The 131,504-nt window shown below is 33.9% G+C and overlaps 8 protein-coding genes and 1 pseudogene across 12 annotated transcripts; 5 read left to right on the top strand and 4 right to left on the bottom strand.

Annotated features, from left to right (window-relative positions):
* Nucleotides 1-12,280: 12,280 nt before the first annotated feature.
* On the top strand, nt 12,281-13,489 carry LOC145604256 (KIN17-like protein pseudogene; annotated as a pseudogene).
* A 398-nt stretch (nt 13,490-13,887) lies between these two features.
* On the top strand, nt 13,888-20,531 carry LOC145605743 (pentatricopeptide repeat-containing protein At2g27800, mitochondrial-like). Its single transcript, XM_081661813.1, has 2 exons — nt 13,888-14,664; nt 19,824-20,531. The coding sequence occupies exons 1-2, from the start codon at nt 13,970-13,972 to the stop codon at nt 20,050-20,052; spliced, it is 924 nt and encodes a 307-aa protein (XP_081517939.1). The 5' UTR covers nt 13,888-13,969; the 3' UTR covers nt 20,053-20,531.
* Nucleotides 20,532-27,190: 6,659 nt separating this feature from the next.
* On the top strand, nt 27,191-40,676 carry SDE5 (silencing defective 5). 4 transcript variants are annotated; one of them, XM_081661546.1, is made up of 13 exons: nt 27,191-27,281; nt 27,916-27,970; nt 28,782-29,387; nt 30,055-30,080; nt 34,522-34,599; nt 35,827-35,891; nt 36,089-36,330; nt 37,751-37,839; nt 38,188-38,244; nt 39,431-39,498; nt 39,590-39,687; nt 39,763-39,833; nt 40,274-40,667. In XM_081661546.1, the coding sequence occupies exons 3-13, from the start codon at nt 28,784-28,786 to the stop codon at nt 40,388-40,390; spliced, it is 1,515 nt and encodes a 504-aa protein (XP_081517672.1). In that variant the 5' UTR covers nt 27,191-27,281; nt 27,916-27,970; nt 28,782-28,783; the 3' UTR covers nt 40,391-40,667. The 4 variants fall into 4 exon arrangements, with proteins under 4 accessions (XP_081517672.1, XP_081517673.1, XP_081517674.1 ...); XM_081661547.1 differs by having other exon boundaries at nt 27,199-27,281; nt 27,916-27,989; nt 37,757-37,839; nt 40,274-40,676; XM_081661548.1 differs by having other exon boundaries at nt 27,208-27,281; nt 27,916-27,989; nt 40,274-40,665.
* A 482-nt stretch (nt 40,677-41,158) lies between these two features.
* On the bottom strand, nt 41,159-51,808 carry LOC145604797 (choline transporter protein 1-like). 2 transcript variants are annotated; one of them, XM_081660753.1, is made up of 11 exons: nt 51,399-51,808; nt 50,637-50,803; nt 48,505-48,863; nt 48,198-48,343; nt 47,335-47,518; nt 47,104-47,177; nt 45,339-45,452; nt 44,214-44,570; nt 43,044-43,304; nt 42,006-42,233; nt 41,159-41,501 (listed from the first exon to the last, which is right to left on the bottom strand). In XM_081660753.1, exons 2-11 carry the CDS (start codon nt 50,786-50,788, stop codon nt 41,316-41,318), a joined length of 2,061 nt encoding a protein of 686 aa, XP_081516879.1. In that variant the 5' UTR covers nt 50,789-50,803; nt 51,399-51,808; the 3' UTR covers nt 41,159-41,315. The 2 variants fall into 2 exon arrangements, with proteins under 2 accessions (XP_081516879.1, XP_081516878.1); XM_081660752.1 differs by having other exon boundaries at nt 51,414-51,807.
* An 8,028-nt stretch (nt 51,809-59,836) lies between these two features.
* LOC145605952 (DNA repair protein XRCC3 homolog) lies at nt 59,837-61,497 on the bottom strand. Its single transcript, XM_081662018.1, has one exon. The coding sequence runs from the start codon at nt 61,036-61,038 to the stop codon at nt 60,094-60,096; it is 945 nt and encodes a 314-aa protein (XP_081518144.1). The 5' UTR covers nt 61,039-61,497; the 3' UTR covers nt 59,837-60,093.
* Nucleotides 61,498-63,476: 1,979 nt separating this feature from the next.
* Nucleotides 63,477-68,938, bottom strand: LOC145605566 (putative F-box/LRR-repeat protein At1g56400). The gene is made up of 3 exons (XM_081661636.1): nt 67,700-68,938; nt 64,905-65,916; nt 63,477-64,644 (listed from the first exon to the last, which is right to left on the bottom strand). Exons 2-3 carry the CDS (start codon nt 65,898-65,900, stop codon nt 64,438-64,440), a joined length of 1,203 nt encoding a protein of 400 aa, XP_081517762.1. The 5' UTR covers nt 65,901-65,916; nt 67,700-68,938; the 3' UTR covers nt 63,477-64,437.
* Nucleotides 68,939-69,468: 530 nt separating this feature from the next.
* On the bottom strand, nt 69,469-79,642 carry LOC145605006 (uncharacterized). Its single transcript, XM_081661010.1, has 8 exons — nt 79,029-79,642; nt 75,392-75,437; nt 74,143-74,192; nt 74,016-74,057; nt 70,515-70,628; nt 70,155-70,233; nt 69,938-70,009; nt 69,469-69,842 (listed from the first exon to the last, which is right to left on the bottom strand). Exons 1-8 carry the CDS (start codon nt 79,595-79,597, stop codon nt 69,795-69,797), a joined length of 1,020 nt encoding a protein of 339 aa, XP_081517136.1. The 5' UTR covers nt 79,598-79,642; the 3' UTR covers nt 69,469-69,794.
* A 20,991-nt stretch (nt 79,643-100,633) lies between these two features.
* LOC145605514 (3-deoxy-manno-octulosonate cytidylyltransferase, mitochondrial-like) lies at nt 100,634-109,708 on the top strand. Its single transcript, XM_081661581.1, has 8 exons — nt 100,634-101,043; nt 106,486-106,531; nt 106,644-106,730; nt 106,858-106,982; nt 108,636-108,775; nt 108,859-108,910; nt 109,029-109,139; nt 109,473-109,708. Exons 1-8 carry the CDS (start codon nt 100,813-100,815, stop codon nt 109,563-109,565), a joined length of 885 nt encoding a protein of 294 aa, XP_081517707.1. The 5' UTR covers nt 100,634-100,812; the 3' UTR covers nt 109,566-109,708.
* Nucleotides 109,709-118,355: 8,647 nt separating this feature from the next.
* Nucleotides 118,356-125,722, top strand: LOC145604254 (uncharacterized). Its single transcript, XM_081660189.1, has 4 exons — nt 118,356-119,043; nt 120,698-121,273; nt 123,717-124,231; nt 125,195-125,722. Exons 1-4 carry the CDS (start codon nt 118,356-118,358, stop codon nt 125,720-125,722), a joined length of 2,307 nt encoding a protein of 768 aa, XP_081516315.1.
* The last annotated feature ends 5,782 nt before the right edge of the window (nt 125,723-131,504 follow it).

Genomic DNA, 131,504 nt, shown 5'->3' with positions numbered 1-131,504 from the left:
TGTATCAAAGGAGGAAAATAAGAAGGAAGAAGCAGCAGCAACTGCCTGCGGAAATCCAGTACCAGACATCAATCAGTCACATAATCAACAATGCCCTGTATGCTGTAGTCATATGCCACCAAGATATAACCAATGGGCAATGGCTGACTGAATTCATCATGTATGGCTACTACTTTACTACATATGAGAGTGTTAGAAAGCTCAAGCAGATTTCTGAATCATGGCTTTTACACAATACAAGAAGGTGATGGCTCCTCGCAGGTACCTACCATTGCCCATTGGAGTGGAAGATTATGGACTTACCCACCTCTCTCATCTACCAAACACCACTTTTGCGGAATTGCCAATCAATCTTCTTAACAACACCCATGGATGAATCTAATTGTAAATGACATAATATAGAGAATTCAGAATTGTACGTCAATCAATAGTTGTATTTATATCTTGACATTTGAGTCAATTGGTTAGTTTAATTTGTTTGATAATTGAACTTGTGATTGATTGTACACAAAACCGTAACAATTATAAATGAGGCATTTTCCATCATGTTGAACATTCAAATTTCAAACTAAGAGAAGGTTAATGCCATCTTCCCTACATCAATTGTCATACATATCACTTGACCAATGTCTGTAGTCCAAATACATCATCGATATCTACTAACCCCCTACTTATGATGATTGAGGAGTATACCAAGTATTAATCGGTCTAGTGGTAAGGTTTGCATTTTGCACTTTAGGGGTGAAAATTTCTCTTACCATTTTCCTTGCTACTAAAGTGTTTTGCCAGTAAGATTGAAACAGGTTTACATGAGGATATTATAATTCAATATGGCATTTCATCTTACAATTATCTATTACTAAATTTACTATCCATTAATCTATTGACCTATTTGGCTAATTCAATTGAAATAAGTTTTGATGTGAAATTCTCTATATCATGTATAAGCCCTTTCCTAGATGAAACTATTGCAATATGACTTTGTACAATATCATCATACAAGATTGGACCTGCACGAGAAGAATACAAAATATTTAATTTTCGTTTTCATTTCAATTTTTTTTTATAACATTGGATTATGTACATGGCTGTTATTGATTGATGTATGAAAGTAATTTTTTATTTGCAATCCAAAAAAGAAAAAAAAAAGGCATCAAATGATACCTGGTTTCAAGAAATTACCTTAATAACCTGCTACTGATTTCCCGCTCCCTCCAAAACCTTTAAATACTCGCACAAATTCAGCTAACATCACTTCAATCCCAACTCAACCATTTCTCTCAAATTGTCAAATAACCTCAAAAAACAAAACTACATTATTCATTAGAAGATGAAGATGATGATGAAGAAGATGAAGGTGAAGGGTAAAACAGAGCAACTGAAGAAGATGAGATACAAACCTATTCATTTCAAGATGAAGATGAAGAAGTTGAAGAAGAAGAAGATGAGGGGTAAAACAGAGCAACTGATCACTTCAATGGATCGTGAAAATGATGATTTCTACCGCAAAAGCTTGCCAATAATCAACAGACAAAAGGGTGTTTCTTGTAATAAGAAGAGCAGCAAGATGATGAACAAATCATCACGATCATATAAAGCATGGAAGATGGGTTCTTTGATGAATGAGCTCCCCTTTTCTCCTTCTTCAGTTCACAGTCACAGTGAATCACCAAATCATCCTCGTCTTTCGTGCCGCCCTTCTATTGTTTTCTATTCTCCAAGAAACCAGGTTCTTTTTTCTGCAATGCTGATTCCCTGTTATATGTTTCAACGTTTCTTGCAGTTTTTGGCATTATAAATGATTTCTAAGCTGTAATTTGATTGCTTTTATTTGGTTTTGATGTTTGAATTATTTGGGCTTTCTTTGTTTTGCATTGCTTAAGTTTACCTGTCTTTGTTTTTACATTTTTTTTGGGTTAGAAGAACTAATGAATGAGATATATCATACAATAAATCAAGAATCAAAATGTTGAAGTAATATTGCTTGGTAAAATTTTATAATCATCTTCATTTCAGTTGTCTTTCAGCTAATCAATTTTGTTAAAACACGAAAAATGATGGATATATTTTTGTGAACAGGACATAAAACAATCAAACAGTTTTACCGAACACAAGAAGCATCTTCTGAGTGGCACGAATATCTCAAGCTCATATGATAATTTATCAAAAGTAACTGAGTTCCTAGGAGAAATTCAGATTGTTGCATATGAAGATGAACCCTCAATTAGTTTTAATGATTACACACTCCTTGATCCTGCTCTTGTTCCTGACAAGAGGGGAATTGGTGCTCCCCAATGTGATGAGTTGGGAGAGGCTATACCGGTGAATGAAGACGAAGGAGGTGAGCATCAGTCGCATCTACCACGTCGCCACCTTAAGCCCTACAGAGACTACTTTGATGAACTTCAAAACCAAAAGCATGCTGAAGTTCAGATTGATCCATATGAACCCTCAATTGGTTTTAATGACTGTACATTCCCTGATCCTGTTGTTGTTCCTGACAAGAGGGGAATTGGTGCTCACCAATGTGATGAGTCCGAAGAGGCTATACCGGTGACTGAAGAAGAAGGAAATGAGCATCGGTCACACCTGCACCTTAAGCCATACCAAGAGTTCTTGTATGAACTTGAGAACCAAAAGCATACTGAAGTTGATGTATTGAGGCAGGCTGCATATACTCATCTGCTACGAAAGTCTGTTCTTTCTTTCTGATTGCTCTTTGTGTATGACATGTTGTCTTGTAAAACTACTTAAGGTTGGTTGATTTGAGCAGGTTGACGAAGAAAGAAAAAGCCATTGATGACTGGGAGTTTAAGAGCCGGAGGAAAGCCAAGCTTCAGTTGGACAAGTTTGAGGTATTAACTGTACTACTGCTTGTTAACATTTAATGCTTGGTATGATCACCTTCATTTCAGTTGTATTTCAAGTGATTAATTTTGTTAAAACAAGAAAAATGATGGATATATTTTCATGTACAGGATTTAAAACGATCATACAAGAAGCATGCCCCGAGTAGCACTAATATATCAAGTTCATATGATGATTTATCAAAAGTAACTGAGTTCCTTGGGGAAGTTCAGAGTGATGCATATGAATCCTCAATTGATTTGAATAATTGCACATTATCTGATCCTGATGTTGTTCCTGACAAGAGGGGAATTCCTGCTTCCCAATTTGATGAGTTTGGAGAGGCTATACTGGTGACTGAAGATGAAGGAGACGAGCATCAATCGCATAGATCACTCCACCACCTTAAGCCCTACCAAGAGTTCTTGTATGAACTTGAGAACTAAAAGCATACAGAAGTTGATGTATTGAGGCAGGCTGCATATACTCATCTGCTCCGAAAGTCTGTGCTTTCTCTGTGATTGCTCCTTGTGTATGATATTTTGTCTTATAAAACTTCTAAGGTTTGTTCATTTGAGCAGGCTGGCGAAGAAAGATGAAGCCATTGATGACTGGGATTTTAAGTCTCGGAGGATAGCCGAGCTTCAACTGGATAAGCTTAAGGCATAAACTATTTCTTGTTAAAATTTGATAGTACTTGGTATGATCACCTTCATTTCAGGTGATCAATTTTGTTAAAACAAGAAAAATGATGGATGTATTTTTGTGTGCAGGACATAAAACAATCAAACAGTTTCACAGAACACATGAAACATCTTCTAAGTAGCAGAAATATCTCAGGCTCATATGATGATTTATCAAAAGGAACTGAGTTCCTAGGAGGAGTTTAGAGTGATGCATATGAACCCTCAATTGCTTCTAACGATTGTAAATTCCCTGATCCTGCTGTTGTTTCTGAAAGGAGGGGAGTTGTTGCTTCCCTATGTGATGAGTTCAGAGATGCTGTACTAGTGACTGAAGACCAAAGAGATGAGCATCAGTCGCATCGGTCATGTTGCCACCTTGAGCCCTACAAAGACTACTTGGATGAAGTAGAAAACCAAAAGAATACTGAAGTTGATGTAATGAGGCAGGCTGCATATACTCATCTGTTACAAAAGTCTGTTCTTTCTTTCTGATAGCTCTTTGTGTATGACATGTTGTTTTATAAAACTACTAAAAAGGTTTGTTGATTTGAGCAGGCTGAGGAAGAAAGAAGAAGCCATTGATGACTGGGAGTTTAAGTGCCGGAGGAAAGCTGAGCTTCAACTGGACAAGCTTGAGGTATTAACTGCTGCTTGTTTAAATTTGATATTTCACATGATCACCCTCATTTCAGTTGTACTCAGGTGATCAGTTTTGTTAAAATAAGAAAAATAAAGGATATAAATATTTGTGTGCAGGACATAAAACAGTCACACTGTATTACAGAACTCAAGAAGCATCTTCTGAGTAGCAGGAATATATCAAGTTCATATGATGATTTATTAAAAGGAACTGAGTTCCTAGGAGGGGTTCAGAGAGATGCATATGAACCCTCAATCGCTGCTCCCCTGTGTGATGAGTTCGGAGAGGCTACACCGGTGACTGAAAACGAAGGAGAAGAGCAGCATCAGTCGCATAGGTCAAGCCGCCACCTTATGCCCTACCAAGACTTCTTGGACGAAGTTGAGAACCAAAAGCCAACTGAAGCTGATGTATTGAGGCATGCTACCTATACCGGAGATGACACTCTATTCATCATGTCTCCTACTAAGGCCGCCCCTCTCAATCAACAATCACATCTCTCTTTCAAGTCTTGTGCCGGTAATAATTGCTTTTCCCTTCTCATTATTCTACCTTAGCTTGCTTTTCTTTTTCTTTCTTTTTTTTTTCCTAGCCTATCATTCTCAAACAAAGCTTGGACACCTTATTTTGATTTCCATAAGGAGGGAAATGCATAAATTAGATTAGGCACTAAGGCCTCATACAATCCTCTTAAAATAGGTTGTGTTCTAAGAATGGCTGACAATTGGCTTAAGCCAGTTTGTAATTGTGTACTTGTGGTAGCATGTTTGTAGGTCCTGGTAGTGTTTGTTATGTGATTGTTACTCTGTTAGTGTTTTTTTTCCTTCCTTTTTTCCCTGTTATTGCTGCTGTTTGCTAGCTTCTGTAATGCATATTACTCTGAAATTTATACTGGTACAGTGGTACTGAATATGATTGATTGATTCTATACTGATTCTACTCTGAAACAGTATGTGCTGTGAAACGTATACTTGTGCTGATATGTGTATATTTAAACTGAAATTTATATGCTGCAATATGTACTTAACCTGAAATTTATATTCTTCTAGTCAAAAAAAAATTTTATATTCTTATAAATTAGTTGCTCATAATATGCGTATAAATTAGTTGCTGATATGATATACATACCATACTATAATATACTAATTGTAAAAATAAGATTTGCTAACTAAATATACTGGTAATTTATTAGGTTGTGAAGGCGATGGTGTCCCATTTCTGACCATAGTTGTTCTACGTCATGAATGGCCACCATTAGTAGGCTACGTTGACCTAGGCGAGGTTGCATCCCCGTACGAGTTTCAATTTCGAGTACGGATTGCGGCCATTTTGATGTTAGAGGGTGGTTACACTGATGCATTTTGGGAGTTGTACGAAGAGTATGTTCAGGAGCCTGCTGATCCATCAGTTCTGAGGTTTCCAATCAAGTTCGAGGGAGCGGAAGATTATGGAGCCTTCTACTTCACTGAGCATCTGGTCCTGTTGCATCCCGAGCAGTTCTTCCTACCGCCTTTCGAGCAGGGTACGGACCACACTGATGTACGTCTCGTCGTATTGTGGGACCGGCGGCTAGTTCACTTTTAGACATGTTTGGTTTTATTCTTTGCTAAATCAAGCATAATTTTGTTAGTTATGAGATGGAAAAAAACCAAATGTAATTGTTCATATACTTCATACCATTGTTAATAATCATCTATCACCTATTCATCCTAGTTAATAGACTCTCTGATTTGCCATGTCCTCTCCTAATTCTGTGTTTGTTATCATTAAAAAATGTGAGTGGCTTGATTTCAACATTCTTAAAGGTGTTTTGTAGGCACTTGCTAATCAATTATATGTCTCATCTAAAAACTATTAAAAAGGGGCAATTATTGCCAGCAATTTGTTTAGATCATAAAATTACAATGAAACAAGTTAACATATGAACTAATGAATGGAAACGACATGAATCAAAAGGGGGATTGAAAGGTTGGAATTTTGTCCGAGGTTGGAATTTTGATTTAAGTTCTTTTCTTTCTCTCCTGAGTGAATTATTGCAGTAGCTGTCCCTTATCCTTCGTCATTGCTCGTATCAGAAGCAAACTGAAGATTTAGTCTATGAGCAGTGTCTACTATATCTCTTGCAATTATGTCTTGTCTTGTCATGCTTGTGTCAATCCGCATACATAAACGAGATGAACTTCTAGATACATCTAATAAATGTGTTCTATCAATCCTTTTATTAATTCATGTCAAAGCCTCTGATCCGAACTTGCTGATATCGTATCATGTTCAATTCGTGTCAAATTATCATACCGTGTCAATTTTTACAACTCTACTTACATGCGCAAATAAAGGATTAAACACAAGTGAACATATTTTAGGGGAAAAAAAACACACACAATGATTTATTTGGAACCCCCCCACCCTCTTCTTTGAGGGTAAAAAACCACAAGTGCTTCATTATCAATCATATGAAGAGAGTTACTTATAACATACATAAGTCAAACACCAACTACTTATAAGGGGAGTTATAACATACATACTTAGCAAGGGTAGACAAACTCACATCAACTCATCTTCAGCTACTCACTATAGAACATCTATGGGCATCAATGCTACTACGTGAACTAGGAGGACTTTCGAGTTCCGAAACAAGGCACGACACGTCTTGTACTGCCACTATCACCTAGAGACATTAGATCCTCAAACTCCCATCAGAGAACTCTTATGGTTTTCCCTAATCTCCACTTAAAGCAAGCTCCTTCTAATCCCAACTTATTACAGCCACTGATTTCGAAGTTCACAGCAATTGGCTCCCTACAGCACACTCACTTCCTCTGTCACATTGGTACTCTGATTGAGTCTCTGATGCTACCAGCATTTGGACGCTTGATACAGGTAGCTAAGCTAACAAGTATGAGTATCACAAGTTAAAACTTCCTAACTCAAACAGATAAAAAAGAATTCTACCAGCATCACAATTGAGAATAAGTTCAAATCACCTCACAATTGAGAATTCTACCAGCTAACAATAACCAGTCCGAGTATCACAATTGGCTCCCTACTTACTCTGATCGAGTCCCTGATGCTACCAGCATTTGGGTCAGACGAGTATCACAAGTATCATAAAGAACTCCAAAATCCTAACAATTATATCAATCAATCATAGCCTTAATCCCATATGTGGGGTCAGCTAACATGAACCAAATGTGATTATTCCGGGAGGTCATCCACATAAATGGGAACGCCCCCACGAAATTATCATTTTGGTTCATGTCATAAGTTTGTCAAAATCCTAACAATTAACTTGCCTAAAAGTTTAAAAGTTTGTCAAATCACCTCACCTGGATAGAAAAAATCCATTACTATTGCACTAAAAGACCGATGAATCGTAGCAAAAATGCACAAGTAGAATATGCACAAGGAACTAACACTCACAGATCGATTAGACACACAAACGAGCTTACAAATTGAATTGCCTCCAAACACGTTAAGCTAAGCATGTATATATAGATACTTGCATTGTAATAAGCAATCAAACATGCATTCTTCTTGTTATTAATTAACTACTAGTAAAATAAGTATGAAATAGTAATTCAACAACTAAAAAATATGACCTTGATCTGCAGCCTGTAAGCATCAATGAATTGAACAGAAAGAAAGAAGATCGCGCTGACAGTTTTCCAGCAGCAGCACCCGGGCCTGGTAATTGACAAGTTTGCACATGTCCTTATAAGCAACGTTGAGAAGAAGCACATGTAATGAGTGCCCACTATCATCAAGCAATTCAACATCCTTAATAATGGACTTATTGGCAATCACCTTGACAACAATCCTTCCTCCCTCGTCAATTCATCATCAATACTACCACGATTCCACGAATAATCTTCTTATTCAACAAGCCTATATCATCATTCAAATCATGCATCCTTAAGCCACAGACAGACAACCCCAACACATTATCATCCTTGCTGTTGCTGCCATCCCCACCTGACCCAAACATGTCATTTTTAATGTTCTGCACCAGCACCAATTGTCGAAGATAACCCCAATGCATTCTCATCCTTGTCATCCCCACCACACCCAAACACGTCATTTTTATGTGTCGCACCAGCACCGTGTTGAGTTGAGTTGGCAATTTTATCGAACACCTCAGACAACTTAACACGCTTAACCATCTTCTGGCTCCCCTCAAACAAAAAATCAGCCTCAGACTCTCTAACGTTGTAAGCGACGAACAACTCCCCGTCAATCTCCTCCACCAAACACTTATTAGTCCGACCCAAATGTGTCATAAATTCCCTCCAATCGAACCATTTAGTGCGGTTGACAGAAGAAACACGGTTTTCCCATTCCATGTGAAACTCTCTCTCCCTCACAAAACCCTTGTGAGCAACCGCTGCCGAAACACGGCGGAAACCATGGCAACGCCTTAAGTGCTCTAAAAAACCGTCCTCCAATTCTCTGGTATACGCTTCAGCAAATTCCTCACGATGTTCGCTCATTATTTGTATTTGACACTGGTGAAATTCGCTCATACAATGGGACTTGTATTCACTCTCATCCTTACAATTTTTCTTACAAAATTCACAATAATATTTCAACTTCATCAAGTAATCTCTTCGTTTCATCTTCATCATTATTTTTATTTTTAAATTTTTTCCCCAATACAATAAGAATTGTACCTCAGATGTACAATTTATTTGATAAGAGATTATATATATGTAAAGCGCATGCAAATTTTTGCAAAATTAAGTAACAAGAGCGTACCGTGAGAATTTAGAATTCGTAAAATTCTACCATCTGCTGTGAATCGATTGCTTCTCTTATGGAGTTCTGGCAAGAGTTAGGGTTTCAAATTTTAAAGGAAAGGAGAGTATAATTGGCAAACTTTACAAATAAGAAACTCAAGTTTCAAATGTTGTTGAAATTGTGGACTTTTATAGGTAACTTCTACTCTGTAGATATTGATATGAGAGATATTTGTTGGCCTTTCATTAAATTATTTTGCCAAATAAGATAAAAATTATTATATTAAAAATACTCCGTATAAAAATTTATATTTATCTATTATATCACATTTATATTTCAAAAGTTATACTAAATTAAATCTAAAAAATAAAGGCATAAAATAAATTTATCCAAAATTACATATCTATGTTATATTATAAAGCAAACACTCAAATTAAATTTGGTCGATAACTTTTGTGTGGACCTTTTTGCCCTCAAATACAGAAATTTTAAAAATAAAAAAATATTTTTACAAACATGAAAAAATATTTATCTAAATTACTTAATGTTTTAAAAAAATCTTATATACAGAGTATACTCTTAACTTAAAAAAATATCTTATGTAAGTAAATAAAGATATAATGATATGCATGTATATAGACCACACAATTGTATCCATTCATCAAAATTGAATTTGTCCATCCAATAATTAAGTTGTTATTCTTTCCAATTAAATTTTTTTAATATCAAATTTATTTTAATTTCAAATATGTCACATGTTTATAAAAAAAAAAAAATACTATCTTAGCTAAAAAAATAAAAATAGAAATCTTTAATTACAAAAGGAAAATAAGTAATAGGATAAGATTAAAAAATAGAATTATAATATAATATGAGTTCTCATATTAATATATGACAGAAAAAATAAGAAATTTAAACAAGAAAATATTATGTAAATAAAAAATAAAATACAAAAACTAGAAAAATAAAAAAGTTACTCCGTACACTTTTTATTTTTAAAAAAATCTTTTTGTTTTGAAAATAAAAACAAAAAAACATATCTATTTTATCTAAACAAAAAATAAAATACGGACTACCCTTTACTTAAAAGAGAAATAGAAAAAAATATAAAATTAAAATTAAATAAATAAAAAAATATAAAAAAATAAACAATTTTTTCTTACCTTGTTTAATTAAAATAAGAAAAACAAAAATATGTACAAATTTATCCAGTAGCTCATATCTATTTAAAAAAATTATACAAGTATTAAACTATCCCATATATCTTATCTTACCATGTCATCTTTTAAAATTGTTCATCGCATATGATTAAACTAAGTAGTTACCTCTTATAGCAAAAACCAAAGTTGTTTAAAGAAAGATATTCATATCTTAAGAGTTAGAAATGGATGGAAATCTTTTATCAAAAAAAAGGGGGAAAAAAGAAATGGATCGAAATCTAAAATCCTTCCCTAAATACGAAACTCATTACAAATTCAGAAGTTATTGTATACATCAGATACACAATAAATGTATTGTACACCAAGTATGTAGTGACCATTTATATCAATATAGTAATGACCCATTATTCACTTTAAATCAATATATAAAATGGTGAATAATAAGGGTCACTATACCTTTTTTTGGTTACTATACTAACCAAAAAGGTTACTTTAATCTGGTGCACTATAATCTATTGTACATCCGATGCACCAAAGACTTTGCCTTACAAATTTGTAAATGCTTGGTAATTTGTTATAGGAGGTAATAGAGTTACGTAAAAATTTATTTGAAATTCTAATTTGCAATTTTTGAAACTTGCAGTCTCTTATTTGTAATTTTTGGCAAAGTTTATTACCCATTATTTATATTTTGTGCTAACAGAGCCACAAGGGCGGGATGAGAATCTATCCGATGATTTCCTAAAATCGGAAAAAAAAACTTTAACAACTTGAATTATCCCCCACTTTCACTTTCACCCACTATTTATTTTAACTCACATTTACCATATTATTATTATTATTATTATTATTATTATTATTATTATTATTATTATTATTTTGACGAGATTTTACCATATTATTTTCACATACCTAGAGTTATCCCCCACTTTCACCACTATTTATTTTAGGGAAATTATCCAGGGTAACCCTGAACTTAGGCCCTTTTTCCAAAATAATCCCCTACTTTCCAGCCCTGTCTGTGGTAACCCTGAACTTGCAAAATGGCATTTTTTTATGGTTTTTTGGACGGATAGTTAACGGGGTTAACTTCTTTCTTTTTTCCTTCTTCCCTCCTTTGTACTCTCTTTCTTCCATTGTTAAACCTCATCCTCTTCATCACTACTCTCAACAAGAGTTCAGAAATCTCATACTCATTCAAAACCCATAATTCAATACAACAAAAAAGAGATCTTGAACATAACTTAATCAATGAAAATCACACCCCACAAAATATTAACTAGCATCAACCCATAACTTAACATAGAACATAAATCACTAACACATGCTCAAATAATTCGAAATAAATAGAGAAATTGTTGCTCACCTGCCTAAGCCAAAAAGACTCATGGCTTAAAACTTTTCAGGCGTAAAATGAAGAAGAAACAATTGAGAATTGTGTGTGAGAGTTGAGTTAAAGTAACTGATGGCTTTTTTTTTCTGGGTTTAAAAGAAGAACAAAATGAGGATTATCAACTTTCTACTTTGTATAATTTTATAATATTAGGGAGAAAATCAAATGAAAAGGGGGTTGTAAATGGAAAATTGGTACCCAAAAAAGGGGATTAGAATTAGAAATAGAAATATATATATATATATATATATATATATAATCCCCTTTTTTGGGTACCAATTTTCACATATTATTTTCACATACCTAGAATATATACTTCCTCCGTATCTATCGTTTTAATTGAACAAATACCATATTTAGAAATATCATATTAATTGCAACAAACTCAAACTTTCCATTTTTGGGTTAAAAAGTTGTATTGAAATTACTTTGTTTAAGCTTGGTTTCCCCCAAAACAACCCATGTGCATGAGTTTATTAGTCAAATGGGGTCCACTTCCTCTCTTCTCCATATTAATATATTATTAACAACTTGCTTTATGTCACCACCAAGTACAATTAAGCATAGCTAATTATGCTTTACATCTTTTGCATAGGAGTCCGCAATCATTTCATTGCAATTAAAACGATACGGAGGAAGTATATATATTTTTGACGAGTACCTAGAATATATCTTTAAGTATTTGGTATAAGATAGGATTTGTTAGCTAATACGAAGTACTCTTATATATTAGAAGTACTCCGTGCATCAAGAAAGAAAGAAGAGATTAAAGCGTAGAAATCAAATAAAAAACCGATTGATTCTAGGGTTTGTATCAATAATGGAAGGGAATTTAGGGCCGAAGGCAATATCGAAGAGAATCAAAGCGAAAGGTTTGCAAAAGCTCAAGTTTTACTGCGAATTATGCGAGAAGCAATGCAGAGATGAGAACGGATTCAAGTGTCATACTACGAGCGAAGGACATCAGCGTCAGATGCAGCTCTTTGGGGAAAATCCTGACAAATTCATCCAAGATTTTTCCCAGAAATTCGAGGATGCTTTTCTCGGCCACCTGAAGTTCCGTCGTGGTTCCACTCGTGTTGCGGCGACGGCGGTTTACAGTGAGTACATATCTGATCGCCACCACGTTCATATGAACGCGACTAGGTGGCTTTCTTTGACTGAATTCGTCAAGTATTTGGGTCGTACTGGTAAGTGTAAGGTCGAGAACACCGAGAAAGGATGGTTCATCGCTTGTAACAACGGTGGTGATAATAATAATGGGAGAGATAAGAGATTGAGGTCCAAGTTTAGGGATGAACTTAAACACGAGCAGGAGATTATTGCCAGACAGATTCAACGGGCGTCGTCTTCTTTTGTCCAGATTGAAGATCAAGATCCAAAGGATGGTGAATCGCCTAACAAGAAGGTTAAGGTTGCTTTCGCATTGTCGCGTAACAACAAGGCTAAGGGTGGGGCTGGTGGTGCTGCTGCTGTGTTTGAGGATGTTACTAATAATTTGGATGAGGCGGAAATAGGATCCACACAAGGAAAAGCACTTGCCATTCGTTGGTTATTAGGGGCAGCCCGAAAACGTCCAGGTCGAAATATGGCTTTCAAATTGAGTTCCGAATTAGTGGATGCTGCCAAAGGGAGCGGCGATGCCATACGCAAAAAGGAAGAGACTCGTGGAAAGAAGAGGAAACCATGCTGGTTGTGTGAGGGGATTGTCGTCAAGGTAGTGAGCGGCAAAGAAAAGAACAAGAAAGGGGTTGTCAAGAAGGTGCTTGATAACTGCATTGCCGAAATTCAGATGTTACATACAGATACAGGTACTGATGATACCCGAGTTCGGATTCATCAGGATCAACTTCAGACTGTGCTACCACAGATTGGGGGTCTTGTTAGGATTGTGAATGGCTTGTATCGCGGGTTCAATGCTAGGTTGCTTGCCGTTGATACTTTGAATTTCTGTGCCCAAGTGCACCTGGACAGTAATTGTTTGCTTCCTCGGGTCGCATACGAGGATATCTGCAAACTCGCTATCTGACTCCACTCAATCCAATCTACCTTAGCTAGCTCCATATCATACCTACGTGTATATACTTCGTGTTTCCATCAAGTTTGTTATTCAAAACTTGTGTCATCTCGTGAAGTAACTAATGCTGGAATTAGTTGTTCTGATTTCACCCCAGCCTTTACCATCTATTCACATTATTATCAAATAAATTGCACCAGCTTATTGTGGTATTCTTCAAAGCCGTATAGACCTTTTTCAGGAGCTTATAGACAACGGGTTAATAGAAGGCTTAGACTAGCTAGAAAGCCTGTGCTTAATGAGGTTAAGTTCAACAAGGCTGTATCCCAACTGCCTGCAAGGTTTAATGCTGATGATTTGCACGATGCCATTGCCTTGGAAGACGATCCTTTGGTGTGTTTAGAACTTTTTAATCGGGCATCAAGACAACATAGGTTTAAGCATAGCGTGAATACCTACCACGTTACTGTCCAGAAGCTTGGGGTTGGCGGGATGATTGATGAAATGTATGATGTTGTTGATCAATTCCTTGCCCTTCCTCATTTTGGTTCGGAGGCTTTGTACAATACTATTATATACTACTACACTCAAGCGAGGAAGCTGAGCAGAGCTATTACTGTGTTCAAACACATGAAAAAGGCCAAAGATTCAGATTGCAGGCCGTCTATGAGGACTTACAACCTTTTGTTTGCTGCATTTCTTAGCCGTAGAAGAGATACATACATCAATCACTGGTATATGGGTACTATGGAGTGCCTTTTCAAGCAAATGGTTAACGATAAAATTGAGCCTGACATTTTCGCCCTCAATTCAATGATACAAGGATATGTGCTTTCTAATCATGTCAATGAGGCCTTAAGGATATTTCATCAGATGGGTGTTGTTTATACTTGTGTCCCCAATGCGCTCACTTATGACTACCTTATCTATGGACTATGTGCTCAAACCAGGACAAAAAATGCCAGGGAGTTATTTTTTCAGATGAAGGAAAAAGGGTTTGTTGCTAGCGCTAAAACATACAACTCTCTTGTGAGTTCTTTGGCACTTGGTGGTGAGATTGAGGAAGCTCTTAGTTTTTTAAGGGAGATGACTGAAATGTATAAGGCTGATTTCATTACTTATAAGACGCTTCTGGATGAGTATTGCCGTAAAGGAAGAGCTGCAGAGGCATTGAGGTTATTGAAAGAGTTTCACTACTCTTTTAAGCTTCTTTAATGCGGCAGTTGGTTGGTTTACCTTTACCTTCTACCGCGAACTCCCAACTATTTTGACCTTTACTCGGTCAGCTTCTTGAACTATAGTACTCTGAAAATGGTTCTGTTGCTTCTGCAGAGCTTCCATGTCCATTTATCAGATCACTGGGATATGACTTTACAGCGTGTAATTTTACAGATTATATGCTGTTTCAGCTTGGTATGACAAACAGGGAGTTGGCTTAGCCTTTCATATGGTTTCCAATATATTTGCATATGAGCTGCTTGCTATCTGGCAACAGCCATGAAAAGAAGAAAATCCGAGAATCGGACAATTTGCTTACTTTGCTAATATAGTGAAGTAGACCTTCCACTACCTTTTCGAAGAGCACCAGAAAGTTTTTCTAAGAAGCATCTAAAGACTTAAAGAGGGATCAGCTATTCAGCTGTCTAAATGTGTAAAGAGAGCCCAAAGTGATATCAATGTAATACTTTGTATTTTTGAAATATACTGTGAAACCTTTAACAATAAGATTATTGTTTTTGTAAAGGTTGCTATTAGCTATTGTTTTGGTTTGAGATGATTTGAATTCTTGAGGATTACTTCTGAGGTTTTGGATTAAAAGGGAGTGCACTCTCGGAACTTTATCAAACAAAAAATTGCCTTCTTTTCTTTATTGAGATGAATTTGTTCAGTAAATTAATTGCTCGATCATTTTAGGATGTGCTTTCTTCACCAAAAACTCACACATTATCTTTTGTTAGTTTTAAAATGGACTGATCGTGACCGTTTGTTTGTATACAATTTTTTGTTCCCCGTAGATTTTTAGTCAAATAACGTCCAAGATCGCTTGTATAAAATCGATTGTCATAATTATAATAATTATACACGGGCTACATAGCCAAAAGCATGTTCTAAATATGACTAATTGCCTCATCAATTAGCACGGATACATTCTAGTAAATTTAAATTAAGAGCCCCTCCCTCTCTTTGTTCTTTTCAAGCTGAACTGTCTGAGCATCTTTTTTCAGCAAAGGTATATCTTATTCTCTCCTCAATTTTCCAATAATCTGCAAATTTAAATAATCTGCTTTAATTATACTATGCTACTTATTACGTGTAACACTAGTCATTCAATCAATTGTTTGATCAAAGTAGTATTCTTAAATCATGATTAGTGGATTGTGGATAATAAGCAATACAAAACAATGTTTTATGTACACATGCAACGCTCGATTAGTGGGATAAGTAAAGCTTCTTGAATGAGGGTAACATCATAGATTATGATTGTAGTTTGAAAAAGATGGTGAAAAGATTGTAATTATGAAATGGGGTTTTCTGGGTGCAGTTTGATTTGGTTGGTTAAAATGTAGATAATGAGTATTGTGGATTTGTAGGGGGCACCTAGAAGGTGTTTGTTAAAATGCCTGAATGACTTTCTATGGGATAAAGTATAATGAACTTGGTTTAAGTTCTAGTCTGCCTTTCGCTTTTATCGCGTGGGAATGGTTAGTCTTTTATAAGCACATGGGTTCCTTTTCTAGAGCTATGAGTAACCTAGTCTTAATTATCAATTATGAGAAGATTGATTAAGAACTTTCTTTGAAGTTTTGTAAAAGTGGATTTGAAGGTTTGGCATGTGATTGGGAAAGTTTCATTAAAGGCTTGAAATATTACGATATCAGATGGATTCAAGGAGCAGGAGTAGTCTCTTGGTCTTGGTAACCCTCTTCCAACAAATATCTCGGTTGATGATTTGTAATATACACATCATCTTTAAATCCTATTAAGCCTCTTTACGAACCATTAAGAAAATTATGGAAGGGGGTTACCTAGATCAAGGCACGAGGGGGTTACTAAGACCAAATGACCATCTAGTATCAATGGTTTTTCCCTGTGTTTGATGAAGAATGTGCATGTAATTCATGTCCTAAGGATGTAACTTTTCCCTGAGGCAACTATTTAACAACATACTACCTCCGTTTCAGGTTTTTTGCAACTTTGCAATATTTTATATCTCACAAATAATGCTCAAAGTTGCAAAAAACATGAAACGGAGGTAGTACTTTGAAATTAAGATGGTTTGTAAAAAACTGAAGAATTTTGATAAAATGCTAAAATTAAGTAATTTATGCTCTAAAAGAAGATATCCCTGTTAAAAAAAATAAAAAAAATAAAACATGTTGATCCTTAATCTAGCTTACGTGTTGGCCCATAAATGATGGATGATGCTTAGTCTAGCTTACGTGTTGGCCCATGGATGATGCTTCTTTTGTCCTTAGTCTCCTTACCTGTATACCTTTGCCTATTTATTTCTGTTTGGCAGGTAATGGAACTAGGTGCAACAAACATTGATCACAATCAGCAAGACGAGTATGTATTGCTGAATCTTGACGCTGTTTGTGGCCAAGTCGACATTCCTCCCAATGAGCCATACATTTTATCTGTATGTTATTTCTCGTGGAGGAGAGTTATTACCTGTCTCAAAATTATTGTCTTGCTTCCGGATGACATTGATATTAATAGATATCCTCTCAAGAAAATAGTTAAAGAAAATTGGGTAAAATGCTAGTACAATGTGATAGTAAATACTTTTTCCAATTCATATTTGAAAGTGCACTAATTTGGTGATTTCTGTGCTCTTCGGTTCATTTTTAAGGCAATAAACATGCTTATTTTGCGATTCATTTCATATTAGCTACATCGTCTACAAGTAGATTTTTTCAACAAGAACTGTCCAAGATTTGCTCTTTTCTTTACCCTAATCATAATGATTAGTGTAGTTCATTACCATGTCAGTTTTTAAGAGGTATTGCCAATACTCATCTACCATGCACTTTGGATGTTATAAACAGTGAATCAAATTTAAGTCCTCAATTTGGTTAATTTCTCATTTATGTTCGATAGCACTCACTCTTATATTATTGACCTCTTTAATTAAAATAATCATCACTGAAAAGAAAAAAGAGCATAAGTTTCTCCTATTAAAAATAATTTAGAGATTATGAAACTGTTTCACAAAATATCTTCCCTTTATTTTATGCAGTAATTATGGACATCAGACTTCTATCTGCAATCCATAATCCATATAAACATGATATTTATCCTGCTGCAACATGATATTTGACATGGTAATTGGACCTTCTGGATTGCATTTGGGACAAGTTGGTTAGTAGTAATCACTTATGGGAAAACTATGTGAAAGTTATCGATTAGTAACTCCATTTCTTCTTATGACCTTGAACCTGACAAGTATAAAATTATATTGCAGGGTTTGGATACAGCCAACCCCATCTTGACCATTGGGGACAAACTGAAGCTGGTGAGCTCATGGCCTTTGTTAGTTGTAACATAATGTCTTCTTATTTGTCCTGTTTTATCTGAAATTATCTAAGAATTTTCAACTTTATTACTCCCTCCGTTCCACAATGATGTTCCTATTTGGAATTTTTGACTTTTTTAAGGAAGAAAGAATCTTCTAAATTTCTCTTAATCTATAAGAGCAAATATAGTCATTTGGGATCTAGTTTGATTCGTCTTGGTTAGTAGATTATTAATATCTAACTTTTATAATTTTTGATAGTGTGAGATTAAAGATATTATCGATTTGCGAAACAGGAACATCATTATGAAACGGAGGGAGTACAAGAGAAGATTCTGACAAAAAGATTTCTCTGATTAGTCCAAGTTAGATAAAAGCCCTGATTCTGATTTTTAACAATTTCAGCAGGGTTTCTAGAAGTTTGACTTATTTTTGGTCTTCCAAGATTGTATCATACCTCTAATTTTTTTTGTAGATAAATCTAATTCTATGTTATAGAAATTTATTGTTCTGTCAAGTGCAATGAATTCGAAGAACTAGTCTGGACTTTTGGAAACATGGAGGGGGTTTTGGAAACATGAAGGAGGGGGGTGGGGAGAGAGAATTCTACCAGCATCACAATTGAGAATAAGTTCAAATCACCTCAAGAATTCTACCAGCTAACAATAACCAGTCCGAGTATCACAATTGGCTCCCTACTTACTCTGATCGAGTCCCTGATGCTACCAGCATTTGGGTCAGACGAGTATCACAAGTATCATAAAGAACTCCAAAATCCTAACAATTATATCAATCAATCATAGCCTTAATCCCATATGTGGGGGTCAGCTAACATGAACCAAATGTGATTATTCCGGGAGGTCATCCACATAAATGGGAACGCCCCCACGAAATTATCATTTTGGTTCATGTCATAAGTTTGTCAAAATCCTAACAATTAACTTGCCTAAAAGTTTAAAAGTTTGTCAAATCACCTCACCTGGATAGAAAAAATCCATTACTATTGCACTAAAAGACCGATGAATCGTAGCAAAAATGCACAAGTAGAATATGCACAAGGAACTAACACTCACAGATCGATTAGACACACAAACGAGCTTACAAATTGAATTGCCTCCAAACACGTTAAGCTAAGCATGTATATTTAGATACTTGCATTGTAATAAGCAATCAAACATGCATTCTTCTTGTTATTAATTAACTACTAGTAAAATAAGTATAAAATAGTAATTCAACAACTAAACAATATGACCTTGATCTGCAGCCTGTAAGCATCAATGAATTGAACAGAAAGAAAGAAGATCGCGCTGACAGTTTTCCAGCAGCAGCACCCGGGCCTGGTAATTGACAAGTTTGCACATGTCCTTATAAGCAACATTGAGAAGAAGCACATGTAATGAGTGCCCACTATCATCAAGCAATTCAACATCCTTAATAATGGACTTATTGGCAATCACCTTGAAAACAATCCTTCCTCCCTCGTCAATTCATCATCAATACTACCACGATTCCAAGAATAATCTTCTTATTCAACAAGCCTATATCATCATTCAAATCATGCATCCTTAAGCCACAGACAGACAACCCCAACACATTATCATCCTTGCTGTTGCTGCCATCCCCACCTGACCCAAACATGTCATTTTTAATGTTCTGCACCAGCACCAATTGTCGAAGATAACCCCAATGCATTCTCATCCTTGTCATCCCCACCACACCCAAACACGTCATTACCAGCACCGTGTTGAGTTGAGTTGGCAATTTTATCGAACACCTCAGACAACTTAACACGCTTAACCATCTTCTGGCTCCCCTCCAACAAAAAATCAGCCTCAGACTCTCTAACGTTGTAAGCGACGAACAACTCCCCGTCAATCTCCTCCACCAAACACTTATTAGTCCGACCCAAATGCGTCATAAATTCCCTCCAATCGAACCATTTAGTGCGGTTGACAGAAGAAACACGGTTGTCCCATTCCATGTGAAACTCTCTCTCCCTCACATAACCCTTGTGAGCAACCGCTGCCGAAACACGGCGGAAACCATGGCAACGCCTTAAGTGCTCTAAAAAACCGTCCTCCAATTCTCTGCTATACGCTTCAGCAAATTCCTCACGATGTTCGCTCATTATTTGTATTTGACGCTGGTGAAATTCGCTCATACAATGGGACTTGTATTCACTCTCATCCTTGCAATTTTTCTTACAAAATTCACAATAATATTTCAACTTCATCAAGTAATCTCTTCGTTTCATCTTCATCATTATTTTTATTTTTAAATTTTTTCCCCAATACAATAAGAATTGTACCTCAGATGTACAATTTATTTGATAAGAGATTATATATATGTAAAGCGCATGCAAATTTTTGCAAAATTAAGTAACAAGAGCGTACCGTGAGAATTTAGAATTCGCAAAATTCTACCATCTGCTGTGAATCGATTGCTTCTCTTATGGAGTTCTGGCAAGAGTTAGGGTTTCAAATTTTAAAGGAAAGGAGAGTATAATTGGCAAACTTTACAAATACGAAACTCAAGTTTCAAATGTTGTTGAAATTGTGGACTTTTATAGGTAACTTCTACTCTGTAGATATTGATATGAGAGATATTTGTTGGCCTTTCATTAAATTATTTTGCCAAATAAGATAAAAATTATTATATTAAAAATACTCCGTATAAAAATTTATATTTATCTATTATATCACATTTATATTTCAAAAGTTATACTAAATTAAATCTAAAAAATAAAGGCATAAAATAAATTTACCCAAAATTACATATCTATGTTATATTATAAAGCAAACACTCAAATTAAATTTGGTCGATAACTTTTGTGTGGACCTTTTTGCCCTCAAATACAGAAATTTTAAAAATAAAAAAATATTTTTACAAACATGAAAAAATATTTATCTAAATTACTTAATGTTTTAAAAAAATCTTATATACAGAGTATACTCTTAACTTAAAAAAATATCTTATGTAAGTAAATAAAGATATAATGATATGCATGTGTATATAGACCACACAATTGTATCCATTCATCAAAATTGAATTTGTCCATCCAATAATTAAGTTGTTATTCTTTCCAATTAAATTTTTTTAATATCAAATTTATTTTAATTTCAAATATGTCACATGTTTATAAAAAAAAAATTACTATCTTAGCTAAAAAAATAAAAATAGAAATCTTTAATTACAAAAGGAAAATAAGTAATAGGATAAGATTAAAAAATAGAATTATAATATAATATGAGTTCTCATATTAATATATGACAGAAAAAATAAGAAATTTAAACAAGAAAATATTATGTAAATAAAAAATAAAATACAAAAACTAGAAAAATAAAAAAGTTACTCCGTACACTTTTTATTTTTAAAAAATCTTTTTGTTTTGAAAATAAAAACAAAAAAACATATCTATTTTATCTAAACAAAAAATAAAATACGGACTACCCTTTACTTAAAAGAGAAATAGAAAAAAAATATAAAATTAAAATTAAATAAATAAAAAAATATAAAAATATAAAAAAATAAACAATTTTTTTAAGACTATGCACGCATACGCGTGCATTTCTTACCTTGTTTAATTAAAATAAGAAAAACAAAAATATGTACAAATTTATCCAGTAGCTCATATCTATTTAAAAAAATTATACAAGTATTAAACTATCCCATATATCTTATCTTACCATGTCATCTTTTAAAATTGTTCATCGCATATGATTAAACTAAGTAGTTACCTCTTATAGCAAAAACCAAAGTTGTTTAAAGAAAGATATTCATATCTTAAGAGTTAGAAATGGATGGAAATCTTTTATCAAAAAAAAGGGGGGAAAAAGAAATGGATCGAAATCTAAAATCCTTCCCTAAATACGAAACTCATTACAAATTCAGAAGTTATTGTATACATCAGATACACAATAAATGTATTGTACACCAAGTATGTAGTGACCATTTATATCAATATAGTAATGACCCATTATTCACTTTAAATCAATATATAAAATGGTGAATAATAAGGGTCACTATACCTTTTTTTGGTTACTATACTAACCAAAAAGGTTACTTTAATCTGGTGCACTATAATCTATTGTACATCCGATGCACCAAAGACTTTGCCTTACAAATTTGTAAATGCTTGATAATTTGTTATAGGAGGTAATAGAGTTACGTAAAAATTTATTTGAAATTCTAATTTGCAATTTTTGAAACTTGCAGTCTCTTATTTGTAATTTTTGGCAAAGTTTATTACCCATTATTTATATTTTGTGCTAACAGAGCCACAAGGGCGGGATGAGAATCTATCCGATGATTTCCTAAAATCGGAAAAAAAAACTTTAACAACTTGAATTATCCCCCACTTTCACTTTCACCCACTATTTATTTTAACTCACATTTACCATATTATTATTATTATTATTATTATTATTATTATTATTATTTTGACGAGATTTTACCATATTATTTTCACATACCTAGAGTTATCTCCCACTTTCACCACTATTTATTTTAGGGAAATTATCCAGGGTAACTCTGAACTTAGGCCCTTTTTCCAAAATAATCCCCTACTTTCCAGCCCTGTCAGTGGTAACCCTGAACTTGCAAAATGGCATTTTTTTATGGTTTTTTGGACGGATAGTTAACGGGGTTAACTTCTTTCTTTTTTCCTTCTTCCCTCCTTTGTACTCTCTTTCTTCCATTGTTAAACCTCATCCTCTTCATCACTACTCTCAACAAGAGTTCAGAAATCTCATACTCATTCAAAACCCATAATTCAATACAACAAAAAAGAGATCTTGAACATAACTTAATCAATGAAAATCACACCCCACAAAATATTAACTAGCATCAACCCATAACTTAACATAGAACATAAATCACTAACACATGCTCAAATAATTCGAAATAAATAGAGAAATTGTTGCTCACCTGCCTAAGCCAAAAAGACTCATGGCTTAAAACTTTTCAGGCGTAAAATGAAGAAGAAACAATTGAGAATTGTGTGTGAGAGTTGAGTTAAAGTAACTGATGGTTTTTTTTTTTCTGGGTTTAAAAGAAGAACAAAATGAGGATTATCAACTTTCTACTTTGTATAATTTTATAATATTTGGGAGAAAATCAAATGAAAAGGGGGTTGTAAATGGAAAAATTGGTACCCAAAAAAGGGGATTAGAATTAGAAATATATATATATATATATATATATATATATATATATATATATATATATATATATATATATATATATATATATATATATATATATATATATATATATATATATAGGGGAGGGATCTGGTAAGAACCCCACCTTATATAAGAACCCTTTCTTATGTAAGAACACTAATTATGTTCTAAACTTTTTCCTATGTTCTAAATTTGTTTCAACTTATGTTATAAAGTTTTTCCTATATTCTAAAAATTTTCTTACTTATGTTCCAAATTTTTTCCAATAATGTTCTAAATTTTTTTTTTTAGATTATGTTCTAAATTTTTTTTTTTCAACTTATGTTCTAAATTATTTTTTCTGCTTATTTCTAAAGCTTTTCCTATTTTCTAAGTTTTTTCTACTTATGTTCCAAATTATTTTTAATAATGTTCTAAATTGTTTTTTAAATTATGTTCTAAATTTGTTCCTATGTTCTAAATTATTTTTTCAGCTTATGTTCAAAATATTTCCTATGTTCTAAATTATTTTTTTTCAACTTATGTTCTAAATTATTTTTCAACTTATGTTCTAAATTATTTTTCTTATGTTCTAACATTTTAGTTGTTTATGTTCTAAATTTTTGCTATGATGTTCTAAAATTTTCTGCTTATGTTCTAAATTTTTTCAGCTTATGTTCTAAATTTTTTTCTATGTTCTAAATACGAAATTGTCAATGTCATTACTAAAGGATCATTTTAGATGGTTAGATCAAAACTAGTAAAGGTTGAGATTGGTTCTTACGCGCAAATTATGATTACCCCTAAGACTAAATGATATGTATTAAGTTAATTAAAACTCAAACATATGTAACATCATATCAAAGACTTTTATCAAACACTTGGTGTGCACATTACATTATGTTGATAAGAACTCAATTACTACCTAAAACATTAACACTGCATTATTTCACAAGTAGCTAGCAAACTATAAGAATTAATAACTTTTAATCCTATTGCTAATGATCTCCTAGCCCATTACTAACCAACTATGACAAGCTACAAGCCTAATTAACCTTCAAACACCCTCCCCTGAAATTTCGCCAAAAAAAATCGAAAAATAATCACCAGAAATTTTGGCAAAAAAATCAAAATATAGTAATCAGTATTTATGCCCAAAAAAATCGAAAAAAATAATCTGAAATTGCAATAACTAATTTAATCTTAAATTTAATATAACTTACAACATAGGTTGGAAATTTCATTTGAATTGTACGTGATTTTGGCATGTCCAATTGCAAAAAAAAAAAATTACTTTTGTAATTATAAGATAATTAACTTACAAAATGTTCTAATGGAGGATAGTTAGCTTAGATGCCGCTTCAATGGAGAATAATTAGCTTAGATGCTGCTTTAATTGAGGATAGAAAGCTTAGATGCGGCTTTAATGGAGGTTCAAAACTTTAAATAGATGCTTCAATGGAGGGGAGAGAGGGAGAGAAGTGGGTTGCTCAATTCAAAGAGGATATAATAAATGAAACGTCAACTTGTTAAAGTAATACATTTAGGGGTTTATGTTCAGCAAATTACAAAAATGCCATTACTCACTAATTAATCTCAGCCTTTAGATCAAATAAAATCAATGGTCCAGATGGGTTCTTATATATAATGGGTTCTTATATAGAGGAGGGTTCTTACATGAGCCTTCCTATATATATATATATATATATATATAGGGGAAGGCTCTCGTGAGAATTTTTCTTATGTGAGAATTTTTCATATGTGAGAACACTCTTCATGTTTAAAATTTTTACTCATATGTTCTAAATTTTAAATCTGATGTTCTAAACTTTTTCTTATGTGTTCTTAATTAAATCAAAATTTCCAATTTAGTACTCACATGTTCTAAACCATAAATTAGTTAAATTTGATATCATAAATTTTAAATAACTTGTTCCAAAATTTTAACTTATATGTTCTAAATTTTAAAACGTGTGTTCTAAGAATTTTAATTATATGTTCCAGATTTCAAAGCAAATGTTCTATTTTTTTACTCGTATGTTCTAAATACTTTACTCACACTTTCTATATTCTATATTAGTTTGTTCTAAATCTTTATTCACATGTTTATAATCTTAAATCAGATGTTCTAAACATGTTCATAATCTTAAATCAGATGTTCCAAATTTTACTAGTATGTTTAAAATTTCATAAAGCAAATTTTATAAAATTTTAATCACTTGTTCTAATTCTTAAATCAGATGTTCAAAACTTATTACTCACACAAATGTTCTAAATTATTACTCATATGTTCAAAATTTTAATTTGAGTCACATAATCTAAATTTTTATTCACATGTTCTAAATTTTTACCCACATGTTCTAAATTTTAAATCAGTTCTCATATAAGTATGAATTCTCACATATGAAGCTATTCGATCTCACCGGATCCCTCCCCTATATATATATATATATATATATATATATATATATATATATATATATATATATATATATATATATATATATATATATATATATATATATATATATTAGATTTAGCATTCTAGTGTTCTTAAAAAAAAAAAACATAAGTACTTTAAAATGAAACAGTTAGTTAAAAGTTAAGTAAGATTGTCATAAGTTAATTCATCTACAAAATAACACATGGACAAAATGTCTACCAATAGACCTCCATGGTTTGAGAGTTGTAATTTAGAAAAATTTATTGTTTGCATTGAAAAAAAAAATTGGAGGACAGAGAATTTTGTAAATTGTTTTTTCTAATTGTCAGTTAAACTTTGCACATATGTCGAGACACTAATTTGACCTTATTTTTACATAAGTAAATATTAATGAAAATTATAGAAAAAAATTATATTATGAAACTTTAAATTAACACCTATCTAACAACATATTTTATGATAAAATATGTTGTTATTATGTTAGTAAAAAAACTAGGAATAACCAAAGTTGATGTATGAATAGAGAAAAAAAGTCCAACAATTCAATTATTTTGGGATAGAGGGAGTACTGGTAAAAGAAATAAATTAAATGATGCTTTTAATTTCACATGCATATCTTCGCCTTCAAATGCCATATCCTAATATTAGACTTTTGACTCGACCATCCACCTGTCCGTTTTACAATGGCATGGTATGAATATGATTTGTACAATTAAATGTAATCTCTATATTATATTTGACTTGTATCTTCATATATATGTATCTCATGTATGATTTGCTTAGTTGTACATGATTTTTTTTAGCTACCCAAATGGGCTAGTTGTACATGATTATCTATCCTAATTTGTTGATTTTGATTTCCTAATTTATAGATTTTTGTAATCAAAGTGCACATTGTAATCTCATTTTTTTTTTTACTGTGAAATTGTAATATTTAAGTACCTCCCCTTTAGCACTTGTTTTTAAAATTGTATAAGGACATAAGGTGGTCTAGTTGGTTATTAGTCATCACTCTCACCCATAAAACCATTCCAAACAAAATAGAATATTACGCGAGAAGAAGCATCACATATACTTGATTTCTCAAGACTCGTTCCAAGTCCTACCTCACTTGTGTAATAACCATAAAACACACAAATACACAATAAAAAACAAGAAAAAAAAAGAAGAACATCATACGTAAACACAAGCGAGAAAATAGTTACACTTAAACACCGGGGAGAAGCTATCTGTTCGCGACAAGCACTCGCCCAACCTTTATTTAGAGGTGTCAAAATGCACCTGATCCGAAACCGACCCAAAAAATATCCGATTCAGATTTCGACTCGCATAGACACAAGCATGACTCAACTTTGAAAATTAACTCGACCCAACCCAATCCAATCATCCGAATTGACACCTCTACCCTCATTAGCCGAGGCGTGCGGAAATCGGAAAAATTGTTAGAGTGACCAAAAATTAATGAAATAGATACGAAATTTCATTCATTGCACATTTGCACACTAGCATGTCCAAAGTAGAAGAGGAGCGCCAAAAATAGTACTCGGAGAGTCATACGTTATACGTATACCCAAACCACGTCACACAAAATCTGCCTTCATTTTCATTTCCTTGTTCAACAATATTCTTCTCTCTACTTCTTCACTCTCTCTTTCTCCATTCAAGAATCTCCACATTCTTTCTGTAAGTTCTCCTCAATTTCTTCTTATACTAAATTTTAAATCTTTAATTAATCTGCATTGTTCTTTTGTGTTGTTGATTATCATCTTTTTGTTGTTTGTTGATTCTTTTTTTTTTTTTTTTTTTTTTTTTTGATGTTTGATGCTCCAAAAATTGTAGAATTTGCGTTTGTGAGAGAATTATTGGTTGATTATGTTGTCATTTGTTACGAATTTTGTCTTTTGTTTTTGAAAATTTTGAATTTTGGGGTGTGTATTGTTTTTTGAAAAAATTTGTGAAATGTATAATTGAAATAGTTTGTCATTAAAATTGTTTATTAGCTATGGTGCTCGAGTTCTTCATTTCACCTGAATTACCCGTGTTGGATACTCGACACTTCGAAACGGGTACGGACACTTGACACTTCATTTGGGGCCAAATTAAATTGAGAATTTCAAAAAATTAGCCGAGTTGGAATCTTAGATGTTTCTTTTGTATTCAGAAATTGTAATTTATAATAGTTGAATGAAGTGATTATTTGGTTAGTTATGTTATGTGGTATTTGAAATGATTAGAGATACTTTTTTTCTCAGTTATGAAATCTAATTTGCATGACAAATTTCATGTACAGTAATTTTTCTTGATGTTTACCTTCCAGGATACGAGTAGCTACTGATTTACGTGGTGGTTCAGGACTGTATCGGGTGACTTTCGTAAGCCTTCCATCACCATGTAAACCTCCTACTGTAAAATTGGCCTTTTCTGACATTTGTGCTCCCTTGCTTGAATTAGTTAGTGTGATATGATACGCATGATATCTTAAACTAAAGGAACTTTGTTGCTATATATTCTGATGGTGCATGGAGATTGAAGAACAATGCTGAACTGAAAAAATACGTATTAGCTCGATGTTGATAATTGGTATTATGGGTGTACTAAGTGATATTTTGGAAATTTAATTCTATTCTGACAACTCTTGAAGCTCTTGTTTGTTTGCTTGCATTTTTTCCCCTTCAAATGGTCATATGACCTCTATGTATCTTTTTAGTTCCATAGTTACTTTAATTATTACATGCTAACATTTGGTTTAGTGTGACTTTGGGGTGATAGGGAGAAAAGATACACGGAGACCTTTAATTTGTTATTCTAGTGGCTTGGAACTTTGTCAGAAAGAGGTTTCTACCCAGAGGGATAATTCTAGTTTTTTTTTTTTTTTTTTTTTTTGAAGGTTTAATGCTTGTGGAAATGTGATTAACTATTGTATGCTGCATTTTCTTTACTCATATGGCTAGCTCAAGCCTCAAGGCCGCGTGCATGTTATATTGTGTTACAACTTAAACCCTGCTCACCCTTAGTTTATTCCACTATTAGATTTAGATGATGACGCTTTAACAAAATCTGGTAATGATTTCTGCATTGTTATTGCATGAGCTTTCTCCTGGCTTAGGTTTCTTTAATGTAAAAGACCATTCATGTTTTATATTACTTTTTGAATGGTTTTTTCAATGTGTTATTCATCCCCAGACATGGAGGCGGCCAGCTCTTGCAATTCATCAACCAGAGATTGTAATAAGGATATGGAGCTGCTGCTTGAAGCTTTTGGGTCCTCTTTTTCACTGGAGACTTTAGCTTCTGCTTACTCCCAAGCAAATAGTAATGTGGACTTGGCTGGTGACATTCTTTACGAATTACAGGGAACTACTGCAGCGACTTGTGAATCCAAAGATGGCATAGATACAACTTCTTTATCATCATTAGATTTATGTGCTGAAGGCACCTCAAAGTATCTATGTATTGATGAAGGAAATGGTAAAGGTCCCACAAACAACTATGTTTCTGGGAATTCTGGAGGAGAATGTCTGAAGTCATTAATGTCAACAAATGAATCTACAAAATTTCAATCATCTGAAGTTGACTCAAATGAATCTATTAGAATTCGATCATCTGAAGTTCACTCAAATGAATCTATAAGAATGCGATCATCTGAAGTACTCTCAAATGAATCATTTTCTGCCTCATTTAATAATACTGGGAAGGATGATAGCTTGCATGGAGACATTGAAGACTTTCTTTTCAAAATGCTTGGAGATGGGTTTCAACTCGACATGCAAATGATCCATCAAGTTCTTGGTGAGTTGTGTTTTCAGTTCAATCACACTCCTTTTGAATTTCTGACATATGTTAATCACATGATCTTGTATTCTAGATGCTGCTCTACACAGGTCAAAATTTATTTTTCTCAAATGGTTATTGTATTAAAGGCTGGCTATAGGTGTCGGTGGTTTTCTTTCTCTAAAAATTGATTGATCTCTAGACATAAAGTTTTGTCAAAACTCCCATTGTCCCACTGAATATCTTAACTATTTTCATGGCAAAAACTCAGTGTAAAACACCTGTTTGAATTCAACACAAGAATATGAGGAATCCATTAATTATTTTCTATTGATAACTTCATGCCGCTTTGAATAACTAATAAAGACTAAAATTGATCTGAAGGCCGTGAAGAGTTGCTTACAAGAGTGAGATCTTATTTCATGGTTTAATATTTGGAAGGCAATCTCTCTCTCTCTCTCTCTCTCTCTCTCTCATTTTCATTCTCAACTTAAACCTCCTCCTTGTTTATAGCATGAGTACAATGCTATTGTTCTTTTTGCTTTTCCACTGAAGTGACTTGATACTGGTTACAATAAATATCTGTTAAATTTGTACTTACTCCTTCTCTTTCTGAGGTTCACTATTATATTAAGTTGTTTTGTGATGAGGGATATATGATGTAGAGAGAATGCTGAATTTGCAGGGCTCTGTGGATATGATCTGGAAAAGGTAGAGCTTTTCTTTCAATTAAAGGCAGAAGATATAGGTTTAAACTTCATCTCTTAATTGTATTGTTAACATATTTAATTACTTGTATATCATGTTTATGTAACTGCCTGACCTTGTTGAGAGCTATAGGTTTTGTTGCATCCAAGACGTATTAACATCATGAATTTCTAAAGAATTTTGTTTCATCTACAGCCTCATCAAAACTAGTGTCCAAAGCTATATCTGATTATCATGTCATTACCTGAAATTTTCCTCTTTGCAAAGATATTCAGTCAATTCTTTCAACTTACCCTCCCTTTCCTTTGACTTTTGATAACATCAGTTCCACAGTTAGGATTTAAAGCAAATTTCATTTCTTAACAATCCATTTGAGTAGTAAAGTTAAAATAAAGATTTTATCTCATTGTTGCCCTTTAAAATATGGTATCATTGGTATGTAATACACTCCTAAAAAGGAAGAAAGTCAGGCTGAACGGTATCATTGGGGACATGGGTAACCTAGTTCAAAATCTCCTGTAAATTAGATCAGAAATACTACCTTCGTTTTCCTACGTCTTACCTTAGTTTTAAAAGTTGCAAGGCGCACCAAAGCGCAAATGGTCCTTGCAGCCTAGGCGCAAGGCGAAGGCGCGCGCCTTTTGTATGCAAGGCGCATGTATTTATATATTTATTTCAAATTAATTCTTACTTTGATTGTACTTAAGTACCAATTAAAAAGATTCATAATAAATTAAATAATGATATATGTAAAGCTAAGGTAGTCTGAATTTGAAAAAATGTCCACCATTCTTCAATTTATAACATAAATCTTAGTTACTTTCCTTGAGGCACAAAGGCGCACCTTACCAAAGGCGCCTTGAGGCGCGGGTTCCGTAGGTGACTGAGCCTCGCCTAGCTAAAGCCTATTCTTAGCGCCTGGGAGCGAGGCGCGCTTTTTAAAACCAAGCGTCTTACTCACTTTTCGTTTTACTTTGTTTTCTAAGTTCTACTCACTTTTACTTTATTCCTTTTAGGATTTTTTTGACATTTGCTACCATTAAAAGTGGCTGTCTTCAGATTCACTACCAGTTTTAAAATTTTTTTTACTTTACTACCAGACAAAACAGAGTTTGTTAAAAATAACTACCTTATGCCTTACACCGTTATAATTTTCGTCACTAGGGCTGTACCACCGTCTAGCCACCTTGCCACCCTCCAGCCTCCCTCCCTACTACCACCAACAACGATCTTTGTCTCACCACCGCACACAACACCTCCCTCCACCGTCACCACCGCAAAATCTTGCAGCAGCACCCACCTTCATCGTCGAGGCAACACCACGCACCACACATCCTCCATTAGCACCAGCACCAGCACCGCAAAACACCACCACGCACAGCGGCATATCCCCCCTTCAGCAGCAGCACCAACACCGTCACCAAATTGCGACCAACCACGAAGCCAACCCCACCCCCTCCCCTTGAAAACCCGATCCAAGCCCCGATCCCAGCCCCTTCCCTTGAATCAGGGTTTGAGATTTGCTCAATTGGGGGTTTTGGCTGGGATCGAGGTGGGTTTTCGAGGGGAGGGGTTGTCGGTGGTGGTGGTCTGGGTTTGGGGGTTAGGGTGGTGTCGTGGTGGCGGTGAAGTCTGGGTTCGTGGGTTTTGGGTATAGGGTTGTCGGTGGTGGTGGTGGTCTGGGTTTGGGGTTTGGGTGGTGTCGTGGTGGCTCGTGGGTGAGGAATAGAGAGGGGGGTAAGGTCGCCGGCGCCGACCGACTCTTTTGGTGCCGGCCGCCGGCGGGGGGGAGGGGGAGGGGTGGGTGGCAGTTTAGGGAGGGGGTGGCAGGGTTATTTCTTTTCTTTTTTTAATTTTTTTTTTAAAAAATTAACTTAACGGAAATCCTAACGGATTCCGTTAAGTGGTAGTTATTTTTAACAAATTCTGTTTTGTCTGGTAGTAAAGTAAATTTTTTTTTTAAAACTGATAGTGAATCTGAAGACAGCCACTTTTAGTGGTAGTAAATGTCAAAAAATCCTTCCTTTTATGACAACTTTTTATTCATTTTTTTTCATCCACAATCCCTCTTTGTGGCCTGATAGCATTATCATATCATAAATTATAATAAGGAAAACTAAATTACAAAGATTTTATGATGCATACTTTGTCTACTACTCCATATATATAAAAGTTTTTTCATCTAAAGCTTTCTAAAAAAAATAAAGGTGTTTTTTTTTAAAACTTTTATCCATCATGATAAAATAATTTAATAACACCATGCTCGATCCTTTTCTTAATATCATAATTGCTTCTTTATTGAAATAAATTAATAAATAAAATGTTCATTATCAATATTTAGTCCAAAATGTATACCATAACATAAATTTTAGGATGTGATTACATAAAAAATATAAGGAAAAATAATAATAATACTTACCGTATCTTCATTGCAATGGTGATCTAGCACAATATTAGAGACAGTAGTTAATTTTATTTACTATATAGTTCACCTTTCTTATTGATAGCATATTATTTTGAAGCATAGATTTAAGTATTAATGTCTATTTTTTTTTACTTATCTATTAAAAGGTTGAACTTATGCAGTGGCAAACGTTATAGTCCAAAATGTTGAAACTAAAATATACTGGTGAAAGTAGATATTATGATTAGATTTATTGAGATGTTTCAAATAAAACTTCACATGAATATATATTTCCTTATGTACGTATACACCTTATAAAAGTGAGAATACCAAAAATGAATTGTAACTTTACCATGTAGGCACTACTATCTTATATGTAGATTGACATAAGTAATCTCTAACTTTCAACCATCTTCCAATAATAATTCTAATATTTGATTATTCTTGAATAATTCCAACTTATATAGCCTATATAGGTATTTTTCTTAAAATAATCCAAACTTTTGTTTTTGTTATATGTAACCGAAAGGGATCAACAAAAGCAACAAAAAGGATGACCGAAAGTTGGGATTATTTATGTCAAAATTTTCTATTTATTTTTTTGTATACTATTACATCATTTGTTACTTGTCCATTTCTTTAATTTTTTTTACTTGTTTTCCAAATCTTTTTTTTTTTATTTTTTATTTTTTTTTTAAGGTTAGGAAGAGTGTTACCTCTAAAAATAATAAGTGAAATAATCTTAATCTACTAATCACATTCTTATGTTGTAAGACCTTAGAATAATTCACTCAAAATATGTAAAAATATTGCATGTAATTTGGGAAAGTGAATAATAAACTTTTATGATATTTCAGATATTCCTATGTTTGTTTTGATGTTTAATTTATTTTTTATTTAATTTATTTATTTATTTATTTTTTCATTTGATACCGAGAATCATATTTGAAATTTGTCATATGAGTTGACCAAACATGTGAGTTTCATGGACTACACTTACTCCCATACCCATCAAGCAAATTAACATTCCTTTTTCCTAGAAACTATTCGCACAATATATGAACATTTCTAACATAAACAAATTGTACAAGCATAATGCTAACAAATATGCATCATCTACACATTAACCGTAATTAAATTATAATAAGTATTTAGCAAAATTGGGCTACCGCGCAATGTATTACAAACAAAACAATTATCAATAACGCAAAGCCCATAAATATTAATCACAAACAACTAGTAAATCACAAAAGGCGAATAAAGGTTAGTGTGTGAATAGTGCAAAAGTGAAACAATAAGAGCAAAGGAAGTGTATGAATTAAGGAAAAGAAAATAAATTGAATAGATAAAAAAGTGATTGGGGTGGGATTCAGACCCTCAGATGAAGAAGAGGGTTACATCAACAAATTACCACAGTACCACTAACCAACATGTCATCTTTAACTTATCTTAAGATTACATCAATAGAGTTGAAGGTTACAGCAATATTGACGAGTCATGATTTGGGCCTCTCATATGTGGGCTTAGCATTGGCTAGACACAAGGTTGTTACAGAAATGAAAATGTACACATGATCAATAATACGTGTAAGAAAGGAATCTAGCCTGTTATCATGATCATGTGTGAATTTTCATTTTTGTAATAGCCTTGTATATAGGCCAACGTTGGGCCCATGGATGAGAGGCCCAAATCATGACTCATCAATACAGAAATGTTAGTATATTGATGAGTCATGGTTTGGGTTTCTTATCCAAGGGCCCCAACATTGGCCTAGATACTAGTCATTTACAGAAAATAAAATCGCACACGGGATCAATGATACGTGTAAGATAGGGATCTTGAATACTTTTCTTGATTTGCTTCTTTTTTTAAGGGTGGATTACATACTATATTTGAGAGGTCAATATGAGAGAAAATCGTCATTTCTTCTTTTTGATATTCGGATAACTTGTAACAAATGTCTTTATAATATGAGTTATTCGGACACTGGGAATACAAGATACATCTACTAACAATTTATGTATTTTGTTTGAAAATCAGAGTATGGAGACTCTTGTTGATCTATCAGCTTCAACCCTTGAGAAGAGTGATGATGTTATAAGTGGCTGTGCCGAAAAAGTAAGTTCTGGTTTTTTAAGAGGAAGAAGCTATGGTATTCTTCCTGTTATTACCTGTGCAAATTTCATGTCTGCATTAACCAATATATTTTAGTATCTGTGCCTGTATCTTTGAATCGCATTCTGTGTTCATTTTATTAAACAAATTAAAATTTTGCATGATTTTACATCCACATCTCAATTGTACTGCACTGTGCTGTAAATTTCAAATGATAAAACTTTAATTTTGTGCAAGAAGTGTATTCACAATCTGTGATTGAGGCTTTTAGATGTGTGGGTAAAGGCAGAGTATTCTGCTGGTACTTTTGTCTGCTTGCCACTAGCTTTACACATGAAGTTTTATGTTAAGTTCTCGTTGATATTACTTTGACTATATGGAAGCATTGATGTTCTTCATTATTAAATTTGACAAGAGTTGTGATTAAAATGCAATAATTTTTACAATTTATTGCAGTGATGGATTTTTGTACTATATGGTATCCATGATCTCTAAGAAGGTTAAATTGTTTGTGTGGATGATGTGATTTAACAGATTCTTATCCTCAACATCGATTTCATTTGCTAATTCTGTGACTGCCCCCCCCCCCCCCCTCTCCCTCGGGTGTGGATACGTCACATACGTTAGCTTTGTGCCTTCAAGTTGGTGGGACTAGTTGCATGGTGTTTTAAGTCTCAAGTCCAGTATGCTTCCTCACACCTCAGCTTCTGTTTGTCTGCACTATTCTATCAATTATTTAAGGATTGGGAGAAATGTAGTGTTTCAATATGCTTTGCTATTATGTATGGGAATGTGGGTTTATAAGGACTAGATTCAAGTGGTCGTCAGCTTTTTTAGCATATAGTAGTCTGGATTATTGTTATCCTTTGGTGCTAAATAGTAGTTTTTTCTTTTTTGGTGGTGGTTGGGGGGAGGACTCTGGAACTATCTACTCAGTGTCAGCATTTGTGGTATATATTAATCTTGCTTTCCGTTCATGTTAAAAATGATTGCCATGCTATTTTTTGCTGTTGATTTCTGAGAGAAGCACCTTTGTCCTATGTATTTTTTTTTTTTTTAATATGAATTTCTTCCTTATCTTCAAAAAAACTCTTCACAATTTACTTAAGAACTAACTGCATAACCACATTTATTTAATCATAAGTTTGTAGCTGTTTTCAAAGAGTTGTAGGCCTGAAAATCTTATAATGTTATGTATGTCTACTCATGTGGATTTTGTAACAATCTCAGGAGATGTATGTGTATCTGAAGAATGGCCCAAATTCCAATAACTTGCAGTCTGGCTCTTCACTAAGGTTCACTATGTTCCTGCTTTCTTTAACATCATCTTACATCTATTCTACTTGTGATTATACCTCATTTTCCTTTCTGTGCATCTTTTTATGTTTTGTTTGGGAGGGGAAAAGGGAGAGATGGGTGAAGGGAATCCTGCATTCTAATTTTCTTTTATGGATGTCGATAGCTGATATATATTATTTACTTTCTAATACAGTAATGATGGATCGGTGAAAGAAAACAATAAGGAATCACGTAGGAAGAACAATGCTAATTATGATTTGCAGAAGGAAATTTTGGGAGCATTATTTTCAGCCCCTGAAAGGGTAGAGGAGCTACCTAGAAAAACTAGAGTTAGATCCTTGAGAACATATGGGAGAACAGCTGTTGAACCTTTGATCGAGACTAGCATAGAGCAAACATTTGTTGCTTTGAAACCATTAGCAGATTACAACGAAGGTATGCTGCTGGTTATGTGTTGAAATTTGATATTTTTTTTCTAAATTACTAGACTAATAGTTGTTACCTGAGGTCCTGAGTAGGGATGGCTATGGGTGGTATCCGGATCCGGATCCATTATTTTTAATCCATACCCATACCCATACCCATACCCGGGCCCTTAGAGTCTAAAGTTTTAAGGCCCTTACCTGGGTAGGGTCTAGGGTCCAATTTGGGTTATTCACCAACTTTTTTTTCCCAAATTTGAATTGTCAACTTGTATATTTTAATGTAAGATTGTATGTAATGCACCAAAAACAAATAAACTATTACATAAAAATATGACCGATCAATTTGACATACTGTGAAACAATTAAATAAAAAAATATAAGAATGATAATAAACAAATTACTATTATTAAAAAGCACATTCCATTTTAAAGTGTCGTAAAATTTAGTGCACAATTACAATTTAATAGCCTTTCATTTTGTAGTTGTCTTTCGTATCATACTCGATTTCAGCTTCAACATCCCACAAAATCAAGATCCTTAAGATTTTATTTTATTTGATATTGTAACCTTTTCTAAACTCCGCTCCCGCTGTCAATCCCAAGGATAAAGGAGGAGGGTAATGGTAAACCAGTGACAACTAGTGTAAAATTTTGTCACATCGCTTGACATGAGCCACAATGATTGAGAGTAATACTAGGATGGATGGCCTCCAGGGAAGTCCTCATGTTGGTTTATGTAGCCGACCCTACTTATGGAATTAAGGCATTTAAGCAGAAGAAGATTGTAACCTTTTCTAAATTAAAATATTGTGTGGGTCTATGTGCGGGTTTGGGTCTCAAGTGTTTGTGGGTAGGTCTGGGTCTGGGTCTGAAACGTTATACCCGGACCCTTACCCTACCCGATGCCACCTAGACCCATATCCTACCTGTACCCATAGGGTCTATAAAAGAAAGACCCATGCTTGTATTTTAGGGTTGGGTTCGATAGAGTCTGGGTAGGATCCTGGACCCATTACCATGAGTGAAGTCTCCAGAAATTGTGCTTTTATAATGATTTCAGTTGATAGAACTCTTTTCTGTGCTTTAAAAATGGAGAGCTGTGTGTGGATTTCTGCTTTTGCATTTAGTCTAAAGAGTTGGTTTCTAAGTTTTATGGGAAAAGTTCTCTTAGGTGAACTAATTTTTAGGGTCATTTTTTCAAACAAGAGGCTTAACACGAGACTGGATTGTCATTGTGCTATACCTTGGTGAAATAATTTTTGTCAAGCGTAACCCAGGGTGGTGTTATTGCTTTGCAAGATGTAAACCGATACTAGTTCTTTTAACTTGAATTACAGTAAGGCTATATGTTTGTTATTAATACTGTTAAAGTGGAATCTCACAGTCCTTTACTATATTCACTATTGTATTTACTGATGCTTGATATTTTAGTTATAGACAAATATGATGAGGATAGCTTTCCAGCCCTTCGTCAAGCCGTTAAGGAGTATTGGACTATCATGAAAGAGTACTGCAAAGCTGTGAGTAAATGCAATTAGTGTTTGTAAAGCTTTATTTACTTGACCTATGATATTTTTTCTTTGGTGCCCAATTTGACTGGCTTGCTCTCTTGTTACTTTCAAGGAGGCTTGTCCTCTGTTTTCTTTGTGTTTTTCTAGTTTTTATGCACATAACGGTTTCTTTAATCTTAAAGGGGTAGGGGTGGGGGGCGTAGTCTTTTTATGTTGATGCTTTTTCTTCCTGTTGATCTTATGTTCTTGTCCCTTTATTTCTTTTAAGGTATGCCATTCTCTTTAGAGGGTGCAATGAAGAATGTGCATATATAATGAACCCTTTTTTTTTTTTAAACCTATTTTCTTTCTTGTCAGGCTGCTGAGGCATACAGTAAGGGTGATCGTGAGAAGGCCAATAAGCTTATGAAACAGGTACTGTCCTTGGTCTGGTGTCTGGTTATTGGTTCTAAATTAACTTTGATATGTCTTAGAACCTTTGCTTTGTGTCTTTATTGGCAAGCTTGGTCAAAACTGTAAGTAGCAACCCACAGCTCCTTTTTATGGCTCAGTATTTTCACACTGTCATAAATTTTATTTGTTCCTTGAAGACAAATTAATGACTGTTTTTATTGAAGTTGCTATGGAATTGATGCAGACCCCTTTTATTTCCGAATATTCTGACCTGAGCATTTATTTTTACATTTTTCATTAGATTTTAGGTCTTCATGCTGTCTTGCCATAGACTCCTCTGTTGGGAATTAATATTCATTATATTGTCACGTTAGAACACCACCTCAAAAATTAAGAATTTATATGGTTTGACTGAAATGCCCCTTGTTAATGGTGATAACATCATCAATATACATTCATCGTTTTCTTGTTGGATCCTCTGCTTGTCACAATTACATCCTTTTCCTCTCATTAGATTTTTTTTCCCTCTTGCTAATTCTTGTACCAAGGTTGTAAATAGATAAAGTGAACTAAGGCTATTAATATTAACATTTGGATCCTTTACTATTATTTTAAGAAAGGTGGCAATTTTTTTTTATTTTTTATTTTATATTATTTTGTTTTTTTTTTTCTCCCTGTTAACCCTGAAATGGTTTATACAACTATTATTTCTGGGCCGAGGGAGTTGATCTGAAGTTCATGGAAGTTCTGACATTGCTATGCTGCACTTCCGTTGTTATTGACAGATACAGAGAGATTAAAACAAGTTTCAATTATAAGCTGGTCACTGATCAATAATTTCCCGATCCTGCAATCGCAATCCTGTGAAATCTAGATATGCTGTCTGATTGATTGTAGCATATTTTTTTTACTTGTGTTCCTATTAAATGGGACTACATTTGATTGATTGTCTTTGAGGAATTGAGTTAAAGCTACACATTTGCCCTTCGCTGCTATTTCACTATGCCAATGCAGACTTTCTTTGAAATTCATCATTAAGAGTATCATGTCCCTACTACAGTAACTTTCCAAATTAGTGGTTTGGAAATGTAGGTTGTAATATTTGTAGGCAAGTAGCTAGTGCCCTGCACTGATTCATCTTGTATCATGGAGCAGTACTTTATGCATATTTTGAATTTTAATTTGCATTTTGCTGGCCGTGTTTTAGTGTCAATTCTACAACAGGAAGGCAAGAGATGCTGATGAAAAGTCTGCAATGAAGGTTCTGGAATCCAGGTTAGCTTAGTTTAAGTTCAAATTGGTTGCTGCTGTTTCATGACACATTACTTCGTTCTTCTGATTTAACAAGCTTGATTATCTGCTGCAGGCCAGAGGATGAGGTGTTGCTTGACATAAGTACCCTTGAATTAAAAGAAGCCATTAAACTTCTGAAGCGTCAGCTATCTAATCTCTCAGGCATCCCGAGTAAGTTACAGTTATTACTTACTGCCATTTGTCCTAGTCGATTGGACTGACACTAAAGAATTTGCATTATTTCAGCAATTCGCTATCTTAAGGTTTCTGTTGGGGATGATGGTGGGGAGAACAAGAACAAGCGTCTGAAACGTTTGGTATGTTATATTTTAAAATATTCATGTTATCCAGTATTCCTTGATTCAAATATATTTGTTTAGGAAATTTATCATGTCAACTGACTAGATAATATTCAATTTAAAATTTTTGTTTGTTTATATACTTGAATTGTTAAATGTTGGAAAAGTAGCCACATTGCTCCATGAGAATATTATATGCAAGGGGAGGATGGCTGACTAAGAGAGCCAGGCCATAGGACCCAAACTAGTTAATTGCTGTCCCTTTTTTGCAAGGAAAACTGAGATTTCCTTTGATACTGTGTAAGCTAAGGGAAAATTAACAATGGCTAGTCTCTGATATATGGCAACCAGAATAGCATACAAAGGGCAGCCCAAGTAGGCAGGATGAATGTAACTTGTGTGATTTTTTTTGTCTGTTGATCTGTTTGTTGACTTCGTTCTTATAATCTTGTATGCAGGTTTTAAAACTGCTAGAGAATGAATCTATTCCATGCACTGAAGCAGACAATGGAAAAACTATAGTGATTCAAATTGATGAAATCAATCCAAAGACCCTGAGCTTCGCCAAGAAGTAAAAATCTACAATCTCATTCAAAACTTCATTATAATGGTGTTTAGGTCTTTCTTGATGGGGGTACTTATTTTTCACAACTTAGTTGGAATGTCTATATATATGGGCACCCTGTACCAAATATATAGCAAATTCTCCTTCATTTTGAAAGTATTCTGTTTTGAACTGAGTTTTGGTGCTGTGATCCAATAATGTTCACAGTAATAGTAAAGAATAGCCAATATCCTCATTGGATGTTTAAAATTTTGTGCTTGTTTTCGCAGTTTTCATGTGCATCTCATCTTGTTTATCTCTCTTATGTGGGTTAAAGATCGGCCTCCCTTAAAAAATGGGTCATACTGAGAATTCCCAGAATTAATGAACAATCTAACCAGGCTTGTGCTGTCGAACTCTTGGCATAATATGTGATTTGTACTCCTTCAGTTCATTATATGGCATTTTTTTTTTCTTCTCACTTCAAAAGTATGGAAACAAAGGTAACACTAACATCATATACTACGTGTATATGATGATGCTATATTGCTATTGATGCCCCTCACCATTTCTCTTCTAGTTAACCAATTTATCATTCAATTTGTGGTACATTTAACTCGCTTCATAGTTATTAGAAACTGTCCAAGCATTTTTTGGACAACCAAAGATAGGAGCATTAAATTTTAATTATAACATCATAACACCTATTTTAATCATTTTTACATCTTAATAGCTTAATTAGTCAGTACTCAAAATAAAGCTTTAGTCTTAGCTTTGATTGTATCTAAATTAAGGTTAGTTAACTAAGGAGTTGCTTTTCTAATAAATTCAACATATGTTTTAACAAACAAGTGATGGATAAATGTTAAAAGTGTAAAAGAAAATCTTTCTAATTATATTTACAACTAATACATAACAAGCTTCATGCTTCAAAATTCTTGAGAAAAACCAGATGATCAGTTTGTGAGTCTTTGGGTCTCGTTTTTCTCTGTAAGAGTCTCAAGCAGAAGGGGAGGTGCATACTGAGCAGTCCCTTGGTTTTCCTCGGCATCCTGGCAAAATGACAGAATAATACTATCTATGGACATCTCAACCACTCCAAAGAACAGCGTCGCAACAACATAACCCAGGACCCAACATGCCTGCAAAATAAAGAGCAAAAAATCAGGCAGTCGTTGCAGCACTTCAACCATTTAGTCCCGTGAGGTGGAATTATAATAACTTATTGCGAGTCAGCCTCGTACAAAATACTCAGTCAAGTTTCCTTGAAGGAAAACAAAAAACTCTGGCACTCGAGGGGGACCAAGTACCAAGGATATATAATGAACAATTTCTTTCATGTTCTATACGTCTATAAGATGGACAGTAAAGTAGAACATGCAGAAAGTATCACCAAGGCAACAAAGTGTAGTTTATACACCATCAGTAGCAACTAGCAAGATAAAACAGTCACAACAACTTTTTCAAGATAAAACAGGCACCATCAATTTTTTCAAGATATCTCGTTTAGGTTTTCCATTTTTCTTTATTTGGATGGAGGTGGGTGGACAACATCCTAAGCCATGAAACATAAAAAAACTTAAAATTTAAATCCTTGGCAAAAGATGAAACCTTTTTAGAGCAGACATTAGAATGAATATACATACCAGCACTGGGAACAAAGGAGAAGTAATCTTCTTGTGGGCAGACTTGTAGTCGTAAGTATCCAACATGAGGAATGCAAACATGGCGCTTGATAAGCTAACACATAATTTTCCAAGAGACAAAATGACATCTCCAACAACATTAACCTTCCCTATTCTCAGTATGTTATTCATAATCAACTCCGTTGCAATAGCGGAAGACTTGAAGAAGCTTTTACCTGTTATGGCAATCTGCATATCACAATTGCCAAATATAAGAGATCGTACCATGCAAGAAGGTTTAAAGATCACAGGTATCAGAAACTATGCTACTCCCTCTGTTTTATAATATTACCATGCTTTTCAAGGTATTGACTATTAATTTCTCTTGACATACTGATATATAAAAATATAAAAGAAGTATTTTAAGTACTGAACAAAACAAAAGTATCAATATATTTCAGGAAAATTATGGTCAGTTTCATCTTGAAAAGAGTTTTGCATTTTAAACACTAAAAAAGAGGAAATTTATCGATTTTTCATCTCAAGCAATAGGTGTCAGAAAAGGATACAAGGTCAGGGGCATCATATTGAAAATCAAGCCAGAACCTACTGGGTGTTCAGATAATTACTGGTCTGACCTCTAAAAAAGGTGTGCGAGTGTTTTCTTCTTCTTTTTTTTTTCCTCTGGATGAGTTGTAAAGCACTGACTCAGATGAGTTTAAATTAATCATTCCAAAACAAGGATGTTAACATCCTGTATGGCATAATAGCCGCATGCTAAAAATAAAAGGACATAAGCTACTGCTTTAGAAAATGTAACATTGAGATCTATACACCTGCTAATTGCTATTAAATTTCATACAGAAAAGCCAGGCTGAAAAATATACTTTTCATTATTTATGAGACATTTGGTGGAATCAAGAGTAACATCACACACATCGCTCAAAAAAAGTTCAGAGGATTGGTCTTGAGCACTATCAGGGTCTTTCTAGGTTAGGCAGACAACTTAGCAGCTTAAACGAAAATTAGAAGCAAACTAAAAGATATGTACCACCTTACCATTATATAGGCATTACGATTCACTGACTTGATGGTCCACTCAACGCACTTTAAGCAACAATTGGAAGAATTATGGACTATCTTCCCAAACCAATTGTCTGGTGTAGTATAGGAAACCTTCAGCTTGCGTCGAATTGCCTCTAGTATAAAGCGGATTGACTCCACAAAAGATAGAACCAAAGAGCCAACAGCAACAGAACCCAAGTTGTATCGGACTAGCCTTTTCATTGAGGCAAAAACAGGTAAAAATGGGATTCTCGGCTGCAAAAGGTATACATCAGTGAGTTCAAAATAAGTTTACTACAATTTTAGGCTATCAGGAGAGGGAATATCCCATGATGCAATGCAGACAATTTTATATTTTTAATGCAATCCAGACAGAACTGATTTTTTTCTATGCAATTCATCTCATATAACACACATTATACCAAAGCAGAATGGCCAGTGTGACGTGCATAGACTGTCAGGCAGATATAATAAGCAATCATTTACAGCAAAATACCCCCTCAATTGATAAAAGAACATTTTCAAAAGTTACATGGTAAACTATAGCATTTATTGGCGTATATAAACTCCAAACAAGTAAAAGCTACGAATGTAGAACAGTCAATACCGATTTGTAATCTCAATCAAAACAAGCAAAACTACTGTAGATCTTAGGAAACCAACAGACAATCCTTCAATAGCATGCAATGCAATGTGTGCTATGGTGGAGATAAACTCCAAACAAGTAAAAGCTATGAATGTAGAACTTTTAATATCAGTTTGTAATCTCAATCAAAAGAAGCAAAACTACCGTACAACTTAGGGGACCATCCTTCAAAAGCATGCAAAAAAAAAAATATGATTCATATTCATGCTTGCTAACTAGCACCCAAACGTAATATTAACTATGAACTGAGCAACCCACCCCCCCACCCCCCCCCCCCCCCCATCTTCCCAATGTGTATTAGAACACCACCAGGGCCCTTCCAAATTTAACTTAAGGAAAAAAAAAAAAAGAGTAAAATAACTGAACAAGAGATGTATAATTAAATATTTAAATAGGACATAAAATTGTATGTAGGAAAGGACACAATGACTAGTAATATTCATAGGGCATTCATACGTTCAAAGAATCACAAAAGTCCATAGCATATGCCTAAAAGAATTTAGCAATCAATTTCTTACCGATGAATCACCACGAGCCCAATAATAAGAAGCAACGGAACCCGCAATGACAGTGGACGAACATGCTATAAAGAAATTTGTTGCCCAATAACCACCAAACAAGTGAAAGAGGATGGAGATTCCTATGTGAGGGGTATAATGAATGGTATAACCACAACAGCGCTCACAGCTGACCCGGCTTGAACTAAGGTTATAAGCACAACAGTTGGATTCGCAGTTATTCTGATGAACCTCGCCAGAACTGAATATATGCAAAGCAGCAGATACCCATATCATGTAAAAGATGCCAAGTATGGTATATGGTATTACTGGAAAGGTCATTAGAAATCGAACTTCCCTTATAACCTTTGCAGCAACCTGGAACAAATTTAAACGTCATCAGATAGAAGTGCAATTACAGGCATCACCTACAGTTTCAGCTTGGGTTAGCCTAGGACCTAGGTTAAAAACAAAAGAATGTATATAAACTACCCATCATTCGATCTTTAAGCTAAAGTTTGTCATCTGCTCACCTAATCAAGTAGGCCACTTCCAGTGGAGTAATGTTTGGCAATAGAAGCAATGCATGCAGACTGAAAGTTCCTACTCAAGTTACAACTTTAGTATATATGTAAATACTCACTATTATGATATAGTGCATATTTGTAATTATAGTTCCCTCAAACTTGATGAAGATGCATGATAACGCAGCGCATTTTGCGATTTTAGAAGCTTCCTTCGCAGTGAAATCTAATCCCCACCCACCCAAGTTATAGCAAACAGACTAACGTGCATACATATTCCCAAGGAATATCATGTGCCTTCCAACAATGCATTCTTTAAACTTTGGCATGATAACCATAAACCCAAACCTCAAAAGTCTGCCTTTAGCCCAGTGTTCATAATTTCATTTCAAAGTAGAGTAAATAATGACAAAGCCAAATACATGTTAAAGTCTGAAGACTCAAAATTCACAAGAGTGATAATTCTCTGAAAATTTCAGAGTAGTTTTACATGAGTCACATTTCTGGACCATTGTGACCCAAATATCCATCAAACTCAATCTTCAGGATCCAAGCATACAAATCAAATGCTAGACAAATAATAACTGAATCGTAGCGCATGAAAGCAGATGATTATACTTGCCTTTAGGACTGATGTTGCCATAAGGATGCGTCTAACTATGGCAATTGATGCCAGGATGGCCATTCCCATAATGGCAGTCATCAAAATTGCAGCAACACGAAGGTGAGTCAACTCCTGGTGCACAAATAAAAAAAAGTTCTAATAAGGAAATTATGCCAGCCACAGTAAATTGGTAGTTATGGAATAAGCCATATAGAGAAACAACAGCTTGGTGCATCCTCCCTATCTTAGGCAACCAGAAGTTTGTAAGCCATCTAACAAAGCAATTGATAAGTCTTTATGCACAGAAGAAGCTCCCTTGTTACCTTTATTCTTCCCGAGGTAGTATAGTATCAATGTATCATCAAATGTTTTTTGCAATTTGCACGTTAGAAAGACCAAATATACAACATGAAATCTTTCATCCCAGTCAATTAGTTTGGTAATTATTGTTCAAGTAAGAGGCAAATTTGTTACTTATACTCTTTTAGAGGCAGCAAAGGACTATCAAACCCAATTTTTATTTGAAAATTTTGACACCCAATTCCCTTCCCAGATAATCCTACTCAATTAATTTCCAGAATCATTGACTTGCATAGTGAGCTAATCGTAAGGTAAACACTAAGGCCTTGTTTCGTTGATGTAGGACAGTAGGAAGTAATTTCCCGTAAATTCCCATGGGAAATTCTAATTCATGGGAAATTACTTCCTTTATAAAAATTCCTAGGAGTTACATAAATGTGTTTGGTTGTCAAGTGGGAATTTGTAAATCCTAGATATTGTGAATGACCAAGGGTGGGGTGGGTAAGTAACTTCCCATGCTTTGTGGGAAATGGAAATTCCCCTAAATTGTGACTTCCTCCATTTTTGCTATTTAATGTCAACCAAACAACATACCCAAAAGGAAATTCATGGGAATTTTGAGTGCCTATGGAAATTAAAGGCAACCAAACAACACCTAAGTTTTAAGTTTGAGTCATTTCATTTTCCATATACTCTACATAAGATAAAGAGTTCGTAAGTTTACAACTTAGGAGTATTTGACAAATAAATTTACTTTGCTCACTGTGGGGGTTAGAGTAAATTGTTGTAATTATGAGAAAGGGATGAACGAAGCTACAAATTCATTAGGAGATCACATTGGATATTAGAGAGAATGGACAGTTTGAAGATATTGTTCCCAGGAGTTGGGTCAACAAGTGGACTAAAGTATTAAACAGAATTGTTTTCCCAATCTAAGGGGGAGATTTTGGAGTAAAAATCCCGTGTAGTGGAGGTTCTTCACTTCCTGATTAGGTATCAGAAGTGTTCCTCGAATAAATCTCTCACGTTCTTTACTATATCAATTAATTCTTTAAGTTTTGCAAAAGAGTAGAACCAACATCTATATCTAAAATCCACCCCTAACTTGGAGTATATCTTATGTTTAAACAGTTTCTCTATTGTAACATTTCACTTCTATTGAACGGCTGTCAACTCATGCTCTAATCATCTTATTTGACAAACCCCCATAACTGTTTACACTTGATTCAGCCACAATTTTGATAACTTATTCTTGCTTCCACCATATGAGCCTGCTGGTGACATACAATCCCTTTGAAATGACAGTAATCGATCATTTGAAAGTATCATCTGATGCAATCCCCATAATTCTCCAAAGTACAAACCCTTTACAAGAGGAGAGGTCCTAGTAAAAGCAATTTAAACAAATTCTCCAAGTGATTTGCAGCTCAAAACTCACATCTATAGGTCCAAAGTCAAGTCAAAATTTGGTAAAAGAACTTACCCTTCCATATACATGAACATATGGGTCATGAACGCCAACAATGGGTGTAACAGCGTCATTCCCAATCCATCCAGCTGAGAACGACAAAGTGTGCTAATTAAATGTATGTAGTAATCAACAATAAACACCCAATATAAACATAAAAGTCCAGAGTGTATAATTTGAACTATGCTTAAGCTTTAGATTTCTGAACAGAAAAAGAGAGCAGTTTTCTAAAGATAGATCTCTAACCTTTAAGATAAAAAAGCATAGTAACTGATATTACGAGAATGTTGAAAAGTACGACAGTTATCCATGGCATCCCAGACACAAGATATCGGATCAACAGCAGCCAAATCCCTGACAAGAAAAGTGGCAGGAGCCCACCACAAACAAGGAGTACAAACCATGACTTTCCAATGTCAGCCATGTATCTCTGCAGAAAGCAGATATTTAAACAATTATTTTTGACCAAAAAAGGCCTGAATTATAAGTACAGCAGAGATCACAACTCAAAAGGCATATATTAAATTATTATATAGTTTTAAGCACATGTGTGTAGCCATTCATTACAAGCATTTAAGATCATGAAGACAGTCTGAACTCTCAAGTATTCTGATTTCTGAATATACATGTGGCAAAAGGTCCCAGGGTCACAAATTCACAATGTCAGTTTCCGGTTCACCTATAATAAGCAATTTTTGCTTCTTTTATTTTTGGCCAATAGGTGTCAGACTGTCAGTCATGTTACATTTTGGCATCCATCAGACACAAGGAGCTTTTTCATGAAAACAAGAATACAAAAGTCCATGGTAAATTACTAATATTATCTTGGCATCTTTCATTCATAGACCTGATTAGCATTATTATTCCAAATGCAAACACTTTTACACAAATCATATGGAAGATGTTCCTACAGAAACAATATCAATACCCACAGGTACAAAAGTTTACTTAATGGTTTTAAATTATAAGTACAACGTAAAGATAAATAACGCTGAGGAGAAATCCTTTAAACATCCTCATATCAACAAATTGTGATGAGAATAAGGTGACTTTAACACTGTCACGAACAGTCAACAAGTTCCAACTGTAAATTATAAAAGGTCCCTCACCTTTACGACAGCAGATCGTGAGTTCATTGTTTTGTGAATTGACTTGTCAATTTCAAGGCCCTCGTTGATGTTTACTCCACCCATCTGCTGCCAATGCCGTAAAGACATGTTTGACGGACGAGCAATAAATTGGCAGCTCCAGAAAACTATAAATAAATAAATAAATAAAGTAAAAGCGAGGAATAAATTGGAAGCTCCAAGATATCTACAGTATTGGATAAAATGATCTCAACTATAAAGAAAATAAAAGGAATACATGACTGCATGAGCAGTAGAAAGGTCACAAAATGAAAAAAATTTAACATACCATTAACACTGGGGAATATGACAGGGTAACAAGGCCCTTGAAGTTGAAGTGAACTGTTTCTCATATCTGGGGTAAGGAACTCAAAATAATCGTAGTTCCTGTCAATCCATTCATCTAGAGTGAGATGTATATCTCCATCAGGGTAATCACAGACCCAGTTAAGGGAATCTTCAGCTGGGATAGGGCAATCCAACAAACAAATGCTCCTGGCATCAGCCAGCTTGAACGCGGAGTTCTTTAATCCACTTTCATGCACCTGGTTAGGGTTTACCCAATATCTGAGTTCTAGTTCACGGAGATTTCGATGGGCATCTTTGTCGCCACATAGATTTCCCTCATAGTCCAAACCATAGACTAACCTGAAAATGTAAAGTAACTACCACTTAAGGAAATAAAAGGAAACTGACAGGTTGAAACAATATACCTAAACATATAGAAAACAAAGATCAATTTACACCTTTACAGGTAGTTACAGATGGGGAGAAGGGGGGGATTTGAGACTGATAGAAATTATTGGTAGGGCCACTATATAAAGTATTTATAGTGAACACATGCACAGGAATGGTGCCCAGCGAAGATGGATATAACTTAAAATCCTAGACTAATTATCAAAGAAGAGCTGAGTAAGATTGTAGAAAGCTGCCGTTGTAGTCAGCCACACTGAGGATCTTTAGGGCCTGCAGTGACCCAGCCCCACAAAACCCTTAAATTGCTGTATCCATAATATGAGTATTAAATGGCATAGTAGCTGAGCATTTTTGTAAAAACAAAAGTTGGAAGGTTCAAACAGAAAAAATTGATACATTAAAGTCAATATCCGCCATTGTCACTTGCACGGTTGCACCATCTCCTCAAAGACCACATCATACAATATTTCTAGATGGGCCAATTCTTACCTGATCACTTCCCATTTCATAGGGTCTATCTTTTGTACACTTACAATATCTCATGCTCATCTTACACAATATACTCACCAGAGCATCTGGGCACTCTTTTTTAACTAGCCCAAACCATCTACGCCTCCCTTTACACATCTTTTCCATAATAGAGGTTCACAACTACTATTCATTTCAATTTCTTTGAACTTCATAAGAATACCTAATCTGCTGCATAAAGCTCTTCAGTTCTTGTTTCGTGCATGAATATACAATTGCTCCTTGGAGTAGCTACTGAATATTAGATTTTACACCAGATATATCCCTTCAAGGCTTCAAGCTTATTTTTAATGTGAAAACTTTGTACTAGTGCACATGTACATTCTATCCCACTTATCGGCTCAGCAACTCTATGAACGCAAAACAAATTAACTTATAATGAAGGCTGCATAAACCTTTTATAGAATTCAAATTGTTGCTCCTGATGCAGTAGCTATGAGTCCTCTTAATTTTTTGTGTGTCCTTCCTACAAAGCAAGACCCCTAACAAATTCGGTTACGGCAGCTTCATTCCAATGTAAAGGCATTACTCCAGCTTCTTGAGTAAGCACACTGTATCTTTCTTGATTTTCTACAGATTTTGCCAATAGTTATCCAGTTATCCCACACAGCCCTTCCACAATCATAAATACTTTGATAGGCAGCAGGAAGATTTGGCCAATGCATGTTTGCATAGGAAAAAGATAATGTAACATGAAAAAGTTCGTAGTCCAAGTGTTAATTCTGTCCATAAACAGATACCAGGGGTTGGCATTTTGCTATTGTCAATTTCCTTTAGGAAGAAAAAACCAAGGTATTTGATAACTACCTAGAGGAATGCATCTGATTGCAAGATTAGAATCATGATTTGTTGCATTTAACTAGACTTTACAAATCAGAAGAATATCATAGTAAGAAAACTGGGCAAAAAGGAATGCTATAAATTCCCAATCTCTCCAGAACGAAAGGTGAATCTCAAAGACCATAGCCCATTCAAGGCAAGGGCACAAAAGTTCAATCTTTACTCAAATGAGCAATGACAGATAAACAAATGAGATTTAAGCAAATTCAACAAAATCAAGAAACTTGCCATAAAAACTAATAAAAGGATCACGTGACTCACATCACATGCATATCTATATTAAGTAAGAAGTATAAAGAAAGTAATCCAATGAAATATAAAAAATGAGTAAAGTATTATGATAAATTTTTGTATTACCTTTTTGGGTTACCTTTGTTGAACCCAAAACTTGAATTGACAATCATGGCAATCCAGAATACTACGAAGATGACAAGGAACACTATGTCTCTACATTTCCTGTTCTTCTGTATAACTCCACCCAGCTGGCCGCCGTCACTTGATGGGTACATTTTAGGGAGAGCTAGCTGCTTTAGAGAGAATAATGGAGGCAGATTAAGAAGGAAGCAAGGAACTATTCAACATTTGGACTATAAAGCACAAATGAAAGTATTTTTTTATGCATTCTGTCTTTACAATACTTATATTTCAAGAGCTTCCATATATAACATGACTTCAGTACAAGTACAACCAGTGGTAGATTAAAGAAATGGTACCAATCGACAACCAATTCATTAACCGTTCCGAATTTCCAATTGACAATGACAAATACTTAACAATTCCTTATCAATGTAACACTAGCAAATAATGGGTTTTAATAAAAACACTTCATTTTGACAATTAAAGAAACAAATTTAGTGTAATTTCAACTCAACCATTTCAAATTACATACATCCTGATTTCAACTTCAATTCCAATCTAAATTCACATCAATTTCAACTTCAACTAAAAAATGCAAACTAAAACTAACAAAAACAAGTTAACAAACAAATCCACAATTCAACATACCCAATTATTCACAATCATCTCAACAATATACTAAAATAACAATCAAAATCAACAACATTCCACATTTCAACTCCAAAGTAACTCAAATTCAAATCAAATTTTAGAGCTACTGACCAAATAAACACTAACCCTTTTACAATCAACAATCTAAGCAATGGCGGCGGCCGAAGCGGCGCAGATTGAAAATAGGTAAAGAACAACTCAACCCTTTTTTTCTTCTACTTTTTTACAAGGGTTTTAGCTTTTTTAAACAGGATTGCAGAAAAGGGTATTAATGGGGGAAGAATTTAAGAGATGGGTTTACACTTTTGAAGAGAAAAGGCTCAGTTTTAAGAGAGAGAAAGCTCTGATTTTGGAGAGAGAAAGCTCTGATTTTGGAGAGAGAAAGCTCAAAAAACTGGAGAAAGACAACAGTGGAAAACAAAGAAGAAAATGGGGGAAAAGTAGCAGAAAAAGATTCTTAGCTTGGCTTAAAGAAGCAGTGTTTAATGTGTTCTTACAGTGTTACAGTAAACTACCAGTGGTACTAAGCTAAGTGTAGTGTGAAGACTGATGTACTCGTATTTTTTTTTTATTATTATTCTTATAAATTAATTTTATATATATACTTTTTTCGTTCTTTTGTTGCATCATTTTATATATTGCGAACTCTTAATTAGTGGTGTCCATTTAAAAAAAAATTAAAATTAAAACTGTCAATTCGAAAGTTCGGATCGGGTCTGATGAAGTCGGGTCAGGTTGGGTCAATTTTTGAGTTGTACTCCGTATTAAATTATTATGTCCACTCGAGTTGAAATCTGAATCAAATATTTTTCAAGCCGGTTTCGAATCGTATCGAATGTGATTTCGACACCTCTACTCTTAAGATAAGAAAAAAAAACGTGCACTCGTATAATACAAGAAACAGAGAGAGTTTTTATTAGTAATTCGAGTACTAATTACAAAGGAAAATAATACCTATTGAAACAATCTTTTAGAATGTATTGCATCCTTCCTTACCTTATAAAAAGTAGAAAATTACTCTTATGAATAGTGTAATGCCAATTATACCCTTTAAAATGTGTATTTACATATGTACCCTCATTAATATGTATAACTATTTTTAATGAATAGTGTTTTGACAATTATACCCTCTAAAATATTTAATTATGTACTTATTTGCTCTCATGCATTAATGTTAGTTGTATTGGACATTTATACCCATAAACATAGTTGTTTACATATTTTAATTCTGCCAAAAACTAAATTTGTGATTTTAAAACAATCCGAAAGAGTTTCTAGATATGACTAGTTATGCGCGCGCATCGCGCGCGATAGCTGCCCTAGTCTAAGGAAAAATGGAGAAATTACTTTCTAAATTAGTTTATAATTTATGACAATTGACAAAGACTGTTAATTTTTTAAACTTTTTTTTTTTTTTTTTGTAATTTTCTTTGTTTGTTTTTTCTTGTTATTTTATTAATGAAGTATATTTAAAATTTTGTTGGGTATTGATTTGATATTAAAGACAAAAGATATAGGGAATATGGGGTTGAGGAACTCTGGACGACCAAAGTCAGCTTTGACAGGCGAGAGATGGGCAGATTTGGACATTTTCACTTTTTTAAATGAGTTTGATTGGTATTGCTTTCATTTTTGATAGATTGGTTTTATTAATTTAATTAATTCTAACTTTTTTATTGTTGTAATAAAATTTACTACTACTAGTATAAATTAAACCGACCTTTATTTATTTATTTATTATATTTTTTTTTTGTGGTTTTTTAAAAAAAAAAAAAAACGACCTTTTTTTAACTACTAGTTGGAGAAATAAATTTTTTTTTAAAAAAAAATTACTAGTTAGATTAGATTAGATTAGATTAGATTAGATATATTCATACAAACACATAAGATTAGATTTGGATTTTGAGTTAACTATTTTTGCTTCTTAATTAATGTTATTTGTGTCATTTAGGAACAAATGAACAATAAGTAGGGAGGAAGAAAGTAATGACGACATGTATTTGATGAACTATTTTGATCAAATGGAGTATTGTAAATAATTGTGATTCAAATATAGTTTCTCCACTTGTTCTACTTATATTATCAACTCTTAAATAAATATCATCAATATTAATCAATATATATATATATATATAAATATATATATATATATATAAATATATATATATATATATAAATATATATATATATATAAATATATATATATATATATAAATATATATATATATATAAATATATATATATATATATATATATATATATATATATATATATATATATATATTAAAACTCATTGCAAGATTAGTATTGTAATCTTGCCATGTGTTGCCAATCTTGCCACGTGTTGCCATGTCACATGGCCTATATTAATTACTAATATTTCCTTACAAAAATTTATTACTCCCTCCGTCCCAAAAAGAACGACCCATTTGGGTTGATTACGCGGGTATTAAGGAAGTTAAGTAAAAAAAAGTAAAAGTATATTGGAAAGATAAATTTACGTAGGGTTTGTAAAAAAATAGAGAGAGATAGTAATAAAATAACATTGAAAATCAAATTTTTGTATGGGGAAGCTAATTTTGCACAAATATTATTGCAAATTGGTGGGTGTTTTAATGCAACAAAACGTTTTGTGTGAGATTGGACTCACGTGAGACCAGACCCATAATCATTAAGATGTTGGCCTGATAAACCCAACCAAAGCCTGGCGCCAACATTTTATAAAATCGATAATATTGTTTTATTCCTGACTAAAATAGTCTTGTTCCTAATAAAAATTATCTTATTCCTGACTAAAATAGTCTTATTCATGATAAAAATTATCTTATTCGTGACTAACATCTTTATTTTGTTTTTGATATTCCTGATAAAAATAATCTTATTCCTGACTAAAATTTTCTAATTCCTAACAATGCAAATATTAAACCAATGAATATTAATCTAAAACCTGACAATACTAATCTAATACCTATCAATAAACATTTAATACCAAACAATAACAATCTAATACCAAACAATAAAACCTTAATACCTGACAATATTTTCTCTTTCACCACTAACCCTCTTCTTCCATGACTACAGCATTTTCTCTCTCCTCAACCTTACACCAACTGAAACGAAACCACCACCCCATCACTCTACCTTAACTGCGACCACCACCCCACCTTAATTGAAATAGCTAGATTTTCGGCAACCAAAATTTACGCATTTTTGGGTCAAGTCGAAGTGGGGGACGAGGTGGGCGATTATGGTCAGGGTCGGGTGGCGGGGTGGGTGTTTTTGGTCAGGGCCAAGGTTAGGGTCGGGTGGGTGTTTCTAGTTAGGGTCGGGTGGGTGTTTCTAGTTAGGGCCGAGGTCAAGGTCGGGTGGGTGTTTCCGATCAAGGCCGAGGTGGGTGTTTGTGAGTTGGAGTCATGGTGTGAGTTTCTGGGTCAAGATCGAGATAAGCTGACGGCGGGAGATCGTGGTGGCGGCGGACTCACGGTGAGTCCGTCTCACCCAATACTTTTCCTTAATGCAAATGGGTCATTCTTTTTGGGACAAAAATTTGGCCAAATGGGTCGTTCTTTTTGGGACGGAGGGAGTATTAATATTTGAACCCATAAGCCATAACCTTTATATTCATTATAATTGAACTTTGGATCACATCTCCAATGTCACATCTTATATGATAATAAAGTTGTATTAAAAAGAGTTATTTATATTCATAAATTCTAGAATTATAATTGTGAACTTATACGTGGATATTTTAACAATAATATGATTACAAATTTATTTTTCGTCTCTTTTAGTTACTCAACCATAATTCATATAGGTGTTATTAATATATGTAACCCAAAAATGCAAAACAATTTTATACGGAGTAGGTTTTTTCTTTTTACCACAAAAAATATTTAGTCAAAGGAATTTATTATGACAACTGATTAATAAAAAAAAAAAAATCCCTTTAACAATTATAACAAACTAATACGGAGTATAATATAACATTTAGACTACTGCATATTATATAATGAATTTTGATGTTAAATATATTTACAAAATTTAACAATTGATATTATTTTTATAAAAACCACCAATATATTTCACTTTATTTTGTTATAATTTTGAATATACGAACAATGACCCGGGGTATCGCCCGGGCCAAAAACTAGTTTATTTATTAAGTTTCAAACTGAGTTCATAATAAACGAGTCATTAGGGTTGAAACTCTTTTAGGTAGAATGCGGTGGTAAACTGTAAGAATACTTATACTAATCTATGAGGTTAGTCGAGTATTAAATGTGCATTAATAAAATCCATAAAAGAATTTTTAATTAAAATAATAGAAATTTCTATTATTCAATATTGAGCTATCTATTCATACTCCTTAGATTAAAAGTGGTACTATTATACTATAACTTAGATTGGTAAATTCTTCTTCAAATTATAAAGTTTTTTGTTTTTTGTTTTTTGTTTTTTTTGTTTTTTTGTTTTTTTGTTTTTTTTTTTTCTTTTTTTTACTGCAAAGTTTTTTCGATTTGCTAGTTTTTCACAAAAGTTCATTAATCATTATCTATATTCAAAACTTTGAATGTGATGCCAATCTAGCAATAAATACATCTAGCTAACTTTAGTGTTACCTTATCAGATTATTATTAATGGAAATGAATGGTAGAATTATGTATGAAATATATTAATTCAACTCGTCATCAATTGATCACCAACCTACTTCAATTACAACAAATTTAAATAGATAAATCCACTTTTTTTTTTTAATGAACAAATTATGTAAGCTTAACCTGGTAATATGTAGCTTACTTGTATCCGACAAAGTCAGGTTAGGCCTTAACATGTAATATTCATCTTATAACCTCAACACTAGTCGCTTCTTATATTTATGAGCTAAGTGGGTTAATTACAATTTTTTCTACAAGGTGTATGTGGTACCTAAATTATAACTATAGGAGCATTTATTTTCATTTCAACCCTACATATATTTTCCGTGTTTAATATAATGAAAGATAATCGGGATGTTGCAAACTTCCCAAAGAGTGTAACTTCAAGCCTATTTATGATTTCCAAGTATACAAGCTTGATATAACCAAAGATTTGAAGGAAACATGAGTAGAAGTGGAATTATCGAATTTTTAGGGGGTAAACTATACTTTAAGGTTAAAGATGCAGTTGAGTTTAAATAGGAGCTGGCCACACTGCTAATAAGGAGAAATACTCCTAAATTTAATATTTGCATCAGTAAAACTCTCTGGTTCTATATGTCTACTGTCTAACAAGGTTCAAGCAAAGAGAGTTAGAGAGTTTTCGCTTAATGAAATTAATATCAAAAGCAAAGTGAATTTTGGCCAGGTATTAGATTGCAAATCAATTTTTAGCACATCCATAAGTAACATATCATGTAATTTGGGCACTTGCTGATGCATCACAAGTGAAGAGGTATGCATTCAGTCCAATGAACTCCAAAATATATTTATCGATCCTGGCATTATATTTTTTTGGTGCACCCGGCCATATATTCAAGTTCAGATAAAATATAAATTGAAATTATTTTCTTGATCCTTAATTCATCATATATTAACATGCTCAAACAGAGAATACAGAAATAAGTTAAGCAGCAACTCTTCTAATTATCTTCATTGTGTGTGCTGCAGACAGACTATATATTACAAATGTAGCTTGTTAACTTTGCAGTGCATTGAACTTAGCAGTGCATTGGGGTATTAGGAAACCGATAAACAAACAGCAGGAGTAATGGAGTATAGGAATAATCCGAAGGGCACTTGTAAGGAGTTGTAAGTGAACTTGACACCGGAGCTGCCATCCCCAAGACGATTACATCGTTCATGAAAACTGCTGATTGACTGTGTTAGGCATGCATCCCATTTTTTGCTTTCAGACATTGTTTCTGCAACTGTATCAATCTGTGAATGCCTGATAGTTCACAACCTCCTCAGATTTAGTTATGCACAAAACAGCTAACTCGGCGCCTGCATGTATACAGTCATATGGCAAAATTAGTTATTTCAACTACAATCTACAATCATAGCTAAAGAGCTTGTAAGATGTACATTCATCCAAATTCAGATCAATGCAAAATTACTTATTTGTTCAAGCATTGCTAAGCCCATAAAATTTTCAAACAAAAAAATTACACCCTTATCTACACCTTGAATGAGTTGTACTCAGAATAGCAAGTGAACGGAACCTCCTATCGCAGCACCCTGCCCACAATTAGTAGACTACCATCAGTTGGATTGGCAGCACCACAGCAGTAAGTGCCGTTCATTATTGTTACCAACTAGTCAACTACCAAATTACTTCTACATATAGTTCTGCCAGTGACGTTCAATTTTATATAGAATAATATTATAATAACCACTGTTTGGGAGAATTTAACTATTTGAGATTTTTCCTACTAATTCAGCATTTAGGTTCATAAAAGGCAGGATCTACACTCTCCGATAAGAAAATTAGAACATCCATGAAAGCCCCAACGTGTTAGAATTCAACCTTTGACCACTCAGACTGTGACACTAAGATTTGGCCACTACATACTCTTTTCCACACGCCAGAACTGCTACTCGTCTAACCACATTCCACAAAGGCTCTTTTCTAGAGGTTGAGGTTTTTGACTAAGTAAACAAGTCCAAAAAAGGAGCCTTCTATCATATTAAGCGTCCCAAATCACACTACAGAGCATTTTCTTACGTTGACACTTGATTCTAATCAGAAATAAAATTGATCTTCCAATCAACTTCTCAAAATTCAACTTCAACCACAAGATGAAGGCTTTACATATTAATCTCAAGCCAAATGATAATCGGAGAGAAAAAGGCAATGGTCTTTTGGTAAAAGTGAACAGATAAGGTTGAATGCCCTAGAGGCTAGAGCAACTAGGTAGTCCAACACTCCAACACCAAGAACAATAATCAGTATGGATTTCGTCAAATTCAGATGCATGCAACCTTACCCTAAAGCCTAGACAATAATAAGAAAGTCCCACAGATACAACATTATGAACAAAAAATTGAAGCGGTCCAAATTAGCGCGAAATGGAGTAAATTTAGAATCCCTACACACTAAGTATTTCAAGTACACAAGTCCACAAAGCTGGAAGGGATTCATGAAATTCATCTCACACATCAGTATCCTATTAATTGATCACTTTCACACATCAAAAACATCTTCAATTAAATCTAATCATCAACTTTCCAAGAGTATAGTAATAAGCAAGCCCAAACAATTTGACCAAGAAATCTATGAATAGCACTTAATTACCAACTAACTAGTATTTAACAATTCCATCAGAAAAAAACCTCATTTTCATACTGTCAGTGTCAGCAGTACATAAATCAGAACAATCAATGAGTCAGCAACAGTATTCCACCAAAATCCAGTACAAACTTCTGCTAATCCAAAAACCGATATCATATAATCCATAAAACTCATCATACATACCCATCAAAACACCCCAAAAATTGAAACTTCACCCCCAGAAATTAATACATTACCCTAAATATGCAGGAAAAACATTGTTTTATATAATCAAAAATTATAAAATAAACCAAAACACAAGATAATTGAAAAAGGGCATTACCTTGAAGAACATGATCTCCAGGGCCAATAGAAGAATCTCCACAAACATCACATACAACTCTGCCTTGAATTTCACCAGTCCAAGCAATGGCGCTGCGAGCCAATGCCAGTAGCAATAAAATGAGTGAAAAAGTAGCAGCAGAAAGTTTGAGCTTATGACCAAAGATGGATTCTTTCTCCATTTTCATCAGTTTTAATTTATTTTTTTTATTTTTATTTTTATTTTTTTTAAAATTTTTTTTTTAAATGAAGTTCAACGATTTTTTTTAAAGTGGTTTCTTGTTTCACTTTGTTGTGCACTTTTCTTTAGTTGACCTCTTCTCAAGATTACCAGTAAGTTTGGGTAGATGGGAAAATTTGGACTCTATATTGAGGCCATGTAAGCTCATATTGAAGAGAACAACTTCTTTTATCATAACATTTATAAGGGGACCATAGCAAACAGGTTCTTATAGGCTATAGCAAGTTAAATTTCCGTATGCTTTGTAACAATTCTAGCTCATAATAAGAAATGAGACAATCAGACAGCTGCACATATCCACTCCTTGATAAACTTTTAAAAGTTGCTAACCAAGTGAAAGAGGGAGGTGGGAGGGAATTCATTCAACCTTATTGACAGCTTCAATGCCTTTAGATGCAAAAATGATCACTATAAATTCTACAAGTGCCTGATACCTCTGAGAGACACCAATGACCAATCCTAGAGTTTTGAAAGTTCAGAAGGAACTTGAAAGAGGCAATATTAAGGATTCCAGAAGAGCAAGACACTTAAGTCAAAACAGTTCATAAGCACACAACACAGCAATTATTCTCTGTCATTGGGTACAATGCTCCAATTTACAACCTTTTGGAACAATATATATATTTTTTTTTCCATATCTATGACAAGCATCAAGGCTATTAAAAGAGTGACGCGTCAAGGACAGGAGGTACAGGAGCAACAAATGCATTACGTAAATCACTGACCTCTGGAAACATCTTACTGGATGAGTACATTCCCTGGACAGCACAGGCGATGCTCATAAGAATATCAGCAAAAAAATGTCGAGAAAACATGGCAGTAATTTGCCTTTAATCATTTGCTATGAACAAACAACTCACTACTGATACTAAATTAAAACTAATTAGTCGTTTGGAACTAATGTTCCGGGTTACATCCCACTACTTACAAGATGAGATCCTCACAACACATACTAGATCAACAGCACTCTCATCTCTATTGATGACTACTATTTGCAACAAACTGATCTCTAGTTTCAACCCCGAAAACCCCTTCCCTTCGGATTGTGAATTCACACGAAGATGGTGGTAAATGAGGCGCGAAAACAACATGGATGTGTCTTCTATTACGCATATTAACAGAATACTTCCCATCTTCCTCAACAAATCCACTCCCCTCACATACAGCCTCCTCACTTCTCGATATAAACAACCTTGTATTAACACAATTAGCCCAAGATAAACCCAAAGCAGGACAAACCCGTCTCCCGGAAGTATACAAACACGCCAAATTCCCTATCCTCAACCCATTAATCCCATCATTATTTCCCACAAAATCAACAACTTGATTGGTTATTACCACTGCCAATCCAAACTTTTCAGCTAGTGCTCTCAATTTCCCAGCAATCTTAAAAAAGAAAGACAACCTCCGCTTAAGATCAGCAGGGGTGTTATCAAAATCAGACCTGAAAACGGCAGCAATCGAATCAATGACAATCAGCTTAATCGGCCATTGGGTCTTATTCCTTCGAACAAGAAAAGAATCCAACTTGAGCAAAACGTCGAACAGGTGGTGTGCATCATCAACAGCCTGAACTAAAACCTTATCCAAGGGATCATACGATGTAGAACCCAAATGGGTATTGTAAGAATCGACGAAAGAGAGAGAAAGCTGCCGGAGCCGGCGATCGGGAAATGGGAATTCAGTGTATAAGTAGAGAGATGAAGCAGAGAAGCCACCGAGCGAGACGGGGAGTTGGGCAGAGAGGAGGAGCTGAAGGCAGAGTTGGGTTTTGCCAGAACCGCTTTCGGCAACAATTTCAGTGATGGATTTGCAAGCAATGCCGCCGTCAAGAAAGCGGTCGAGGATCGGACAAGAGAGAGTAAGCTTTGGGGTGGTGATTGGCTGATTGTTGGGGTCAAGGAAGATGGAGGGTTTCATTGGAAATGAGAGAATGAGAGGAATAATGGTTGAATTAATTTGCAGAAATTGATCAAGTTTCTATGTTTGATGTTTTCATGGAGATAGGAGAGGATGGCGGGAATTATATGAGGTATTCAAATTCAACAAATGAGGTTGATTTTATAATTGTACCTAAAATAAAAAAGGACAGACATATGAGATAGAAGGTTGATTTAATCTGCACAAATTGAAGAATTTGATGAAGTTTTCTATGTATAATTTTTTTTTTTTTTTTGAATTTTGTTAAATTTGAGTAATAGGGTGATGATATGTGAACCCTTCGTTGGAAAACAGGTTGGAATAGAGGAAGGAGTGATGATACCTACTGGTTTTGCGTTTTTGATGGTATCTTTTAAATTAATAAAAAAGGATGGTTAATTAGAAAATGTGGTATATTTGAGATTTTGGGGGTGGTTCTCTCTTTTTTTTTTTTTTTTTTTTTTTTTTTTATAACAAAAATTCGTTTTTGATAATATAATATTGACTTAAAATGTCATACAAACCTAGTTTGTCACGTAAAATATTAAGTGTAATTAGAGGCGTCAATTTGGACTTTCGGGTCGGGTTTGGTCAGACTAGGTCAGGTTGAGTCTAATTTCAAAGTTGAGTCATGCTAAATTATTATGTTCATTTGAGCCGAAATCTGAATCGGATATTTTTCAAGTCTGTTGCAAATTGGGTTGGTTGGAACGGGTTTTGACACCTTTGTACTATTCATTTGTCATGAAATTCATAAACTTTCATTAGTGCCAATTTGATTAAGTAACCATCCTACTGTACTACGCATGAAGACCACTATCGAAAGAAAAATATAGGAAACGTGAATTCATTTATCTAACTGCTTACACTATTGGTTACCTATAGGCTTAAGCCTAAAACTTTATAACTTCTCTCAACAAGGGTGAAAGATCTCATACAATTCATGAAATCATGACAAACCCCAAACTTCCGAGTAAATACAAATTGGAGGTACTAACGTTTGCCAAAAGTTGCATTTAAAGTACTAATGTTTTAGAAGTTGCAGGTAGAGTACTCACCACAAAATCAACCTACTACAACAAGTTAACCAAGAAAAAAAAAAAAGGAAAACTAAATTTCTGACATTTATGCAGAGGGTATGATGTTTGCCGCATTATTTCTTCAGTTTAAAACCAGAGCATTAAAAAAATCTAAGTCAATCATACAAATGAATAAAAATCATGCAAATGAATCAATAATAAACGAAAATATAAAATTCAGTATTCTTTAAAAAAAAAAAAAAACTTCAGTAGTATCAACTGATTGATCAAAGATTGTATGCCAATAGTTAATTAATTAATTTTATAAAAATGTAGACCCTAGAATTAACAGAAGCAACAAAATTGAAAACTAAATTAAATAAAATTAAAAGGGAATCAATTGATCCTCACCACTAAACCACTTCGGTGAAAGTTGATGAATTGAAATTGTTGGAGATTATAGATTTGGAAACTCCGAACAAATTAGATGATGAAGCAAAGAACAACAAATTTCCAGATTACATCATCTCATCATCATAATTGGAATTTGGAAGAGGCGGTTTTTGATGGGTTTTGCTTAAAATTAATTGACCCACCATCAATTTACTTATGCCCTTTCTGAATTTTGTCTGACAAAGACTAAGATTGCTTTTATAATTAAGCCTAATGTAGTGAAAGTCATCTTCAATCTGGAGCAAGGAAGGGCCGTGATTTTTTAAGAAATCTGTTTGCTTGGGAATTCTTTTGCCTCCTTTAGTCTATATATAATTACAAGATTAGGAGTACCTTTAGATTTGGTAAAGCAAATTTTCTTGAACAACTTCCAGCAAAGCATTTTAAAAATGGCTGCCGATTTTCGTTAGGGTTGAGGATTTATTTTTTATTTTTTATTTTTGGTTTTGGATGAAATACGTATATTAATTTGGAGTGAAGGGAAAATAAAAAGGCTAATGATGGTTTTATGTATCCCAGAGTACATGTCAACCTTTTTTTTTTAATTTTTTTTTCCTTTTTTTAAAAATAAAAAAACTGGTTGTAACTAGTTTAACAAGTTTGTACCGGATTCTTTACCTCTTATAACAAGTCCAATACCTTTTGTGCAACTTCTGAAACATTAGTACCTTATGTGCAACTTTTGGCAAACGTTAGTACCTACAATTTGTATTTACTCCCAAAATTCCACTTAGCTGTGTTTTTTTTTCTTCCTCATAAAACATCAACAATTGGTGTGTATGTGAACTATAATAAAGTCAAAATGCATAAATAAACTAAACAAATACGTAGTATGAGGAATTGACTAGTTGACAATTGTATATTTGTATGCATTACTGTAATACTGTTATCTGTTGATGTAAAACTTACAAAGCAACATCGACTACCTTAAACCAAAAAAAAAAAAAAAAAAAAAAAAAAAAAAAAAAAAAAAAACCCCTATATTAACCACAATACAGTAAACAGTAACACCTCCAAAGGTCTAAAAGGCAATCACTACAAAAAAAAGAGAGTAAAAAGAAGGAATATTTGAGAAAAGAATTTTGTAAAAAAAACTTGCATAACTTTCAACACTGATTCTAAAATTGTCATTACCATAGATGCCTTAACATTGGCCTAATGGCCAAATTGTTTAATACGGGGTACAAAATTGCATCTACTATGCAACAACATACAAGGTAGCCCCAGGACATGTAATTCAATAAATACGATAATGAAGTCTACTATCACTCTTTCGTACACGCGAAAGGGAACATAAGGAAATAAGAGAAAAAGAAAAGGAAAAAAAAAAGTCATAACAGAAACTAAGAGTTTCAAATCTCACACCCCTTGTTGGTAGTCTAAAGAAAATTCAAGCACAAAGTTTGAACAAGATCCCATAGCACAAAGCATCATTCCGAAGGTGGATAATTTACACCTATCAGAGCCATTCCTTAGGTGGAAAATTAACACCAATCAGAGCTGGATGACATCTATCACTAGGATTTCGATAGACGCATGGCAAGTGACACTGATATAACTTTTTGAATGTGGACAGTGCCTCAATACTGCGAAATTGGTCACTTGCAAAATGCTTCAGTCTAGTAGAAAAAACAACTTTTTTGAGATTGTCTGAATATGTTTTAAGATTCCATACCAGCAGCCTTCCAAAGTCAGATCCAGCAAAAAAAAGGGACTCGTTGAAATCATCGCCATCCCAAGTTTGGTAAGTTGCAGTGTAGTTTTTGAATTCAATGGTTTCTAGCTGCTGCAAAATGTTGTCAAATTGTACTCCAGGGTTACGAACTTGACAGACTGTCACATTTTTTATGTAGTCATACTGCAGGGGAAAAAAAAATCATTGAATTGAAACAGATAGAGTCAAGCGTTATTAAATTGCAGGTAAATATTAATCTAACTTAAAAAAAGTAATAGAACTTGCATTCAAATGCGCAGGATCCCCCATGACAATCGTGAGACTCTCAAGTTTGCAACAACCCAAAAGCATGTAGGCTATTCCCTGGAATTCCCACCTACACAGTCCAGTCTCTAGGATAAGATGACTGGCCTCAAAGGTTAGAGGTTCCCTGAAATTATAAACCTCCATGGATAGAACCTACAATTTAGAAAACACATTCAATTCATAAGTTAAAAATTGAAAAAACAGGACATATCATATGAGCCACTTCATTTAAGATTACATCCTACTTCATTTTGATTTACGATCTAAAGAGCAGAAAATCAAGAGATGCTTATTCAAATAAACATAAACTGGGGGGAAAAAAAGAGGGAGCAGAAAATCAAGAGATGCTTATTCAAATAAACACAAACTGTGGGGGGGGGGGGCTGGGGGGGAGCCACAGAAATAATTTATACCTGAATGCACCAGCTGCTCAATGTAAGCACTTTAGCAGTTGCTAGTTTTCTGAGAAGCCCCAAAAAATTCTTTGCATAATAGCCCTTAAGTCCTGTACTAAAGATTCTGATTGCTTGGGGTCTATGATGCATTTTATCCAGCCTAAAAATTGCTTCAGAACAGGCTAGAGTTCCATCCATCCGATAGCTTTTTCTAGGCAGGGCTGACGCAAATTCTATTGTTTTCACGTTTGGAGCTCTAATACACAACTCTGTTGCGTTTTGGACGACAGTAAACTCCTCATTTACTACTAAATGAAGAAGGCTACAGTTTGCAGCAACATTAATATTAAGGTCAGCAGTTGGGTTGCAATTGCTAAGACTCAGCAGACCAAGAGAAGGACAATTACTAGTAATCTTCTCCACTGAATCTTTAGTAAGCTTGACATGCTCAAGGTAAAGTTCCCTTAGAGCCTTGAAATGCAGAGGAGGAAGAGTATCTAGTTGTAGCGATATAAGATTTAACTTGACCAATGAAGAACAAGGGCTACATACCCAATTAGGCATATCGACCAATGGGTACCGCCTCCTCCACTTGATTCTGTTGTCATTCCTATCATTGAAATCTATATATAGCTCTTCCAAGTTTTTCAAACTAGCATAGGTCATCAATGACTGTACAATGCTAGACACATGGCAGTCATACGGAAGAGAGATTTTCATAGAGTGTATATTTTGCCCCTGAAGATCAGTAAGAATTCTCAGCAATGATGAGAAAAGAGACTTGCCACAATTCTGAACCCATTTTTGACCTATTTCAACATTCCTCTTATGCTTCCATAGGTCCTTCCAACTTTTCGATAAAAGGGAGGTATCCATTGCTACTTCCATAGGAAGCTTATCTAGAATCTCTATGAGAAGATCATCGTGAAGCTTACCAATGTAATCAGGCTCACTATTATCATCCAAGACTGCTGAAGTTCTTGGGCGTTTTGAATCCGGTTGAAGGACATCCATTGATAATAAGTTGCAGCTGTTTAAGGACCAAACAGAATGCATCAGTAGAGAAAGCATGTAGACCACAAGACCAATAATGTGTGTTCTAAAGGTATGATTTAATTTATGAATTAATTCACCCACAAACTCATTAGAAATTTATCTCTCTTAATCAAAGTCTCCATGATGGCAGACTTTTATTATCTGAGGACCTTGCAGATTTGTATCCTTTAAAAACATAAGCAAGGTCTCCATGATATTGGCATAGAATTTTTATAAATGAGGACCTTGAAAAATATTATTCTTACAAATATGCATAGCTACGTAAGCTAATCCACTGTGGTTCATCAAAAGAAATATGGAAATTCCAAGCATCTTTTCAGTCAATAATATGAATGTTGTAGTTCTCATCCCAATTCAATCAACATGGATAAGTACTTCATCTCAATTTAAGTAAATTGGACATAATTACTACATTAGTACCCAACAAATGTGATAATTCTGAACAAGATGTGCTATCTACAGAATCCAGTAAAGCTTTATCCAAATGAATAAAAAGCTTTCTAGACTATTGATTCTAGGCTTCATTTCTTCCAGAATGATTGACAACAAAGCTACACAACTCAACAGCATAATTGTTTCTCCTTAACATTATAACAGATTTCCAAAGCAAACTTAGACCCATCCCACGAAAGGGATATTTATAATTGAAATCAACGGATGACTGAAAGATAAAGCCTTTTTTCCTTTTAACAGAGTTAAGTTGCAGGAAACAGTTGATTTTTGTCCTTTTGCATTCCCCACCAACACCCACAGTCATCCCTACCTCATTCCCATCCCTTCCTAATCCAAAAATTCACACAAAAGGCACAACATGAGAACCTACCTGTCAATTCGGCTAAATTGACCCAAGTAGTACTTAGTCTAGTGGTAAGGATTGTATTTCACAGCCATGAGATTGGGAGATCAATAACCACTAGGGGCAACTAGGAGGCGGGGATTCCATTACCCTTATTCCCCACTCACAAGAACCCTTGCACGGACCTGTGAGAGGTTTCGACCTCATAAAGTGCCTTCTTACCAACAAAAAATGGAAAATAAAGGAGGCTAGATTAGGGGTGGCAATATAGGCATACAGGTCAAGTTCGGATCAAATTTTGGGTTGAGATTAAAAACTATCAGAAAAAGTATATTACTTAATATTATCACAAATATGATATATAGGTCAAATCGGGTTGTTTTAGTTCGGTGCAGGTCGGGTTTCTCTCAGTAAATTCGGGTCGGGTTATTAAGTCGGGTCAAGAATTGTAAGCCGTAGCAAGGGATTGAGAAGAAACTTAGATGGAAGTACCATCAACAGATCTCCGTTCTTAATTATAGGAACACTTGTGCTCAAGGAAGGCAAACATTAGGGTGACTGATATACTACTTAGCCAATTATTAAGGCCCTGCTCCAAGCGATATTAAAGAAGAATTCACCACAAATTCCAAAGCAAAGCATAACAAACATAAATACAAAAAAGAAGCCAATTCCAACTATAATTTCAAAGAGATCTAGTCTCATAGAATGTTCCACAATTATTCGGCTTCAATTTACCGTGAAATTATGCCACATTCAGTCACATGTCTCATCACAAAATATGAGTCTGCACAAGACCAGTAAATATTGTGTCGATCAACATTTAAGCACATGGATAATGAACTACTATGCATCGACAAGGGTGAAACGAGAGTGACATGACATGAAACACAGGGTTGTTAAAATCAAACAGAAATCGACACAAACAACAAATGATTTGGATATGAGGATCGTGTCTTACCTTTGCAGAATATGACCTTCGCCACTTGATCAACAGTAACTTAAAAAAAGCACTTGATATCTGTATACGAATTCTCGTTTGAATCAGGAGTGTTGATCTGATTCAAAAACTATGAAATGAGAACAGAGTATGTAAAACTTTGCTCATTATATAGACAGATTAATAGGTAATAACAATAATAAAATTAAAGATGCACAAATAATTGGTGGCAGATCAATATGATTTATTTCCAAAGTATGCATTAAATCAAGACCGTTGGAAAATTAACGTTCCAATCCAATCTCCACAAAGGCCTTTAACACGTGTCGTCATTCAAATTTTGAATTAGAATTAAATTACAGATATTACAACATAATACAACTGGAGGATAGTCAGGATACACCCAAATAATGAGAATAAAGTTTGCCAAGTTATTCATTAAATATCTTTTGGAATTTAAAATACATGGTAATATGGGTTTGACGAACCTTCTTAGCCTCTCTTGGATGACGAAGCTACTAAAAACCACCCTCTCCCGACAAAAAAAAAGAGCCAAACTGTTAAGGCATCTATCATCTTTCTTGCATGAAAGATTATAAATATGATTCAAGGAGAGTTGAGCTACTTAAGCACCTGTACAGTAATACACATAAATTCCCTATTTCTGTTTTACAACTATGCCAAGTCCATTCATGGCATACTGATGTTTAAGGATCCCACTGCCACAAAAGTAACATAAATAAACACTGTACAGTAAGCAGGAACCATAAAATGCAAATACTACCAGCAGCCACTTGAAGATATTCCATTCATAATCTTGTGGCAGCAGTCATGTATAAGTCCTTGGATACAGGAAGATAGGAATTACAGATCTAACACCTGAAGAATTTACTGAACTTCAATAAACAAGATAGTTGATTTACGCATCCATCAATAATCACATTTGGAATGTCAATCTAAAGGCTATCTTTAATTTATGTAGTTTGCTATTATAACATATGATCCATTCTGTCAACATAGAAGTAAACTTGCATACAATGGCCTGCAAAACAACCTACAGAAAGAATATATATGTACACAGTCTCATTTCCTAACAATATCACTGTTTGGATTGCCCAACAACACAATTAATAGTGCAATAAAGAGTACTAGTCCATGGACATGAACAAATCCTAACATCTTGAAATTCTAGCAGATTTAGGATGTTTCAGATATGACATGGCAAGATTTTTAAAAGCCATATATTTAACCAAGCATGAGAAGAATAGTTATAAATTTTGACTTTGAAAAGGCCAAATTTAGCAGCTGTTTAAGGATGGAGGAAATAGTCATTAAGAGGGAATATTAATAAATTCATCCTATTCCTTGGCTTCTTCTTAGCCAACATCAAAAAGAAGGGGAAATTGATGCCTAACTATGATGAATTTCATCATCAAAGAAAACTATAGAGAAGCTTGTTAGCAGCTAGAAATATGTGATTCTCTTCCATAGCACAATTTGTTGACCAAATCAAAACCAAGTAAACATTCTGCAATAAACACTTATTAGAAAGGGCCAGTAGACCTGAGAAAGAGTGAATTCCTTTTTTTTTTCCTCTCCTTTCACAAATTGAGCTGAGAGGGAGGGGAAGGCACACTTCTGAAAGTGTTAGTGGAGTGGAGAGGGAGGCACATCACTGAAAAGCAGGATTTCTCTTGGCAAAATTTTAAGCAACAAAATGAATGGCAGAAACAAAAGAACTTATTATAATGCGAAAGTCAAAAGAAGATATTATGGAAATACCGAAATAGTGTAAGCTAGAAACACAAGACCTTATATTATATCTGTGTGTACATCTACAAAAATAAGGAAATACCTGCCTCACAAATTTTAGACAAATTCATACTCAAGTAACTCAGCACTTGCAAATGTCTGCATCTTATTTCAAATAAATGTGCCCAATTAAAAACAAATACAGCTCCAAAAATAGATAAGCATCCTCGCATAGAATTGTTATCTATTCTTATCTCTCGCCTGCAGCTCCAGCCCAACTACACCTCTCAGGATATTTATGGTAAAATGCACCACACCTGCCAGTTAAAACCTTCTACAAGATTTTGCTGCTAACATGTCCTTTTCACATAGGAACATCAGGGTCCAATTTTTTTTGGATAGCAGTTGCTGCCTACAAATAAGTTCCACATTAGTGTCAGTAACAGGTCCAAAGTATACACCCAAAAAGTGCACTACAGTATAGAGAGAAGAATTGTCATTTATCACCTCAATGTTTCCGATTTTAAACAAATACGCCATTTCCTCCTTGAGCCGAGCTTGTTCTATCATTGCTTGTGCCTAAGAATACAACCACGAAAAGAAATATATATATATATATATATATATATATATAATGAAACAAAGAAGAAGAAAAAAACGAAATGCTTAACAGAAAATGCCTGCTTATTAACAAGCAAAAAATATCTGTGCAACTAAGACTAACCATGCCACTCTTCATGGCATCCTTCAATGCTTCCACCTCTTGTTCCTTTTGTTTCTCGCGAACTTGCATCATCTCTTGTCTGCGATAGGTACATGGAACATGTATGAAAATTTTCAAGTAAGGATATAGCAAAACAATTATCAGAGTATTACTGATTCCAAAGACCAGAACGATGGTGGAAAGTCACTTAAGCGTCATGCCTGCTAACTTACACAGACAGCTATAAAGTTTTGGACATGCCTGAATACCATATTAACTACCATACCCAACTGACCCAAGGGTACAAAAAATGAAAGAAACAGGGATATCCACTAGAACAACAATCTGTTGAGGTAAATACAATTCACAGGCACAACATACCGACGCTGTTCTTCATCATTAAATACAGTACGCTCCGTTTGCACGACCTTTTTAAAACCCTTCTTCATCTCTTTTTCCATTTTATTTCTGTGATATATATCAAGGTTATAGTACCTGCAGCACAATTGTAACTTTGGTAAGAGATGCTTCATACATAACTCACATCTATGGAAAATAGAAAAACCTTTAGGAAGAGAACAATGCACGAAGACAACACCTGGGATGTGGTAGCGGATCAACCACAAATTCAGTAACTTGAAAAATATATAAGCACATTAGAAAAGAGTTAAAAGGATAAATTTTGTCTTTCATTGGTGCTCCCAAATTTGCTTCTTATGTTTTTAAGGGAAGTAAGTAAAATTTTGGATCTTGTCTTTGTTTAATGAAAGCATCTGAGTAATTGTATTTGACTACTAAAAATATGACATTGTCTAGTTTGGTGATGACAACTTTGCATCCTTAGCGTAATCTGACTTGAGTCCAATTCTCTTTGCTTACTTCTTTACTGGTATGGCCATGATTTTTGTACATTTATCTTCATATTAGTAGTATACTAGCTTTCAGATAAAACCGATCCAAATTATCTTAGAGACTAAACAACTTCAAAAAGAACTTATATGAGTCACTCCTAGTTATAATTACATTCAAAAATTTAAATACAATCTATATCTATACTTAGTATTTAAAAGCTATAACCAAGAAACTAAGAAAGACACATGTCCCCATCCTTTCTATTACACTTCTCTAACCATAGTGCCACATGTCATCTTACACTATTAAATTTTCATTGCACCATTTTTTTTTAATTCTTTCATTAAACTTACACTTAATCTTTCATACACACTTCATCTTCATCTCTCCCCTTTAATTCAACCTTTTCCTATTCTCTCTTTAATTTTAGCCCTTCCACCTTCTATTTAAGCCTCTTTTTCGATTAAAGTTCCAAAATTTTAATTTCTTTAATCATGTTTCCGATTACATATTATACCTTATAATGACTTACTGATATTTCTTCACTTATCCCTCAATATAACTTTATATGAAACATATAGCACTGTCAGATCTTGTTAGATTCGCCTATTAACTAGTTTTAGATTGTATTTGCATCGTCTTGACACATATGATCCTAATGATACATTGATACCTATAGAAAATATACCTTAGCTTTGTCCATAAATTATACTAAGATCCACTTATATCAGCGTTTTCCTCTTCTATAAGATAAAATCAAAGAAGTCTTTTGAAATTTCCTTACTTTTATTATCATTAACAACCATTGATTAAAGAATATCTGCCAATTGGCCTCTGTTAAACTGAATTTCTGCTTCTGCCCTCCATATTCTTTATCAAGGTCTGCCTTCTTTCCTCCGTGACCTTCAGCAAGGTCAGCCTTTTTGCTTTTCCCTCCTTTCCTATTCTCTTTTCCTCCATCTCCTTCAACATGTTCTATCTACTTGCCTTTTGCCTTCCTTTCTTTTTTCTTTGATTCAATAAGATGTTTATATTGTTCATGAAGATTTGTAACTAAATCACAATAGTAAGATTCTTTTTCAACTTCCAATTTCTCGACTAATTTGATACTTATCCCTCCAGCTGAAATCCCAAATAAATCTGCTTCTTCATTGGCACAAACCTTAAATTCTAATTCTCCAATGAAAAAAACTGTTTTTGTAATTTTCACATAACTTTTGAACAAGGACTGCCAAGCCCTCAAGAATGCCTTTTGGGATAGATTTGCCTTTTTTTACATGGCAGCATAATTTCTGTGTTTCCAAAAATTAAAACCACGTATCTGCAAGATTGTATTAAGATCCATGTGTGGATATCTGCAAGATTAGATTGTCTTAAGCAGAGGCTGCTTCAATTTTTATTTTTTAAGCAAATGCTGAGATTCTTTCAATTCTTTCAAGCAAATGCTGAGAGATTCTTTATTTTTGATGCAGAGGCTGCTTCGAGTAAAGAAACAGAAAAGGCAGACTCATTCACATGTAAGGTTTCCTTAACTCAGTTTGGATACATATTCATGAGAGAAGACAATAAAAATCTTCTTGCCTCAATGGATACAAAGTTTCACCATCCCTTAAAGAAACGTACAGTCTTGTAAATGAAGTAAAAAAAGGCAAATCTATCCCAAAAGGCATTCTTGAGGGCTCGGCTTGTGCAAAAGTTATGTGAAAATTACAAAAACAATTTTTTCATTGCCAATAAAGTAGCAGATTTGTTTGGGATTTCAGCTGGAGGGAAAAGTATCAAATCAATCGAGAAATTGGAAGTTGAAAACGAATCTTACTATTGTGATTTAATTACAAACCTTCATGAATAATATAAAGATCTTATTAAATCAAAGAAAAGAGAAAGGAAGGCAAAAGGCAAGGAGATAGAACATGTTGAAGGAGATGGAGGGAAAGAGAATAGGAAAGGAGGGAAAAGCAAAAAGACTGACCTTGCTGAAGGTCACAGAGGAAAGAAGGCAGACCTTGATAAAGAATATGGAGGGCAGAAGCACATATATTCTGGAATCAATTTGCTTTTATCTTATTGAAGGAATCTTCATTCCTTCCTCAAACAAAACACTCAGGAAACGCACTTCAAATTCATTGACAATTTGAGTGTTTTGGAGGAAATTAATTGGCCTTTAACTATTCTTGAGGATATCAAAACTGGAGCAACGAGAGCCACAACAAAGAAAGGCTTTAGTGGTTGCTCCATAGCACTTGAGGCATACAAGACCTTCACGTGATTTCTTGTTCTTTTTTTTTTAACTCTACACATAATTTCTCACATAATTTATTGTTCTTGCAGACACTAGTATATGAGAGGGTTGCAAAATTGAAGCCAACAGCAAAAACTGAAGGAAATAGTCTTCCAATTTTGAAATATACCGGGCATAAGTATAGAACTGTAGTGTTGGACGATAGTGTTAAAAAATTGACCATTCACGATGTAAGTTAGTGTTGTTTATAAATACTCTGATTTTGAATTCCATTCAAGATGATATCTTTAAAATTCCTAATTTTTTTTAATTATGTAGATTTCCGAGTGCTCACTATGTAACTTAGAGCTCGCACCCGGTGTTTCAAGGACCCAAATCCCAAAGCCGGATCCAAATGCCATTGCTCATAAGTGTTGTGACCACATTGCCAAATTATGTGGAGAGATAAACAAAACTAGTAACAAATAAACTAAGTTATGGAAGGAGGGGCAATATAATATCCCACATCTTTAACCTAGTAGATATAATATTTGAGTTATCACAAGTCATAAAACAGGCTTACTATAATATTATATTATTATGTTCAGAGACTTCAGACCCATATGCTAAAAATCCAGGATTTATCATTATGCAATGCTTCATAAGGATATGAATAAACTTATAAACATGTGGGATTGAGGGCTTTCCTGAAACTATCTTATCCTCAAACGAGTGCTTCATGGCTCCATACAAAGAACTGAATATTACAAGAAAACATTAAGGAGAAAATAAAATAAAATAAAACTCACTTTTTGGAAGGAAAGGTACCCGTATTGTAGTCCTCCATGTATCTGTTAAAGAATATGAAATTAAATTTCTGTACCCAGTTGTTAACTATTGTAGCATAATTATTAGAAGTATAAGTGTATAACTTACTCCTTGAACATTTTTTTCTCTTCCCAGTTCGGTAGGCTTTCAAGGTTCACCTAATAAAGAATCCAAAACGTCTAATTATTGAACCCAAGTTATAGAGTGTTTCAACTAAATGCCAATAAGACAAATTTACAGTACAATACTTCCATGTAGAGCACAACCTACATGGCTGTATACATGATTACCAAATCAATCAGCATTAATAGCTCCTGAAAGAAGTTTTGCTTGGACCATGGATGATTCTGGTATGCATAACATAGGGGAAAAAAGAGAGGGGGGGTTGCTTGGACCATGGATGATTCTGGTATGCATAACCATAGGGGGAAAGGGGTGGTGGGAGGGGGGGGGGGGGGGGTGCACCTTCAGTTTCAATCATGGACTGCAGAAGCCCACAAATCAGATCAACAGACCACAGTTTGGAATTCGCTCATTACTTTGATTCAAGGCTCAAACATATTAACTGAGCGGCTGAAAATTTAAGCACACAAGGTTAACTTTAGGCTTTAGCAATCGATAGTATGGTTTATTTTACAGATTTTGCCTCTCCAACTTCCATCACGGCTAGAAACTGTATAAAACAAGATGAATTTCACATAAAAATATCTCTCACAATTGGAACCTCAAACATGCACTAAGATAGGAGGCATGACTTTAGTAACAGAACAACAATTATTTTCAAGAGGAAAGCAAACGAATTTATCATATGCCAAGAATGTGTTACCGCGGTTTAAATCTATTCTATTCGCTTAATGTAGATACGTAATTTAAGAAATTGTTGAAGAACGTGAGTGGGAGTAAGATAAAGTAATAGAGAGAATGTAAAAATGTGGGTTTGTGCAAGGCTAAGGTGAATAAAATAAGAAAGTATGAACTAGTGTAGTATTGTGGGGTTGAAGGGATAAGATGGTAAAAAGGGTATGCCATTAATAGAATAAAACAAAGTGATAAATTGGAAAGTGAGTTCAACTAAATAGAATAGAGAGAGTATTACAACAAGTTCTCTTTTAGAAATCTTCCAGCTAGACTAGACTCAACAAAGGCAAAGATTCACAAATCAGAGGCAACATATTGGGTGATCTAATCATCAAGAAGAAAAGACCCAACTCACATAGTAAAAAAAGAGAAATCGGCTTCTACCCTTTATTACTTTAATTCCTATTTAAATCCCAATTAAAAAAAAAAAAAAAGTTTTAAATGCAGACAAACGCTCCATTGCCAAAATTAGCATCTCAGCTGAAAATGATACAATTACCTGCTTTACTTCAGCAAGCCATGCTGTGAATTCTGGTCGTTTATTCCTACGAACAGCAAATAATTGAATGACTCATATGTCATATTACAAACTGGAACAGAATATTAAGTAAAGAAGCTTGAAAATGAGAGAATATCATAGTATAACTGACAATTACAAAAAGAAAACTTTAAAAAAAATGAAAATTGAAAAAAAAAAAAAAATGAAAGATAGATTTCATGCAGAGTATTACACTTGGCTGGTTTGGCCGATTTACCAGTGATTTTTTTACGGTGACACAGTTTCTAGTACTCTCTACTTCCAGAAGTTGCGACTCAGCAATGCTACATCATTTACAATTAGGCTACTAGTATTAACACAAATATTGATTAAGGTGTTAAGCTCGACCAGCTATGATAACATTACATATTTTGGGCCATTTTGGCTCAATATTAAGTGTCATGCGCTCATGCATACACATCCTTTTTGAATTATCAGGTATTTGCCATAGGTACCTAAGGTGAAATAAAGTATTGAGTTACACAAAAGCATTGTTACTCCCAAGCTTCATAATAAAATAATTGTGAAGGTGGGAGCAACATAAGAACATTATATATTACAGGAGACAACTAACACTTTGGTACCTATTTATAAGACCAAGAGAGATACCCCCGGGAATGTTAAAAATTTTGAGGGAAAAAACTTATGAGTCATGCCAGAGAGCGATAGAAGGTAGATTGCGGAAATGAAATATCTCTTGGTCTCTTGGAAAACCAGTTTAAGTTTATGCTGCGACAATCTACCATAGAATTTATTCATCTAATGAGACAAATAATGGAGTATATAGGGTAAAAAAGAGGATTTTGAATTTTATTGGTTTATAGCAGAACTATGACAAGGTTTGTGTGCAGATGATAAAGTGATAAACAAGGGCCATATGTATGTATACTTGGGGTTGGCCGAATCTATTCCTATCTTTTTCAATATTTTTTCTGTTGTAGCCAAAGAAATCTTTCTTTTTATCATTTCCCTGTGAATTGATAAGCTAGGTAGGTATGTAAAATAAATTATTTGTTTTCTATCATTTTGACGTATATAAACAAAAATACTATGACATTTCATTTCTTACCAAATTGATGGCTTTTTATATATTGTGCTGGATGATTCCAGCATTTATAGTCAAAAAGAAGAAAAAGAAAACTTTGAAATATCTTGACTCCCAGAATAAGTAGGGCTATATTCATAGCATGCTTCTTTTAAGTGCAAGTGAAATTTATTCTTTGTTTTCTCCTTTCCATTAACTCGGATGAGTCAGATCTTTCCTATTTCATCAATTTTGATTTTGTCCTAATCCTCTTTTCTTTTGTAAAATGGAAGGAGAAGAATCTTCTTCACTGAATCCCTTTTCTTCCAGTTTAGTCTCTCCTTCTCCTTTGTTTCAGAAGATTATTTATTTCCATATTTGTTTCTTCCTCACTTTCTTTTGTTGTTGGAGTTTCGTTCAGTTTCTTAGTAAAAATAGGTGGCAGCATTCTGCCTAAATAGTAGTAGACTGACTAGACATAGGTAATAAAGAAGTAAATACATAAGATACGAGCCATAGAATTTCTCAAATTTACACAAGGTATTTATTAGCTCTAATAGGATGATTTTGTGGTATCTCGAGTAATACCAATCCAACACATTTCATGAATATAATGTAACCAATTAACCAACCAACAAAATTACTTGTTAAAAATAGCACCTTGTTGTTGCATCAAAACATATAATGTTGACTACTCAAGCTAACAGTGAACTAGGTAAAATGATATAGTTGAATAATTGCAAGTATCTCATACCAATTTCACAAAGTATCCCATACCAATTTCACAAAGTAGAGATATTGTTTAGAAAGTAACTAATAGAACTAAGTGTAGATAGCTCAAGTGGTTAAATATGTGATCATAGCATTTACGAAACAACATTATTGTGTGGGTCAAAATGTTCTATATGGGTCCAAATGTTGAGCATACAAGGAGAATATTAAAAAGATGTAGAAGAAATTGATGTGTGGGAGTTACCTAGAGCGATAAAATTTGGGATAAAATGAAAGATGGTATTGCGGGTATTGAGGATAAGATTAGGGAGAATTAACTATGTTGGTATGGGAATGAGAAATAACTTGAAGATGCACCAGAAAAAAAAAAAAAAAAAAAGCGAAGGATTGAGATAATAAAGATTTCAAACAACACCAAAGGAGGGCCAAAATGAGTTAGCAAGTAGCAATGGATGAAAGAGAGTTAAGAGGACTTATGTAGAGGCAACAGGAGATAGAATCTTCATTCCTGGTTCATATAGCCAACCCAATCCATTAGGATATAAGGCTTTGGATTTGTCGTTATTGTTGTTGTTAAGGAAACCGGTAGCAAGTAAATGCACTTGCAGGATGCTTGATGCAATATTATCTGCGTTGTTATTTACACCAATGTTGCTGCTGCAGTCTTCAAGGAGTTATGACATTACAATTTGTGGCCTTAAGTAGCTAATCAGTCATCTCTCAAGTAGCTAAGCTAATATGGGCTTCCATAATATATTAATATCTCTACTCCTCATTCTTACAATTATAATTTAACTTCACCCCTTCATCTGAATTTGTTACCAAATATTGCTCCAGAAAAACCCACATAACTGATACATCTAAAGGCCTAAGTTTTCCTGATTTTCTGCTTAACCCTATCAATTGTTGCTAGCCGGGATTAGAACAAGAGTAGTGATTCCAAAACTATGGGAAAAAAAAAAAAAAAAAAATCAAAAGACAATTCCTTTATTTATCCTCAAATCAACATTACCGATTCAGAAATAATATCCAAACAGAACGAATAAACCCACTGCATCCAATTAACCTCTGAGCCTCTAGCCTCTAGCAATCTACTCCAAAGAGGCTTGACCAACTTACAAGGCAAAAACAGCTGCCCAATTTTTCACTGCCATAGAAAAATACACATCACGAGTAGCTAATTTTGGTTGCCAACTCTATTGTTGGACCCTCTCCATACAAGCCATCCACAAGAGCCTCAATCAGAACCTAAAACTTCCACTGAGACATGGCACATGGGTAAAGAAAAATGGTAGCAAAGTTTTACTAAATGATTATTTAGACCGTCAAATAAAGTTATAATAAAACAATGAGGACAGGTTGTCTTTAAGCAGGCATTTACTAATACTATCACATAATTAGAGCTAGCAACAATTCATCATCTTCAACAATACATTCGCACCGTTTAAAAAATCATCATCTCCCAAAACTTTGCTACCATTACAGAATTGAACCTAACACAATAATCAACCGCAATCATCACCCTCCACCATAGCAGTATCATACTCCCATTACATCAAGCTACAAAATCACCTAAAATTTCTCAAGAAACATAACTATTATAGAATTGAACCTAACAACAATCTATCATCCTATACAACATTACCCTAAACTCCCAACTCCAAACTCCACAACAATCAAATAATTCCTACAAACATAAACCCAAAAAACCAACAACCAATAATATCAAAACAAATCATCCAAAACCTAATTAGAAACATACAATTTAATTTAATAACATAATAATCAAAAACCCTAACCCTAAATTGAAAATTAAAAAGACAGAATCATTAAAAATCATACCACATATCAGCTTCTCTAACAATTCCATACTTTCCCCATGAACTGGTAACAGCTCCAATCTTCCCCTTCTCCTTCTTCTTGCTCTTATCTTTATCCTTCTTCTTCGACTTCGACTTCGTCTTCGTCTTCTTCTTCTTTTTCCCCTTATCATCATCATCATCACTATCATCATCATCCCCTCTTTTCCTTTTCTTCCGCTCTTTCTCTCTCCTCCTCCTTCTCCTCTCCTTCTCCTCTCTCCTCTTCCTCTCTCTCCTCTTCCTCCTCCTCCTCTCCTCCTCGCTTTCCTCGGAACCCGACTCCGATTCCGTATCCGACTCAGAATCCGAATCCGATTCCGAATCATCATCGCTGTAACGACGTCGTTTCGATGAAGAAGTTCGATTCCTAGTTTTGGAACTACTGTGCTTCTTCCTAGGTTGTTCGTCTTCGGAAGCCATGGTTGATTCAGTATTATCCTCGGATTCCACGGCATGTCGTTTGGATTTCTTGTCGTTGTCTCTTCCTACGACAACATCTATGTCTTCTCTCTCTTGTTTCTCTCTCCTTGAATCTCTGTCTCTCGCCATTTTTGGGGGTTTCTGGGTTTTGATAGAGGAGAGGAGTTTAAGAAATGAAGTGAGACTGAGAGGTTTTTTAAAAGGTCGGCCTTTTGCCGCGAGAATATATGCAACTCTAGAAGATTTTTTTTTTTTTTTTTTTTTTTAAAAAAAAAAAAAAAAAACACTACAGTAGAAGATATTAGATACTATCATAAATTTATTAGTACCCACGTTTAAAGGTATTAATTCGGATAATCGGATGGAGTTTGGATCGAGTCTGTTCAGGTCGAGTCTATTCAGGTCAAAATTATCATTTTAACTCGGATCGGGTCGAATTGGGATAAATTCGGGTCAGGTCAAATTCGGGTCATGGTCTATCGAGTCCGAGTCGGATATAGGTCGGGTCAACTCCAGATCAGTTCACTTTCGGTTCGGATAAACGGGTTTAAAACGGGTTTAACCGGATAATTTCGGGTCGGATGAATTTGAATTGGGTTGATTTCGGTTCGGATGATTTCGGTTCGGTCAAGTTCGGTTTGATTAAGATAAGGTTGATTTGTTGATTCATTAAACGATCAGTTTCGATTCAATTTCTTTTGTGTTTGGCTAGATTTTGGTCGAGCTGACCAAATTCATATCCAAACAAAGTTATTTTTAATTGAGATATTATTGAGTTTTTACCTTATTATTGGTTCAATATGATTATTAGTTACGAAGCACGAAGTTTTAGTTTTCTCATTTAATCAAGTTATGTATAATTTTTATCTTAAAGGAAAATTGAGATTGAATGATTATCGATAACTTATCATACCTATATAAGTGAGACCGAGCTAGTGATATATTGACGAGTAATAGTTACATATGGTGATATATACAAAAAAGAATATCAATTTTTTAAGGTTATTACAAGGTTACAACTCTTCACCAATTGTACAATCTTACGAGGTTATGAGATCTGTACTATTAATTTAGTTTATTACTAATTCAATTTGTATAAGATATTTGTTAGAGTTGTTAGAATTACTTTATTACTAATTCAATTTTTATATTAAAATCTTGACATTATACATATTGATAGTTAATCGTTTCTATGTACAAACTTTTTATTTGAGCATAAATTATTGCATATGTATGTAGTGTGTATATAACCGTACGATGTATAATGCCTATAATTCTAGGATAATGCACAGTTTTAGAGGAAGTAGTAAAGAAGGAATGTTATGTATTTGTAAATACATAACAATGATTAAAATATTCTAAAAACATATGATAGAGAGAGAAAAAAAAAAGGAGATAAATAGGAAGAGATAGCTCTTTATATGGACCCCACCTACTTTTTGGTCACATTTTTTTTTTTTGAAAACATACTTTCTGGTCACATTGTCTCACGTGATGGGTTTTGTAGTAAACTTAAGACTCCAGACTATTTCTTTGTAGTTAAAAAATTAACTTATTAATAATTAGTAAATATATAGTATAAGAACTTGAATAAAAAGGTCAATAACCAATTATGGTCGGGTTAAATTTGGATCGGGTAAAAATCAAATCGAGTTAAAATCGAGTTGGGTTAATCTCAATTCGGGTCAAAACAGATCGGATCTGATCGGTTATTTGTCGGGTCAATTTCGGATCGGGTTGAGCTCAGGTTAGGTCAAATCGGTTCGGTTTGATTTCAGGTCGGGTCAAATCGGATTCGGGTTGAGTTCAGGTCGGATCAAATCGGTGCCGGGTTAAGTTCAGATTGGGTCAAATTCGGATTCCGGTTGAGTTCAGTTCGGTTACAGATCGGGTTTGGGTCTTGAATTTCTCGGATCAAATCGGATCGGTTACAGTCGAAACGAATAATTTTTTTCGGGTCGGTTCGGGTTTAACACCTCTACCCACGTTACAAATTAGTTGCAACTTTTGAAGGTTTGCGGAGTCCTAGACAAAATTTTTTAAGGGTAAATCTAAATTACACAACATGAGTAACAAAATATGTTACTCAAGGGGCACTCTTGTCTTTTCAATTATACCCTAAACTTTCTCTCTTCTCACTCCTCTTCTACCTCTACCATCACAGCAACCACCATCATCACAGTCACCACCATCATCACATCCACCACAACCACCACTGAACATAACTTCTTTCATCACTTTCGACCTATCTACGAAAAGTTAGCTCAATTGAAGGAGTTTCAATGGAGGACATTGTAGGAGATTATAGGTATTAAATGCGGAATTAACATGAATCATATTCATATAGCACCAAACCAAGGATCTCATGCATAACACATAAAGAAGTAAGAATTATACCTTTGGAGCGTGATTCCACGATGATCGAGCAAGAACAATAGGGAGATAAAGAACCCCACGTGTGATTCCTCTACTTAGTCCACGAGCACGGATTAAACCTCCACTAATGCTAGTTAGTTGTGACCGAACGCTTCAATCAACCTTCAACGGAGATTAGAGTCACGAGCACACCGCAACACCACCCACGCACCACCACACGCACCACCAATGGAGGGGAGACGCACGGATCTAGGGAGGAGAAGAGGAGGGCCGAAAGTGAGAGAGAATTAGGGTTTGGAATCTCTTGGTTGCTTGACTGACAATTTCACAGTATGTCAAATTGTTCTATCTTGCAACCCTAGGTATGGTTTATATTTATAGATCATATCTAGAAATAAAACCATGTCCAAATCCTTATTGAACTCTACTTACATACCAAGCCCAAACATAAGATGTGCCATATACTCATGAGGCCCAATAATGGGCCTTCAACTTGTTTAACCCAATACTCTAGTGTGTGACCTTGTAGGATCCATCCTATAAGGCTTTGGACCATTTGACAAGCCCAAAGTCCAATTGTCAAATCTAGCAACAGACATTGGCAACCTTATAGTATGAACTTATTATCTCCATAACTGTGATCCTATGATATATCTAGTAATTGCACTTATCGAAGACATAACTCCTTCAATCTCCCACTTGTCTGAGACAAGTGCACAATATTCAAAATTCCTTAAGTCAATGTGTGTCGATTTGATAATATGATTGCATCTCATGTCGTGATCATATTAATCTACAAATCTTTCTTGAAAACTGAGTTAGAATTACAAAACAAATGGTTACAATGTAATCCATTTGAGCACGGCCATGCATTTTCTGAATTCTCCCTCTTCAAGGGGCCAAGACACATTCCCAATTAAATAGGTAGACTCAATCCAATCTTGTGGCAACAAAAGCTCCCACTCAATTCATGAAGTGACCGGGAAACATCCTTTATAATCTCCGGTTAAGGTAAGACGTTTGAATGTACCACAGTCAAAACAATCATTGAATAGAATCAGTGTTCCACTCATGTCAAAGGAATCCGCTAATATATCCGGAAGTTCTATACTTGAACTTCAAAGTAGGTCTATGGTTCGATCCTGCATCATTCATGCATATCCATGTGATTGACCGAGCCTAATCACTATGCTCCCATAGCCCATGAAACCGAGCTATCCAATCAATCTTACATGCTAGTCCATTCATTTAAATCATTTATGTCCACTTTAATGATTTCGAACTAGGAACTCAAATAATATGTGGATTTTGTTCACCTGTGGGGTTTCATACACCAGGTCTCTATCTGATAGATAACCTGATGAGCCCATCAATCCATAATTATTTTGGACATTTTATTTAATATTAAAACCATAATTAAATAAGAGAAATAATAGAATTTCTGATTAAACATAACTCTGCAAATGAATGTATTACATATGTGATTTATTTTCTCAAAACAAAATACAACTTTTAATTACATCATTCGCCTCAATCCAGCTTCATTAGCATGTTTCTCATGCTTTGGAGTTGGAAGGGGTTTAGTAAGTGGATCAGCGATATTCTCATCCGTGTGAATTTTGCACATCTTGACATCTCCTCTGTCAACGATCTCTCGAATGAGGTAATACTTCCTCTCTACATGCTTGGATTTGAAATGTGACCTAGCTTCTTTCGATTGAGCAATAGCACCATTATTGTCACAAAACAACTCGATTCCCTTTTGAGCACTTGGTACAATGTCCAGCTCAATCAGGAACTTCTTTATCCAAACTGCTTCTTTAGCTGCTTCAACAGCAGCCAAATACTCTGATTCTGTCGTAGAGTCTGCGACAGTGCTTTGCTTCGAACTCTTCCAGCTCACTGCTCCTCCATTCAGACAGAAAATATATCCAGATTGAGATCTAAAGTCATCTCTGTCTGTTTGGAAACTCGCATCCGTATAACCTATGACAACCAATTCCTTTTCGCCACCATACACTAGAAACATCTCTTTAGTCCTTCTCAAGTACTTAAGGATGTTCTTGGCAGCTGTCCAGTGTGCTTCTCCTGGATTTGCCTGAAACCTGCTACACATGCTTAGAGCATATGCAACATCCGGCCTTGTACAAATCATGGCATACATGATTGATCCTATTGCCGAAGCATAAGGTTTATCACTTACTCGTCTCATCTCCTCCGCCGTTTTAGGGCACTGAGATTTACTGAGAGTGATGCCATGAGACATGGGGAGAAATCCTCTCTTAGAGTCTTTCATGGAAAATCTATCAAGAACCTTATCAATATAAGTCTCTTGACTTAATCCAATCATCCTTCGAGACCTGTCTCGATGGATTTTGATCCCCAATATGTATTCGGCTTCTCCTAAGTCTTTCATGGAAAAACAACTCTTCAACCATTCCTTGACTGACTCAAGCATTGGTATGTCATTTCCCATGAGAAGTATGTCATCCACATACAAGACTAAGAAAACTATGCTGCTCCCACTAAACTTCTTGTATACACAAGGTTCCTCTTCACTTTTGACAAAATCAAACCTTTTGATTGCTTCATCAAAACGAAGATTCCAACTCCTGGATGCCTGCTTTAATCCATAAATAGATTTCTCAAGCTTGCATACCTTTCTAGGATTTTCTGGATCTTCAAAACCCTCAGGTTGTGTCATATACACTTCCTCCTTCAAGAACCCATTCAAGAATGCGGTTTTGACATCCATCTGCCATATTTCGTAATCGAAAAATGCGGCAATCGCTAGAAGAATCCGAATGGACTTAAGCATTGCTACTGGGGAAAAAGTTTCATCATAGTCAATACCATGAATCTGTCTGAACCCTTTTGCAACTAGTCTTGCTTTATGGATGTAGGCATTTCCATCCTTGTCTGTTTTAATCTTGTAGACCCATTTGCAACCAATGGGTTTTACCCCATTAGGCAAGTCAACTAGGGTCCACAATTTATTTTCAGACATTGATTCCATTTCGGATTTCATGGCTTCAAGCCATTTATCTGAGTTGGGGCTCACCAAAGCTTGCTTGTAGGTTGTGGGTTCCTCATTCTCCAATAAGAAGATTTCAGAATCCTCAGTTAACAGAACCTCGACAAACTGTTTGTTTCTGATTCTGGCAGACCTACGTGGGGTAGGAGCAACAGTAGAAATTTTCTCTCCAACTCCTTGAAGATTTTCGCATGAATTAGATTCAAGTGGGACGATAGGAGTCTCGCTGGTGGAATTAGCTTGCTCCGACGCATGATTAATCGTTTCATGCGCCCTCGCCTCTGATGTGGTGTTATCCACATCCATTTGTTGCTCGTCTCGAATTTCTTCGAGAACCACTTTACTCCCACTTGGCTTTCTAGATAGAAATTCCTTTTCTAGAAAGACACTATCGCGAGCAACAAACACTTTGTCATCTTCGCGATTGTAGAAGTAATACCCTTTTGTTTCTTTGGGGTAGCCCACAAAGAAACACTTGTCTGATTTAGGGTGTAGTTTATCGCCTTGTAAACGTTTTACATAGGCTTCACATCCCCAAATCTTGAGAAAAGACAACTTTGGAGCTCTTCCATTCCATATCTCATATGGAGTCTTTTCTACAGCTTTGGATGGGCTTCTGTTTAGTATTCTTGCAGCTGCTTGTAATGCATATCCCCAGAATGATATGTGAAGATCAGTAAAGCTCATCATGGACCTAACCATATCAAGTAGAGTCCTATTTCTCCTTTCTGACACTCCATTTAATTGAGGTGTCCCTGGAGGGGTTAATTGTGAAATTATTCCACAATTAATCAGATGTTCATCAAATTCTTGGGTTAAATATTCGCCACCACGATCAGATCGTAGTGCCTTAATTGTCTTCCCAAGCTGGTTTTGTACTTCATTCTGGAATTCTTTGAACTTTTCAAAGGCTTCCGACTTGAGCTTCATTAAGTAAATGTAACCAAATCTACTTAAATCATCAGTGAAAGTAATGAAGTAATTATATCCACCCCTAGCTTTTGAACTCATTGGTCCACACACATCTGTATGTATGAGTCCCAAAAGGTCGCTAGCTCTTTCACCTATACCCGTAAAGGGTGACTTAGTCATTTTCCCAAGCAAGCATGACTCACAGTTTTCAAATGATTCATAATCAAAAGAAGAAAGGAGTCCATCCTTATGTAATTTCTGGATGCGCTTTTGGTTAATATGTCCAAGCCTACAATGCCATAGGTAAGTTGGGTTTGAACCATCTGTTTTCTGCTTTTTATGATCTATGTTGTAGACATGAGTTGTATATTCTAAAACATACAAACCATTAATTAACTTAGCATTAGCATATAACATGTTTTCTTTCGAAATAAAACAACGTTTGTCTCTTATTTCAAATGAAAAACCTTCAGTATCTAGAACTGGAACTGAAATAATGTTTTTAGTAATGCTGGGAACGAAATAACAGTTATTAAGTACTAAAATTAATCCAGAAGGTAGTCTCAAATGATAACTCCCAATAGCAAGTGCAGCAACTTTTGCTCCATTTCCTACTCGAAGTGTTACTTCTCCTGGATCTAGCTTCCTACTTCCTTTCAAGCCCTGCACGTCATTGACGATATGAGCACCACAACCGGTATCGAATACCCAAGTGGAAGATGAAGTAAGATTAATTTCTACAACAAAAACATCAAGTAACACCTTACCTTCTGTTTTCACTGGTGCATAATGGGGACACCCTGGTGTATGGACTTGCCATCCACCACAATAGAAGCACTGGCAATCTCTCCTTATCAGGTACTCCTCAGCATGGTTAAGTAAGATGTTGATCAAATTCGCTGATGATCCCTCATCATTATGAGAAAGTCTCACAATGTCAAAACCAGCATGGAGCGAGAACAAAATAATGTCACGTGCAGAATCATCATCGATCGGTTTCCCGAGGACATCCATTTGGTTGATCATATCAACCAATTCATTAACATGGTTCCTCACAGACTGACCAGGCAAGAGTTTCTTTGCCATTATCTTACCATGAATCCGGTAAGTCTCATACCTTAAACTGTCAGCCCAGGAATAGTAAATCTGAGGGATCGAGTTAACGATCTCTCTTACATTTGGATCGTTGACACCTCCGCTACCCAATGCCCCCATGCCACCCCTACAGATAGCACGAAGACATTGATATAAGTTGGTCACCTCATACTGTCTGAACCTATTATACCAACAGTTTGGAATAGATTCCAGTATTAGGTTCTTGACCTTTATTGCATCCAAAACTAATTTTGCATGCATTTCAGGATCCTGACCAGGAGCACACTTGTTCTCAACGGGTACATATAGGCGAGCATTAAGCTTGAAGCTTGTGAGAACATTTCTCAATTCGCCCTCCCATTGCCTGTAGTTTCTGAGATTAAGCCTTAAATTGAGTTTCATTGGTAAATCTGTGTTGTCATATAAGTTATTCATCTACAAACAAAAACAAAACGAGGCAAAATTCAATAATTATGTTTAATAAATTTAAAGTACCATAAGTAATTTAGAATTTATTGGTAACTTTAAAGCATTTTATTCAATATTTAAATGATCCCTATTGAATAAAATGATTCCAAGATCCTTTATTTGTGCAATAATTAACCGGACCGAGGCCCTGCCATCAACCATTACATTTTCAAGGTGAGTAAACTCTTTACTGATTACAACTCTTTGTAATTCTTGGTTGAATAATTAATCCATCACATGTTTAATTATTACTCTTAGCTTCAAGGTTCTAAACTGATCTTTAGGTAACCTTGTTGAATATAACCAATTAAAAGTGTAGTTATGCGGTCCTACCCCCACTTCCCCAAGATATATTATGATGCTCTACTGAGGCCGACCCATCACAAACGATCAAGGTTTTCGTCGGGTTTTTAATTGGGAAAGCTGTATCAATATTTCTGGGATCTAGATTTATTATGTTGTGATTGTATAGTGAACTCTAGCGCATCATCAAGCAACATAAATAAACCTAAATATGCATAATCTACTAATGCAATAAAACATGACATAGTATGGCCCCTTAATCCTAAGAAAATAATAAAGTAAAATGCTCCCACTTGGATCTTCATGGATCTCATCCATATTGCTCTATTGGGCCTTCACTTCATTGGCTTTTGGATCAATTGCAACCTGTAATTTTATTCTATTCTATCTACTACTTAAATAAAATAAAATAAATTACAAAAATACTCAACGGTACGCAGACCGTATTTAGATTACAAAAATACATCACGATGCGCAGATCGTATTTTAGAATCTATGGGCCATACTAGTCTATATATAGCAATAAACAATATCATATATTATAAAGTGCCATATAATAAATCACTCATCATGCTTTCCTAAACTACAACATCTGATGATCATAATGAAGGAAACATGGCTATAAATATCTCATATTTTAAATAATTATTGTAATTAGATAATATCATATATTAATCATAACCAATTATAAAATATCATATATTTTAATTTAGGTATGAGATAGAATCAAATCTTATTTGAAATTATGGAATATAAATCATATTTATTTTCCATGATTATCCTAAATAATTTAGGAATTCTATCCTAATTACTTGCCAATCATATATTTTAAATCAATTATTATCCATAAATAATTATGAGATAATCACATTATTTAATCAATTATTATCCTTATAGAATCTTTTGCTCCATAATTATCCAAACTTAACAAAAATAACAACCTTAAATTTGTTAATTATCTTTTCAAAATTTAAACTTATCTTTTAAAATTTTGAAATCTGATTTTTTTTTTTTATTTATTTTTTTTTTTATGAAGAACCACGTCAGCCACCGTGGTGTGGCCAGCCGAAGCCGGCCACGGTGGCCGCACACCTTACGGTGTGCGCTGCCCCTGCAGTGACGCAGGAACAGCAGCAGCAGCACACGCAAGGGGCGGTGCACTGCTGCGCTGCTCCTTGCTGCCTGACCCAGCCCCGCCCCCTCCCTCCTGGACCACCAGCAGCAGCACCACCGTGGCAGCGCCACCCAGCCGCGGTGCTGCTGCTGTTCTTTCTTTTTTTTTTTTTTTTTTTTTTTTTTTTTGATTTTGATTTTTGATTTTAATTAATTAAAACAAAACATATTTTGTAAAAATCAATTAAACTTTATGTGGTCCTATTAATCCCAAAATTAAATCATATTCAATTTTGAAATTAGGGTTCTTGATGAAATTAATCCCAATTTAATTTAACATTTAAATTAAATAATTTGATCATGAAAAATTCATAATTTTAACATGTAATCAAATAGATTAAATTCCTTAAACATATTACCATCGAAACAAATCAAAAATTTCACAAATTAGGGTTAAAATTCGAAATTTTCGAAAAATAGGGTTTAGGGGTTCGAATTTTTTGAATACTTTGGGGCAAAATTCGGATCAATTAATGGCTAATATGGAGCAAATTAAACACCTTTAATGATTCTATATTGTTAAATCATATTTAAAATAACAATTGACTCATAATTAAATTATTCTCCCTCCTAATTGAATTAAAATTGTGGATTATCAAAGAATTATTACTCAATATATGTAGATGCAAGAGGCTAACTGATACCACTGTAGGAGATTATAGGTATTAAATGCGGAATTAACATGAATCATATTCATATAGCACCAAACCAAGGATCTCATGCATAACACATAAAGAAGTAAGAATTATACCTTTGGAGCGTGATTCCACGATGATCGAGCAAGAACAATAGGGAGATAAAGAACCCCACGTGTGATTCCTCTACTTAGTCCACGAGCACGGATTAAACCTCCACTAATGCTAGTTAGTTGTGACCGAACGCTTCAATCAACCTTCAACGGAGATTAGAGTCACGAGCACACCGCAACACCACCCACGCACCACCACACGCACCACCAATGGAGGGGAGACGCACGGATCTAGGGAGGAGAAGAGGAGGGCCGAAAGTGAGAGAGAATTAGGGTTTGGAATCTCTTGGTTGCTTGACTGACAATTTCACAGTATGTCAAATTGTTCTATCTTGCAACCCTAGGTATGGTTTATATTTATAGATCATATCTAGAAATAAAACCATGTCCAAATCCTTATTGAACTCTACTTACATACCAAGCCCAAACATAAGATGTGCCATATACTCATGAGGCCCAATAATGGGCCTTCAACTTGTTTAACCCAATACTCTAGTGTGTGACCTTGTAGGATCCATCCTATAAGGCTTTGGACCATTTGACAAGCCCAAAGTCCAATTGTCAAATCTAGCAACAGACATTGGCAACCTTATAGTATGAACTTATTATCTCCATAACTGTGATCCTATGATATATCTAGTAATTGCACTTATCGAAGACATAACTCCTTCAGACATGGTCACCCTTTCCCTTTAGGGTTGACCATGCCCTTAATTTCACCTTTCATTCATAGGGTTTTCATTTTGTTCTGACGTGGGTGGAAATCGGGGGAGCTGGAGAAGGACAAAGAAGATGGTGGCTGAAGAAAGGACGATGGTGGAGATCTCCTTGAGAAAGGACGAATATGGTAGAGATCGACTGAGAAAGGACGAAGGAGATGGTGGAGATAGGCGGCTGTGACAAAGGATGATGGTGGAGATTGACGGCTGTGAGAAAGGACAACGGCGGAGGAAAGATGGTGGTTGTGATGATGGTGGTGGTTGTGGTGATGGGAAGGAAAGAAGAAGAAGGATGAGTTAGCAACAAATATAATAAAATATTGTCAAATTTACAATTAATTACAATTTGTGCCATTTGAGTAACAAATTTTGTTACTCATAATGAGTAACTAGGGCTCACCCATTTCATAATGTGTAATAATTAATTAAGTGATATACAATTAAGGGTAAGAGAGAGAGAGTGGAGATGTTTACTAATTCTAACACCACCACTAGTCCACAACCACCACCAACCAGTCCACCACCACCCTCATCGGCACCAGCCACTCTATAGCCACCACAAACCCACCTCACTCACCTTGAACTACCTCGAACTCAGGTCACAAAGTCACACTTAAATATAACATCAAATGCCATTTTTCAATCCTAATGCAATTTGGACTATGAAGCAAATAAGACTAATTAGGGTCTGTTCTCTTCAGCTCAAGCATTCATTTCCTAATTCCCTCCTCTCGTAAAATATTCAGTTCAGTTTAGTAAATCAAAACAGGCTCTTAATTTAAGTAAAACAAATCTATTCAATTATTCAACCAGATAAAATATACCTTATATAAACAAATAGTAAAATTAACATCAATCAACCATAGAAAATATTATTATAAATTCTAGGGAAGCCATGTTAGTTGGTCATCTAATTCAACTTTTTTATCACTTACCAATTAATATGTAGAAGCTCATTATATATATATATCAAATTCAATGACATGTAAAATGAAATTACTTCAAGTTCTCTCCTTTCACAAAATGAAATGGAATCAAAGAAAACCAAAATAGAAAGATAACAACAAAGAATTAAGAGGAAGGGTTAGAAGAGAGTGAGAGTACCTAGATGGTATGGTGCACTTTTGAAAACTAAAAAAATAATACAAAGAGAATAGCAAGAGGCATGTGAACTCTAAGAGGGTACGTGGATGACTAGACGGAGTTGATAGTATGGAGTGGTGTGAAATGTTACTCTATTCATGTTCACTTATAAGTTCAAGTAATTTCAAGGCTACCAATTTAATATACCCTAAATAAAGGATATATTATTTGACGCATTTCAACAAGTTCAAACAAGCATTATCTAATTCATTATATACGACAAACTTTTACGATTACAAGTTGTGACTTGTGAACTATAGTCTTTTGCTTCTAAAATATCTTGCTCTATTTACTTAGGCCACTAGGGATGAAGGAGGGAGGAAAGAGGGGAGAAGCTTTGGGAAGGGAGGGGTAATTAGTGCAACATCAACAAAATACAAAGTATGTTAATATAGTGTTTGTTTGTTAGACAAAGTAGGTTAAGTTAGTTTTTGTCACGCTTTGCTAAATTTAATCTTATTTATTTCAAGCCCAACAAATGCTAGTCAAACTTTTATTTCTCCTTCGAATAGCTTAGTACTCACTAATAGTTTCAAAAACTATAATTTAATAAAATATTTGTCATTTCCATGCAATATTGGTAGAAGGTTCCAAGGGAGATTCAACTCTAATCAACATTTTTTAATAACAATATCTTGTTTTTAGTTTTGCAAGAAGCTCATACGCTATATCTTGAATGGAACATTCCTCACCATCAATCCCGCGACAGAGTGATGACTTAATCCCTAAATCACCAGGCTCATCAAATTGCGTAATTAAGGAATACATTTGTGCAAGTGTCCGTTTAATCTCCTAGGACATTTATAATGACCTACATTTCAAAAAGATATCATATTAGTACGTAGCCTATCTAAGTCCCACAATTTTCTATTAAACAAATTTATTTTGCATAATCAAATACATGTTTGATACTTGTGTAAACATACTTGCATGTGTTGAAAGTACGACTAATTTAAGATGCGCCAGACCGACATATTGTACAGCTATCTCATCGATTTGTTTCCAAGATCGACGAATCTTTTCAAAACATTTTGGATCAATGTCCTAAACAATAAAATAACAAAATGTATGGTTAGATATTCATATTATGAAAGTAGTTGATCATATATATACACTCTAGCTAACATGATTAAACTTAAGAAAATATAGTTTAGCTATATATATACAATTAATCTTTGAACATAATATAATCTTGTATCACACAAAATAGTAAATTCTAGATTATAAAATTAAAATTGTGTATTATGACAAGAAAATATCTGAAAATCTTTACTGATGATCGAGCAATACTCAGGCGTGGGTGTACTATTACCACAAAATAGCAACAATGTTGATGAGGTAAGGGGTTCTGGCCAATTGCAATTTCTGGGTATTTCAATAAAAATCTGGTAGCTAAAGCTGCATTAACCCAAAAATTTGATTAAGTACATTGATATTTAGTATGTAACCATTAAAAATGAATTATTTTCAAACATATCCATATAAGCAATCCTTTAGATTAGATAGAAAAAGAAAAACATTACAAAATTGTTGTTTGTATTGAAAAAAAGGAATAAGTTTTGACCTCATTTATTTATATTTCATACCTCCGGCATAGGTGGTACCAACAACAATCACCGGAGAGTTTCGAACCGAATAATTCATCTTCAAGCTTTGAATTATCTCGGTTTAATCCTGTAAGGCTTGATTAGTGGATAAGTAGTCCCTAACCTTCTAATCAACCAAAGCAGACTTGATTGATCCCAATGAAATCTAATCTTCATAAAACCAATGTTTGATGAAGATTGAAGAAGAATTATTAAATTTTTAAAGATATATTCATAGTAATTTATAATATTCGACGCAGCGATGTTCTAAGCTAATTTTCCTTATAGGATGTGAAGACGATACAATGATTTCGGCTCGAATGTTTGATTTTGTCAAATTTAAACATTTATATAAACTTTCATAGTTATTTAAGAATTCAAAATAAAAATCATAATGTATTACATTATATATTATATATTGCACATATATTATATCATTACATACTTGACATATACAAATATGTGAGCTTAATATTGACATATTTATCCGAATTTTCGTATTGACTTTCTGCATATTATATAATTCAATTTAAGTTAGTAACATTTTTTATATTTAAAATCTTTTTAAAATTTTTTTTACAAAAATTCAATGGGGTCCCATTGTTTTGAGCTTAGCTCTGCCTCTGATCCGCATACACCCATTAGTTTTTCAACAATATGGTATGTACATATTTTTTTGTAATCTTGATTTCATATCACAAATACTTAATTTTGAAACTTTTTCTATTCCAATATGTTATTTTTAAAATCCTTGATCCGAATCTTGTTGAACCTCTCACGGGATTTGGAGGAAACATCATCTTCTCCAATGGGTCAAGAGATCCTTTCTCTAGTGGAGTGTAAGAAAACATCACCGATCGATTGATCACTTTTTTTTATTTAAATTCATAATTAGTACAATGATAACTTCAAATCTTTACTCTGTAAAAATTTTGGATGATCTATTTGATACCATCGTTGCACTTACAATGACGAAAATTTGTACATAATGTGTATAGCATTACTTAAGTTTTTTACTTTGATTTATTTTTCTTAATTAAACCATAGTGTATTATAACATATATATTTTCCCAATTTTTTTAGGTACTCGTCTTGATTTGACCACCCCAAACATTAATTATGTTGATACAAAATGGTTGAGAAAGAAGAAAAAGAAATCAAGATTTTCCGACAATAGATCGACCACTTTCACACCATATTAGTGGATCGTACTCTACAAATTGTAGTTTGGTTATTACATGTGTACAAATCTTAGTTTATATTTATATTTATCTATCTAGCTAGATTAGTTTTGTAATAGTCAGATTTGTAAAGAAGCTTTAGTAAATTATAAATATTTATTAGTCCAATTTACACTCTACATATTTTTTTTTATAATTTTAAAACTCCATTTTATTCTAATAATTATATACTTCGTATAACGATTGTTACAATAAAAAAAAAAAAAACCATTACTTTGTATGAAAAAACTTTTACATAACTTGTAATGGATGTGTTTTTTGTACAATTCTATATAGTAGTATTTTTTTTCTCCTTTGATGGGGAAGCTACGTTGACCAAGAAAGCTAAGTGCAAGAAAGAAAAAAGTATAGATTTAATCTTCTGATTATACTTATATATTTTTAAGATTTACGACAATATGGCAATACATCATGTTCCGACAATTCTAACATTTGAAGGTGACTATATATTAATAACCTAACACAAAGAGTAACTTTTAAGTAAGGGAAAAAAATTAATGTAATCAATTGATGTTAACAATTAAAACCATTGTAAGATGAAAACTTAGAGGTAGAATGAGAAGGTTATAGGTTGATAATTAAGTGAACCATTAAAGAAGGCTGAAGATGAAAACGATTAATCTCGAAATTATAAAATAAAATCCTTAATCAAACAAATTTTTTGACTAAAAACTCTAAATTTAAAAAAATTGAAGCATAAATGTGATAATTATAGATTAATAATCTTATTTATTTCATGTAAACTTTGACAATTTATTATTGTGTTTTGGATGAATAAGATGAAGTGCACCATTGCAGATGATTGAAACTATATCAAAATGAAAATGAAGCTATTAAAATGCTGATGAAGCTATACAAATGTTTATATATATATATATATATATATATATATATATATATATATATATATATATATATATATATATATCGCAATCCTTGCACTCCAATCCCCCACCAATCGACAGCAATTGGACCTTCACACCACCCGCAATCAGCAATTTGTCCACCTAAAAGCATAATCCTCTAATCTAGCAATTTGACACCAACAACTTCAATTGATGCTCCAATTTGAAGACCCAAGATGCACCTTTGTTAGGGTGGGGCGTTTCAAGGTGTGGAGGGCCGGCTGACATTTTTTAGGGATTACAAAAGGTTAGGGTTGGGTGTTTCGGGGTGTGGGAGGGCTAAAGTGAATCGTTTTGGGTGGGGATACGTTGGGGTATGGTGTTTCGGGGTGAGGTGGCTAGTGTAGGTTGTTATAGGGGTGGGCGTGGTTGGGTTTTAGTGTTTTGGGGGTGGGGGCGACTGGTTGCAGCCTTGCAGGGGGAGTAGTGAGTTGCCTAGCCGGAAAATATGGAGGAAGGAGGGGGGAAAGGGTAAGGAAGAAGGAAGGGGATAAAAATAATTTTAATTGTTTTTTTTTTAAATAATAAATTTAGAAAATATTTCAACAAATTACAAAGTAACATGTGGCACGTACCCAATATACTGGTTACCAACAGGTTAGGGCCCATTGGCAAAAGATGCCCCCTAAAGGTGGGGTTATTAAATAATAATCAAAAGGTGGGATCATTAACGGAAAACAAGGCAAAGGTGGTATTATTAGAATCAATTTTTCCAATTAATTAATTAAAAATTTATTTAAAGTGATCAAACAACACTAATTAATCAATTAATTAAGGTTATTTAAAAAAGAAAAGAAAAGGTGATTGATCTAATTGCTCGGGAATTTACCACTTTTCCTTGCTAGATCTTCGTTTAGAACACTTAAGGACTCCTTGTTCGGGAACCTCCACAGTAGTAACAAGTATTGAGAGGGGTGAGCGTTTAGGACAAGAGGGTTGGTAGTTGTAGACACCTAAAAATGTCTCCCTAAAACCAAACCCGATGATGAACAACTTTTAACTGCCGTTATTGGTCCAATACATTTCATAAACCAATCCATTTCCTAGCTCATTCCCTAAACCATAACCTATTTTCCACTTTTCGTATCCACATCACAAAACCGGGCTGAACTGATTTCATAGCTATATAATTTTGATCCAATTATTATTTGGTTGGGTATGCCTTTCAATAATCTTTCCAACCATATATCATAAGCCCAATTCCGATTTAAAACGAAGAAGATATGAGCCAAACACTAAACTCGGCCCAAAATCGGCACCCTTCTACTAAAACGATCATATCTCAAAATCTACAAATTATTTTAACCTAATTCTAATTGGGTTGGAAAGTTAACTTGATAATCTTTCCAATGATATATTATATGCCTTATTCCAAGTTACGAATCAAAAGTTATGATGATTTAAAAAACGAGTAAAAAAAATTGGAACCGCCGCACAAACAACAATACTACCGTGTCACGGTAGATGCTAATGTGGCATGACAGTGTTGTACCGTGACACGGTGTCCTTTTGCAATAATTTTTCATGCTTTTTTCATCGTGACACGGTGTACTATACCGTGCCACGGTGGAATTTGCCGCGTTGCGACATTGTTTACCATGTCACGGTACACATACCGTGACACGGGATTTTTCCGCGTAATCCCTAAACGCGTTTTAATCTTCCGCAGTGTGTTATTTGTCCCGCGTCACACTAACTCCGCGTCACGAGGAACGCTACCGTGTCACGGTGCCTTTCCTGTGACACGTGGCAACTGCGTGTCCTTTCCGCGTAAACCCTTCACGCGTTTTATCCCCCGTAGCCTAATTATACCATCGCGTCACACAACAGTTCCCCCGCATCACACAAGTTTCCCCCGTGTCACGGTGGATTTTACCGTGTCACGGTAGAATCTGCCGTGTCACAGTATGTTTTTTATGGTTTTTTTTTATCCTTTTTTAGGGTTTCGTCTGTTCCCCTATTGATTTTTCCTATAAATACCCCCCTCCTTTCTGCAGTTCGTGGCACCAAAAATCATTCTCTCTCTCTCTCTCTTATACACTAAAACCTTCTCTTCTTTCTCTCTCTCTTGCTTAAACTTAAATTCTAGCCACCCTATTCTCACATATAACATTCCCTTAGCACTCCAAGGAGTCCATACTTAACCTGAGGTTCCATCCTTAAACCAAGGCGTGAAAGGTACAAATAACTGAGGGTTTGGACCAAATCAACTCTACTTTTATTTAGTTGAATTTCAATTTGATTTATTTTTTTATTGAAGTTATTAACAATTTATTCATGATGTAGCAATTTAAAGGAACGCCCGGAATGTGAGTAATTAATTAATTTAATTACTTATTTTATTTTATATTGCTAGCATCATGATTATTATTATTTGATTTGACTAACGTTATTATTGTTATATTACTTCCAATATTAATGTTTATTCTATTATTATTTATGATCACTATATTGCACGTTTATTGGGAATATGTAATTGAAAATCACGACTAATAAGATAATTTGGACAACCGGTTTAGGTTCCTTTTTAATCTTGTTGTTTAATCAAGTGGTCATAATATTTTAGAATTATGTTGCATTAATATTCTACCAATTTAGCATAATAATAGTTTGGAGCAAATTGAATCTTTGATTACATGCCTTTGAGATCGCAGGAATCACTTTTCACAATAAGAATCAATTAGAGGCCAATACGGGCGAATGTGACTCCATGACTCACTTCGTACCATCATCCCCAATCCTCCTTTCGTGGTTCCGAACCATATGGAGTTAGTAATCTCATGGATAATGAATGGGGTGTAACCTTCACGGGTCAATTGTTGTTGCCTCTCGTTATCCCTTTTCGTGGTTGCCTTTTACGATCCGTGAGCTGTTTACAAGTCCTTAAAAGTTGGCGGCTCCCTACTTTCCTTGTCCTTAATCATATCCCTAATCGTATATGTCAATTCCCACTTCTGTGAGTGCCAAGCATATTCACAACATGCTTTAATGTAGGCGCACTTCAAACGACGCCTACAGTAGTACACAAGTTTCACAATGTTTCTGCCAGCGTTTAGGATTAATTTCTGTGTGTTTAAGCCTCATATTAAGCCTCTATTTATAGTGAATGGATGCGTTTAGGGTTTTGAGCATTCTGCCGCAACAAGTGTCGTGTGCATCTGAATGGGTTGCGTGCGCCTGCTCAGCGCAAGTGATTTGGATGCAACTGAATGTCTGCGCGCGGTACTATGGTAAGATTCAATTCTATATTTTTATGAAATTCTGAATCTTCCACGAGTGTATCACTAGAGGTTGCGCTGAGTGTCACGTGCAACCTTGTGAGTTACGTGTGCCAGACCAGCGCAACTCGTTGAGATGCACACGGATTTTTCTAAGGCAACTTTAATTTTTAACCTAGGCGCCTCTAAGTCCGTCAAAATTAGGTTTTAACTTCGGGTTTAAGCCTAATTATGATCGGGCTTAGTTGATTGGACTTTAATTCATTTAGTTTTGGGTTAGGCTAGTTGTTTTGCATTCTCGTGACTTAATTAGTTGTCCATAAGTATTCTTCACGTTGATCCAACACAAATATGGTTTTATTTATCATCATAGCATTTCCGGTCGGGACAGGAAGCCAAAAGCAGATGTCTACAGTAAGTGCTCGGGATTTTACTACTTATTTCCTTGTTAGATCTTTGTTTAGAACCCTTATGGACTCTTCTTGTTCGGGAACCTCCACCCTAAGAACAAATAATTAAAAGGGTGAGTGTTTGGGACAAGTGGGATGATTAGTGCATAAGTTCACACAGTTTCTGCTGACTTTCGGGTTAAAATCTGTGTGTACAAAGCTTCGTATTGAACCTCTTATTTATAAGGAATGGATGAATTAAGGGTTGTGGCGCGCGCATCTCGACAGTTCGTGCGCCAACTACACGCAAGTGATTAAGCTACGCTAACGAGGGCAACGGAACCAATTGTCTTGCGCGTGGCTTTATAGTAAGATTCGATTCTGTATTTTTGTAAAATTCTTAATCTTCCGGTGCACCACTGTTGGTTGCAATGGGCATCAGGCGCAACCTTGTGAGTTGCGTGCGCCTTGCCTTCGCGACTCTTTGAGTTGCGTGCGGGTTTTCCTGCGGCAGCTCAGATTTTAACCTAGACACCTTTAAATTCGTTAAAATTAGGTTTAATCTCATTATTTGACCTGATTACTAATTAGGCTTTGTTTTAGCAAGCTTTGGTTCGTTTCGTATTGGGTCAAACTAGTTGGTTTATGTGTGTTAAGCCTTAATCAGTGGTACATAAGCATTCCTCACTTTGATCCAGCACAAAAACTGTTTAATTTATCGGCATAGCACTTCCGGTTGGAACAGGTGACCAAAAGTAGATGTCTACAGTTGCACATAATAGAGAGTACCCAAATATAGTATATGTTGTAGATAATAATGGACAGAGGGAAAATTAAAGTCAACCTATTAAGAGAGTACAAATTTTCGCGAATTGTGTAAAAATCAAAATATGACGCTCACTTGAGGATGGTGAACTAAAAAGAGTAAGAACTACTCTACAAAGGTACTAAAAAACAAAATACACACTCACTCGAAAAATGGAGAAATAAATACTGGGATTTTTTTTTTTTTTTTTTTTTTTTACAATTACCACCTACTATTGTTGTCGTTTTAGTAGCTACCACTTACAATTCTTCTTTTTTTTTTTTTTTTTTTTTTTTTTTTTTTTTTTTTGTTTTGTATTTTACCACCTACTATTGTAAAAACATGAAAATTTCCCACCCTATTGCCTACATGACGTCAATTTCATTCCTTTTTCTAAACTTTTTCTTCGATTATTTGAATTGCAATCATCGAAATAATGCAAATATACCACTAAATTAGGTACCTAATTTACAAAATTGGGGCTAACTAAAGATGGTGTTCATCATTTAGGGTTTTGAGAAATTAGGAGCTTATTATTTAGTGATTAATTTATGAAATTGAGACTATTTTGCATCGATTTAGCGTATTATGTCATTGTTAGGAAATTATTACTTATTATTGATATAAAAAAAAACTAGGGTTCAAATGTATTTTAGGGATATATTTAAAATCAATTATTTTTTTAAATTATGATTTACAATCCTAAATTGAGCATATATATCAGTTCTATGTAGAGTTAATCAGTGTAAATAATGTTTAATTTTAAAAAAATTTCCAGTATGAAAATTTCCCCAAATTTGGGATAAACCCTAAATTAAGAACAACAAATTATAATCGACACATATTAGTGACTTAATTATGCTCGTGTGAGCTTGAATTATTTTAAATCAACAACTAAATGCTTTTCTCTAATCTAATTTTAATTTTTAGTGAAATAAAAATCATTGAACATGAGAATCAAGGAAGAAGAATGCATGATGACGTAAATAATCCTAAATCTTAAAACGACAACAAAGGTGGTTATTTCCAAAAAATCCTAAAAAGTGTAAATAATCGATCGACGTGATTCGAACCTAGGTACTGAGTATTGCAAGCTTTTTTCGTTAACTATATTTTCTCACCTTTCTCCCACAATTCCCAAATATGCACCGACAACCATAACTGTATCATCATAAATCCTTCAACAAAGAGAGAAAAAACTAAGAATTCAATCAAAATTAACGAACCCCATGTCAAATTCTTCATCTTCATCTTCTTCGAGCTCCACAAAATCGTGGGTTGTTCATGGATTGGTAGTTGGAGCAGCGGTTGCGGCTGTCATTGGTGCTCACTCTTACTTCTACTTCCGTCGATCTCGGAGATTTAGGTCCCGGGTTGTCGGAATTATTCCTGCTCGATTTGCTTCTTCTCGATTTGAGGGGAAACCTCTTGTTGATATTCTTGGCAAACCTATGATCCAGGTAATTTTGATTGCCCATTTTTAATTAATTTTAGTTTTTGATTGATAATTGGATTTGGGTTTTGATTATTGTTGATGTTACTGCTGTTTTTAGTTGTGTGTTTTGATTATTGTTTGATAATCCTGTTGTATTGGGATGATGAAATTGAAAAGCATTAGGATTAAGTTTTAACACTATATTGTTTTAGTTCATTGTTCATTGTTCTTATTATCTTCATAAATTTTGTTTTTTGGAATATTGGCAAAACTTATACTATAATGGTATTGTATACAGCATCCTGAATTGCCCCCGAAACACTTAATTTTATAAATGCCAATTTTGCAAATGGTTGAAGTTTTGCTGATTTAGAGATTCTTGTATGTATGTTATGGTACACTCGTTGTATACAACATGTATGTCATGGATTGTAGAATGTGTGATCCAGAAACCACAGTGCATCTGATGAATTGTTACATTATCTGATGATGGTTAGTTGGAGGGTTATGGTAGTGATCAGAAGGCTTAGATGGGTATTTTATGGGTTATTTTACAAGGGGCATATACTGAGCAATAGAGAATTAAAAATGGGCCTTTTGTGAGTAATTTTTGCCAGTTCTAAAAGTTTCTAAATGCAGAATTTTACGAGGATTTCAGAATTTGGGAGAGAAAATCGAAGAACGCTCAGGAAGACTAAGCAAATAGAAAACCCTTATATGTATCACTTGAAGATTAGCTGTCCTAATTTTACTATTATCCACTAAATCAGTGAATGCTGAACAAGTAATACACAAAAATACAGTAATATTATAATATTTACACCTCCTTCAAGTTGGACTTTGTATACAAGACTAAGCTTGGAAGTCAAGTTGTTGTGCTGAACAGATAATAGAGCTTTTGTTAACAATGCTGCCTTTTGCATAGAACTGGGAACATAATTTGTCTTAGTAAAATCTTCTGCTGCTTGTTCTCTCATATAATGGTAATCCCTTGTTTGGGCGCTCATGAAACGTGGGATTATGTGCAATATATTCTGCTGATATGTTATCAATATGCATGGTTACTGGAAGTGGAACTTTAACTCCAAATCTTGTAACAAACCTGGCATCTACACTAACTCACTTGTGGGAGCTGACATACTCCTATATTCAGTTTTCCAAAAAACTAAGTTTGAGCCCAAGAACGAATCATTGAATATGCTCTCCCCGAATATATTCTAGAGAATAGTTTTTGTTGATACAGTATGCGCTTAAAGATCTGCTACTAAATTGACAAGAACTCCAATCTACAGTAGACTAACCACTTAAAGAAGATCAGAATCAACATAGTAGAACAATCCCAATTCAGTTGTAGACTTCAAATATTTCACAACATGCAAAGCTGCTACTCCCTGCGTCCCTTTATTACGTGTCCGTTTCTCTTTTTTTTTTTCACAAAAATTAAGAAAAGTGGATGAAGTGTAAAATCATGTGTGGAATACACTGAGAATATTTCCAATAATAATTGGAAATGCATTTTGTTGGTTTGTGCAACTATACATGTGGGCACTAACTTTGAAGGGTAGTTAGGGAATTTTAGTTTAAGAAAAGCCAAAAATTAGGGACATGAAGGTAATTTCGCGTGAAATTTCTCCTTACATAACTCCTTATTTTATTGTCTCGAAGCGTGCTTCAACCCATAAATTGCTCTCTTTAGTTTACATACTTTTCCAAAGTATATCCTGGAAGTAGTTTCATTTATGATTCTTCTCGATAAACCCATCCAAAAACACATAATTCACGTCCAGTTGATTCTAAAGCCATCTCGTAACTGTTGTTAAAGCAATTAGAATCGTAACCATTGCCATTTTGTAACAGGTGATAAAGTCTCTTTGAAAACTTTTCCTTTCACCTGTCAGGTAACCAATAGCAACAAATCTGCCCTATAATGTATCCACACGACCATAAGGATGAGATTTAGTACTTTTTAATCTAAACTCATTAGGCTTCTTTCTTGTAGGAAAATCAGTTATATCCCAAACCCCATTGGCTTCTAATGCATCATGTACTTTTTTCATAGCTTCTTCCTGCTAGAAGTCCCTCTGCCTCTTCACTAGTAATGGGGCCTTTGATTTTATTCACATCATCAATGAAAACTGACTGTGGAATTTTATCTGAACACAGCATTGCGACACTTCTTTGCTAGTAATTTACAAACAAAATCTTTGAATTTTTCTGGAAATTCGACGTTTCTTGTTGGCTGTCTTACAAAATTGTTTACATTAAAATTCAGGACATTTGACTGAAAAATATGGGAAGGGATATTCTTATCAGAAGGATTAATAACATCATCAGCTGTGATAATTTGAGGAGAATTGACATTTGTGAGTTTTGGTTTCTATATGCACAAAAGAATGCTGTTGGGTAGTAGGAATATTTATTATTGGAGGTCAATTCCAATATAGGATTATCAGTAGTTGCTGTCATTACTGATGTATTATCTGATTCAGATTCATTTGAAATTTTATAAGGAAATTTATGCTTATGAAAATAAGCATCATAGAGAAATGACAAACCATTATATAACCCTAACAAAACCTGCTACGCCTTCTCCTCATTGTCAAATTCTGACACCTTTTTTTGAATTGGAGAAAATTGTCTCAAACTCTTCAAAGATTCCCTTAGATGCTTCACCTTACTGTTATAAGCAATCACAGTCATATTCCGTTGTCTCAGATTATCAAGTTCCTTTACAACTAATAGATTTGTGGTCGATTAGTTTGACCCAATCTCTCCTCCAGTCTCCACATCCGTCCATAAATTCTCAACAGATTCAATCAGAGAAATCACAAGAAATTCCTGGTTTCATTGAGTTCAACAGCCATGAGCCATCCAATCATCAGAATATCAGATAATCACACCTTAGCCATTGATGATATTAGCCATTAATGTCTAAAGATCACTTTCTCCAGGTTTATTTGTGAACCCTTCTATGAATCCTAATTTATATTTTGCTCCTAAAGCACTCTTAAAGTCTAAGCATTTCTAGACCAATAATTTTTTGTCATCTAATAGCACAGAAATAACAGGCATAGTCAATTATCAGATGATGCTAAATCAAAAGATCATTAAAGCAATTACTCACATCCTATGTCTGATGAGTTGTGCTGCTTTCTTCTCGAATTTTCCAGCATGATTTCTGACTTAGAAAAGCTTCAAAACTCTTCAAATTCTTCAACAAAACCAGACACACTTCAATTCACTTCAAACACCACATGATCTCGAATAGCAACTCAAGATCATTTACAAATCCAACAATCAATTGTAATTTCACAGAAATTAGGTTTTCACATAGACCAAACAACCTCAAAAATCTTAGATACAAATTAATAAAATTTAATAATCAAATAGATCGAATTCAGAATACAAATAACATACGAATTCAAGACAAATCAATAGATTTGTTGAAACCTTAACAAAATTCCGGAAAGAGAAAAAAAAAAAAAAAAAAAAAGAGAGAGAGAGAGAGAGAGAGAGAGAGAGAGAGAGAGAGAGAGAGAGAGAGAGAGAGATGTTTAGATGATTTCAATCTAAATAAGAGAACACAAAAATCTCAGCGAAATTCAGAAAAGGATCGCAAATTTGCTAATCCGATACCGTGTAGAATCATTTCAAAATTTCAGAATCAGAGAGAGAAGCTCAGGAAGACTAAGCTAACTGATTATTATTTTTATTACCATCTAAATATTTGAAAAAGGAAGAAAACCCATATATATACAACACTCAAGATTAGTTGTAATCCTACAACTATTTCCCAAGGAAATTTTGGCAACAATTACCTATTATTGTTCTTGTTTTAGGAATTACCACCTCCATTTAATTTTTCTTATAAAAATCTACCCTCAACTATTTTGAAAAACATCAATTATTCCCACTGAGTTGCCCAAGTCATTGTGCTTTCTCTTCCTTTGTCCCATGTTCAAATGCATTTTTTTCAACAAAAATTAAAATTGGGTTAGGGAAAAGCATTGGTAGTAAATTTGAGACAATTTCAATCTCGTGCAAAGATAATTAAGTTAGTAAACATGTATTAGTTATGATTTGTTGTTCTAAGGTTCATCCTGAATTTGGGGAATATTTCAAATTGGGATTATTTTCTAAAGTTAAGCGTGATTTACATTGATTAACTTTATATTGAATTAATGTAATACATATATGCTCATATTATGATTATAACTCATTTAGAAAAACGATTGAATTTAAGAAAACCATAAATGACATTTGAACCCTAATTCTTCATAAGAATAATTAGTAATAATTTCATAACAATAATATCAATTTTGTTACTAATCGAAGACGTAAGACATGAAAAGGATGCAAAGTAGCTCCAATTTTTCAAATTAATCGCTAAATAACAAACCCCTAATTTTAATTTAAAACCTAAATGATGAGCACCATCTAATAAAGTAGCCCCAATTTCGTAGATTAGGTATCTAATTTTGGGTTTTTTTTTTTTTTTTTTTTTTTTTTTTTTTTTTTTTTTTTTTTTTTAATTTGGATTTGCAATTAAGAAATTGAAAAACACAGAGCGGAAAAAGGAAAAAAAATGTCGTTGGGGTCCATTATGACGTCATACGGGAAGGTATAGGCAATTTGGTGGGAAAATTTGATTTTTTACAAATAATTGGTGTTAAAATAAAGAAAAATAAATATATAAACAGTATAGGTGGTACTTCTAAAATAAGAACAATAGTTGGTGGTTATTGTTGATTGTCCATTTCCCATTTAGTTAGGGAATTAGTATACCAATTTCTTCCACTAACTTCTTTTTACTATGAGAAACTTTATGTTGAATTCTCCTTTTTTTTTTTTTTTTCCTTATATATATATATATATATATATATATATATATATATATATATATATATATATATGCCCTTCCTAAATTCTTTGGTTAAGTGTGCTATGATTTAACATAACGTAGCGTCATAAATGGTAGAAAATAGGAAGAAGATGATTTTTTTTTTTTTTATCAATAAATTGTATTACAGCACTTTTGTATGATAATTCCAATTTTGAGAGGAGGATTCTCTCCTGATTAAGCTTTCTAAAGCTAACCCAAAACATTCTACAACATTCAACACTAACAAACTACCTTCTCCTTCAAGCTACTAACAATGTAAGTATAACTCTACTCCCTAAAATGCCCCTCTCCTAATATCAGTTCATTGCAGAGTGATGTGGGATTCTGTTTGAACTTGTCGAGCAGTCTTTTATCAAATTTCACTCAAGACCCATATTTGTGTATGAGCAACGGTAGAATAATAACACAACTTCTGAATTGAAATGTTTATAACTTGAGCAAAGAAATTCTAAGAAGTTAGTCGTGGATATTTCTTCTTTGTTGTTTATTTTATTCACGAATTGAGACTTTCTTGTATGTTGGTTGTTTTTTGTTTTACATCTACCAACTATTTTATTCTCACAGAGGACATATGAAAGAGCGAAGCTGGCTTCTATGTTGGATCAAGTTGGTAATTTTCCTGACTTGGTCAATTAACAGGTTATCTTGTGTTGTGATCATATAATGGGAGCTGAAGGTTGGTCGTCTGATGTTGAATATGATTAGAATTTATCTCTGTGCAGTTGTGGCTACAGATGATAATAAGATTGCAGAATGCTGCCGAGGATTTGGTGCAGATGTAATAATGACCGCAGAATCTTGTCGTAATGGTATCATTCGGGTGTTGTATCTCATTTCTTTTTTGGTTGTAAAAAAAAAAGGAGTATTAACATAACCAATTTTGATAAGGTTATAGTTTCATAGTGATTTGCTAAGGATCATGTATATTTATTGCAGGTGCTGAGCGTTGCAGTGAAGCACTTCAGAAGCTCAACAAGAAGTACGACATTGTTGTCAATATTCAGGGGGATGAGCCTTTGATTGAACCTGAGATAATAGATGGGATAGTTAAAGCTCTACAGGTTTGTTTCTGTTATACTAACCCCAGTGTTCTCTGTGTTGCTTTTATTGTATCCCTCTATTTGTTGATGATTGTCCCTATTTTTTTATTACAGATATTTTAGAAGTGTATCATCTTATGTGCTTAATGTTACACTATGCATTCAACTTTTAACTTTACCTAAATATACTCCTCTGACTATTGAAAGTACTCCTCGATGTGCATGGGTCATCAACTATGACAATAAAGGTGAAATGAACAAGAAATCAAAATTATTCACCTGTTATTGATGCATGATCCTTCGACAGTTTTCCATTTCTTAATGTCATTGCCGTTGATCTTTCTAGTTTCTTTATTTATATGTAGTCGATCAGGAATCGGCATTTTGCTTTATCTACTGACATTTGCACGAAACATTCGTTTAACGAATTGCAGTGTGCAAATCAAAGGTTTGTTGGTGCATTCAAATCTGTTGAAATGCCAAGTAGAAAACGGAAGTGAATGAATAATAGCGATTCAGTACTGTTAAATTACTTTGAGACTTCAGTATTCATAATCACTCTGCTTCCTTAAGATGCTTCACTTCTTCCTACTGGATTTAATAATGTGTATCTGCCTCTTACAGTTCCTTCAGTCTGTCCTTGCTTGCTTGTGTTACCCTCTAATGCGTTTGCTACTCTCAATCTGGCCCCTTTCTGTTCTTAACATCGGGGTTTGGCTACTCTTTTATGTATTTATTTATTTTTTGGTTGGGCGGAGTTGATGGAGAAATAAAAGTAAAATAAAAAAGGAAATTGGGGCAAACAAAAGGGAGTGGAGCGAAGTAATAAGTCTTTCTTCTGAACTTTACTTTTCCTTTTTTTTATATATTTTTTTTTTATTTTGTGCTCTCATAGTCTGTTTACTCATTTTAAGTTTTTTGCGTGTAGTTTTGAGATTTGAATCTCGTAGCTTGTAGTTGCATGTTCTCACCAAAAAAAAAAAACAAAAAAAAAAAACTTGCTACCGGGTCAGAATGGTGGAAGAGTGGGATCATGGAGGGCTTAAACGAGGGAGAGGGAGACTGAAAATGACTTGGTTGGAAGGAGTTAGAAGGATATGAGGTTTATGGATTTGCACGAGGATGAAGCATTGGACCGTAAGAGATGGAGGAAGAAGATTTATGTCGATGACTACACGGAATAATCAAGTTTGGTTCATGTTAGCTGACCCCACTTATGGGATTAAGGCTTTGATTGATTGATTGATTGCTATTGTGTTTATAGTCTCTTGGGCATGTAAGTAGTTCTTATTACATCTAAAATTAGTCTCTTGGGGTGAGCTGAACTGATCTCCACCGTGCTGGTATACTGACTGTCAAACCCACCTTTATTTTGTTTGCTACCCTGTGTCAATAGCATTTGCTGCATGGACATAGAACTCAGAACTGAGATAATTGTTTCTGGACTAAGGAGTATATGAGAGATGTACATATTTGAATTTTGTTATTCATGTGTGCTAAATTCAATCCTTATCATCCTATTATTATGTAAATTTAGCACAATCTTGCTAGTCAGATTCCCTGTATTTGCTGGCACATTTAAAAATCGAATCCATATGCTTTCTTGGCCAATTGATAATGAGCAGGCTCATGTTTGCATGGTTTGTCTTATATGTATTTTCCCGATCCTTGCAGTCTGCCCCAGATGCTGTCTTCAGCACTGCTGTCACACCATTAAAGCCTGGGGACGCTTTTGACACAAACCGTGTGAAATGTGTTGTTGATAATCTTGGCTATGCTATCTACTTCTCCAGAGGACTCATCCCATATAACAAGTATCGTTTCTAATTTCTTTTCCTGTATTTCATAGTTTCTGTTCTGCTCTATAAATGCACTTTTATTTTGTCTATTCCTCCAGATCTGGGAAGGTCAATCCGGATTTCCCATATTTGCTCCATCTTGGTATTCAGGTATGACAATGACACGTTGAATATGTCGTTCAGAGATTATACTACTAGAGGAGTACAGAGTAATTTAGATCCTTCTATTTCATTATGTCTGTGACACTTCTTTTTTCGGGTATTGCAGAGCTATGATGCCGAATTTCTCAAAATATATCCAGATCTGCCACCTACACCGTTGCAACTAGAAGAAGATCTTGAACAACTCAAAGTCCTTGAGAACGGCTATAAACTGAAGGTTTGTGTGTGTGTGTGTGTGTTGGTGGGTGGGTGGGAGGTTTGTTGGGGGAGGGGGGATCATGTTCAAAATCCATTCCTATTGTCTGTTTCTAATGCATATTTATTCATAAGCTGGCGTGGCTCCGCATCATGAAAATACAAAGTAATAACTGATTTAGCTTTTACTTCAAACATTTTACCGTGAACATGGACCATAATTCAATTTGTTCAAAGGAGTGTGTTTCATTTTAAATATTTTCTGGTGTTTGATGGGTCATCGTGTTATCACCCTTTCTATTGCTGCATGCTGCTTTTTGAACCCTATTCATTCTTTGCTATCTCTATTCATCAGGTTATAAAGGTTGAGCATGAAGCTCATGGAGTCGATGTTCCTGAAGATGTAGAAAAGATAGAAAGATTCATGCGTGAAAAGAATTTATCATAGTTTTACAAGTATCGTCACAGAATTTCAGATTGACTCGGTGTGATTAGTGAGGTTTGCTTTGCTTGTTGTCCTTTTGCTTTAGAGTTTTAAAACAATTGAAGAGAAGAATATATTTATCAATGAACTGCTTTGGTTTTTTTTTTTTTTTTCCCCACTCAATATAAAAAGTATTGTTAGTTGTTAGCCAGTACTAGCATTTTACAGTATTGTTATTTGGGTTTTTCTTTCTTTTTTTTTTTTTTATTATTTTTTTTTTAATTTTTTTTTTGTTTTTTATGTATTGAGCTAGTTTATCACCAATTTTTACCAAGCCTATACGTAATCATCCCTCTACGTAAATATTTTTTGATGGTCCTCTAAGTAAATTTTTATAGGTAGGCATTTGTTTATTGTATTTTCACAAAGACCAATATATCCCACAGGCGTCCTTGCATGTATTCCCCCGGTCCCCCCCTCCCCGCATGAAGACTTCATTTGACGACAAGAAGTGATTAGGGGTAACTCGCTTATGGATGTGCTACATGAAGCCACTGTATCACTTATCTCATTGACCAATAGTATGACAATGTTGTACTTGGCAGCTAGTTCTCTTAGCTTGGATGCAATTAATTAGGACACGTGTCAAGCCTTGAGCGCATGGGCTTCTTTGATGGACTTAAGACTTAACTAATGCCTTTGGACTGATCTGCCTGCATATTGGGCATGGTGACCCAATTGAGAAATGAGGCCCAAAATGGTTATCCATTTAAACAATGAGTACAAAAAGTTTGTCCCTCTGTTTTTATAAGCTAGAGTTGAATTTGCACATTTGTCGAGACACAATTTTGACTATTTATATCTTTAATTAGAGGTTGGTAAAAATTATGAAAAATTTAATTTATAAAAGTAGACATCATGACAGATTCAAGAACATATAATGTGATCACATTTATGTATGGGAAATTCTCAATGGTAGCCATGTACTATTGCTTATTTTCAATTGTAGCCATTTTTTTTCGATTCTCAATGGCAGCCTTCAACTTTCTAAAAGTTTCAATCGTAGCCTCATTTACTAAAAAAAAATCGTTAAATAATTGTTAAGTTAACTACAGTTAAGCAAATTAATTGTTAAATTTAAACAACGGATAAACATTCTCTTTCCTTCCCTTCATCTTCATGGCTGCCATCCATCCACATTCTTCTTCATCTTCTTCCTCCTTTCATGGCTGCCATCCCTAACTCTTTCCTACCACCAACCAACCCCCACCCACTGACAATTCTCCCTGACATCTAGCCCCTTCCTCCTTTTCAAACCCAACTCCCTTCACCTACCCCCAAATGCACTCGCGATGATTCCGATCAAACTTGGTGACATTAATGGTAGAGGCTCACACACGACCACATGCATCGTCTTGAGGAATAGTCAACAAAAGTTGATCGTCTAAACAAAGGTAGTCGTTAGATAGCAACCCAAGTAAGGGCGTCTTCGTCTTTAGCGATCAATTCAGAGTTGGAAATTAGGGCTTAATTGAGTTGAAGTTTGATGAAATTGGGGGAATTGATTAAGGAATTCTACAATTTGCACACGCATTGGAAGCATAGAAGTGATTTAATGAGTAAGCGTACGTGAGACAATTTCAAGTGCGTGAAATTTAATGATTGAAATTTTGTATCAAGAAGCAACTAAATTAGAGTTTCTTTTTTAAAGGCCAAGTTCCTTCAAGTGCTCCAAGTGATGTCCAATTTTCTTTAAGTGTGCAAAGAAAAAAGGTTCAATTTCGTCCAAGTGTTCCAAGAAATTTTCAAGTTCCTCCAAGTGTTCCAAGAGAGGTTCAAAGTGTTCAACGTGGTAGCTAATCAACATATTTCTTCTAAGTATGATAGGTTGTTAGCTCTTTATTTATTTATTTATGTTTTTTTTTTAATTTTTTTTTTAACACTAATGTAGCGAATAGGTTGGCAAATAATTTTAAGTAAGAATTTGGATTGAAACAACATATATTTGTTCTAGCATTTTTTTTTTCCCTGATAAGTGATATGTAAATGAACATGTTTTGTTTTAACACTGAACATTTGCCTTTTTGGTTAGTATTTCGTTATAACTGTTACGTAATTGAACATATCACTTCTTGATAATGAACATTTTTATTTTAGTAATATATATATATATATATATATATATATATATATATATATATATATATATATATATATATGTATATATATATATATATATGTATATATATATATATATATATATATATAGAGGAAGGCTCATGTAAGAACCCTCCTCTATATAAGAACCCAATCTTATATAAGAACCAATCTTAACCCTTTATTTGTTTTGATCCAACCATCTAAAATGATCCTTTAGTAATGACAATTCTGTAATTTTGAAGAGTTTGTATTTAGAACATAGAATAAAAATTTAGAACATAGAAAAATTTTTAGAACATAAGCAGAAAAAATTTAGAACATAAGAAATAAAATTTAGAACATAAGCAGAAAAAATTTAGAACATAAAAAGGTTGATTTTCGATTTATGTTTGATTTTATATTTCCATGTTCTAAATTTTTTGTCTATGTTCAAAAAAATTTGTCTATGTTCTAAACTTTTGCATATGTTCTAAACTTATATTGTGAGGCTATGTTCTAATTTTTTCCCCTATGCTCTAAAATCATTTCCTATATCCTTAGTTTTTCGTGTATGTTCTAAATTTTTTCTATGTTCTAAACCTATATTTTGAGCCAATGTTCTAAATTTATTCCCTATGTTCTAAATTTTTTTTCTATGTTCTAAATTTAGAATTATGCTTGATTTTCGATTTATGTTCAATGTTACATTTTCATGTTCTAATTTTTTTTTGTCTATGTTCTAAACTTTTTCCTATGTTCTAAACTTATACATTGTGAGCCTATGTTCTAATTTTTTTTCCCCTATGCTCTAAAATCATTTCCTATATTCTTAGTTTTTTCGTCCATGTTCTAAATTTCAATTCTTTATATGTTCTAAACCTATCTTTTGAGCCTATGTTTTAATATTTTCACTATGTTCTAAAATTATTTCTTATGTTCAAAATTATAACATTATGAATTATGATCTAGTTTTTCCTAAATTTTGTCTATGGAAAGAACGATGATTAAGTTTTTTTTTTATATAGTTATTTATAAATATAGCGTATGTAGGATTCGAACCTACATCATCTATGCAATTTGCATAGTGCTCTACCACTTGAGCTAATAGGTTTTTGATATAGATCAACACACTACCCTCCCATAGAAGTAGAGGAAAACGATCACATGTAGAAACTCAAATGCCTCCATTATTGCTAAAATAACCACCATAGCTAGCTCACACATTGCCCAACACAACTACTACAGTACTACTAGGAAGTATTATCAAGTAAATTACATCAGTCTGGCAGAGGAAAATATACCGTTGGATGTTCATCCATTGATTCCATTCCTATAAAATATTATGCAAATTTATCTACTGCAAGTGCTAACCTAATTTCTTACTATAATACTCTTATTTTTACATGAACTAACCTAAATGACTAAATTTGTGCAACTACCAGCAAATGCTTCAATATTATTTGCAATCTCATATGAACTCTAATAATGAACTATCAACATTCCAGTATAATTGATCAAAATTTTGATAGCATTCTAATTTTACGCCTTTTTTATAATTCCTCTTTGATTGTTATGTCACATCGTATTATGAACGAATTGATAGCGATGGGCCGGGATGATAACTGATTTTATGTTGTCTCTGGACTAGATGCTCTATTATTGAATTTTCTTCGGCACAATTTCCCATTGAATAATTCAGCAGCATTCAGCAATGCTTTTAAAACGTGGAATTATATATCGTAAAAATCAAAGATCCACCTCCATTATGATTATGTTGTCGGGTATCCATTAAGTTAAACGTAGAACATAATAGAATGAGTTTAGAACATAATTTTTTTTTAAAAAAAGAATTTAGAACATTTTCCATTAATTTAAACATAGAACATAATAGAATGAGTTTAGAACATAATTTTTTTAAAAAAAAAAAAATTCTAGAACATTATACAAGCCTGTTCGAAATTGACAGAAAACAAACAACAAAAATCGAACAAAATAATTCGAACATATATTGAACTAATTAAATCGAACAAAATCGAACAAAAATAAAAATATTAGCAAAATCGAACTAAAATCGAGCAAAACTCGAACTAAATTCGAACAAAATAATCGAACAAAAATCGAACTAAAAATTGAACTGTTAATTCGAACACTAAAGCCGCAAAAATTGAACCCTAAATTTTCAAAAATCGAAAAGAAAAACAAAAATCTACTTGAACATCATGCTAATTTCATAGAAATTTAAACAAAATCGAAAAGAAAAACATACAAAATCGGCTTTAACTCATGCAAAATTCATGAAAATGAAATTGCAAAAATCAAAATCGCCAATTTGCAGACATCATGCGATTGAAAGTACAAAATCGACTTGAATATCACGTGAAATTCATAAAATTAGAACAAAATCAAAGAAAAACGTACCTGTTTTGAGCAATTTAGGTTGTTTTGCAGCAATTTGGGCTAGATTTTGAGATTTGAGGAGAGAGAAAGTAAAGAGGATTGAAAGTTTGAGGAGAATGAAAAGTATGAACGTTTGGGGAGGATTTTGGGGGAGTTTTGTTTTTTGTTTTAATCTTGACCGCTCATCCTAATCTAATCCTACGTACGGATGAGATTGGTTCTTATATAACTAGGAATCTTATATAAGGAGGGGTTCTTACCGGATCCCTCCCCGGGGAAGGATCCGGTAAGAACCCCACCTTATATAAGAACCCTTTCTTATGTAAGAACCCTAATTATGTTCTAAACTTTTTCCTATGTTCTAAATTTTTTCAACTTATGTTCAAAAGTTTTTCCTATATTCGAAAAATTTTCTTACTTATTGTTCCAAAATTTTTCCAATGTCCTAAATTGTTTTTTAGATTATGTTTTAAATTTGTTCCTATGTTCTAAATTATTTTTTTCAGCTTATGTTCTGAATTTTTTTTTCTATGTTCTAAATTATTTTTTCAGCTTATGTTCTAAAGTTTTTCCTATATTCTAAATTTTTTTTACTTATGTTCCAAATTATTTTTAATGTTCTAAATTTTTTTTAGATTATGTTCTAAATTTGTTCCTATGTTCTAAATTATTTTTTCAGCTTATGTTCTAAATATTTTTTATGTTCTAAATTATTTTTTTCAGATTATGTTATTAATTTTTACCTATGCTACGATTGTTTTTTTCAACTTATGTTCTAAATTATTTTTTCTTATGTTCTAACTTTTTTGGTTGTTTATGTTCTAAATTTTTGCTATCTTTCAAATTATTTTTCTTATGTTCTAAAATTTTCTGCTTATGTTCTAAACTTTTTCTACTTATGTTCTAAATTTTTTCTATGTTCTAAATTCTTTTTTCTATGTTCTAAATACGAAATTCTCAAAATTACAGAAATGCCATTACTAAAGGATCATTTTAGATGGTTAGATCAAAGCTAATAAAGGGTTGAGATTGGTTCTTATATAAGATTGGGTTCTTATATATATAGAGGAGGGTTCTTACATGAGCCTTCCTCTATACACACACACACACACACACACACACACACACACACACACACACACACACACACACACACACACACACACACACACACACACACATATAGGGGAGGGATCCGGTAAGAACCCTACTTTATATAAGAACCCTTTCTTATGTAAGAACCCTTTCTTATGTAAGAACCCTAATTATGTTCTAAACTTTTTCCTATGTTCTAAATTTTTTTCAACTTATGTTCTAAAGTTTTTCCTATATTCGAAAAATTATCTTACTTATGTTCCAAAATTTTTCCAATGTTCTAAATTGTTTTTAAGATTATGTTTTAAATTTGTTCCTATGTTCTAAATTATTTTTTTCAGCTTATGTTCTAAATTTTTTTTCTATGTTCTAAATTATTTTTTCAGCTTATGTTCTAAAGTTTTTCCTATATTCTAAATTTTTTCTACTTATGTTCCAAATTATTTTTAATGTTCTAAATTGTTTTTAGATTATGTTCTAAATTTGTTCCTATGTTCTAAATTATTTTTTCAGCTTATGTTCTAAATATTTTCTATGTTCTAAATTATTTTTTTCAGATTATGTTATTCATTTTTACCTATGCTACGATTATTTTTTTCAACTTATGTTCTAAATTATTTTTTTCTTATGTTCTAACTTTTTTGGTTGTTTATGTTCTAAATTTTTGCTATCTTTCAAACTATTTTTCTTATGTTCTAAAATTTTCTGCTTATGTTAAAACTTTTTCTACTTATGTTCTAAATTCTTTTTTCTATGTTCTAAATACGAAATTCTCAAAATTACAGAAATGCCATTACTAAAGGATCATTTTAGATGGTTAGATCAAAGCTAATAAAGGGTTGAGATTGGTTCTTATATAAGATTGGGTTCTTATATAGAGGAGGGTTCTTACATGAGTCTTCCTCTCTCTCTCTCTCTCTCTCTCTCTCTCTATATATATATATATATATATATATATATATATATATATATATATATATATATATATATATATATATATATATATATATATATACATATAACAAGCACTAATGAATTAGAAAAAATATGTGAATATTAATGTACTTGATTGTTTAGAAATCCATAAATGATCAAATAACCGAAAGAATAATATTTGTAGTAATATAAGCTTCCATAAATCTTCTTGCTCCTTTCCAATTGCCTCTAGCTTCTGTTTAATCCAAATAGCATCAATTGAGCTGTATTGTATTCTCGGCTTCTTGATTTGGTTTATCTATAATTCAAACAAATTACAATGTCAATGTGTGTATTCATTGTTATGAACATGAACATTATGCTATATGTCAAATTAACTCACTTGTGGTTCAACATGTTTCTATCAAAATATGATTCCCACCAATTACTATGTTGTTCATTTTTATCTTTCAATATAATTGATGACATTATCTCCTTATAAATATAGGCTCAGAGTTTCCATCTCTAAATTATTGCAACGCGTGTTTCACTTTATATAAAACATCACTACAAAATATATTGTGTTTGTAAATCAATATATATGCATAAACATTATATTGATATTACAAATTTAATAAATACATCACAAATAATGTAAGTGACAATATGTGATTTATTTTTGAACATTTTTTAAAATAGAATCATCAAAAGTTTATGATGAATGAGCAATATGTGATTTATTGTTGAACATTTTTAGACATGTGAATGAACAACATGTATCAAATTCGAATAAGCATCTATCAATATTAGAGCGAAAATGTATGTAGTATAATATTCAAATGACACTCATGAGCATATAATTTTTTTTTGACACAGAGCATATAATTTAATATGAAGTTAAACATGTATTATTATAATCTATGTGGATATTTTCAATATGAGAATGACACATGTACATATTTACATTCAAATAAACATATGTTTAAATACCAGTAAACATTCATTAATATGTACAGATCATAAACAAAATTAGGGTAATCTTCTCTTAAGAATGAACCCTAGTAGATGTAAGGTAAGAATGTAAATGATCATATACTAGTATCATAATGAACATCTATCAAATTGAAAATGAACATTTGTTCAGCAATCGTCTTCTTCGACGGAACCTTCGAAGTGTTCTTCTCTGTTCGTTTCTACTAATTAAAAATACCACCAAATATAGTAGATTTTAGTCTATTTTACACGAAAATAAGTGTAATTATATATATTAGAGTTTGTTTTAGAATATCAAAACGCAAAAAAATATAAAATCTAGGGTTTACATATAAAATTCTACTTAAATGAACAAATTCTTACTCTTCTTCTTCGGAATTTAGTTGCGATTAACGAACTTCATTTCGTATGTCAAACATTTTTACATGTTTTGATGCAATTTGTAGTAATTTTAAAGATTTTTTTCTTGAATTGTAGCTATTTTGAGTATTTGAAGAGAGAATATGGTGTTAAAAAGAAATGGATAATTAACTGCAAATTCTAACTAGTGCAGTTAGTGGTATGTGGGTGGGTTTACCGTGGTTAGTGGGTGGAAACTGCAGGTGGTTAGTGGGGTGTGGTTAGTGTGGGTAAGGGTTTTATTGTAATTTCAGGGGGAGTAGGTAGTAATGGCTAAAGAGGAGTGTAGTGATTAGGAATTAATGACTTAAGCATATTGGGCTTGGTGCCCCAATTGAGAAATGAGGCTCAAAATTGGGTCTGGGCTTGGTGACCCAATTGAGAAATGAGGCTCATGACACCCAAACAATGAGTACAAAAAGTTAATTAGAAAGAGATTTATTTTTAAAACAAAAAAATTAAGAAAAGAAAAAGACAAAAAAAAAAAGGAATATATTGGATTAGGTAAAAGTCAGAATTTAAGGATACTAAAAATTAAAAAAGGGACCAGTGGGCTTATAATATAGTCCTCCACTCCTCCTACCCGCGTTTTCCGCGTATAAGTATATAAGTATGTTATTTTTTTATTACGTAATAGGAGTAGTAGGATACATTTTAATACATTTGTGTGTGGATAGCAATGTAGCGCATGTTCCGGGTCAATAGGTCACTATGTAGATTCAATGGATTAAAATTGTTTACTACAACCAAAAAGGTGGCTTATACATTTTTTTATTATTATTTATTATTTTTTTTTAGAGAAAAGGTTTACACATGAATTAATCAACTAGAACAAGAGAGATAACACTAGTAAGAAGTGAGTTTCCAACAAGATTAATGGTGGCAGAGCACCCAGTAGCAAGTGCTAGTAAAAGGGAGGCGGATGGTGGTATGGACCCAGAGTTAAAGGAAGCAGCGTTATTTGGAAATGTAGACTTCTTACGAAAAGCTCTTGACTCTAAACCAACTGAATACTTTTTGTCCTGGGCGCCTCCAGATCTATGTTACCAAGGTGGTAACATCTTCCACCTTGTGTTAAATCGATTTGGATCATGCTGTTACCCTCTTCCTTTCATAAGAGAAGCGATTCTGAGGTTACCCAAACAAGATGTCCAACTTCTCCTCTCCCAACAAGAGACGAGTGAAAGCAGCAACCCTCTTCATTTAGCAGCTTGCTGGGGCTGCCTTGAGATCATCCAGCTCATGCTCAGTGTTTATAAATCTAACAGTGATGATCGTCTTGTTATTGAAGATCCACCCGGTGGAAAACCATGGTTAGCTTGTCAATCGCATGGTGCAACTCCCTTGCACATGGCCCTCGTCTATAATAAGGAGGAATGTGCTTTGGAAATTCTGTCAATAGATATGGAATTGCTTTGTACCATGGTTGACAAAAATGGATGGGATCCTCTCTACATAGCTGTGCGCAACGGGTTGAATGATTTTGCTTTAAAGATCTTGAAATCCGATTGTCCTTATAATGTCATCGGTGAAATGTTTGAAGGGGTAGTAAAGAATTGCTCAAGTAAGTGCCCTCTGCTCACTGTTTTTTCTTTTGTAGGAAGTAAATACAAGGACAAGCTTCATTTGCAGTTTTTGTGTTCTCCATAAGTCATTTTGCACTCTCCTTAAGCCATGTTCACTTCACCTTAACAAAAAATAATATTAAGTAAAAATAAGTTCAGTTTTGTTAAATTAAGTTCAGTTCTGTAAAAATAATTTCATTTCAGTAAAATTCAGTTTTCTTAAGGAATAATTATAATAGAAATTCAGTAAAAATGATTTCAGTTCAGAAAAAATAATTTCAATTAAGTAAAATTAATTTAAGTTCAGTAAAAATAATTTAAGTTTAGCAAATAAATTTTGTTTGAGTAAAAATAATTTCGGTTCAGCAAAAATAAGGTGAAGTGAACGAAGCTTAGTATGGACTATGGAGTGCATGTTAATTAGGACATCTTATTATAGAAAGGGAAAACCTACCATATACTATATGGATTTTCTGACTTTCTTCCTCTATTTGGCCAATTTGGGTTCGATCGAAATGGATTGTTGTCTATGAATTTTAACTCTTCTTACACGAAATTAGGAAGAAAAAATGGTTGTTGCCATGAGTGGTAGGCTTGAAGGACACATTGTTGAATTTGTACGTCGACAAATGGTTCTTTGTTGGCCAGATATGACAAGTAAAGGAAGGTAGTCTTTGGTGGTAGACTAAGGAAAAGCAAAGGTAATAGAGAGATATAATATCAACGAAATTACCAGTTTGAACTTAATTTTTTCCTAGTTTTTCCCAAATTAGGTTTCTAATCTGTATTTCAGTTTTCTAATCAGATCAAATTAGACTAGACAAAAATACTTTATTTATTGAAATCTATACTATAGTGCTCTGTGCTCCGAACATAAAGTAAATCAGCAGAATTTTAACTTCCATCATAGCTTCTTCTAGCATAAGTGTAATTTCATTGTAAAAAGTATATATACTTAACAGAGAAAAAATAGAGAAATTTTTGGCTTTTTTATTTTTACAGAGTTATTATTATCTCATACATCTTACAAAAAATGGTTTATAATCTGATAATAAGCTAGCTAATCTTATATTATGTGAACTAAAAAACAAACTGTACGCTAGACAAATTTGTTTTTGAGTTGTCATCTTCGTTTAACTAAGGAATTTTTTACTTCACGTGTATATCATTCATCTAAGAGCATCTTCAATGATAAATTGATAACTTGTAGCTTACCTTGTTACATCAAATTTTTAAGCTATTATATTTTTTACCTAGATTGTGCTCCAATGGTGAATTGCATATTGTAGTTTGGAAAAATAAATAAAGTAGTTTTTATCATGAGGTATGAAAATTTCCAATTTCTCACAAACAAGTCTAGCCATTATCCAATCATTGTCATCACTAGGAATAACTAACTTGAGTTTCTTATGCCTCTTATCTTATTTGAGTTTATTGGACCTAAAGTTATTTTATCTGAATATAGTAAACTTTATTGTAGTTGTAGTCGAACCTGAATAACACTTTTTTGTCCTAACCAAACATATGCTTACCCTAAAAAGTCATATATATGTCATAGTACTTGATGAATACTTATAACCTGTTATTACAGAAGAAGTTTAGAGAATGATGTACAAGAAGCACTCAGAACTTACTTATAATCTGTTATTACAGAAGAAGTTTGGAGAATAATGTACAAGAAGCACTCAAAACTTATGGGGGATCAACATGATTTCTCGTTGCTCCATAACTGGGTACACATAGGCAAGTCGTCATGGCTGCTTCAATTATTGGAAGAGGTTAACATTAATGCCTTGGAGAATTTAAGCCGTTTTGTAGACCAAGAAGGTAACACACCTCTACATGCTGCTGTAAATCATGGTTACCAAGATTTTGCATCTTATCTTGTGGAAAAATGTACGCCACTTGATCCCCCGCTTTGGCGATGTGAGAACAAAGATGGAATCACCCCTCTTGACATGGCATTGCGTAATAGAGATGAAGATCTAGCATTTCTGTTCATTTCTAAAGACTCTTGGACTTACATAGAGCATGACAGTCTTTGGCAATCGCGACTCTTCCTCGCTATCGAAGCTGGAATGGATCGAGTAGTGCAACAAATATGCAGCTGTGTTGCTGGAGGCTCTCTAAAATTACGTATCGCTGAATACTCAGCGTTTTCGAGAATTGGAACTACCAATACGGACCGTGAACAGCCAACGCTCTTACACCTCGTGCTCAAGTGCCAAGGTGAGAATCTAGTTGATTGTTAGTAATCTGCTTAAAATCTTGGTTTACAAATCATGCATTTTGTTAAATACTCCCTCCGCCCACAAAGAATTGATCATCATTCTCCTATTATATATCTTGGGACAGTTTTCAAATGGCCACAATAAAATTGTGGTCATTGTATTAGATTAAATCACAACTGTGTATTTATTTTAACTAATAGGAAAAATTGCTCCCATTAATCTGAATTTTGCCTCGTCCGCCGAAATTAATCCCAACTTTCGTTTATTATCTATTGCACCCAACTTTAGGGGGTATTAATTTTTGTTGCACCCAAATGACTTGCAACCGGTAAATCAGGTAAACATTTGTGAATTAATTTTTTTTTTTGCACTCGTGTCAATATGTAATTGGATGAAAAATAAATAAAGAAATTAAAACAAAATTAAGAAAAAAAAACCCCAACAGCCATCCCCTTCCACCAGACCACCACCGCCACCTCCCTTACACTCAGCCACAACCACTAGAGAACCCAGCCACCTTACCAACACCACAAGAAGCGCAGCGCATCCCTGGCCCACCTCGACCCCGGACACACCCTCTCCGTGGCCCACATCGACGCCAATTCGCCACCTTCTTAGCAACAACACACCACCATTAAGAACATCAACCACCACCGTCATCTCTCATCTCCGATCTTCATCAACCTCAATTAATCACCTTCAACCCACAACCCACCTGCTGCACTCGCCCATCACCACCACCGAACCGCACACAATCACACACCACCTCCGCCAATTCGCCCAGTAACACCACCAAACCACACACACTCACACACCACCTTTTCCAACTTGCCCAGCACCACCTCTACCAACTCACCCAACACACACTCATACCCCCGAATCACCAATTTGGCGCACAAGCAGCAACAATTAGCAATTTATGCTCTAATTCAAATTAAAGGGGTTGAAATTCGGTGGAGATGGAGGTGAAAACGGCGAGGATGGGGAAGATAAGGTGGGTTATCGGGGCGGGGGAGTGATGGGCGCCGTTTTTCGGCAGCGGGGAAGGGGATTTCAGGGGTGGGGGTGAATTTCCGGCGAGGCGGGGGTGGTGGTGGAGTGTTTACGGGATAAGGGTGGGGGGCTGGGTTGGGTTTGGTTTTTTTATTTTTATTTTTTTTTAAATTTTTTTTGGACCTATCACGTGTTGACACGTGTCTAGGTAACCTGTAATATCAGGTTAGATGACCTGTAGGGTGCAATAGAAATTAATACCCTCTAAAGTTGGGTGCAATAGATAATAAACGAAAGTTGAGATTAATTTCGGCGGACGAGGCAAAGTTCAGATTAATGGGAGCAATTTTTCCTAACTAATATGAACCGTTGATAAAGGTGACTTTGAATTTTTATTTTAGAAAACTTTGAGCAAAAAAAAAAAACCCTTAAAAATCAGGGCTGTTCATATTTACTTAATTTCAATTCAGTTCAGTTCAGCTCCTAATTTCCTTATCTCATAAAATATTCATCTGAACTCAGTTCATCTCCAATCAGTTCAGTTCAGCTTCAATCAGTTCAGTTCAATTCAGCTCCAATCAGTTCAGCTCAGTTCAGTTTATGTGAACAAACCCTCAATCACGTTCTAATTTTCTAAACTTCTATCCCATTACCAATTCAGTTTATTTTTCCTTTCCCCTGCTATCGATTCGCTATCAATTCATTCTTCAATTCTTAATCGTGGGTGTTGCTTCAATCTAATTCTAATGGACCTGCCATGATTATCTCGTGATTAGTGCAAATTAGCAAATAGCAATTGTCATTGTTAGTGAAAAAAAAAGTATTATTTAAGATTGTCTAATGGACATCCAAACACGGAGGCAATGGGATATTGAACTTTAAATGGTGAAGCATGTAATGGAGATGAGGGAAAAACTGATAGTTTCAATAGAATGATGATGGGTATGTTAAAATACACATTATAATTGTTCTCAACCCTTCTTTTTTCTTACTCACATTACAAATAGGATGAATTAGATTGAAGCAACACACAATTAAGAATTGAAGAATGAATTGATAGCAAATCGATAGCAGGAAAAAGGGGAAAAAAAAAGCTACAAATTATTGAAAACTGAATTAGAACGTGATTGATTTTTAAGAATTTTTTTTTTTTTTTTTTTTTTTTTTTTTTTTTTTTTTTTGTCAACGTTTTCTATAATAAAATCTATAGTCAACTTTATCGACGGTTCATATTAGTCAAAATAGATAGACGGCTGTGATTTAATTTGATACAATGCCCATTCAAAGTCATCCTCTATATAATGTCTAAAATTTAAAGCGGAGAATTACTGATTTTTATATGGTTTTTAACTCTTTTTATATGGAGCAAGTATTTAAAAACGGCTGTAAAAGAAAAGTGAAACAAGTATTTAAAAACGGAGGGAGTAACGTTTAAAGTTTATTTGCAGATACTACAGCCAAATTGTTGCTGAAAACATTTCCTTATTTAGTGTTCAATGAGCGTTACCCAAACAAGAAGACAACCATTGAGATGACATCAGAAGTTGGTCCAGAATGGCTTACAAAGTTGTTGATAACAGAACATCCATCCTCAATCAAAAGCTCCCCTAATGTTTGGATCACACTTTGCGGTCGAGGTCACGTAGAAGCTCTTGAAGCCTTCATAAAGTATCACCCAGATTTCAAGAAGCTTTGTATAGCAGAGCAAGATTCACCCCTACACCATATTAAATTGGCTAGTTACCAAGACTATGAAAAATTTCTAAAAGTTCCTTTTATTTGGGAAATGAGAAACAGTCTTGATATTGAAGGTAAAACACCTTTGCATTGGGCACTTGAGAGAAAGGATATCCTGCTTGCAGAAGTATTACTAAAAAATGGGGTTGATCGCAATATCAGGGATAAAAAGAATCAAAGTGCTGCAAAATTGTTAGCAAAGCTATGTAAACGAGATTATGAATGGGTACGTCAACTTCTTCTAAACTATTACTCCCTCCATGACCTCCATCTCAGTTAGTTTTATACTTATCGTGTCACATACTTTTACTTAATAAGAACTTTTTTTTGCCACATTTTTTAAATATAAAGATCTTTCTTACAAAGTCTATCACATTTCTGACAAATTTTAAATTAATTGTTATGTTAGGCTATGATGGTGTATGAGAATACTGGCTTGCTTGATTCGATGAGAATGAGACTTATAAAATTGTGAAAAGGGACTTTTTAAGTGGTCGACTTATTGAGAAAGGACCTTTAAAGTGAAAACTTGTGAAAAAAGACTTTTTAAGTTGTATTTTGTTTGAAAGGGGTACTTGGGTGAGCTTTTGCATGGTGGTCAACGCCGGAGCTTTAGGGTTGACTATCACGTATTAGTCACGTTTCTTTTTTTTTTTTAAAAAAAAAAACATTTCCCCAAATTTCCCTTATTTCTTGACCTAACACTTTCATACAGTATTTTCATGGAGGTCGGGAAATGGGTGAAAAGTCACGTGACTAACATGTGATAGTGTTGACAACCTCGCAAGCTCACCCAAGTATCCATGTTCCCATACAAAACAAAATACAACTTAATAATAAGGTCCTTTTTTTACAAGTTTTCACTTAAAAGGTCATTTTTCAAAAAGTCGACCATTTAAAAGGTCCTATTTCACGATTTCTTTATATTTTATGTTAATTACGTAGTATATTATAATCAGCTTTCTACCCTTTGATACTCATTATGTTTACAATGATCAATATATTTGCTGTCGTATCTCCTAATTAATCTCAGCTCCGAGTTGATGTTGCAATGGACGTCTTAAAACAAGTTATGTCATTCAGTGAAAAAAAAATAATCTAATCTTAGGCTGATTTATACGTTCATTCAAATTGGATGGTAACAACCTATTTAAAATTGTGTGATATTTTGTTTAATTGTTAATTGAAGGACAAGATGTCTAGACGTTTGGGAATCAATCCAAGACTACAAAATCTAGGTTCATCAGCCACAGAAATGAGAACGACACTATCAGTCGTGGCGGCCCTTCTTGCAACGCTTACATTTGCAGCTGCGTTTACAATCCCTGGAGGCTTTAACCAAGATACCGGAGAAGCTATTCTAGCAACAAAGGCTTACTTTATAGTGTTCATACTGGCAGACACATATGCTATGTGTTGTGCAATGTTAGCCTTATTCTGCCTTGTATGGTCTATTGTCTCAGATCAACATGAGTCGCAGGTACTAATTGACCGCAGTGTGCTAGTACTCGTGCAATCTTTTTATGGAACCTTGATGGCGTTTGTGACCGGAATCTACGCTGTGATACACCAAAAGTCATTATGGACAGCCATCCTTGTTCTTTTCATGTGCTCTCTCGTAGCCATAATATCAAGCAGAAAGTCTTTTTTGTACAAACTACTAGATAAATTGGTCCCTACTATAGATAGGAAAAAAGAGAAAGAATGTACCGTGTAATCGCGATTTTTTGCTTTTTCTCATAGTAAGGTCTTGTTTTTTGACTTCATTTCAATCAACTTTAATTTAGTTCAATTTAGCTCATGCAAGCCCTTTTAATTTAGTTTACTTCAAATCAATTCAGTTTAATTCAATATAATTTAATTCACTTCAGGTCCATTTAATTCATTCCAATTTAGTTTAGTCCAACTTTATAATTAGTTTATGATTATTTTGATTTGTTTATTGTTATTATTTGTTGTGTCGTCGTTGTTGTTGTTGCGAAAAACTTCTAATACTATAGTACGAGTGTAGGGAATATTTCAAGCATTATGATACCAAACTTGAACCCCACTGTGATCATACACTAAAGTATGGTGACGTTCCAAAGGGAAAGAAAAGAGAGCAAAAAAGTCGCCAACAAGTTTTAGGAACTTGTAAACCCAAAAGACAATCCAAAATCACCATCAACTCCATAAGGTCTTGAGCCAAATAGGGTCCGGGGATGAGGGTACGAATCCAATCTACAAAAGAAAGGACCCGCCCTATAAAATAGGCCTCTACTTTGTTCTGCTCGTATTCATGTGCGCTTTTCGAATAACATACAAACATTATATTAAACCTACCCTGTTTATCTATGTTGGTTGAATATTAATGCACAAATAAGACTATTATTGGCGATCACTTGAGTTAAAATCACATTAGCCTAAACAAAATTAATTATTATCTTATTAAGTGTGATTTCAAGTACAAATTCCCTTTAACAATCATAAAAGGTGTAATCAAGCAATAACAATATAAACATGTCAAGCAACATAATAATAAATCAATAACAATAATGATGATAATAGCATGATAAGACATAATAAAACTTAATAACAATAGCAAGATCCTAGGCATGATACTAACAAGATTAATAACAACTCCTAGCATGTCACTAAACAATAAAGATCAAAGCTTTAAACCTAACATGGCACTAACATGCTAACATGATATTACAATATTAGAAACGATTGAAGACACCCTAAACATGATACTAGAAAGCATAAAATAACATCCTAACATGATACTAGAAATTAAACACATCCTAACATGATACTAGGAATCATAAAACAATAATAAGCATGCTTTCTACATTGTTAATAAAATAGGGAGTAGGCTAATCTACTTACTTTGAAGCCTCGTACCTCTTTCTAATAACAAAATACACAAGTTAGTAAACTTCAATGAAAATCAATAAAGAATAATTAAAGAATCAAATTGAAATCAAATTAAATAAAGTTTTGACTAGTTTTGGACTAAACCCTCATAATATATCAACCTTTCACGTCTAGGGCGAAGACAACTTCGAACTTGGCTAAGAGATTCTAAGTCTTGTGAATGCGGAATTGTATTTGAAAGGTTGGTTTAGAAAGAGAGAGAAAAATTAAGAATTAAGTAATTCTTGATATGATGAGAGAATAATAGAGAGAATTGATAGTAAGAATTGATGAAAGTTGATGACTGAAAACAGAGATTCGGGACCCTATTTATAAGGAAAATAGTCCGGAAAAATACAGAATTTGATAAGGAATAAAACTACACGTTGTCGCCAGGAATCGACTTTGTCGCGAGGCGACAGACTTGTCGTTTGGCGACAACCTATATTAGCGCGTTTTCTCCACGCGGAATCCGATCTTTAATCAACTTGATCTACGGAATCCGTATAGAAGATAAAATACGTATTTTAAAGATAATAATAATAATAAAATAATGTTTTATTCCAAATAAAAGTCTATTTTAAAATAAATAATTATTAAATCTAATAATATTAGAATTAAAAAGAACCTTCTAGAAACTTCTAGAAAATTATAATTAATCCTAATGATTTTAGGAATAATAATTAATATTGGGCCCTCGATCCCTCCTCTAGATCATTGGGCCGTATGTAAATAATTAACCGGGCCCAGTTTAGTATTCTGGCCATAACTTCCTCAATATTCATCGGAATTGGGCTTATAATATATCGTTGGAAAGGTCTCTTCAAACCCCATCCAACTACACTATTATTGGACCTTAATTATGGACCAAACTAAATCGGTTTGGCTATTTTAAAATAAATAGAGTTATTTTCAAAAACAAAGAGAAGAGAATTTTAATAAAACTAAACCGCAACACTTGACTTTCAACCATTTTCACCTCATTCGATTATGGTTCGACGTGAAAGACATTCATCACTGGGTTTGGTTTTGGGGAGACACAAATGGGTGTCTACAATGGGTCCAAAAGAAAATTAATGTTCAGCAAGAAGTAAAAGTATTTTTAACAATTATTATTGTTGCGATAAAATTCTAATCACAAATCAAGTAATATTGAGATTTGGAAACAACTACATTTTGGCAACAAAGATGTTGTAGTGAAAGAATAGTTTTTGGCAACGAAAGTATGTCGTTGAAGATACCTTTGGTAACGACGCCATGGATAACAACTAACAAGCGAGAGTTGTTGCAATAAATGCAAACTTATTGCCAAAGATATCTTTAGCAATAATATCTTTCGTTGCAAAAAAACATATTTCTTATAGTCGGGCCGGGGCTGATTTTGGAGCTGATTTCTGGGTGTGAATTGATGTCGTAGTTGTTCGAATTTGAAGTCCGACAGTTTTAAGTGGGTTCGTTGCTGTGGTAGCGCATTGATGCGTAAGGGAGTAAATGAACCAAACCGATCAATAAACTACTCGATTCAAGCTCAGTTGAAACTCGTTCATGTTCGTTTATTTTTAAATGAGCTGAGCTTGAACAAAATTTGAAGCTCGTTTAATAAATGAGCTTGAACACGAACATAGATATGCTCGTTCAGATAAGTTCATGAACAACTCGTTTATTTATGTTTGCGAACTACTTGTTTATTTATATTCATGAATTATTGATTTATTCACAATTGTTAATTTAATTCTTAAGTTTATTTTTAATAATGAAGATTTAATTCTTAGGTTTATACTAGGATTTAATTATTATACTATATATATATATATATATATATATATATATATATATATATATATATATATATATATATATATATATATATATATATATATATATATATATATATATATATTTTTTTTTTTTTTTGAAATTTTTAAATGTCAAAGTACAAAGCTCATTTATTAGAGAAACTCGTTTATTACTAAACTCATGCATGAAACGCTCGTTTATAAACTCGTTTAATAAACGAGCCATTCGCAAACATATAGTATACTAAATGAGCCGAGCTTGAACAGATTTTTGAGCTCGATTACAAGCTCGAGATCGTGCTTGGACTCGCCTAAGTTAATTGAACTTGAACATGAACAAGGTAGTATTCGATTCGACTCGGCTCATTTACACCACTATTGATGTGGCGGGCTTGTTAGGTGGGCTAGGCGGTGGTTTAGGCATTTAGCGGCTATAACAGCAGGTGGCTGCTTGTTGTGATATGTTGTCACGAATCAGTTTTGAGTAAGGTGTGTGAGATATGGGGCTATTAGATACTGTAGTGGTGTGATTGCTTGCGATTGCTGCTGTAATCCCCCATATTTTCATAATAAATTATTATATTTCTTTAATATTTAAATAAATATTTTACTTCGTTTTCATTAATTAAATTATTACATGCAAAATTTATTTGAACTTTATTAGATTATTAAGCACCAATTTAATTGAAATTCTTTTTATAAATGGTGTTAGTAGCCCAAATATGAATAAAGAGAGCCTAAACTTCGGCAAATTTTAATATGCACCATGGTGCATATTAAAATATGTGCACCACCATTAATAATAGGCCACGTGTTTTATAATTTGCCAGCACAATACCAACATTATTCTCTATTCCCATCATTTTCTCTCTCCTTTTTTCTCCTCCTCTCACACTTTCCTCATTTCTGATTTCTCTCTCCTCTTTCTTCTCTTTAAACTATTTTCTCTCTCTTAAATTCATTCATAATTTTGTTTTTGATTTAATTTTTTCATCACCATTGTTGTTCACCATAGATTGAGATCCTTCATTTATTCCTCTTACAATTCCTAATTTTTGATTTCTCTCTCCTCTATTTTTCTTTTTCTTAAATTCATTCATTAATTTTTTTTTATTTAACTCCTTCATCACCATTGTTAATCTCTATACATTAATTAAAAAGTTCGTTTTCTTCAACCTTCAATTTGAAGCTTTGTTAATGGAGTTTTCCAATGAAGTGAAGTTAAAAATGGCGGATTTGACGAGGAAGAGGTGTTTAAGACGACGGAGATGATCATTTTTCGATGAGATTCCTTAATCTAAATCACTATGGTTGGGTTTGAGTTTCGAAATATGTAGCTTTCATATTATTTTGATTTTTTAGTGATATTTGTGTATTCTATTATGAATAGTTCTGTTTTTTGTTATATTTTGGTATTTTGAACATTTTTAGTTAAAAATATGAACGTAGGACACGTTTCCTATACGTAAATATTTTTACAAACCTATATTGATGGATTTATGAACATCTTAATTATAATTTTGAACAAGTGATACATTATTTCTGAACTTTTTTTGAGATTTATGTATTTTGTAATCACTTTTTATTAAAAAAAAAATTGGCATTCTGTACTTTATAAGGTGCAGAAGTTTTTGAAGGGTGTTCAGTGGTTTGTGGTTGGGGTTCAGAAGTTTTTGTAGGGGGTTTAGAGGTTTTTGTAGGGTGTTCAGTGGTTTGTGGTTGGGGTTTAGAAGTTTTTGTAGGGGGTTCAGAGGTTTTTGTAGGGTGTTCAGTAGTGTGTGGTTGGGGTTCAAAAGTTTTTGTAGAGAGTTCAGAGATTTTTGTAGGGTATTTAGTGGTTTGTGGTTGGGGTTCAAAAGTTTTTGTAGGGGGGTCAGAGGTTTTTGTAGGGTGTGCAGTGGTTTGTGATTGGTGTTCAAAAATTTTTATAGGGGGTTCAGAGGTTTTTGTAGGGAGTTCATTGTTTTGTGATTAGGGTTCAGAAATTTTTGTAGGGGGTTCAGAGGTTTTTGTAGGGTGTTCAGTGGTTTGTAGTTGGAGTTCAAAAGTTTTTGTATGGGGTTCAATGGTTTTTGCTGGGGGGTTCAATGATTTGTAGTTGGGGTTTAGAAGTATTTGGAAGGGGTTCATAGGTTTTTGTAGGTTCAGAGGCTTTTATAGGGTGTTCAGTGGTTTGTAATTGGGGTTCAAAAGTTTATATAAGAGGTTTAGAGGTTTTTAAGGTTTTTATGTTATCAAAAGTTTTTTGGGGCTTTTTTTGTTGCTTCTATGGTCTTGTAAGAAGTTTTTAGGGGCTTTTCTTTTGCTTCTAGTGCTTGATCTGAAGTTTCAGGTAGCTAATTTGAACAATAAATTACTTACACATCTTCATCCTCTTCTGTAGGAGTAGATAATTTAATTTTGATTTTCTACAAAAAAAAAAAAAATAATTCAAAAAATAAATCAAAAAGACAATTATACAGTAGAATATTGTTTCAATTTTATAATTTGTTCATTTTTTTTAGTGATGTTTTCATGTGTTTTTCGTCTTTTGCCATGGTGGATTGCAGGTTTTAGAGAGAGAAAAATGGTGAGAGGAGAGAGAAAATACAAAAAGAAATAATTGAAGAAGGTTTTTAATTTATAAGAGCAGAGATAAATTTTTTAAAATGAAGTAAAAATAGATATAGCGGATAGAGAGGAGGAAAAGTTAGTTTTTTTTTTAAAACAAATTGAACTTCATGTGGCCTTTTTCATCTGGGCTTTCTCTATTGGGTGCAAATTGGGCTGGTGCACCTATTTCTAGGTGTACCATGGTGCACATAATAC

Source organism: Chenopodium album, chromosome 22 (genome assembly GCF_948465745.1).
Source record: "Chenopodium album chromosome 22, dcCheAlbu1.1, whole genome shotgun sequence".
Classification (NCBI taxonomy): domain Eukaryota; kingdom Viridiplantae; phylum Streptophyta; class Magnoliopsida; order Caryophyllales; family Amaranthaceae; genus Chenopodium; species Chenopodium album.
The sequence above is the reverse complement of the archived record's forward strand: the minus strand, read 5'-3'. Positions and strand labels throughout refer to the sequence as shown.

Coding starts and splice junctions, on each gene's coding strand:
- LOC145605743 (XM_081661813.1), top strand. CDS start 13,970: ATGATTGATGAAATGTATGATGTTGTTGATCAATTCCTTGCCCTTCCT. Junction 14,665..19,823: donor GCATTGAGGTTATTGAAAGA/GTTTCACTACTC, acceptor ACAAAAAATCAG/CCTCAGACTCTCTAACGTTG.
- SDE5 (XM_081661546.1), top strand. CDS start 28,784: ATGGAGGCGGCCAGCTCTTGCAATTCATCAACCAGAGATTGTAATAAG. Junction 29,388..30,054: donor AATGATCCATCAAGTTCTTG/GTGAGTTGTGTT, acceptor CTGAATTTGCAG/GGCTCTGTGGATATGATCTG. Junction 30,081..34,521: donor GTGGATATGATCTGGAAAAG/GTAGAGCTTTTC, acceptor TTTGAAAATCAG/AGTATGGAGACTCTTGTTGA.
- LOC145604797 (XM_081660753.1), bottom strand. CDS start 50,788: ATGTACCCATCAAGTGACGGCGGCCAGCTGGGTGGAGTTATACAGAAG. Junction 47,178..47,334: donor TATGCTTTTTTATCTTAAAG/GTTAGAGATCTA, acceptor TGTCGTTCTCAG/CTGGATGGATTGGGAATGAC. Junction 41,502..42,005: donor CTCCTTTGTTCCCAGTGCTG/GTATGTATATTC, acceptor TTTATTTTGCAG/GCATGTTGGGTCCTGGGTTA.
- LOC145605952 (XM_081662018.1), bottom strand. CDS start 61,038: ATGAAACCCTCCATCTTCCTTGACCCCAACAATCAGCCAATCACCACC.
- LOC145605566 (XM_081661636.1), bottom strand. CDS start 65,900: ATGGATGTCCTTCAACCGGATTCAAAACGCCCAAGAACTTCAGCAGTC. Junction 64,645..64,904: donor TGAGCAGCTGGTGCATTCAG/GTATAAATTATT, acceptor TCTAAATTGTAG/GTTCTATCCATGGAGGTTTA.
- LOC145605006 (XM_081661010.1), bottom strand. CDS start 79,597: ATGGCGAGAGACAGAGATTCAAGGAGAGAGAAACAAGAGAGAGAAGAC. Junction 75,438..79,028: donor GTTAGAGAAGCTGATATGTG/GTATGATTTTTA, acceptor TGCTGTTCGTAG/GAATAAACGACCAGAATTCA. Junction 74,193..75,391: donor GGCTTGCTGAAGTAAAGCAG/GTAATTGTATCA, acceptor ATTCTTTATTAG/GTGAACCTTGAAAGCCTACC.
- LOC145605514 (XM_081661581.1), top strand. CDS start 100,813: ATGTCAAATTCTTCATCTTCATCTTCTTCGAGCTCCACAAAATCGTGG. Junction 101,044..106,485: donor TTGGCAAACCTATGATCCAG/GTAATTTTGATT, acceptor TTATTCTCACAG/AGGACATATGAAAGAGCGAA. Junction 108,911..109,028: donor TGCTCCATCTTGGTATTCAG/GTATGACAATGA, acceptor CGGGTATTGCAG/AGCTATGATGCCGAATTTCT.
- LOC145604254 (XM_081660189.1), top strand. CDS start 118,356: ATGGTGGCAGAGCACCCAGTAGCAAGTGCTAGTAAAAGGGAGGCGGAT. Junction 121,274..123,716: donor CCTCGTGCTCAAGTGCCAAG/GTGAGAATCTAG, acceptor GTTTATTTGCAG/ATACTACAGCCAAATTGTTG. Junction 124,232..125,194: donor GTAAACGAGATTATGAATGG/GTACGTCAACTT, acceptor TGTTAATTGAAG/GACAAGATGTCTAGACGTTT.